The sequence below is a fragment of the Mustelus asterias genome, chromosome 15 (genome assembly GCF_964213995.1).
Source record: "Mustelus asterias chromosome 15, sMusAst1.hap1.1, whole genome shotgun sequence".
Classification (NCBI taxonomy): domain Eukaryota; kingdom Metazoa; phylum Chordata; class Chondrichthyes; order Carcharhiniformes; family Triakidae; genus Mustelus; species Mustelus asterias.
The window spans coordinates 43,276,252-43,420,430 of NC_135815.1; the positions used below are offsets into that span (position 1 = coordinate 43,276,252).

At 45.1% G+C, this 144,179-nt stretch overlaps 1 pseudogene; it reads left to right on the forward strand.

Moving 5' to 3' along the window:
• The first annotated feature begins 119,618 nt into the window (after positions 1-119,618).
• Positions 119,619-119,731, forward strand: LOC144504975 (U2 spliceosomal RNA; annotated as a pseudogene).
• The last annotated feature ends 24,448 nt before the right edge of the window (positions 119,732-144,179 follow it).

A 144,179-nucleotide genomic window follows, 5' to 3' on the forward strand; every position in this document is an offset into this window, starting at 1 on the left:
AAAGGTTGCAAACATGTAGACTAATTTTTTGTGGGACCAAGAGAGATATCAATGCCTCAAAGTCCCTCAAGAATCAATTACAATCTTCAACATACATTTTTGGGTACTTTCTGGAACAGAAGAGGAAGAGGCGACTTGATGCCCTTGGTGACATTATCCAGAAATAATCCATTTCCATGCTTATTCTCATTAATGTTAGGTACATTGGATGTCACTTTCACCTTCAAGGGAGTACAGCGAAGGTTTACCAGGTTGATTCCTGGGATGGCAGGTCTGTCACATGAGGGGAGACTAAGTTGGTTCGGATTGTATACATTGCGGTTTAGAAAAGTGAGAGAGGATCTCATAGAAACTTATAAAATTCTAACAGGTTTAGACTGGGTAGATTCAGAAAGAATGGGGGTGATTCTCCCATCCCGACCCGCGACTTTTCTGGCAGGTCGGGGTGGGAGGTGCGCGTCACCGACCTTGTTCCGGGATTTGCGCATGCGTCGGGAACACATGCGCATCTCCCAGAGCCGGAGAACAGTCGTCGGTCAGACCATGCTGGAAACCGGCGGGAAGGCAGGTAAGTAATTTGAATTTTAAAAAATGTATTTTAAATGTCATTATCAGGAATTTACCAGTCCCGATTGAATATCCCACCCCGCCAGGAGTACTTCATTCCGGCAGGGTTTAGAGTAGCTCCCCACGTTCGGGGAACGAGCGGGGACCCTGCCGGAATGAAGAGGGGGGCAATCTGGGCCCCCCAGGGGATCGGGGAGTGGGGGGGTGGTGCCCCCTGGGCATGGGCACCCTGGCAGTGCCAGCTTGTGACCTCTGGCACTGCCTAAGGGGCAAAGTGCCCATGCCCAGGGGACACCTTGGCATTGCCCGCCATGCATCGGGCAGTGCCAAGGAGACGAGGCCTATTGTGGGTGGGGCCTAGGGGTTATTGGTGGGGGGGGGTCCCGCTGCCACTCTGCATGGCAATTGGTCTGGGATGGAGGAGGGCAGCAATTGGGGCAGGCTAGGGGAGGGTAGTCTGCCAGGACGGGGCCTGCCTCCCAGTGGTGGGGGAAGGCGGCTCTGATCCCAGGGGGTGTTCTGATCCCGGAGGGTGGGTCTGCCGGGGTGGGGGGGTTGGGGGAGATCACCACTGTTGCAGGAGGGGGGGGGGGTGGGCTGGACATCAGGGCGCTCCGAGAAAGGTGGGGGGAGTCAGAGCTGGCCCGGGAATTGTTGTGGGGGCCATGATTGGGCCATGGGGGGGTTGGAGGGGCAGCACTGCGGGGGCCCCGGGCTGGCCAATGAATGAGCTGGCCAGCAAACGGAGAGACTGACAGATGGGAGCCACTGCGCATGTGCAGAGTTCCAGAACTGTCAAACTCCAGAGCGAATAGGCCCCTACCCCCTGGGATTTGAATGATATCCATGACTAGGACCTCTGCAGTGCACAGAGCGGGGAGATTCGAGTGAGAAGCTGAACTGACAAAACAGTCGTGATCTAGAACAGTTTTCCCACCAATTCAGCACTTTTAGGAGAATCGCTCCCAATGTTTCCAATGGTGGGGGAGTCCAGAACTAGGGGTCGTAGTTTGAGGATAAGGGGTAAACCTTTTAGAACTGAGATGAGAAGAAATTTCTTCACCCAGAGAGTGGTGAATGTGTGGAATTCACTACCATAGAAAGTAGTGAGGCCAAAAGATTGTGTGATTTCAAGAAGAAATTAAATAGATCTCTGGGAGCTAAAGGGATCAAGATATTGAATTTGGTGATCAGCCATGATCAAAATGAATGGCAGAACAGGCTTGAAGGGCTGAATGGCCTACTCCTGTTTATAGTTTCTATGTTTTAAAACCTGGGCAGTAATCTGGCAGAGTGAATGATATCTGCAACTAGTAGATGCAGCCCAGTTTTCAATGGAGCAATGAATTTCATTTGCACAAGTTTGTCCCATATTTCTTGATACTCTTGCCTACTAGCAGACTATCGATATCAGCGCTGAAAATTTCAATTCACCCAGCCTTCACTGAAACAAAGAATCAGAAAGTGGTTGCAGCACAGTCAGAGATCATTCAGCCCACTGTGCCTGTGCTGGCCCTCTGTCTGAGCAATTCAACTCATATCACACCCCTGCCTTTTACCCAAAGTCCTGCTATTTATTTCCTTTTCAGATACTAACCCATTTCTCTTTTCAAACCCACAATTGACCCTGTCTCCACCACACTCTCAGGCTGTGCATTCTGGATCCCGAGGAAAGCTGCTGTCCTTACCTAATCTAGCCTACATGTGACTCCAGACCCACAGCAATTTGGTTGACTCAAATGTCCTCTGAAATGGCCTAGCAAGCCACTCAATTGTACCAATCACTACAAAGAAAACACAAAGGAATGAAACCGGACGGACCGCCCGGTATCGACCTAGGCACCGGAAATGACAACAGCAAATCCAGCCCTGTTGACCCTGTAAAATCCTCCTTACTAACATCCAGGGGCCTGTGCCAAAATTGGGAGAGTTGTCCCACAGACTAAGCTGACGTGGTCACACTCACAGAATCATACCTTACGGATCCTGTCCCATACGCCACCATCACCATTCCTGGGTATGCCCTGTCTCACCGGCAGGAGAGAGCCAGCAGAGGTGGCAGCACAGTGGTATACAGCCGGGCTGGAGTTACCCTGGGACATGGATTCTGGACCCCATGAAGTCTCATGGTACCAGGTCAAACACGGGCAAGGAAACCTTACTGCTGATTACCACATACCATCCCCCTCAGCTGATGAATCAGTACTCCTCCATGTTGAATGTCACTTGGAGGAATCACTAAGGATGGCAAGAGCACAGAATGTATTCTGGGTGGGGTACTTCAATGTCCAATACCTTCTTCAATACCCTGTCTAAAGCCTTCCTAAAGGGGGGTGCCCAGAACTGGACTTCTTGTGGGAGCGAGGGGGGTGTGGTAGGAAGGGTTCCCAGTTTCGACTATGGCTAAGATTTTACTGGAAATCAGCTAAGTCAGTTAAGTTTGGAATGGACTCCATTCCAGGCAACATCCTCCTAAATCCATAAAGACAAAATACTGCAATGGGAAGCAGAAAATATTGTGAGAACTGTCAGGTTGCGTTTTACATTGGTATGAATGTGTAAGACACTTCTCCCCTGTCCCCATCAGTGACAGGGCATGTTTGCTGATGTCCAATGTTGGGACATTATTTGATATATTAGCATATCATTATTAGGCCCTTCCAGGACCATCCCTCTCATGAGGGTGGCACGGTAGAACAGTGGTTATCATTGTTGCCTCACAGAACCAGGGACCCGGGTTCAATTCCCGGCTTGGGTTATTGTCTGTGTGGAGTTTGCACATTCTTCCTGTGTCTGTATGCTCCAGTTTCCTCCCACAGTCTAAAGATGTGCGGGTTAGGTTGATTGGCCATGCTAAATTGCCCCTTACTGTCAGGGGGATTAGTAGGGTAAATATGTTGGGTTACAGGGATAAGGCCTGGGTGGGATTGTTGTTGTGCAGGCTCAATGGGCCGAGTGGCCTCCTTCTGCACTGTCGGGATTCTATGATTCCAAATTCTATGATGAGAAAATCCATCCATGGTGGCGTGATGGCAGAACTGAAGGAATCACTATTGGTCTCCAATAGTATGCACTTAGTGGACAAAGCTCCCAGGGGAGCTCAGGTAAGTGCAGCGCTCAAGGGAAGAGGGTCATGCCTGGATACTGCCTAGACACATGCATGGGCACTGCCCCTGGCACTGTCTAGCCATAGCCTTGGCACTGCAAGGGTAGTGCCAGAGGGCAGTGCCAGGGGGCAGTATCCATGTGGTTCCCAGGTAGTGCAGGAGGGGTTCCAGGGTGAACTGCTTTGCTATGTCTGCATTGGGGTGGCCTTTAAAAATGGTGCCCCAATGCCTGGTTGTCAATTTTGCTGGCACAGTGGGTGAATCAGAGCCCACTCACTAGCAAAACGTCGTGCGACCTGAGGGTTATATTTCAAAGTCCTGCATTGCACAGTGGAGAAAACTGTCGACGGCTTCAAGGTTGCTTTTCCTGTCCGCTAACGCAAATGGGAGCGGAAAATCCTGGCCTACCTCTCATTTGAATAAGTGCTACCTGATTCCATTTTTTGAATGCTCCCTTGTTCTGTATTCCCTCACCAGTGGAAACAGCTTCCTGGGATCTACTCTCGCAAATCCGTTTAACATTTTAAACACTGCAGGACAATCTCCTCACGTCCATTTTGATTTTGTAAGGTTGCGGGCGGAATAAAAAAAAGAACTAAATGTCCCCTGATGTAACAAGGTTTACCATGACAGCAATACATGGAAAAAAATAAAACTTACAAATGGCCTCAAAAAGATTGACTAGAGTCACGTGTATTCTCGTTCCCGAAAGTCATTGGTGAAACAGTTGAGTTTTTAGAACAATTCAGCAACTTTAATGACTTTTGTTGGTGCAATCCTACAGATTACCAGATATTTTAGTGCCAATTTCGCCACTTACTGTGGGAGGGCTTTGAATTCATTACTTTAAAAAGTTATAAATTTATAGCTGAACCAATATTTATTTATTCAAGTGCAGTACAGCATGCTACCAGATGATGGCAGTATAATATAGAATCGTGGATTCTATCGTGGACACCAGGACGCTGCTGCTCAGAAGGATGTTCCATTGATGACATTGAACACAGCAAATTTATACTGCAGAGAGAGGCAATTCGATTTGGCCCTTCATCTCTGCCCTGAAGAAAGAGCAATCTAGCCTAATGCCACTTTCCAGCTCTTTGCCCATAGTCTTGTAGTTCACAGCACTTTCCAGGCCTTCATTACCCTCTTAGTGAAAAAAAAGTTATCTTCCAATCCACTCTAATCCTTCTGTCAATTACTTTAAAGTTATCCCCCCTTGATTATTGACCACTTTGCTCCAGGAAATAGATGTTTCCTATCCAGGCCCCTCATAAGCCCATTAAATCTCAACTCAGCCTCCTCTGTTCCAAAGACAACAACCTCAGCCTAGTCTTTCCTCACAGCTAAAATACTCCATTCCAGGCAACATCCTCATAAATCCATCAAGACAAAATACTGCGGCTGCTGGAATCTGAAACAAAAACAGAAAATGCTGGAGAAACTCAGCAGGTCCGACAGCATCTGTGAGCTCTGACAAAGGGTCACCCTGACTTGAAATGTTGGCTCTATTCTCTCTCCACAGACGCTGTAAGAAGTCTCACAACATCAGGTTAAAGTCCAGTAGGTTTATTTGGAATCACGAGCTTTCGGAGCGCTGCTCCTTCCTCAGGTGAATGGAGAGTTGGGTTCACAAGCATGGCATATATAGACAGAGACGCAATTGCAAGATAATGGTTGGAGTGCGAGTCCTTACAGCTAATCAAGTCTTTACAGGCACAGACAATGCGAGTGTTGAGAGGGATAATCACAAGTTAAAGAGGTGTGAATTGTCTCAAGCCAGGACAGTGAGTAGGATTTTGCAAGCCCAGGCCAAATGGTGGGGGTTACATGTAGTGTGACATGAACCCAAGATCCTGGTTGAGGCCGTCCTCATGCGTGCAGAACTTGGCTATCAGTTTCTGCTCAGTGATTCTCCGTTGTGTGTTTTGAAGGCCGCCTTGGAGAACGCTTACCCAAAGATCGGAGGCTGAATGCCCTTGACTGCTGAGGTGTTCCTCGACAGGAAGGGGAGGTGGTGTCGCGTGGTGTCCGTTCATCCGTTGTCATAGCATCTGCATGGTCTCGCCGATGTATCATGCCTTGGGACATTCTTTCCTGGCAAAGGAGATAGACAACATTGGCCGAGTTGCATGAGCATGTACTGTGTAACTGGTGAATGGTGTTCTCACATGTGATGGTGGTATCCGTGTCAATGATCAGGCACGTCTTGCAGAGGTTGCCGTGGCAGGGTTGTGTGGCGTCGTGGTCACTGTTCTCCTGAAGGCTGGGTAGTTTGCTGCGTGCAATGGTCTGTTTGAGGTTGCACGGTTGTTTGAAGGCAAGTAGTGGGGATGGCCTTGGTGAGATGTTCGTCTTCATCGATGACATGTTGAAGGCTCCGAAGAAGATGTCGTAGTTTCTCCGCTCCAGGGAAGTACTGGATGACGAAGGGTACCTCTGTCCGCCGCTTCCTGTGTTTGTCTTCTGTGGAGGTTGGTGTAGTTTTTCGCTGTGGCGTGTCAGAACTGTCGATCGATGAGTCAAGCGCCATATCCTGTTCTTATGAGGGCATCTTTCAGTGTCTGTAGGTGTCTGTTGCGATCCTCCTCATCTGAGCAGATCCTGTGTATACGGAGGGCTTGTCCGTAGGGGATGGTTTCTTTAACATCTTTAGGGTGGAAGCTGGAGAAATGGAGCATCATGAGGTTATCCGTGGGCTTGCGGTACAGTGAGGTGCTGAGGTGACCGTCTTTGATGGAGATGCATGTGTCCAAGAATGCAACTGATTCTGGAGAGTAGTCCAAGGTGAGTCTGATGGTGGGATGGAACTTGTTGATGTCATCATGTAGTAGAGTCATAGAGTCATAGAGGTTTACAGCATGGAAACAGGCCCTTCGGCCCAACTTGTCCATGCTGCCCTTTTTTTTAAAAACCCCTATGCTAATCCCAATTGCCCGCATTTGGCCCATATCCCTCTATACCCATCTTACCCATGTAACTATCTAAATGCTTTTTAAAAGATAAAATTGTACCCGCCTCTACTACTCCCTCTGGCAGCTTGTTCCAGACACTCACCACCATCTGTGTGAAAAAATTGCCCTTCTGGACACTTTTGTATCTCTCCCCTCTCACCTTAAACCTATGCCCTCTAGTTTTAGACTCCCCTACCTTTGGGAAAATATATTGACTATCTACCTTGCCTATGCCCCTCATTATTTTATAGACCTCTATAAGGTCACCCCTCAGCCTCCGACGCTCCAGAGAGAAAAGTCCCAGTCTATTCAGCCTCTCCTTATAACTCAATCCATCAAGTCCAGGTAGCATCCTAGTAAATCTTTTCTGCACTCTTTCTAGTTTAATAACATCCTTTCTATAATAGGGTGACCAGAATTGCACACAGTATTCCAAGTGTGGCCTTACCAATGTCTTGTACAACTTCAACAAGACATCCCAACTCCTGTATTCAATGTTCTGACCGATGAAACCAAGCATACCACATGCCTTCTTCACCACTCTGTCCACCTGTGACTCCACTTTCAAGGAGCTATGAACATGTACCCCTAGATCTCTTTGTTCTGTAACTTTCCCTAACGTCCTACCATTAACTGAGTAAGTCCTGCCCTGGTTCAATCTACCAAAATGCATCACCTCGCATTTGTCTAAATTAAACTCCATCTGCCATTCGTCAGCCCAATGGCCCAATTGATCAAGATCCCGTTGCAATTGGAGATAACTTTCTTCACTGTCTACTATGCCACCAATCTTGGTGTCATCTGCAAACTTACTAACCATGCCCTCTATATTCTCATCCAAATCATTGATATAAATGACAAATAACAGTGGGCCCAGCACTGATCCCTGAGGCACACCGCTGGTCACAGGCCTCCAGTTTGAAAAACAACTCTCTACAACCACCCTCTGGCTTCTGTCAAGAAGCCAATTTTGTATCCATTTAGATACCTCACCCTGGATCCCATGAGATTTAACTTTATGCAACAACCTACCATGCGATACCTTGTCAAAGGCCTTGCTAAAGTCCATGTAGACAACATCAACTGCACTGCCCTCATCTACCTTCTTGGTTACCCCTTCAAAAAACTCAATTAAATTTGTGAGACATGATTTTCCACTCACAAAGCCATGCTGACTGTCCCTAATCAGTCCTTGCATCTCTAAATGCCTGTAGATCCTGTCTCTCAAAATACCTTCCAACAATTTACCCACCACAGATGTGAGGCTCACTGGCCTGTAGTTCCCAGGTTTTTCCCTGCAGCCCTTTTTAAACAAAGGCACAACATTTGCCACTCTCCAATCTTCAGGCACCTCACCCTTGACTATCGATGATTCAAATATCTCGGCTAGGCAATTTCCTCCCTAGCCTCCCACAACGTTCTGGAATATACTTCATCAGGTCCTGGAGAATTATCTACCTTGATGCGCTTTAAGATTTCCAGCACCTCCTTCTCTGTAATATGTACATTCCTCAAGACATCACTATTTATTTCCCCAAGTTCCCTAACATCCATGCTTTTCTCAACAGTAAATACTGATGAGAAATATTCATTTAGGATCTCACCCATCTCTTGTGGATACGCACATAGATGACCTTGTTGATCCTTAAGAGGCCCTACTCTTTCCCTTGTTACCCTTTTGCCCTTTATGTATTTGTAGAAGCTCTTTGGATTCTCCTTTGCCTTATCTGCCAAAACAATTTTGTGTCCCCTTTTTGCCCTCCTGATTTCTCTCTTAACTCTACTCCTACACCCCCTATACTCTTCAAGAGATTCACTTGATCCCAGCTGCCTATGCATGTCATGTGCCTCTTTCTTCTTCACTTACCAGACGTCCTTTTGCCTTCCCACAGACCTCCCCCAATTAACTTTTGAACGTTCCTGCCTGATACCATCAAAATTGGCCTTGCCCCAATTTAGAATTTTAACTTTTGGGACAGACCTATCATTCTCCATAGCTATCTTAAAACTAATAGAATTATGGTCACTGGTCCCAAAGTGATCCCTCACTAACACTTCTGTCACCTGCCCTTCCTTATTTCCCAAGAGGAGGTCAAGTTTTGCCCCCTCTCTAGTCAGGCCATCCACATACTGAATGAGAAATTCCTCCTGAATACACTCAACAAGTAGTTTCAGTGATTCTTTGTCGTGAGTCCAAAGGAAGAAAATGTCATCGATGTATCTAGTGTATAGCGTTGATTGAAGGTCCTGAGCAGTGAAGAGGTCTTGTTCAAACTTGTGCATGAAGATGTTGGCGTATTGAGGTGCGAATCTGGTCCACATGACTGTTCCTTATGTCTGGATGAAGAACTGGTTGTTGAAGGTGAAAACGTTGTGGTCCAGGATGAAGTGGATGAGTTGTAGAATTGTATCTGGCAGTTGTCGGTGTTGAGTACTGAGGCAGTTGCAGCAATGCTGTCGTCATGGGGGATACTGATTTAAAGTGCCGAGACGTCCATTGTGACGAGAAGTGTTCCTGGTTCAACTGGTCCATGGATGCTGAGTTTCTGTAAGAAGTCCATAGTGTCGTGACAGAAGCTGGGGGTTCCTTGTACGATGGGTTTCGGATGCCCTCGATGTAGCCAGAGAGGTTCTCACACAGGGTCCCATTGTCTGATACGATGGAACGGTCAGATGTGTTGGCCTTGTGTATCTTCGGGAGGCAATAGAGATCTCCAACGCAGGGAGTACGTGGGATGAGAGCACGGAGGGTGCTCTGAAGGTCCGGATCAAGGGTCTTAATCAGTCTGTTGAGTTGGCGGGTGTGTTCTTTGGTTGGATCTGTGGGTAACTGTAGTGTTCCTGGTTGTTCAGTTATCGGTACATTTCTTTGCAGTAATCCGTTGTGTTCAGTATGACAGTGGACCGTCTTTTGTCTGCTGGTTTGATGACAATGTTGCGGTTGGCCTTGAGAGCGCGGATGGCGTTACGTTGTGCTTGGGTGACATTCGGGGCTGTCTTGTGAGTGCGGCTGATGAATCTGGTATTGATGCATTTCCTGCTGGCTTGAGCATAGATGTTGAGTCGAGGGCAGCGGCCTTCCGGAGGGGGTCCTATTCAACTCTTTCCTCTTGAGTTGCTGCACCGCAGATCTCTCTGTCAGCTGTTCTGGTTCATTAGTTGTCTGGCAGTGATTTATACAGTTCCTGCATAACCTAGGCCTAATTTATAAACACTTTGTTACTTTTTGGAAAATTATTATTTGTTCTTCTGGTTTGAAAGAAAAACTTCTAAATTTATGTGAGTAAGTTCAACCTAAACTACTGAATGAGAATGGAGGCAAGGAAGAATTTATTTTCCCCAGTGATGTGTAAAACAGGTGAACGACCTGTTTTCCCGTTCACCTATGAGGAATGAGGTGCCAGGTGACTCAGAACAGACTTGCGGTGGGATCCATTTTTACATTTATACTGGCAACAGAGGGTGAGCCATGATTCAGTTTGTCGTGCTGTTACCCCTGAATCCAAAGGCTTTGAGCATCAAAGTGAAAACTAACACTTCAGTGCAGTATTGAAGGTGTGCTGCACTGTTAGAGTTGTTGGGGGCGATTTTATGAGAAAATTTCTAAGTGCCCATCTAGCGTGAACATAGAAGAGTTTCAGATCCTTTTCTTGGGTGAATCTTCACTCTGAATTTTATGGACGTAGACAAGTAAAAAATGGGCTAGACTGTTTCCAGCCACGAGATGGAGGGGGCGGGGCTTAAACCGCCAGCTAGTTTGCTTTAGCAGCAGAGGGAGCTATTGTGCATGTGCAGACCTCTGTGGTTGCTCAATTCCAACAACAGAGGCCTGACAGCTCTGAGAGAGAGAGACCTGCCAGGCCTCTGCTGTTGCAGCCGGCCTCAACCCAGTGCCCTCCCCCCCCAGCTATTGTGGGGGCTGATCGCCTATCGCAAGTCCCACACTGCCCGGAAATATCGGCCTCTCCCTCCCCATACCAATCGCCTGCAGGGTGGCATCGTGTCCCTCCTCCCTCCCCATACCAATCGCAACAGCAGAGTGGAAATAGGCCCCCTTCCCACTCACCAATGACAACTGTGGCAGTGTGCCCCCCTCTCGTCCAGTGGGCAATGCCAAGGTGTCCAGTGGGCAATGCCAAGGTGCCCCTTCAGCACTGCCAGGGTACCAGTCTGGCACTGCCAGGCTGGCACGGCCCAAGGGGAACCCCCACCCATGCCCTCGACCTCCCTGGGAAGGCTTCAATGGCTTCCTGTTGTACCGGCGAGGCCAATACGACTGTTCCCCGTTCGTGGGGACCAGGTGTTTTCCTCACCAGAGAGAACCTCTCCCGACAAGGCCACAAAGGCAAGTGAGCCAGGACGATTGTGTCCCATGCTGATTAAATCTATATAAAATGAGATTTAAATATATTTAAATAAATTATTCAGCCTCTCGCTGGAAATGGGCAAAAGGCTGAATGTGCCAGATATCCGATGCCGGTAAGATCGAGAGAGCTGAGAAATTGGGCGTGAACCTGATTCTAAAAGAGAAAATGCTGGAAAATCTCAGCAGGTCTGGCAGCATCTGCAAGGAGAGAAAAAAGCTGACGTTTCGAGTCCAGAGGACCTTTTGTCAAAGCTAAAAGGCATAGAAAGTGGAGATATTTATACAGTAGGGTGAGGAAATGAAAGATGAGTCATAGCCACAGGAACCAGGGGAAAAGGCTGCTAATGGCAGTTTATAGAGAGAATAAAGGGTGTGAATAACCAAATGGCGAAGAAGCTGAAATCAGAGGGTAAACAGTGACAGAAGAAAATGTGGGCGGGGGGGGGGGGGGGGGGGGGGTGCGGAGGGGGAGGAAAATGGGGGGAGAGAGGTAAAATTAAAAATAAAAAGTCCTGTGGCACAACTTTGAAGAACAGGGGAGTTATCCCTCTTGGCCTGGCCAATATTCATCCCTCAATCAACATCACGAAAACAGATTATCCTGCCATTATCATTGCGGGAGCTTGCTGTGCACAAATTTGTTGTTGTATTTCATATATTACAGCCAATGAAGTACTGCTGTAAAGTAGTTCTGATGTTTTGTGGTCATGAAAGAATATCTTTCTGTTCTGAGAGACCCCTGGCTTGGAGGGCCGAAGGGCCTGTTCCTGTGCTGTAATTTTCTTTGTTCTAATTGTAAGGTCCAGGTAGCGGAGCCCATTCTGAGTCTGTCTATTAACCCCAGGGTACAGGCAATGAAAGTCTACGTTGCCATGTTATCTGTGACTGTGACATTTCCCACATCTACTCTGGTCTAAATATTTCAGTCTGCAGATGATGCATTCTGAATACATCATTATACATCATTGTATTACTTGTTGAATCATAGAATCTTTATAGTGCAGAAGGAGGCCATTTGGCCCCTCGATCTGCACCAATCACAATCCCAGCCAGGCCCTATTCCTGTAATCCCACATATTTACCCTACTGATCCCCCTGACACTAGGGTCAATTTAGCATGGCCAATCCACCTAACCCGGACATCTTCGGACTGTGGAAGGAAACCGGAGCACCCGGAGGAAACCTATGCAGAGACGGAAGAATGTGCAAACTCCACACAGACAGTGACCCGAGGCTGGAATTGAACCTGGGTCCCAGGTGCTGTGAGGTAGCAGGGCTAACTACTGTGCTACTGTGCCACCCTGAATGATAGAATTCAAATGCTTTGTGGGCACAGGTTGAAATCCTACCACCACAGTCGATGGATTTTAAATTCAATTCATAAAACAGGAATATAAAGGCCAGCTCAGTAATAGTGATGATAAAATTATTCCTTGTCATAAAAATCCATCTGGTTCTCTAAAGCCCTTTTCGAGAAGGAAATCTGCCATTCTTACCTGGTCTGGCCTATATGTGATTCCAGACACACACAATGTGGTTGACTCTGAACTGCTCTCTGTAATGACCTAGCAAGCCATGTGGTTCAAGGACAATTAGGGATGGGCAACAAATGCTGGTTTGCCTGTGATGCCCAATTCCTAATAAAGAATAAAAAAGAATTATAATTCAAAATAAAGAACTTGGCCCCAAGAATAAAGAATCAGTGGGAAATACACAAATGATGCTACCGTGACATCTGGAGTCTTTTCCCATTCAAGATGAAGCATTATTCAGTTACATTTATCTCAATTAATAATGTTTGTGTCAAGGTACTTGACATTTGGAATGTATCTTGGCTGTGCAATAAACCATCAAAATAATAGGGGTAATTTTATCTTACCCTGCCTGATGGGAAATTGATGTAATAAGATCAGTCACCCATTTTACATACCGCCCAATTTTACTCTGCAGTGATAATGACTTTTGATGCACTCGTTCTAACGAACACCTTTCATCAGTGCAAGGTGATTGTTGTTGTACATACACTATCATCGTTCCAAACTGTACCAGTTCTGATTTCACATTCGTGTATGATTACTTGGAACTATTAATATCCCTGCCTTATCACTGATGGAAATTAGCTTGAAACTTGCCCGAAATTGCATAATGAATATCAGAATGTGTGAATGAACACACACACACCCACCCACATGTCCGGGAATATTATCCAATTGTCATCATGGTCAGGCTTAGTGCATCTTCTGATGACCGAGGAGCCCAGTTCGGGATCCACAAGTTCTTCCACAGTGGGGGCATGTTGTTGCATAGGGGACTGGGAATTGGCAGCCCTGGCTTGGCTTCCCTCTCCTTCCTCTGCTACTACAGCCCTGCCTCACGGTGACATTGCTAAGCCTCGAAGTGGCTTGTGCCTTGATAGACCAAGTGGAGCCTTGCTGAGCGGTCTGCAGCTTTCTCCTCTTACAGTGGTGTTAATGCCTCCATGCTTTAGGATGACCTTGAGCTTATCCTTATACCTTTTCCTTTGGTTATCCTTGGAACGTTGGTCAATGGAAAGTTGGGACTAGAGAAGTTGTCGAGGGAAGCAGTTTCTGAGCATCCAGAAGTAATGGCCGAGATGGTTTGGCACGAGCAGTTTATAGACTAATTATAGATGCAGTTTCATGGAGGGAACTAGCATTGATAAACGATCCTCCCATTTGATCCTCAGGATTCGACACAAGCACCGCTGATGGAAGCTTAATGCAGATTTGATAGGCAGGGTCCAGGTTTCACTTAAGTAGAGAAGGGTGGTCAACACAATAGCCTTATAAACCAGGACCCTTGTTGACTTCCAAAGGTCCCTGTTGTCAAAGACACATTGACGCAACTTGAAGAAGGCAGCACTGGCACAGTTGCCTTGGGTTGTCTGTCCTCATTAATGGTTGCTTCTTGTCAGAGGTGGCTGCCACGATATGCGAAGTGTTGCACATACTCCAGAGCCACCCCACCTACATTGATGGCAGGGGGATGGATGATCATCTGCCCTGGGGAAAAGTTACTGAAGGACCTTTGTCTTAGTGATGTTTAAATATAGGCCAATTCTCTTATAGGAAGTGTTGAAGAGGTCAAGCGTCCTTTGCATGTCCTGTACAGAGTGAGTCATCAGGCAGCGGTCATCTGCAAATTGAAGGCTGTGGAAGTCCATGGTGGTCAATTTAGTTTTTGCCCAGAAATGACAAAGATTGCAAAGCTTCCCATCCAGATGATACTGAATGCTGGCTCTGGGTGGTAGGTCATCTGGGATGAAGGGTAGCATGGTGACACAGTGATTAGCACTGCTGCCCCACAGCACCATGGACCTGGGTTCAATTCCAGCCTTGGGTGACTGTCTGTGTGCAGTTTGCACATTCTCCCCATGTCTGAGTGGGTTTTCCCTGGGTGCTCCGGTTTCTTCCTACAGTCCAAAGATGTGCAGGTTAGGTGGATTGGCCATGCTAAAAAATTGTCCCCTAGAGTCCCAAGATGTGTAGGTTAGGTGGATTAGCTATAGTAAAATGCTCGGGATAATGGGGATAGGGGTGGGGAGGAGGGGTGGTGATAGGCCTGGGTAAGATGCTAAGTCGGTGCAGACTCGATAGGCCAAATAGCCTCCTTCTGCACTGTAGGGATTCTATGATTTTATGGAGGCAGATGGTGAATAAGCTGGGGGCGATCACACAACCTTGCTTAATTATGGTCCAGATGTGGAAGGGGTCAGTTTCATATCCTCCGCCCAGGACAGTGGTGAGTCCCAGAATGGTGACAAATTCCAATGGGCAAGCAAAGTGTTGGAGGATGATCCAAAGAGCTTACATATACGGTGCCATCCTTCCAGACTGTACCAGTTTTGACTTCACATTCATTTAACATTACCTGAAGATGTTAATGTTCCTGCATTATCATTGATAGGAATTGGTTAATGCTTGCCCTAAAGTGCATTTCAGAGTGAATATCAAGATGTGTGAATGAGCACACAAACACCCACCCACAAGTCTGGAAATATCACCCAATAAGGAGAGGGTGGATGGCATATATCATGTCTGCTTCAAAGAGGGGATAGTTATTGTACTCATGCCAACAATATAATGGAGGCACTAATTTCCTTGTTGAAATCACTGAAATAGAAGTCAAGTTTCCAATTAACCCAGCCTGTAATTACTGAGTAATTATTTGTGTAGGCAGGAACAGCATTGTCTAATCAGGAAATGTCTTTAGTTCCACAAATACAAGCAAAAGGACCGAGGCGACACAAGGAAAACCTTTTTTTATACAGTGCAGTGAATGGTTACGATCTCGCATGCACAGCCTGAGAAATAACAATTCCATTTCTACAAAGTCACATCAAATATGAAATCAATTGGTGCTTTCAAAAGGGAATTGTATAAGCACCCAAAGGGGGAAAACATTTGGGCTTTCGGGATGGGGCATGGGAGTGGAAGTGGCTAAATTATTCTTGTGGAGGGCCAGCATGGACTCGGTGGGATGAGTGTCCTCCTGTGTTGTAACCATTATATGATTCTACACTGCAAGTCAATTCCAATCATACACAGTTACAAGCAGCTGAGAAGGAATGAACTGATTTCCCTCTATTCAACGTCCTGGGTTGGTCACAACAAAGGTTTTGGCTTCTCTTTAATGAATCAGAGTGTGGTTTACTGCTTAACAGTAAGCAATAAGGAACCAATCAAAGAAAGATGAATTTATTAACTACTAAACCCAAGAAAAGTACGCTCACACACAAAGATTAAGGGGGCGATTCTCCCATCTCGACACGTTAATTTCTTGAGTGCATCGGGCTGGGAGAATCACGCATGCGCCGATTCACGGGATTCGTGCATATATTCCCGACCACGCGCATCTCCCAGCGATGGATATCCAGCGCAGTCAGGACCATGCTGGAAACAGTCGGGACCAGCAGGTAAGTGATTTTAATCTTATTTGATTGTAATTTAAATGTGATTATCGGGCCCGGGACTGAATTCTCCGGGCCCGATAGCATCTCCCACCCCGCCAGTGCAATTCCACTCCGGTGGGGTTTAGAGTAGCTCTGGACCTTCGGGGAACTAGCAGGAGACCCTGCTAGAGTGAAGGGGGGGGGCAAACGGGGCCTCCCAAGGGGTCGGGCAGTGGGGGTGGTGCCTCCTAAGCATGGGCATCCTGGCAGTGCCAGACTGTGACCCCGGCACTTCCCAAGAGGCAAAGTGCCCATGCTTAGGAGGCACCTTGACACTGCCCACCAGGCATCGGGCAGTGGTAGGGGGTGGGACCTAGGGGCGGGGCTTTGGGGCAATTTATGGGCACCTGAACTGCAGAGCTTGTTGGTTGTGGGATCGTTTAGCTCTGTCTATTAACTGTTACTCCCCGACCATCTCTGATCAATTCATCAGATATTCCATCCAAATAAATGCTTAAACTGGTGGTGACAATTGACTGCTTTTATACTCCAGCCCCTCTGGCACATTCTTATCAAACTATAGCATGAGATGTATAATGGCTACAATAGATTTACACCGATCAGGGACCCATCTAGTGTTCATTTCGTACCATATATACATGTAAGCAGTGAACAGATAGATAGATCATTTTATACCTCGGATGATGTACTCATGCAAATTAATGCATCTTTCCTTTAAAACTGGAAAAGGTTTTCAGTAACTGCAGAGGGAATGAGGGGTGGGAGTGGAGGGGAGGAAAGAAAGGTTTTTGATGAGATGGAAGACAGGAATGATTACATTACAAAAGGGATGATGATTGACTTGTTATTTAACCAGCTGTTTGTAAAGAGTGAGTCATTGGATTAACGATGTGATGACATTATAATGTCATCAATCCTCCCCAAAAAGTAAAAAAAAACAAATTTGAGCCTTCAATAAATCAGAACAAATCTTATTTCAATGGTTTATGCCTGTTTAAGGGTGGTAGGGTGGTACAGTGGTTAGCTCTGCTGCCTCACAGCGTCAGGGACCCGGTTCGATTCCCGGCTTGGGTCACTGTCTGTGTGGAGTTTGCACATTCTCCCCGTATGTGTGTGGATTTCCCTCGGGTGGAATCATCGATTCATAGAATCATAAAATAATACAGTGCAGAAGGAGGCCATTTGGCCCATCGAGTCTGCACCGACCACAATCCCATACAGACCCTATCCCCATAACCCCATACATTTACCCTAGCTAGTCCCCCTGACACTAAGGGACAATTTAGCATAGCTAATCCACCTTACCCCCATATCTTTGGACTGTGGGAGGAAACCGGAGCACCCGGAGGAAACTTACGTAAACACGGGGAGAACATGCAGACTCCGGTGCTCCGGTTTCCTCTCACAGTCTTAAAGATGTGCTGATTAGGTGCATTGGCTGTGCTAAATTCTCCCACAGTGTACCCGAACAGGCACCGGAGTGTGGCGACTAGGGCATTTTCATAGTAACTTCATTGCAGTGTTAATGTAAGCATACTTGTGACATTAATAAATAAACTTTAACTTTAAACTAAATGTTAAACTCCCCCCTCCCATCCGGCCAGCCCCGATCTCTCTGCCCCTACCTCTTGACCAGCCCCAATTCCCCACCCCAATAGTCCTGACCCCTTCTCCCTGATGACCAGTCCCAACTCCCTCTGGCAGCCCCGACCCCCCCGACCCCCACCCCGATGGCCAGCCCCCATAGCCCTTACTCCCTCCCTCCCCCACCGAACCTCTTGCAGAATGGCAGCGGGTCCACTCCCCCACTGATTGTCCTCCCAGTAGAACCCATTAGCGGAAGCCGTTTCCCGGGATTCACACTGGGCGCTCTGGTCTCTGCGCGTCTCCCAGGTTACGTTTTTTCACAGAATCAGCTCCACACCGGAAAGCCAGTCTGGAGAATCCTGTCCCGGAATTGAAATGCTGATTTCAATATCATAATCAGCTTCATGCTGATTTCTAGTGAGGAGCTGATTATGTGAAAAAACTTAACGTGGGAGATGCGCGGAGGCCTGGGCGCGCAGAGTGAATCCCGCGAAACGTCCTCCGCTGATGTCTTCCAGCCCGCTGCGCTACTCGAGCAGCGCAGCGAGCTGGGAGAATCCCGCCATGATTTCAACTTTGTTCATTATAACTTGCATCAAATACAAATACGCAATGCAAAAGAAATAATGTTGGGGATACGAGTCGGCAGGGTTAAATCTGGTGTGATGAAGTAGTTACCTAAATTTTCACATATTATTTATAAGTGATTTCTATCCCTTCAAATCGGTTCTTCTTCACAAGACAAACTTCTGACGTTCAAACCATGGTGATGGGCACCTGTAATATCCATTACAAATTCATGATTATGGTTAAAAAAGTTAAAGTTTATTTATTGGTCGCAAGTAAGGCTTATGCACTGCAATGAAGTTACTGTGAAATTCCCCTAATCGCCGCAATCCGGCACCTGTTCGGATCAAATCACCTAACCAGCATGTCTTTCAGACTGTGGGAGGAAACCCACGCAGACACAGGGAGAACGTGCAAACTCCACACAGACAGTGACCCAAGCCGGGAATCGAACCCGTGTCCCTGGCGTTTGGATTTGCTGCCAATTAGATTCTCAGGTTTGCATAATGAATTGCTGAGATGGATAACCAGGCCCGAGCCAAAAAATGATAGTGCAACACATTTGGGTTTCTGGTCTCATAATCATTACACAAAAATATACTGCAACTCCTTTCATGATTTTGTTTTGGAAAGTAATATCATTTGTTGTCAATGAGAACTTTGCACCTGCTCCCCCCCTCACTAATTGCATGCTGATTTTACTTCATAAAAATAATGCTTGACATCCTAAATTTTCAAATACGTTTTTACCACAAATAATGTCATGTGCCAGCAACTTTGAGTCTATAGTGTGAGCTTACCTGTGCTAGCAGTCAATTAGGTTATTCTTGTTCAAAGTTATGAGATTAGATCTTCCATTATTTTTAATAGGCTGCCAGTGTCATTCATCAACACAGTTAAAATCATGGTTAATAATAGCCACCTCCCTAAATAACCTGCTTGCCTGGATTGGCGGGATTTAGTTATTACACTTACAATATTTGTCACATTATTAATAAATATTATAAACCACAGCTGACACCTTAGTCAATGTTGGGCAATCCTAATGGTTGCTATTATCCCATCAGAACCAAATTTTTTGCAGTAAAGCACAGGAAAATTTGGTTCAAATTCTATTCTTGGCCGACACTGTCACACAGGCTTACCCCAGATGGCAAGTTGTTGGTCTCAGCCAAGCTATCAGGTGTAGCTCTGATCGGAGGCACGGTGTCCAGCCAATAGAAAGGAAGGAAAGCCAGAGACCCTACTCTGAGTCGCACTTTCGTGTTTCCTGCCAACTCGGGCACTGAGGTGCCCCACAATGCACGTGCAGTGAATGCAGATGCTACATTTGTGCATGCATATGCACGCACTGACCTTGTGCCAGGAACACCCAAGGACGCACATTCCTTAGTTCTTACAATAAGGATTCAGCAAATTTAGTCGAGTGTTACTGTTACTCAAATCTACAGACCTTTTTTTAATAGAACGCTTGAGAAACATAGCATGGCAGAATATGTCGCAGGAATTGTGCACTCCAGGGTTTTTGTGATTTGCACCCTTTGGATTGAGGCAAGTGGAGAAAGTAGCTATATTTTCCCAAAATGGTATCAATGTGATACTCTTGCCAGCAGTACAATGCTGAGCAAAAACCGGAGTTTGATGTGTATAAAAAGGGTTGGTTATAAACTCTTTCGGCAGCTGAAAAAAGAATGTTCACAATCTATAATATAGATTGTAAAATAAATTGCCTGATCTACTATTACAGTCAAATTTGAGGGTAGGATGTCGAGGGGAGATTGAACATTATTCTAAATGTGATTAAAAATGGAATACACAATTGTTAACCTCTCAAATTTTGCGCTTCATTGATTTAAATGCTAAAGGCAGGGGATGCCACTGACCTGAAACACAGTTTTGTTTCAAAAGAGAATGATGTTTACTTCTGAAGCATTATAATAAATTCTACTCAGTGGCAAGTGCCCTAACTGGCTCCAGTCTGAATCATGGCACCTAATGCATCAAAATCCATTAGTAGCTGAAAAATAGTCTTATATGGCATGAAATTTATGTCCTGGCAAAAATGAATGTTTCAGTGAGGTTCGATACAGACTTGGCCAGAACAGGCCTTTTAAAAACCAGGAATGAAGTGACCTTTACTCCTCTGCTGCAACTGTGAATAGGGATGAAAATGAAGCGCAAAATCAGATGAATTAGCTGCAGTGTGTCTGAGCAGGCAACCAAGCAATGAGCTAAATTTACAAGATGGTTTTCTGTAGCACTCTGGAGAGGTCAAGCTTACTCCTGATAGTCATTTTATCATTAAAGTTTCAGGTTCATTGGAGCGACAAATCAGTAAGTATGGCACCTGGAAATAGCCCTGACTTGTCCTCAGTACTCATTCCAGAGACAACCCAACTGAGTTTTATTTTTTACATATGGAGTTAAGCTATACAGGTATACATCTGAAACATGTTTTATCCATAAAACACACTTCCTGCTGCTCATGCTTAATCCCAAAAGCGTGCTCTGTGTGACCCAACTCGTGCCCACTTGTTTCATCTATCACCTCGCTGCTCTATCAAAGAGAAGCAGGGGCTTATCCCAGCTGTTCAGGGATGGGGTGGTAGCATGTCAGTGTTTGTGCTCAATAATTCTGCCATCATAAGCAGACATTCCTGGAGAAAGGGTACCTATTTGAGGAGTGCATCCGATCCAGGCATGGAAATCAGTTTTACAAATGTTAGCCAAACAGAATTTTCATGTATCAGTTCACTAAAGATCCTTAGATAGCACCTTCCAAACCCACAACTCCTTCCATCTAGAAGGCCAAGGGCAGTAAATACATGGGAACTCCACCACCTGCAAGTTCCCCTCCAAGCCACTCATCGTCCTGACTTGGAAATATATCGCCGTTCCTTCACAGTCCCTCCCTAATGGCATTGTGTGTCAACCCACAGAACATGGACTGAAGTGATTCAAGAAGGCAGCTCACCACTACTTTTGCAAGGGCAACTGGGGATGGGCAATAAATGCTGGCCAGCTAGCGACGCCCATGACCCATGAATGAATAAAGCAAAATAAGCAGATTGAGCACGGAACACATTCCACCCATTTGTACCCCACATAGAGCAGCTTAATAGAAAATCTGCTTCAGCATGCTCCCAGAAAAAACAAGTTTCCTTTCAAAAGTGCCGGGGAATTGCCGGCTGATTGGAAAACAGCTAATGTGACGCCACTGTTTAAAAAAGGAGGTAGACAAAAGGCGGGTAACTACAGGCCATTTAGCTTAATGTCCGTAGTTGGGAAATTGCTGGAATCCGTCATTAAAGAAGAAATAGCAGGACACCTGGAATAAAATGGTTTGTTCAAGCAGACACAGCATGGATTAATGAAGGGAAAGTCGTGTTTGACGAATATACTGGATTTTTATGAAGATGTAACGAGTGCAGTTGACAGAGGGGAACCGGTGGATGTGGTGTTTTTGGATTTCCAGAAGGCGTTCGATAAGGTGCCTCACAAAAGTTAGCTGCAGAAGATTAGGGTACACGGAGTTGGGGGTAAAGTGTTTGCGTGGATTGAGGATTGGCTATCTAACAGGAAGCAGAGAGTTGGAATAAATGGGTGCTTTTCTGGTTGGCAGTTGGTGACTAGTGGCGTGCCGCAGGGATCGGTGCTGGGGCCTCAACTGTTTACCATATACATAGACGATCTGGAGGAGGGGACCGAGTGTAGGGTAACAAAGTTTGCGAATGACACAAAGATGAGTGAGAAAGCGAATTGCGTGGAGGATGCGGAAAGTCTGCAGAGAGATTTGGATAGGCTAAGTGAGTGGGCGAGGATCTGGCAGATGGAATATAACGTTGACAAGTGTGAGGTTATCCACTGTGGAAGGAATAATAGTAAAATGGACTATTATTTAAATGGTGAAAAATTACAACATGCTACTGTGCAGTGGGACCTGGGGGGTCCTTGTGCATAAATCGCAAAAACTCAGTTTGCAGGTGCAGCAGGTGATCAAGAAGGCAAATGGAATGTTGGCCTTTATCACGAAGGAGATGGAATATAAAAGCAGGGAGGTCTTGCTGCAATTGTACAAGGTACTGGTGAGGCCGCAACTAGAGTACTGTGTGCAATTTTGGTCCCCTTATTTGCGGAAGGATACATTGGCTTTGGAGGGAGTACAGAGAAGGTTCACCAGGTTGATACCGGAGATGAGGGGGTTAGCTTATGAGGAGAGATTGAGTAGATTGGGCCTGTACTCGTTGGAGTTTAGAAGGCTGAGGGGAGATCTTATAGAGACATATAAGATAATGAAGGGGCTAGACAGGGTAGAGGCAGAGAGATTCTTTCGACTTAGAAAAGAAACAAGAACTAGGGGACACAGCCTCAAAATAAGGGGGAGTCAGTTTCGAACAGAGTTGAGGAGGAACTTCTTCTCTCAGAGGGAGTGAATCTCTGGAATTCTCTGTCCATTGAAGCAGTGGAGGCTACCTCGTTAAATATGTTTAAGTCACAGGTGGATAGATTTCTGATCAATAAGGGAATTAACGGTTATGGGGAGCGGGCGGGTAAGTGGAACTAATCCACTATCAGATCAATCATGATCTTATTGAATGGCGGGGCAGGCTCGAGGGGCTAGATGGCCTACTCCTGCTCCTATTTCTTATGTTCTTATGTTCTTATGTAAAACATTTCTGGATCCTGAATTCATACAATCTCCACTTGGTCCCACAAAAATATTTCCACTTGCTGCCAGCACCCCACCACCTCCTCCCATGCTTGCTTCCCACATTCTATCCTGTAAGATCAGAGAATCATAGAATCCCTACAGTGCTGAAGGAAGCCACTCGGCTCATCGAGTCTGCACAGAATCTTACCCAGGTTTACCCCGTAACCCCATGCATTTACCCCACTAATCCCTCTAACCTATATATCTTGGGATACTAAAGGGAAATTTTTCATAGACAGTCAACCTAACCAGCACATCTTTGGACTGTGAGAGGAAACCGGAGCATCTGGAGGAAACCCACGTGGATACGGCAAGAATGTGCAAACTCCACACAGATAGTCACCCAAGCCGGGAATTGAACCCGGGTCCCTGACGCTGTGAGGCAGCAGTGCTAACCATTGTGTCACTGTGCCACCCAAGATGTTACTGGGCTCTGTGGAGAAGCTGCCAGCCTGTCTGTCTGCCTCACCTCCTGATCAACAATCTGCCTTTTCATTCTGGTCCAGTACTTGCAGTTTACCAATTTCATATCAATGAGGTCTGACAAGTAAAATGGTTCAAAGCCCTTGACCAGAACTTCAGACGGGCAGCAAGAAAACTCCAACCCTGACCCACCCATATTTATCAAAGGTTAAGATTGGCCCTACAGTGTCATTTTTTAACTTGTTGCTTCCGCCAAACTGGGCTTAATTTTCAGACAACTGAATAGTAAAAAAAATGTCAGCAGCTTCGACTTTAAACTGAATAGCTATTTCCTTCATCATTTTTAATTTGTACTTTCGCACCTGCTCTATACTTAACTGAAGTGCCGTCAGTCCCAGTGCACTCGGATTGCTTTGAGGACCTATTACCTTCATGAATTCAGGAAGACAATACGGTCAGGATGGCCTACTGGTGCGGATTGTCCCTTTAAGGGCATCACAGCAGATGAAGAGTCACCTGGTCTGATGGACCAATTGGAACTCAGAGTGGGTAATCGCCCTGGGTTGGGTGGAGGGGAGGGGAGTCCGCTTAGGCAGGTGACATGTCGGGAGCAAGGGAGCAAGATGGAGTCATAAGGCTGCTGAACAATTCTTATTAATAAATACCTTTTTGTGTTCATTTGTGAAGTCTGTGAAGTGCATCCTTTCACTACCCCCTAATCTGCACAATAATAATGTGAATGAGAAGGAACACAGTAGAGCCAAAAGGCTCTCAGAGTGAGAGACAAATCACTCTTGGTGGTGTGGTGCTTGCTCTAGGTTTGCCTTTGATTTTATGTACTGGTATAGGCAAATGAGCTCCACAGGGAATTGTGGCACAGCGTCCCTTCAGCAAGATCAATACAGAAACCATGGTAAACCTCAGCATGATTTCCCCATAAATGCAATTCAAAAAATTTGGTGCCACAGTTGATTGCGATCCCTCACTACAGTAAGGCCCATGAAAAATGCTCGAAAATATACCAGTTTCAAGCAGAGTTTTAAAGAGTTGGATACAGGTGACGGAGTGGAATATGACATGGTGAAACACAAGGTGGGATCAAACCAGTTTGATTAAGAGTCACCTGGTCTGATGGACCAATGACAATGATGGACCCAGAGGAAGAGAACCAGCAGCAGAATTTTCAACATGCCAGTTTTCTTTTATTGGCAATCGCGGATTTCCATGTCCATGATTGTGTTTGGCAAGTGGTTGCAGTGGTTTGCCATTGCCTTCTGCAGTTCTGGCTGACAAGGAGACTTTCCTGCTTTTCCCACCTGCCACAGGTATATTGGAAGGATTTAGAAGCTGATAATCAACCTATCTGGGCACGTTATGAACACACCTTCCATGGCCACCAAGTCCCAGAGTGGGACTGAAACCCAGAGCTTCTGGCTCAGAGATAGGGATGCAATTATTGTGCCACATGGCACCCCTTGAAGTCAAAATACTGGAAGTATTTCTTACCCTTGCATTTGGTTTCCTCAGCTATGTTTATTTGCAACGCATTCTTTGTGGATAATTTTAACCTAACTTGCCTGATAGAATCAGGTGCAATATTGGTTTTACATCCGTCTCATGTCAACAGTGCAGCCAAATTTATGAGTTTTCCAGTGGGGTGGGGAGCGGGGGGCGGGGGGGGGGGGGGGGTGCGCATTGGTTAAGATTACCTTCTTTTCCCTTCTGACTGCTGTTTTTACATTTTTTAATGTTCTTCTATTTTCTCCTGTTGGCTTTGTAGAGTTGTTCATCTTACTCACCCAACTTTGTATTATTACTCATTCATTTTGGTGATATTTCTTTAATCTGGTGTGCTATTCCTTGGTATGTTCTTATTCTGTAATATGCCCTTACAGTTACTCTATTCCTCCCCACCTCTGGTTTTCTTGAGTACTACCATGAGCCAATTTATGTTCAGCTCTTACCTCAGCGCTTTGATGCTGTTTACCTGAGTAATGCTTTGTGGTATTGGTTTATCTCAGATCATGTCAAATTTAATCATGTTATGAACTCCATTGCCCAATGGTGACTCCCATTACCTGGTCAATATGCTGGTTAACTCCCCATGTACCCTTATTGCACTGAATCAGAAACATCAGGCATTGCAGCCATTAGCTTTAATTCAAGTTCATCTGAATATTTGCATTTTGCATTAGGTTCGTATTGTAAAAATTCTGATTAGAGAGATATTTCTGTTTGCATATATCTTGATTTGATTTGATTTGATTTATTATTGTCACATGTATTAACATACAGTGAAAAGTATTGTTTCTTGCATGCTATACAGACAAAGCATACCATTCGTAGAGAAGGAACTGAGAGTGCAGGATGTAGTGTTACAGTCATAGCTAGGTGTAGAGAAAGATCAACTTAATGCAAGGTAAGTCCATTCAAAAATCTGACAGCAGCAGGGAAGAAGCTGTTCTTGAGTTGGTTGGTACATGATCTCAGACTTTTGTATCTTTATCCTGATGGAAGAAGGTGGAAGAGAGAATGTCTGGGATGCTTGGGGTTCTTAGTTATGCTGGCTGCTTTGCCGAGGGAGCGGGAAGTGTAGACAGGGTCAGTGGATGGGAGGCTGGTTTAAGTGATGGATTGGGCTACACTCATGACCTTTTGTAGTTTCTTGCGATCTTGGGCAGAGCAGGAGCCATACCAAGCTGTGGTACAATCAGAAAGAATGCTTTCTATGGTGCATCTGTAAAAGTTGGTGAGAGTTGTAGCTGACATGCCAAATTTCCTTAGTCTTTTGAGAAAGTAGAGGCGTTGGTGGGCTTTCTTACCTATAGCATTGGCATGGGGGAACCAGGGCAGGTTGTTAGTGATCTGGGCACCTAAAAACTTGAAGCTCTCAACCCTTTCTACTTCATCCCCGTTGATGTAGACAGGGGCATGTTCTCCTTTATGCTTCATGAAGTCGATGACAATCTCCTTCGTTTTGTTGACATTGAGGGAGAGATTATTGTTGCCGCACCAGTTCATCATAGAATCATAGAAATCCTACAGTGCAGAAAGGCCATTTGGCCCATCGAGTCTGCACCGACCACAATCCCACCCAGGCCCTACCCCCATATCCCTACATATTTACCCACTAATCCCTCTAACCAACGCATCTCAGGACACTAAGGGGCAATTTTAGCATGGCCAATCAACATAACCCACACATCTTTTGGACTGTGGGAGGAAACCAGAGCACCCGGAGGAAACCCATGCAGACACGAGGAGAATGTGCAAACTCCACACAGACAGTGACCCAAGCTGGGAATCGAACCCAGGTCCCTGGAGCTGTGAAGCAGCAGTGCTAACCACTATGCTACCGTGCCGCCCAATTCTCTATCTCATTCCGGTACTCTGTCTCATCATTGTTTGAGATCCGGCCCACTGCAGTGGTGTTGTCAGCAAATTTGAAAATCGAATTGGAGGGGAATTTGGCCAGACAGTCATAGGTGTATAAGGAGTATAGTAGGGGGCTGAGAACACAGCCTTCAGGGGCACCGGTGTTAAGGATGATTGTGGAGGAGGTGTTGTTGCCTATCCTTACTGATTGTGGTCTGTGAGTTAGGAAGTTCAGGATCCAGTCGCAGAGGGAGGCCCAGGCCAGAGTTTGGAGATGAGTTTCGTGGGAATAATGGTGTTGAAGGCTCAGCTGCAGTCAATAAATAGGAGTCTGACATAAGTATCCTTGTTATGTAGGTGTTCCAGGGTTGAGTGCAGGGCCAGGGAGATGGCATCTGCTGTGAACCTGTTGCGATAGGCAAACTGTAGTGGATCCAGGTATCTTTGTCATTTCTGCACAAAGTAATCTCTCTTTTAACCCACTAGAATTATTCTTCCCCCCTTTACATCTCCAATTGGATTATTTAGTTACTTTACCATCATGCCTTTCTTGAAGTTTACAGCTATTCCACCTCTTTTCCTGTCTAGTCTGTTCTTTCCAAACACTTCAAAGTACGAAGGTTAACAAATTAGAATTTATAGAAATCTTCATCCAAGCAAAACATTTCTTGGAGAATTAGTCACTCGACTATAAACAGTCAGTCATTTCTTTTAGATTACAAAGTACCAAACAGTGCTCGCGACTGTGATGCAGAGGCTAACAGCACATGCGTTATTTCTATACATCACAGAGTATTTCAATATCAGCATTTGTGCTTGTGCCAACACTCCTAGAAAAATAACAATGCATTTTGACTTATCTATTCATGAAGCCTATCCAGGAATCGTTGGAACCTTTCATCTGTCCATTGATTTATCCTCACACAGCAGATTCTCAGGAGGTTAATGCGTTTTTTTCTTTTTTAAAAAAAGCTAATAATTCACTTCAAGGTGCTTGTTAAAAAGGTTCCTTTTGTTTTAATTTAATTTCATAGAAATGTCTTGGCAAATGGAACGTTATCCATGTCATCATTCAGATGGCGTTGAATAGGATGAACCTCTTTACAGAGAAGCCACTTCCCAGAAGATTAAAGATTTTTTGAGGAAGATGAAAAAAAGAGACTATCAAAGTTCAATAGTGACGTTCAAAGGGGAATTGGATAGATACTTGAAAGAGAAATTGATGGAGAAACAGCAGGGCAGCAGTGTTAGCCAATGCCTCTTTCAAAGAGATGGCACAGACATGGTGGCTGAATGGCTTCCTTCTGTGCTGTAAGATTCAATGACTCTAAGATTAAATTCCATTGCATGTGGCACTGAAGATATTTAAAGAATGAACAGGGTAGACTTAATGGGATGGCACACGGTGGCACAGTGGTTAGCAATGCTGTCTCACAGTGCCAGGGACCCAGGCTCGATTCCAGTCTTGGATGACTCTCTGTGTGGAGTTTGCACATTCTCCCCGTGTCAGTGTGGGCTTTCTGGGTGCTTCTCCCATAGTCCAAAGATGTGAAGGTCAGGTGGATTGACGATGGCATATTGTCCCAAAGATGTGTGGATTAGCAGGATAAATATGTGGGGTTACTGAGATAGGGCAGTGGGAATGGGCCCAGGTAAGTTGCTTTGTCAGAGGATAGGTGCAGATTCAATGGGCCAAATGGCCTCCTTCAGCACTGGAGGGTTTCTAAGAATGATTATAAAGGGCAGGAGATACATGTTAAGCTCTTTACCACCGTTTACAACTATCATCTCAACTGAAAGTATATGTCCTTTGACTATGGCATTTGGTTCTGTGGTTTACATTATTTTCTCTGGGTTTCTAATGCTTATCCACTGAACAAATGGCCAACAAGGGGGTTAAGCCCTGCCTCATCCTTATAGATTTGAAATACAACACCAGCTTTCTTGCTATGCTCCATTTTGAGTCAACTGTGTCTGATCATCTGAAAAGCATTGGTGGAATATAGAACAGAGTGCAGAATCTCTGCCTGTGCAAGTACTGCAGCAACAGCACAGGAAATCTGGGAACAATAAATACTTTGTCCTATTTTTCTTTCCATTGTCAAAATGACTCTGAGTGAAACTGGATCATGTATTGATGCATCTTTGCAAGTATACTTACCTACGATCCACTTTAGACCTGAAATCTCAGTTAAAAATCAAAATTTTTGACTAGTTTTACAAGTACCATTGCAGACTGCTCAGCTGAAGTTGTTGAAAGATATATTGTCATCATGAAAATGTCCTTGGATTCACACTTATTTATGCAACTCCAAAATTGGCCTCTATTAAGAACAAAGAACAAAGAAAATTACAGCACAGGAACAGGCCCTTCGACCCTCCAAGCCTGCACCGACCATGCTGCCCAACTGAACTAAAACTCCTTACCCTTCCAGGGACCATATCCCTCTATTCCCATTCTATTCATGAACTTGTCAAGATGCCCTTTAAAAGTCACTATCATATTTGCCTCTCCCGGCAGTGAGTTCCAGGCACCCACCACTCTCTGTGTAAAAAACTTGCCTCGTACATCTCCTTTAAACCTTGCCCCTCGCACCTTAAACCTATGCCCCAAACTTGAAAAGACTTCTGGCTTGGAAGTCATAATTTCTCATTGCAGATCTTTTAATAGCAAACAAAGGAAAAAGGCATCTTAATTCCTACTGCCAGGGCTAACTTCAAACCAAAAGTCCCAGATATACAATGTAAATGTGCTAACAGAGTTTGCTACCCATATACATCGTACTGTATCTCGCCGTGACCATCTTCTGATGAAATAAACTAATTTGGCAGATCAAAGCACTTCTCCAGCTGACTGCAGTTCCACACTGCACTGTTACTGTATTCTCAGCACCAGTCAGCTGGAGAGATTCAGAAAATGATTGATTGAGCTTTTGTGTTTCACAGTTCCAAGGCAGGTTTTCAATTTAAAACCAATAAATCCTCAGCCCTTTCCTAAGAAAGCAGTGAGCTTCGACAAACTAATTGCACACATAAATTGTGAAGTTTCTTAGTTTGAATTTGGGTTTTTTTAAAGGATCAATCCTCCACCAGTTAAGCCAAGTTCTTAAACCCCAATATAGTACTTCAATGCATACATTGAGCACCATGGTTATGCTGTAGTTCCTATGAATTTCCTCAAATATGTCAGAGTAATTTAATTGTTGGAAACACAGTGGCATAAGGTTGTGGATAGATTAAAGCAGAATTTGTCATTAAAAATGAGTAACAATGTGTTATGCACCAACTCTGAATTTTTCAATTTATGTTCTTGGTCATTAATATACCTTATTTGCTCTCTTAATTGTTATACCTGCTCCTCCATCCCCACCAGTTGGGACAGTGGGACATTCTGAGCTAAATATTCCACCACATTTACCATCAGTGCTCCTAGCAAAGGAGGGTTGCTCTGTGAAGTGGATTAACTCTGTGAAGATTGGCTCCAATCAGTTCCTTTTCACCATCAAATGACACTTTGTTTAGCTGCCTGCTTTACATAAACTCACATACTGGGGACACTGAAGCACAGAGAGGTGGAAATTTACTGCACAGAAGGAGGCCATGCAGCTCATCAATTAGGGAGATGAATATGTGTCTCAAAGACTGGTGTAGGAGAAGTGGGTTTCAGTTCATGGGGCACTGGCATCAGCACTGGGGGAAGTGGGGGCTGTATCGTTGGGACGGTCTAAATCTGAACCATGCTGGGACCACTGTTCCTGTAGACACATAACTAAGGAAGCAGAGAGGGCTTTAAACTAAATAGATGGGGGGATGGTTCTGGAGGGGGATATATAGACATACAAATCAAAAGGATATGGCAGCATTGCAAGGCAGCTATTTAGGTCATGATATCCAGAGCGTGACAGGAAGGGACAGAGCAGACAAACATAAAAAAGCAGCAAATAGGGTCAAAGAAGGAAAAGATGGTAAAAAGACAAAATGAATGGCTCTTTATACTTAAATGCACACAATATTTGGCACAAAATGAATGAATTAGTGGCACAAATTAAGGTTAATGGGTATGATCTTATAGCTTTTACAGAGACATGGTTACAAGGAGATCAAAACTGGGTACTAAATATTCAGGTGTATGTGACTTTTCGTAAGGAAAGGCAGGAAGGAAAGGGTGGTGGGGTAGCTTTGTTAGTACAAGATAGAAAAAATATGATAGCAAGATATGACCTTGGATCGGAAGTTGTAGAAACCATATGGATGGAGGTAAGAAATGACAAGGGGAAGAAGACGCTCTTATGAATAGTCAATAGGCACCCTAACAGAGAATAAGTCAGGAGATAATGAGGGCTGTAAAAAGGTGGTACATTAATAATGGGGGATTTTAATCTTCATATGGATTGGGAAAATTAAATTGGCAAAGATAGCCATGAGGAAGAATTCATAGAGCATTTTTGGGACAGTTTCTTAGAACAAAATGTAGTGAATCCTACCAGTGATCAGCTATTTTGGATCTGCTAATGTGTAATAAGACAGGTTTAATAAACAATCTCAGACTAAAAAATCCCCCAGAAAATAGTGACCATAGCATGGCAGAATTTAGTATTCAGTTTAATAGTATGAAATTAGAGGCAGAAACAACTGTGCTACATTTAAATAAGGGTAGTTACAAAGGAATGAGAGCAGAGTTGGCTGGAGTGGACTGGGAAAAGAGAATATTAGAAAATATGGTTGATCAGCAATGACAGACATTTATCAAAATATTTCATGATTAACAAAAAAGATATGTCCCAGTGAGGAAGAAGGATTCTAGGAAGGGGGTAAATCAACCGTGGTTAACCAAGGAAGTTAAGGATAGTAATAAACTGAAAGAAAAAAACATGCAATGCAACAAATATTAGTGGGAAGTCAGAAGATTGGGGAAGTTTTAAAAATAACAAAAGATGACCAAAAAAAGAGAAGATAAACTATGAAGGTTAACTAGCAAGTAATATAAAAATGTACTGTAAGGGTTTCTTTAAATATGTAAAAAGGAGGAGAGAGGCCAAAGTAAACATAGGACCCCTTAGAAAATGAGACTGGGGAAATAATAATTGGGAACCAGGAAATGGCAGAGGAGTTAAATAAGTACTTTGCCTCAGACTTCACAGTGGAAGACACTAATATTATTCCAAAAATAATTATCAAGGGGCAAAAGTGGGGGAGCTAATAAGTATAATAACTATCACTAGAGAAACAGTACTAGGGAAACTAATGGGGCTAAAGGCTGTTAAGCCCCCTGGACGCAATGAGTTGCACCCTTGGATATTAAAGGAAGCAGCTACAGAAATAGCAGATGCACTGATAATAATCTTCCAAGAATTCTTAATTTCTGGAAAAGTCCAAGTCGATTGAGAAACTGCCAATATTCAAAAAAGGAAGGAGACAAAAAAACAGGTAACTATGGGCCAGTTAGCTTAACCTCTAATGTTAAAATCCCAATCTAATGTCCATTATAAAGGATGCAACAGCAGAGCATTTAGAAATATATAATATAATCAAGCAAAGTCAGCATGAGTTCATGACGGGGAAATCATACCTGACAAATATATTTGAATTATTTGAGGTGGTAATGAATGGGATAGATAAAGGGAAACCAGTAATATATATGCAGATGTAATATACTTGGATTTCCAAAAGGCATTCTATAAAGTACGGCACAAAAGGTTACTTAATAAGATAAGAGCCCATGGTGTTTTAAGTAGTATATTAGCACGGATAGAGGATTGGCTAACTAATAGAAGATAGAAAGTTGGGAAAAGAGGGGCCTTTTCAGAATGCTACAGGGATCAGTGCTGGGGCCACAATTATTTACGAGGTATTTAATGACTTGGATGAGGGAAGTGTATGTGCTATTGCCAAGTTTGTGGATGACACAAAAGTGGGAAGGCAAATGGTGAGGATATTACAAAGAGTCTATCGAGGGATATAGATAGGTTAAGTGAGTGGGCAAAAGCTTGGCAGATGGAATATTATGTCGGAAAATGTAAAGTTACGCACTTTGGAAGGATGCATAAAGGAGCTGAATATTATTCAAATGGAGAAAGACTGCAGATAGCTGCTGCACAGAGGGATTTGAGTGTCCTTGTGCATGAAGCACAAAAAGCTAGCTTGCGAGTTCAGTAGGTCATAGAAAAGGCAAATAGAATGTTTGCTTTTATTTCACAGGGAATGGAATATAAAAATAGGGAAGTCCTTCTAAAACTATACAAGGCACATCTTAGACCATACCTGGAATATTGTAAACAGTTTTGTCCCCCTATCTAAGGAAAGGTATGCTGGCATTGGAGGCAGTCCAGAGAGAGAAATCTACTGACAGCGGTGGGGCCAGAGTAACCCACTTCCAGCCAATAGCGGGCCATCTCCACTGACACAAAACATGCTGTGGGGGGGGGGAGGGGGGGGGGGGGATGTAGAAAATCCCATCCAAAGTAAAAATCCCAATCTATCTTCTCTTTCCTCATTGCCAAAATTTTCCATTCCTAACAACAGCATCATAAATATCCTCTGTACTCTCTCACATCCTTCCTGCAATGTCAGAACCAGAATTGTATGCAGCACTTTAACTCGGGTCCATCCAGTATTGGGTACAGTTCTAGGTTAACCCCCCCTGCTCTTATTTTCTATGTTGAATAAGGGAAAGCGTTTGCTTTCTACCAGCCAAACTGGAATCCAAGTTGTCACTTTCTGACCCACCTGCTATTTAGGATTGCCAAAGCCTTGCTAAAATTTCTGTAGATTGTATCAGACATGATTCAAAGGTTTGTCAAACACTAGCTCAAAAAACCGTTCCCATGGGTAGAATTTTAAGGTTGGTGAGTGATCAGCCCTCACCACTCCAAGAGTCGGTGTCTATAGCGCAGATAGCGACTCTCTAGCTCCCACTTAATGCTCACTTGAATGTTGATTGGCAATGGGCGGGACTTCCATCTGCCCTTGGAAGATCCGACCCTTGAGAGCTGTCAGCCACTTAACAGTCTTAATAGGTGAATGCCCCCCCACATCCCCACCACCCCAAGACCCTGCCCACCCAAGCCTGGAATTGCATCTGGGTTTGGGCAGATGGGTTCCTGGGGCCAATCTCGTCCATTTAATCTTATGTTCCCTCCCCGCCTCAGAACCCACATGGGAAGAGTGTAAGATTGTGCCCCTTGTTAACATTTCAACTCTTTACCATTCTGCCCTCTTTGAAGAACTTAATGATGATCATGCCTGTCTTTAGATTGGATTTCTACCTGTGGATATAAAAAAAATTGTCACAAGCTGATATAGTGAAGCCCATTTAAATGGATATGTGAGAAGTGAACAGTTCCCTTTAAAGAATAAAACGTCACTGCACAAATCCATTCTGGATAACTTCCAATGATTTCTGGATCACGTAAACACATTTGACTTTTTAATTAGCAAAGCAGTGAATGCCCTAAGCTTAGCAAATCTGCGGTCTGTGAAGTCTCCCTGCCTCACCTGTTACATGATGGAATATCACAACAGAGAGTAATCGCTGCTGATGTGTTACTTATTCTGCTGACCTGCTTCTGCTGCCATCTGAATCTCTCAAAACCGACACTGTTTCCTGCCTGACGTTCCCAACCTACTGCCCGACACCTCCTCCCAATTCAAGGATTAAATTGAAGCGCTCATGCACCTCAGAGTATGAGTTAGTAAAGCCATGTCAAAGATTAACAGATTTTTGAATGCTGAAGGGATCAAGGGACTTGGCGATACTGGAAGAAGGTGAAACTGAAGTAGATCAGCCATGATCTCATCGAAAGGCATAGACTGGAATTTTACCGCCTGCCCACCACGGGAATCGGAGGGGGTGAGGGGCGGACAATGGGAAGGTCCATTGACCTGGGGCGGAATTTTATGGTTTTGGGACAAGTGAAGCAGTAAAATCTCGCCCATAATCTGCTTATGAGACTGTATAGCCTACTCCAGCTCCTGTGATGTTTTACATTCAGCAAAGCAATTAAATATTATAAACTGACTAAACACTCAAGACTACATTGGAGCAGCAATTTGGATCAACTATGATATTCTGACAAGGTAATTTCCCAAGGACCCTGTGCAGGAGGCAATAGCAAGTCCAAAGAAGCAGTAGAACATCGCTGTAATCCAGATAGGACATCCATTGGAGCTGGAATGGAACTGGTTTAAGCAGCAACAATGAGAATAAGACATTGGATGGCTTCTCAAACCTAGTGGTGCACTAAAGCAGACTTTCATCTGTTTCCATAGCTAGTAATTCCTGGAACATGTCGCTAGTCTATTGCCACAGGCTTATAGCTTGAGGGATGCTACTCCGCATCAAGCATGGCTGACCAGGAGTCTCTCTCACTCTTACTGCCAGCCATTGGCATGTTTGGAAGGACTCACAGGTTAAAACTCAGCCTGTTTGACAGCATTATGCATGCACCTTCCTTGGCCATTAAGTCCTGGGGTAGGACTCGATGCCGGATCTTCTGGCTCAGAGTCAGGGAAACTACCCACTGCGCTTCAAGAAATAGCTTTGATGCCAAACAGGTTGTTTGCTCAAGTGGGCTTCACTTGGACAGAGTTTTCTCAATTGAGCCTCAGCATAAAGAATTGCTTGCTTAGAATATTTGTAGGAACATCGAGTGGAGAGGATCAAGTATCTGTAACATAATGGAGGCAAATCCATGCTACAATTGACACCGTACTCAATTTAAATGCAGGTAGAGGAACATGTACTATGCATTTTGAAAATGCTTTAGTTAACATGCTTCTTAATAATACTCCTCACTTAAAAGGCTGATGGATCAAAGCAATTTACAGATAGGAAGGTAAAGCAGTAAACTCCAAAGAGGAAGGAGAATGGATAGGGTTTTGAGAAATTGATTCAATTCATTGTGCTTTTTTTAATAGGTAGTAATCTAGCGATTTGGAAAAAACAAGGTGTGAATTGCAGAGGGCAATAATGTGGTGGCAGAATGAGTGGCCACCAAAGGAGAGCAGAAGGCAAGGTGTGGAATGGTGTTAATAGTGACACGGTGGGGGGGAGGGATGACTTGTATTCTACCACAGCAGGAGCAATGCCAGCCATATTAAACATTTAAAAATAAACCTGGCATCGCAAACACCCAAGGTCATTACCCTCATGCTGATTGAAAGAAGCTACATCTGGTAATGCTGGAAGCACTCCAATCACATGTTTTGAGGCATATCAGTGAAGTAAAAATAATAAAAAATGTTATAATCAGTCATCGTTAACCTACAGTTTCACATTTTGGAATGAAAATAAGTAGAGCTCAATCCCATCAAATCTTCACCTGTTGTGTGCTGACGCACAATGAGTTGGACATAGTTGCAAAATATATTGGTGCCAATGTTTTCTTAGAGGATCACTGATTTTTCTACCAGAATGGTGATGGCAGAAACCATAACCTTCAGAACCCTTGGCCTCAACATAGTGCACAAAAATACCTTGCTAAGTCTGTCACAACCTGGACTGTTCACACACATGTTAATGGCTGTCAATGAGCCAGAGAAAATGCCACCTTGTGTCACTTTGCCAAGAGTGAAAGTAGGAAGCGTGGTTTTAGACCCATAACCTTCAGAGATGATTATATGCGCCTACATTTTGTGCAGGGTGATGTCACAGTTGTGTTAGAACAATTCCTTTAATTCATTATCCATCCACCACTGCTAACCAGTTTCAGGAGCGTGTGACATTTCCAACAGAAAATACTACCAAACACCTTGACTCCCTGTGAACCCACAGCCTCTAACATCTCAAAGACAAAGGCTTCAAATGTGCACACACGGCATCTTGATATGTGGGAAATCCACTTAAGTCACTCTATAACACTGACGTCCGTGTGACAGCTTTCGATGCAGCACTCATGCTTGACAACAATTGATGGACAAAAATACATATTCCTGGATGTACTACTACCTTATCTGAAGGTGTGGAGAAGGAAACAGTCTTTCACTGCCAGACGTGGATGGGAATATCCTTACTCCTGATGGTGCCAATGAGAGATAGAGTTCAGCATGCAGTCTTCAATGCCCCTGGTAAGAACCACCTTCATGCTACAAACATTCAATTGAGGGGATTTGTGTACAAAAGCAGCTCAAAACACTTTTGGAATGGTGCTGTGTATTTACAATGTGCTTAATTGTGAGCGGGTTCAGGGAGGAGGTGGGCGAGTGCTGGGATCTATGATATGTAGCCCTTTATAATGTGAGAGTACATTCTAGTACATACCATTGTCTTCAACCATAATTGAGCTGTCCTAATCATGCACACAACCTTCACATTCCCTCTCATTCCTTCTGTGACACTAATAAATAAACTTAAAACGTAACAGGATCATCTCCACCATTACCATCATGCTCCACAATGTCTCTCCCACCACTTAGAGTACCTGCTATGGGTGATTCTCCATCCCCAATGACCAACCAGGTGGGCACCCAGACTACATCCATAGCTGTTTCCTCCATTTCCTGATCATCATTAGCTCGTGGACCCATCCCCATCTAAGTCATTTCTCTGGCATTATGGATCCTCTTGTCATGGAGATACAACATACAGAGTGATGTTAGCCTAATATGAAGTGCCACCAAGGACAAATCTCTTGAATGTGACAGTTCATCATAGTGTACAGTCACATCTCCACTGTGTGTGCACCTACAGGAGCTGCTTGGATGTACAAGCCTCCATGTTACTGATGAAGTATGTGCCAGATCTCACACAATAGATGTATCATTCACTTGGATCCCTGCGTGCTTGTGCTGAACAATACACCCTGCCAGAGTGATGCCGATAGTGGAACCCCTTCTCACATTGAATCCACAATCAGTCACGGTCCCCTACTGCACTCATGGCTGAGGCTATCTCTTGCCATGCTCCCTTGGTCATTGAGAACAGGTTTCGCTGACCACCGGGATCTAAGGTGCTGCAATATTTATGGACTTCCTTGGTCAGGATCTGGAGGTCCTGGACACTGAGATGGTTCTGCCGCTGCTGCTCCATCTCCACTTGGCCTACGTTCTGACATTCTGGAATACCAAATGGGAAAGAAACATGGGTATGTCAGCCTTTCAGCTTCCAATGGCGTCACACACCCATGTCTGGTCATATACACAAACCATGTTCTCTAGCCCATCAGTGGCTAATGTTGGGTGGGGTGGGTCACCAATGGATCTGGATGAATGTAGGGTAGCCTGGCTTTTGTTTCTGTTACTTTCAAATGGAAAGTTGTACTCCTGATCACAAAATACCCAATTGGCCTGCTCTCTCTGAGTCATACCATTCTGCCCTTATAGAAACATAGAAACTAGAAGCAGGAGTGGGCCATTCGGCCCTTCAAGGCTGCTCCGCCAATCATTTTGATCATGGCTGATCATCGAATTCAATATCCTGATCCCCCCTTCTCCACATATCCCTTGATCCCTTTAGCCCCAACAGTTATATCTAATTTCTTCTTGAAATAAGACAACGTTTTAGTTCTCAGCTACATTCTGTCGTAGTGAATTCCACACATTCACCACTCTCAGGGTGAAGCAATTTCTCCTCACCTCAGTTCTAAAGGGTTTACCCTTATCCTCAGATTATGACCCCTAGTTCTGGGCTCCCCCACCATTGGGAACATTCTTTCTATCTTATTTAACCCTGTTAGAATTTTATAAGTTTCTATGAGATCCCCTCTCACTCTTCTAAACTCCAGTGAATATAATCTTAACCGACTGAGTCTCTCCTCATATGACAGACCTGCCATCCCAGGAATCAGCCTGGTAAACCTTCGCTGTACTCCCTCTATAGAAAGGACAATCCATCCTCAGATAAGGACACCAAAACTGCACACAATACCCCAGGTGTGGCCTCAACAAGCCCTATACAATTGCAGTAAAACATCCCTATCCCTCTACTCAAATCCTCTTGCTATGAAGGCCAACAAACCATCTGCCTTTTTTACAGCCCGATGTACCTGCTCGCTTACTTTCAGCGACTGATGCATGAGATGCCAAAGTCTTGCTGAGTATCCACCTCTCTCAATTTACACACTTTCAAGTAATAATCTGTCTTCCTATTATTGCTGCCATAGTGGATAACCTCACATTTATCCACATTACTCTGCATCTTACATGCAGATGCCCACACACTCAGCCTGTCAAATCACGCTGAAGCATTTCTGCATCCTTTTCCCATCTCACTCTCCCACCCAACTTTGTATCATCTGCAAATTTAGAGATAATACATTCAATTCCCTCTTCCAAATCATTAATATGTGATGTGATCAGTTGGAGTCCGAGCACAGATCCGTGCAGAACCCCACTAGTCACTGACTGCCAATCAGAAAAAGATCCATTTATGCCAACATTTTGCTTCCTATCTGCTAACCAGCTTTCTATTCATCTCAAGGCATTACCTGAAATCCCATGTGTTTTACATATTATCCCATCCCTTTACATATTAGACTGTTATGTGAGACCCTGTCGAAAGTCTTCTGAAAGTCTAAACAAACCACATCCACTGGTTCTTCTCAGTCAACTCTACTAGTTACATCCTCAAAGAATTCCAATATATTCATCAAGCATGATTTCCCTTTTGTAAAGTCATGCTGACTTTGCCTGATTATACCACTGCCTTTCAAATGCTGAGTTATGAAACCCTTGATAATGGACTCTAACAACTTCCCCAATACCGACGTTAGGCTCACTGGTCTATAGTTCCCTGTTTTCTCTCTACCCCCCTTTTTGAATAATGGGCTTACATTAGCTACCCTCCAATCTGTGGGAACCAGTCCAGAGTCCAGAGTCCTGGGTAAGGCTCAGTTGCATGGCTCTACCTGAGAGATGGGTGCAAGAGTATAGGTGGAAGGGCAAATGTTCATTACAAATCGGTCATCCCCTGAAGCATTCTACTAATCTAAGTCAATTCAGAATATAATGAGCAGCTGATGGTGCCAAGGTGCTGCCATCTCCATGGCTGTTAATGGTTAGCACTGCCTCCTCACAGCACCAGGCACCTGGGTTCGATTCCCGGTTTGGGTCACTGTCTGTGCGGAATCTGCACGTTCTCCCCATGTCTGCGTGGGTTTCCGCTGGGTGCTCCGGTTTCCTTCCACAGTCCAAAAGATGTGCTGGTTAGGTGCATTGGCCATGTTAACTTCTCCCTTGGTATATCTGAATAGGCGCCGGAATGTGGTGACTAGGGAATTTTCACAGTAACTTCATTGCAGTGTCAACGTAGGCCTACTTGTGACACTAATAAATAAACTTTCAACTTAAACTGAAGCTTGGTAGAGTGTGCTCCTTCATTCCAATGTGAATAGGCAATAATAATGACTAGATTTTCCTATGGAAAGCGTCATCTGTTCCAGTGTCAGGAACCAGTCGGACAACTATTACCAGACTGTTGATTGACAGCTCCACCGAGAAACAGCAATACTTCCATCCACTTCCTATTGCTCAGTAGGTACATCTCATTTTATACCAGCACCAAGTCGAGTCACCCAGGCAGGGCCCGCTGCAGCATCTGTGCTGTTCCCAGGGTCGATGGGCCCACCTCCATCATGCACTCGTCACCTCCCTCCCCTACAATCTCTGAGAGACAAAAATCCGGTCATTCGGGGCAGTTTCTCCCAAGTCGGGTTTGGGGAGTTGTGAAAATTCCTGACTCCATGCACTTGCCTCAGGAGCAAAAATCCATCCTTCAGTTTCCATTTTGCACGGTGTAAAAGTACCGTTAGTATAACTTCAGTCTGGAAAAATAATACCAAAGAAATTTACCGATGCTATTCATTGGTAATTCGATACAGTTAAAACTTCTCATGTGCATTGTTTATAATAATCTTCCTCCAAGTGGCTCTGACTGAATCTACTGTCACATCTGAAAACCATCAATGAATTTTTCATGCTAGTCTTAGTTGCATTCATGATGGATGATGGTATCTTTAGCAAGTCAGTATTCCTAAGCACTCAGAATAACTGGGAAGGAAGAGTTTATGGTGACAGTGAGTAAATAGCTTGATATGTACTGGTTATGGATGTTTGAATGCTACTGCCTCACATTGAACTCTGAAGAGAAGTTCTATCAGTTTAATTTTGTATTGTATATTAATAAATTAATCATAAGTAGATTAGGGATAGAAGCCACGAAATGTAAGTTTAGAGTTCCTTAAGAATTTATCTTTGAAAGTCCTAAAGTTTGGCTAAATGTGAAGATAATATTGCTATTTAAGTCTTTCAAATGATTGAAGAACATTGGTACACCGTCCACTCCATCTACAGCACGAGATGGATAGCATCCACTTTCTCCAAAGAGTAAACACAACAATTGGTCCAAGGGATAAAGCAGATATTCAACCACTGGACTGACATTTACAAACTCTTCTTGTCAAGGAAATGGATGTATCTTCACCACTGGGATATCTTTATCTAATAATTCACCATCCTGAGCGTACCTTTGACAAGGGAAGCGGGGAGACTAGCTCTTCCTCCCTCTCTCACTCCCCATCTCTACTTTCTCTCTCCCCCTCCCCCATTCTCCTTCTCCCCTCTCTACCCTCCCTCCCTCCCTCTCCAATCCACCTCTCTCTCTCCACCCCCCCCCTCTCCTCCTCCTTCTCTTCACCTCTCTGTTCGCCTGTTGACTCCTTATCTCTCTCTTTTCTCTCTTGTCCCCTCCCTCTCCTTCTCTCGCTCTCTTCCTCACTTTCTTTCATGATCTCTCTTCTCAGCCTCTCTCTATCTCTCTCTCCCACTTTCACACTCCCCTCTCTTTCTCCCCTCTCACTCTCTCTGTTGTGGGTTTAGGGTCTTGTTGGGGTACTTTAGGGTTTGTCTACTTTCCTTAAGAAAGCTGCTTTAAACTGTAGTTCATAAAAAAAACATTCTTGCTTATTTACATCTCAATGTAATTCTTCGGAACACTGCATGAATTTAGACTTCCCTCCAAATCTCAGTTACTTGGCCATGTGTCATTACATCACAGTTACATCAACATCATGTGCTTCTGATGTTAACCCTTGACTAAACAATGCTCCCTTTCTCTCCCCTACAATCTCTCTCCTCCTCTCTGTCTCACTCTCTCCCTTCTCTCTTCCTGCCTGTCTCTCACCACTCCATCTCTCTTTACTCCCCTCTCTTTCTCTCCTCTACTCTCTGTCTCTTCCCCCTCTCTCTCCACATCTCTTTCTCTCATGCTCTCCCTCTCCCTGGAATGCAATGCTTCACTACAAAACTCAGATACGGACACAGCTTAATCTCAAAGCTGAGATTCTTCTCCCGCAGGGGCAGTTTTCTTTCACATCTCAGCTTTTGTCCTTATATTGAAAGCACATGCCTGGAGATGTGATGCCATGAACTGGGCGAGTGAATCTAACATGCACTCTGTAAAACTAAATTTGATTTTTCTATGTTTTACGGTGCAAGTGTGAAAGATGCCAAGGGTTGTCATGGCAGACAGCGGTGATGACAGCATCCCCTGGCGTGGATCTGATGAGAGTGAAGAGGGCACTGGCGGATATAGATACTTACAGGGTAAATGTTCTCCAGGCCTCTTGATTCTCATTTTAAAAAACAAGGCGGGATTTTATGGCCTCGCTCGGGCGAGACCAGAAATTCCCACCCGAAGTCAACAGAGATTTCCGTTGTCGGACCGTCGCCCGCTCCGATTCTGTGGCGGGTGAGATGGTAGAGTTCCGATCACAGTCTTTGAGTTATAATGAAAGCATGTGATGGCTGTGATTTTCTGAATGCCTATTTCTCCTCTCTAGAAGAAAATGCTTGCTCAAATGAATGAGGTCTCAGACAGTCAGCTCGCCACCATCACGAGTGAGAGGCTGGCAATTGGCAAAAGGAGCATGTGACTCAGACACTGCACAAGCTTCCCAGCCCCAGGAGCAGGAGGAATCTGCAGTAAGTCTCCTCGGGTTGCAGGAGATGCCTATGTCCTTCCCCCCTCCAACCAACCCCCCCGTCCCTCCCAACCAATCACATCTTCAAAAGAGGGATCAGGAGATCAGGAGGCTGGGAGGAGAGGGCAGCCCTGCACCAAACAGAGGGGATCCCAGAGGAAGAGAGAGCAGTCCTGCGCCAGACGGAGGGTCTGCTGGAGGTTCAGAATGTAAAACTGTCAAACGGATCGGCTAACTAATTTATTCAAATATTACTTACATCTCCAATGGCTAAAGCGGCTCAAACGGAAAACAATGAGTAAATTTGGATTGTCTCAATGTTCTCCCAGAATGGGACGTGAAAAGGAAATAAACAAAATTGGTGGAGTGGACAGATAGGTCGGTGCAGATGAAGTTCAATGTGGAGAAGTGTGAGGTGGTGCATTTTGGTAGGAAGAACATGAAGAGGCAATATTAAGAAAGGGGTGCAGGAGTGGAGGGACCTGGGTCTGTATGTGCACAAATGATTGAAGGTGGCCGGACAGTTAATAAGGCATATAATATTCTGGCCTTTATTAAAATGGCATAGAGTACATGGACAAGGAAGTTATGCTGAATTTATACAACACACGAGTTAGACCTCAGCTGAACAGTTCTAGGTGCCACACATTGGGAAGGATGTGAATGCATTGGAGAGAGTGCAGAAGAGATTTACAATAATGGTTTCAGGGATGAGAAATTTTAGTTATGAGGATAGATTGGAGAGGTTGGGACAGACGACGGCTGAGGGGAGACTTGATAGAAATGTTCTAAATCAAGAGGGGGCTGGACAGAGTAGATAGGGAGAAACTGTTCCCCTCATTAAGAGATCAGGAATGAGAAGGCACAGGTTTAAGGTGATTTGCAAAAGAAGCAAATTTGACGTGAGAAAAATCTTTTTCACATAGCGAATGGTTTGGGTCCGGAATGCGCTGCCTGGAAGTCTGGCGGAGGTAGGTTCAATCAAAACATTCAAGAGGACATTAGATGATCACTTGAATAGAAACAATGTGCAGAGGTGTAGAGAAAAGGCAGGGGATTGCACTAAGTTATGATACTCGTTTGGAAGGCTGGCTTCCTTCTGTGATTCTGGGAACTAATGGTTTTTCATCCTTGCAGCAAGAGTGTCAGGGCAGCAAAAGCTCGAGCCCCAACATCGAAGCCGAATCACTTCCAAATGTTTCCAGACTTTGGAGACACAGCCAGCAACATGTACCCCCCAACTGATGGCAAGATAATTCAGCTTCGATGATTTTCAGAGCATCACCTGAATTGTGGCTACGACTGCTTGTAGAAGTAAATCAGTGTGACAGTACTGACCACGGTGTTAAACATGCCTGGTGCCAATTCACTGGTACATGAACCTTAACTTTGAAATGCATGATATTTTCCTTTTTTTAGATATGGGATACTGACCTGTCTCTGATTTTACTTAGAGGTGTAATTTTTGCGTGGGCTAGAGATTCTGGAGTGACTCTGGAATTCTCTCCATGCCCAGAACACAAATTCTTTATTTGTTACATCAATAGTTTTTTACTAATGAAAGTTTGAAACTTACAGCTACTATCAGTGTATTTCAATATCTTCACTAGTTCTTCACATTTGCACACATCATCATGCTGATGCACAACACTTTTATTACAGCGGTGGGTTCGCGAAATAACTTTCATAGGTTGGGCTCAATTGGGATAACCATAGGAAGATAACAATTGTTTATTGAGCCCGGAAAGGCCAACCAGTGACGTCTGCTTCTGTGGTAGGGTGACCCCTTTAAGGGGGCGATCCCCGAGGACCATGTGATCAGGCCGGAGCCTATGGAGTGTCGAGGTGGGAAGCGGAGCCAATCAGGTGCTAAGGGTTATATCCCAGGTCAGGGAGGATCCTCAGTTGGAGCCAGGGGGTAGCAGAGAATAGCCTCATTGTTAGTTCTGTCAGACTCTTCATTGTAGATATTTATTTATATTTGGCAATAAATCCTTTTGTACTTTGAGCCATACCGAGTCGCCTTTGATTTAATACATTTTCCAACCAGTATTAGTCTACCAGTCAACCATCAGTGATAAGCTTTTCCAAATGGGAAAACCGGCTACCTGGCACTCCAGATCAGCTGTTTCGACTGGTCCCAATTCACGATTGTAGTGTTTCAACCATTTCAGTTGCAGACTGTTTATCCTATCATGTTTATTGCATAAAATGTGCTCTTAATTATGTAGTTTAGCAGCTTACACTCATCATGCATGCTTATAAAACTGATTAATAGCCCACGTCCCACATTTGCAAATTATGATTTATTCTTGTAAATTGATTAGACTAACATTCATTATTCACTATTAGTGTCTCACCAGCACAAATGGTACTTCAAGTATGTGAAGGGGCAGGACAGTGGTATAGTGTTTAGCACTGCCACAGTGCCAGGGTCCTGGCTTCAATACTGGCCTCGGATGACTGTCTGTGTGGAGTTTGCATATTTTCCCCGTGCCTGCATGGGTTTCCCCTGGGGGCTCCGGTTTCATCCCACACTCCAAAGATACGTGGGTTAGGTGAGGCTGTATAAGGCTCTGGTCAGACCCCATTTGGAGTATTGTGAGCAGTTTTGGGCCCCGTATGGAAAGGGTCCAGAGGAGGTTCACAAGAATGATCTCTGGAATGAAGAGCTTGTCGTATGAGGAACTGTTGAGGACTCTGGGTCTGTACCTTTTGGAGTTTAGAAGGATGAGGGGTCATATTATTGAAACTTACAGGATACTGTGAGGCCTAGATAGGGTGGAAGTGGAGAGGATGTTTCCACGAGTAGGAAAAACTAGAACCAGAGGGCACAACCTCAGGCTAAAGGGACGATCCTTTAAAACAGAGATGAGGAGGAATTTCTTCAGCCAAAGAGTGGTGAATCTGTGGAACTCTTTGCTGCAGAAGGATGTGGAGGCCCGGTCATTGAGTGTCTTTAAGACAGAGATAGATAGGTTCTTGATTAATAAGGGGATCAGGGGTTATGGGGAAAAGGCAGGAGAATGGGGATGAGAAAAATATCAGACATGATTGAATGGCGGAGCAGACTCGATGGGCTGAGTGGCCTAATTCTGCTCCTATGTCTTACGATCGTATGGTCTTATGATTGGAAGTGCTAAAATTACCCCTTAGTGTCAGGAGGATTAGCAGGGTAAATACGTGAGGTTATGGGGATATGGTCTGGGTGGGACTGTTGTCAGTGCAGTCTCTGAATGACTTCCTTTTGTACTGTAGGGATTCTCTGGTAAACTGGCCTAAACTGGCCTGTCATTGTACACGTACAATAAGAAGTCTCACAACACCAGATTAAAGTCCAGCAGGTTTATTTGGCAGCACAAGCTTTCGGAGCGCCGCTCCTTCATTAGGTGAGTGCTCATCAGGTGACTCACCTGATGAAGGAGCGGTGCTCCGAAAGCTCGTGCTACCAAATAAAGCTGTTGGACTTTAACCTGATGTTATGAGACTTCTTACTGTGCCCAACCCAGTCCAACGCTGGCATCTCCACATCATTATATATGTAAAATGACATTGAAAACCCCTGTAATGTACGGTCATTAATAACTTCATTATTATTTGTATATTTTGTATGTATTGGCAGACCAGACCTTGTAATACAGTTGTCATGGTCATGCTTTATGCTTGTAAAATTAAAAAAATGGACTTTACTTTTAAAAGGCAGCCTGACTTATGTACAATTACTTCACGAAATGGACTCCAGAGAGTTGGGTGACTTTTTTTATGGTTTCTATACGGGCAGGGATTATCATCATGTCTGGACATGTCTCTGGAAAGTCATCAATATCGAAATGGTGTTAATGGCGACTGTCTCTATTTCAATTGAAGAGTCTTAAAGCAACAATGGCTGTTAGATTTACTCGCCCCATGAAAATGAGATTTCAGATAAAGACATTTAGGAAGCTATTTATGGCTGGAATGTCAATGGTATATCATTCATTCTCCTTTGTGTATCAATTACATCTGCCAAAAAACCCATTGTGTGGACAGAGAATGCACTGATATTAATGTCACTTGACTGAAATTGGCAAGAGATAGAAATTATTTTATTAATCCAAAATGTAGCCCAGAGGGTCAATCTGGGATACGAAGATCAGAGGGAAGCCATTTCTCTCCTAGCACAAGATCAGACCCTGCCTTGAAAAGAAAATCGTCCCAGGAAGCAAAGTATAATGCAGGATTATATTTGTTATGATTATAATTAATTATAATAATTATTATAATTAATTATAATAATTATTATAATTATAAATATTGTGGATCAGCCACGATATTGTTCTGGAGGGCCAGAAATATCCAACCTCCACTGTCTCCAGTGAAGGGGAGGCGATGGCCTAGTGTTAATATCGCTAGACTATCCATCCAGAAACTCAGCTAATGTTCTGGGGTCCCAGGTTCGAATCCCGCCACGGCAGATGGTGGAATTTGAATTCAATAGAAAATATCTGAAATTAAGAAACTACTGATGACCACGAAACCATTGTCGATTGTCGGAAAAAACCCATCTGGTTCACTAATGTCCCTTAGGGAAGGAAATCTGCCATCCCTACGTGGTCTGGCTACATGTGACTCCAGAGTCACAGTAATGTGGTTGACTCCCAACTGCCCTTGGGCAACTAGGGATGGTCAATAAATGCTGGCCAGCCAGCAATGCCCTTGTCCCATGAATGAATAAAAGAAAAATCAAGAGAAAACCCTTTAAGCCTGCAACATTTCAACCACCATTTTCAGAACTGGTTAAAAAAAGTGATCTGATTCTTCTACCCTTTCATTAATTTAAGTGCATGTTCCATGTTTAGAAATCATCATCTGTCACAATTACATTTTGGGTGTTGTGAGAAATAAATAATTTCTTTAGATTTAAGCTCATGAAAAAGCCTGTTTTGTGTCTGTTCTTTAAAGTCAAAGCACTCAAGCCATTAAAATACCTTCTCAAATAGAGTCATCTTACTCTCATCTTGTTGCTGTCAGCCAAGAGGTGGGAAAAGGGAAATTATCCAACATCTCCTCCCTTTCTGTAACACAATATTGATTAAACAGGCGTCCAAGAGTTTTCTATGTTGGTATTGACACTGACATGCTCTGCTGCAAAGTTCTGCTTTGTGTGTTTTTTGCAATAGCTGCTTTGCTTTTACCATTGAATGCCCTATAAAAATGGCAACACAGGCCATTAAAAGTGTTAAAAGGGCTATATAAATGCAAATTTATTATTGTAAGTCAATTGATTCCATATTTGCAATATGCTTTTGCAGAAATATGATAAGCAATCTGGTAGTTACAATATTTCATAGAGAACCTATCATTCATATGATGGTGTCATCTTGACCATATAGTGTCCATCTTTTGTGTTGCGTTAGTTGACCTCAACCAGAGCAGCATTAAGGACATTGTGATTGATAGGACATAGGAGGGCAAGGAAAAAATGACCAGGTTCCTATTTCTGGTTGTTACCTGGTTCCAAGCTGGAAACTGAGCATGAATCAGAGGTCAAAAGAGCACAGAGTTGAATTTGCTTGTGATGTGCCCATGGTTAATTATCCCGTTGATATTTACTGCCTTACTTGCCTCACACCACAATGGTTGGCTTCATGAGACAGTAATCATTCATCTAGACTGATCATCTCATGGCCTGATCCAATATGGGGAGTTTGCCTTGATGGTAGTTGTTCTAAGGTATGTCCTTGGAAAGAGAGAAAAGTAGTGGGTTCCACAATAGGTAAAAAAGAATGGACTTGTCGATGAGGCTGCAACAACCTGACCAAAGTCTGAGCGGAACAGGTCCAGTCCCTGCTCCACACAGCGCTGCCAATTTTAATGACAGGGTCCATTAATAGGTGTTAAGCCCCTCATTAATATATGTAAGATCACGAACAGTCATTGATTGCCAATTGTTTTATGCTTTCTTTGATACCCTAATGGTATTTTTTTTCCAAAGGAAGAGATACCATTTGCTGTTCTGTGCTAACAGTCCGCAGTGTGCAGGAACCTGTAGTTGAAATGAGCACAAAGCGAAGCATAAAATGAAATTATAATAACAAAAAACTGAAACATAGGACAGTTAAAAAAAATACCCACTGGTGAATTTAGAATTATAAACCACCAGCAATGCAAACTGGCAAGGTGTGTTTGAAACATTCGTAACTGTTTCAACAGCCACATAATAGAGGCCTGTGATCATTGAATCAAATTATTTGCATAAGTCAGTTTTTATTGAAATACAAAAGCATTTTGCATGATTTTGTAGGCGATGTTTTGATTCAAGGTGTTTAACTGAAGCTTGGTTGACAACTACAAAGCTACTTTACCTGTTTAGCAGAGTGGCACTTACTTTTCAATTCTGTGAGCAGTCAGTGAGAATGCCTCTGAATGTCTGTAGGGCCACTATTGATCTCCCACTGTAGCTTTAGCAGAATAATGGCCGGAAACCATGGCAATGACCATTTTCTCTCAGAATTCTATCAGTCGCCTACCAAAGTGTAACGTCCTAACTATGTTCGGGGTTGTGGGTTCAAAACAAAAAGAAAAGGCTGTGGTTTGCACACGTAGATTCAAGTTAACAACAATAGACTTATTTTAAGAGGTCTTGTCTGTACAGAGTACAAACTGACAGTAAAACAGCAGCATGTGGCAACACCCTAATGACATCACCATCAAATCATGTGATCATCTCTTAAAGCATTCAAGAGTTTAGGTGGATTGGCTATGCTAAATTATCCTTAGTGTCCCAAGGTTAGGGGGATTAGCAGGGCAAATGTGTGAGGCTAAGGGAAATGGGGCTTGGGGAGGGCCTGGGTAAGATGCCCTGTTGGAGTCGGTGTAGACTTGATGGGCTGAATGGCCTCCATCTGTACTGTAGGGATTCTATGATTCTATATAACACAAAGTTATATAGAAAGCGGGTGACTCATGATATCACCACAGAGCCTCAGGACTAGCTTTTCTTGTTTGCATCAATGTGAAAATCAAGTCAACACTCTCCCCTTCAATAGAGCCACAGAGGTCCACAACACAGGAATAGAATCTGTTCACCCAGCAGGGTAACAAATAAATTATGGCTCATGTTGAGGAGCATAATTGACCCAGCATGTCACCGGACCAGAGGCTCAAGGCTCATCAGAACTTAGGCCTTGTCCTCATTTTAATATGGGTCAAATTAGCCGTGCCTGTCACACCTTCAAAAGTTGAATACTGCGTGGCCTGATCCAATTTGGGAAGCTTACCTAATCAGTAGTAGTTCTGAACTATGCCTAAGAAAAAGGGAATAGGGAACAATCCAAGGCAAGTAGTGGGTCCCAAGTATTCTCTATCTGGTTCCATCGGCCAATAAGTAAAAATAACATGTACTTTTTAATGGTAGTCTTCCTGCAGCTTGACGTGTTCAGCTGTGTAAGGAGGTTTAGTCCTGGTACTCCAAAGTTCACAACACTGGCACTAAATCAGCACTGACCCTAATTGTTTCATCATCTTCTTGTTCTGTATGCATCTGGCCGACTTTAACATTTTTAACAAGAGGGCCTCTGGCATGCTTCACATCAACAGTGTGTTTGTGCAGGCTGTTAAACACCTATTTGGACCTCAATGGGCACTCGTAGCCACTAGGCGCTACTGAGCCCTATTTCTCTACCCTAGACAGGGATTTTCGGTTCCATCTACCGCAGGACTAGAAATTCCCACTCAAAGTCAATGGACCTTTGGATGGATCAAGTTTTCCATCCAGTCCATGGCAATTCCCACTGCAGGCAGGACCAGAAAATCCCTATTCTCTTTTCATCAGCACCCTTCATTGTCTTTCCATTTGAATACATGCTCCCAACCATGTTTGAACCCCAAATTTAGCGCATAACAAAATTAACCACATTGAAATGCATACGCTGCCTGCCCCTTTTGCTCAGTGATGTATGGCCTTTTGCTTTTGGAGTCTTCATGTTTAAAGTTTATTGCCACAAGTAGGTTTACATTAACACGGCAATGAAGTTACTGTGAAAATCCCCCAGTTGTCTGTTCGGGTAACTGAGGGAGAATTTAGCAAGGCCAATTCACCTAACTAGCATGTCTTTCAAACTATGGGAGGAAACCGGAGCACCTGGAGGAAACCCATGCAGACACGGGGAGAACGTGCAGACTTCACACAGACAGTGACACAAGCCAGGAATCGAATCCGGGTCCCTGGCGCTGTGAGGCAGCAGTGCTAACTACTGTGCCACCGTGCTGCCCTGTGGTTGACAAGCCTCTGAATAATTGACATTGGATGTAAGGTTCACAAAGATTGGTTTGATATTTGCAGCAAGGAAAGGAAACAGTGAGAAGTATTATCTATTTTCTCAAAATGCTTTAAAACCACATTATGATATCTTGGTCAGATTAGCGTAGTCAAGACAAGCTTCTGAGGAATGCTGTTAAATATTTAAACAATTATCTTCAAGTCAAGGGTATGGAGATCATTGGTGTATGGTCATTGCATATTGACTATAAACGACTGTTTATTAAAAGCGTTATTTAGACAAGGAACTTGGATTAGATAATGAGGTCCACAATTAATTTGGTTCAAACTTACTAAATCACAAAAAAGACATTGTTTTACATCATTAAAATGGTGTTCATGGTGTTTGTTCCTTCGCAGTGTGCAATCTGTATCCTGAGCATTACATTTCTGCATTATGAAAAAATCTACCCTAATCCTCCACAGATTAAACAGTTAATTTATTTTCCTGTTCCATTTTCGGGTGGCACGGTGGCATAGTGGTGAGCAGAGTGAGAGGTCATCTTACTGAAACCTAGAGAGTGGGAATCTCCCCAAAAACGTTTAAGTGTTGAATTCACGTAACAACTGGAGTAAATCACACTGGTTTTTTCAGGGGGATTTTCAAAATGAATCTCCCACACTCTGCACTGCAGAGAGCACAAGTGTGAATATCATTAAGAATCAGTGGGCTATTCCTGCTGGAGAGGCTGGCAGCATAGCGCTAAGTGCACCACAGCGCGTGCGCCGATCTGTGGCCCTGCACGGCCCGCCTCCGGATCGCTCACCAGCTCCATCGCTGGCCAGCACAGCAACATCCCATCACAAGCCTTGCGAACCCACCACCACCCAATTGCTGGCCCCCTGGACATGTCCGGACCAGCCCCAACCCACCCCTCACCCCTTACCCCCATCCGGCAGCCCCGGCTGCCCCCCCGGTCCCGACCACCCCACCCCCCCCCACAGCCCCGATCCCATCCCCCCCCGCTCCCGGCAAGCTGACCCCCCCCTCTCCACACAGATGGCCAGCCCCGATTGCTGGCCTACCTCCCTCTGTCACCACCAAGAGGCCCCATCCCCTATAGGCCCTTCCCCCAATAGGCCACGGCCCTTTGGTTCAGCTCGATGCCTGGTGGGAAGTGCCGGGTTGCCCCCTTGGGCATTGGCACTTTGCCCCTTGGGCAGTACGGGGGCCAGGCTGGCACTGTCAAGCTGGCAATGCCCAGGGGACAGCCCCTCTTACCTCCTGGGGGGCCTCCATGGCTGCCCTTCACTCCAGCAGGGTCGGGTTGCCATCTCCCCGCAAGTGGGGAGCTATGAAAAACCCCGCTGGAGTGAAGCACTCCTGGTTGGGGAGGAGACTCTAGTGGGTCTGGGGCCTTCAGTCCCGGGCCCACTAATCACATTCAAATCCCCACTTAAATAAATTACACAGCTCCGCTCCGATTTCAGGTGCAGAGCTGACGGCGCCAGAATCTGGTGGCTGGAGACTCGCGGAGGCCATGGTGCCCAGCGGTGAGCCTGCTACACGGCCTCCACTTGAGTCTCCCGGCCCATATAAAGATATTTCCCATTCTGTGCAGTCTAGAACCCAGCGACATGGTTTAAAAATTAGGGGTCTCCCATTTAAGACTGAGATGAGGAGAATGTTTCTTCCTCAGACGGGTGGTAATCTGTGGAAATTTCTTCCCCAGTGAGTAGTGGAGGCCGGTTGATTGAATATATCCAAGGCTGAGTTAGACCAGATTTTTGATAGAGAATGGAGTCAAGAGTTTTAGGATGAAGACAGTAAAGAGGAGTTGAGGCCCCATCAGATCAGCCATGGCCTTATCAAATGGTGGAGCAGGCTTGAGGGGCAAATGGGCTACTCCTGCTCTTAATTCTTGTGTTCTAGTTCTTGCATAGGTCGAGTGATATATACATTACTCAGATCTTTGAACAATGACATAATCCAGGAACTGCCAGTGCTTTGATTGAGGATGCATCCACATGGTTTTGTATTTGTCCTTCTAGTGGAAGAGGGTGTTTGGTTATAATGAGGCTGTGCTGAGCACATTTTGTCAGCAGAGGACGCCATTGACATTGGCTTTTCCCGTGCCATTTCTTCCCAATGGCTCCACTCCGGACACCAGAGATGCAGCCGAGCCTGGCGTTGTAGTCTTCCTGAAGGAGGATCTCTTCTTCATTTGCGATGGCAGTGAGAACTTTATCAAAGGTAGAATAGAACATTTCCTTAACATCTAAATTGGAGTTGAGGGTTGGGCATAAACGCTGATGATGGTGTGGTGTATTGATTTTGGCTGAGTTTAGGTGAAATGTCATGACTCTATCAGTTATGCAATTAAGGATTTCTGGCAGTGCATTTAAGATCCTTTTCTGAATGGCAAAGCCAATGCTGAGGACATGAGGGTTAACGTTTTCTTTCCAATAGAAGGTGTAGCCCCCTGCTTGCTCCTTCTCACTGAGGGTGGTGATGCCTTTATGGAGTCCTGATAGCTCACATGATACGATTGCAATTCTTCTTTCCAGAAGGTCACTCTTGTGTTTATCCAAGTGTTCTAATATTCCAATTTGCAAAATGAAGTGCATTCTTTCTTTGAATATGGAGACAGTAATCCCATAGGATGTGTTTGCCCAGCCAGGTGAAAGTGGGACAGCCCACTTTTAGGGTAAATTCTCCAGCCCTCTTACAATTTGGGGTGAGCAGAGGATATCCTGAAGAGGACTTCTCAGTCACACATTGCCAAAGACATTTCGTCCAAGGACCTTCAAGTGTCTGTCGCCTGTGTGCAGATTCTTGAATAGGGACTCCTAGGCTTGCAGCCCTGTCCCAGTTGCTAGTTCTCCTTTGCCACAATGATTTGGCAACTGAGTCATGGTAGAAGCCTGCATATAACTTTAATGTGGCGGCCTTGGGGCACTGTCATTGTCCACACAATCTTGACCGGCTGATGGACTGGGACTTCCTTGCCACTGAAGGGTGGCATGGTGGCACAGTGGTTAGCACTGCTGCTTCACAGCGCCAGGGACCCGGGTTCAATTCCTGGTTTGGGTCACTGTCTGTGTGGAGTTTGCACGTTCTCCCTGTGTCTGCGTGGATTTTGTCCAGGTACCCCGGTTTCCTCCCACAATCTAAAAGATGTGCTGGTTAGGTGACCCGGACTGTGGCAACTAGGGGAATTTCACAGTAACTTCATTGCAGTGTTAATGTAAGCCTTACTTGTGACTAATAAATAAACTTTACTTTACTTTTCTTCCATCATCACAACTGGTGAAACACATAAACCGAAAACCTCGTCCACAGCTAGGAATCTCTGGTGCTGCTGTAGTGAGTGGAGTTTTTATCTATGGAGGAAGCATCTGCTGCTATGGTGGTGGCCAGGGTCGGTCGTTGTGGACCAGAGTGTCTGTGGAGAGCTTGCTCTTGATGTGAGCCCCAGCGCCATGCTCAGTCTCTTTTCATTTTCGGTAAAAACTTTGCCAGCTGATTCACCATCCGCAAGAATCGCTGGAGGTTAAAATCGAGGATGGGGTTGAGAACTCGCTGATAGCCTTGGAGTTTTTTTGTGGGTCTGCTACAATACCTTCATCGTTGACAATGTGGCTCAGGAATTGAATTGATGTTGTGGAAAATGTGCATTTGTCAGTCAGCATCAGCCTTCGTCCACCATTACGTTCATCCACCATTTTGTATTGTGAACCAATACATCATTCATTTGGCAAAAGACCGCTTAAAGGCCATATAAAATGGCTGACATCATGCATTAGAATATTTCTGGTATTGGCCTGATTCCAAATGGCAGGAGGTTAAAGCAGAGTCTGCCAAAGAGGGTAATACATGCTGGGGTAAAAGGGCAATGGCAGTCTGGAATCTTCATCAAAAGAGAGTTGCCAAAAGCTGCTGGTATTTGAAAATACCACTTCAAGAGTTTAGTCAGGCTTTTGTCCACTGAGGACTGGGATGTACTTCTCTGGCTATTGCTTTATTGAGTTGTTCAGCTTGACATAGATATGGCTAGACCTGTTTGGCTTTGGGACAGGGACCATCCCAGAACACCATGTGACTGGTTGTGTGACTGGAGAGATGACTACCATGTCTATCATTTTGTCCAGCTGCTATAGCAGCTGCCTTATGAGTGGGTGGGATGTCTTAAATAGTGTGACACGAGGATTTCGTATCCCTTCGCAGTGTGACCCTGTATGCATTGTTCAGTTGCCCTGATCTTGTCAAGAGTTTCAGGAACTCAGATTTGTAATTGGAACCAGGCTCTTGCTGGCTGACCTTGTCAATCATCTGTAACAGGTTAAGTTCAATACAGGCTTTGCGGCTTAATAATAAATACTTCTGGTTATGGATCTCCAAGCAGGTCTCAGGGATTGTTTTATTTTTGCCTCTCAGTGTCGCTTGGATTGTGCCTTTCACCAGGAGCTTTAAGCCTCCTGCTCCTATATAGGGGTGGTGTCAGCCACTGGGTCATACAAACATATAAATAGGAGCAAGAGTAGGCCATTCTGCCCTTCAATCTTGCTCTGCCATTCAGTGAGATCATGGCTGATCTGACTGTAAGCTCAACTCCTCTGTCTCACCTACCCCCATAACCTTTCACCCCCTCACTTATCTGTAATCTATCTAGTTCTGCCATAAAAATATTCAAAGACTCTGCTTCCGTTGCCTTTTGAAGAAGAGAGTTCTAACGACTTATGATCCTCAGAGAAAAATATCTCCTTTTCTCTGCCCTAAATGGGTGACACCTTATTTTTAAAACAGTGACCCCTAGTTCTAGATTCTCTCACAACAGGAAACTTACGCTCTACATTCACCCTGTCAAGACCCCTCAGGATCTTACATGTTTCAATCAAGTTATCTCTTACTTTCCTAAACCCCAGTGGTTACAAGCCTAGCCTGTCCAACTTTTCCTCATAAGACAACCTGTCCAATCCCGATATTAACTCAGTAAATCTTGTCGAAATTGCTTCTAACATATTGACTTCATTCCTTAAATAAGAAAAAAAATACTGTACACAGTACTCTAAATGTGGCCTCACTAGTGCCCTGTACAACTGAAGCTTAACCTCTCTACTTTTGTATTCAACTCCCCTTGCAATAAATTATAACATTCTATTAGCTTTCCTAATTGCTTTCCGTACTTACATACTAGACGTTTGTGATTCACACACTAGGGCACCCAGACCCCTCTGCGCCTCAGAACTCAGCAATCTCTCATCATTTAGACATGTGCTTGTTTTTATTTTTCCTGCAAAGGTGGACAATTTCGCACTTCCATCATGGTTATTTGTCTGACACGACTGTTTCACCGTGTCTAATTGAAAATTTGTTAAATGGCCATTGACTAAAAGGTCCTCTTTCCAAAATGAGAAACCAAGATCTTTGACCACCCCCCCCCCCCCCACCCAAGGTATGGCTGTGTGTCTTCTGGGCTTGGGGCCTCGACCTTGTGGATAATCTTTGGACCTTCTATGCTTTTCAGAGTGTTTGGCCTGAACAGTTTGCCGTGGTGTCCAATTCTGTTGCACTGAAAGCATTAAGCTGAAACTGCAGGATAATGACCTCGCCTGTGGGGGTGCTTTGTTCTGTAGTGTTGGTATGTCACTCTGCTGGCCAGTTTGAGTATTGCTTTCCATAGCCAGCAGTGTCCCTGTGTCTTTGTTGCTTAACTGTGAATTGGCCTCTGCACCACAGTTTACTTTCTCCCCTTAATTTGGGTTCTGTGCTGCTCACGGAGTTCTGGCTACCTACTAACCTGAATTGCCTTTTCCAGTGTTAGATCTTCCTTTGCTTGTGTTAGGTCAGTGAGCACTTCGTCCGATTCTCCGACCACTATGTTGTCTCTGATGAGTTCAAATTTTAAGGCTCCATATTTGCAACCTTCTGCCATCCTCTACAGATTATTAATGAAAGAATCACCTGGTTCCCCGGCTGTTGCATTCACTTTCTGAATTTAGCTCTTCCGAGTACTTAATAATTTCTTAGATTAAAATAAATGTTGAATGATTTTAGTACCACTTTGAATTTTACATGATTCATCAATTCCCTGTTGTGCAATAATGTTGTGCAATCATTTCATCTGCAATGAAGCCTATTGAGTAAAGCAGCATGTGTATCTGTTCTTCTAACTTTTTATTTAAACAATGCTATATTTTCGGAATATTTTCCTCTAAATTTTATGATTTTTCTGGGCCTTGGATTATCTGAATTGATTTGGAAGTGTGGAATTCTGATCCATGGTTGCATTTTTAAAAGTCAATGTTCTGCTTTAAGAGCTTTCTAGATTTCAAGATGGTATCAGCGATTACTGGGAGACAAAGGGATTTACCACACTTGCCAGCTTTGGTGAATTCCATTACAATGGCATTGATGCTCTGCTTGAAAAGATGTTTTAACAATGGCTGCCTGTAGACTTCTCTTGTTCAGCGCCCTAGTTTATTTTTGACTCATGAGTCCATCATATTTGTGCCTCTGCTTGCTTTTTAACAAGTTGAATAGTCACAAGGTTCCCAGAATATTTAACTAATTCTTTCTCAATATTTTCCAATGAGCTCGGATGCCACATGTTCCCCCTTCCCCTCAAAGACTGGGTTTTGGCGAAGGCTTTTTTGATGTATTTCTGACTCTGAATTTTTAAAAACATTTCTCAGTAATTGCTGTAGCCTGGAATTTTAAAAGATTTAGCTCACCTGTGCAAGTTCTGTCAATGCTTCATTCTGAAGCTGGACTTTCAAAGGAGATTTAATACAGTCTTGTCTTTTGCTGCAGTATGAATTTCAGCTTCCAAGCCTTTCTTTGGAGCTTTATCTTGGTGAGATTGCCATTGTGCCTCTATTTTCCGAGCTTCTTTTCAGCTCAGAATGCTTCATTGCCATTCTCTCAGTCTGACACCGTTTATGTTTGTCACTGCATGTTAGCGGGGTTTGGGATTGTATCCCACCACTGCTGCGTTGTTGTGGGGTATTGGTTACATCTTGGTAGGTTTGATGATGTCTTTGTGGTCTTTATGTGGAGATGCCGGCGTTGGACTAGGGTAAGCACAGTAAGAAGTCTCACAACACCAGGTTAAAGTCCAACAGGTTTATTTGGTAGCAAGTACCATAAGCTTTCGGAGCACAGCTCCTTCGTCAGATGGAGTGGATATCTGTTCTCCAACAGTGCACAGACACAGAAATCAAGTTACAGAATACTAATTAGAATGCAAATCTCTACAGCCAGCCAGGTCTTAAAGGTACAGATAATGTGGGTGGAGGGAGCATTCAACACAGGTTAAAGAGATGTGTATTGTCTCCAGACAGAACAGCTAGTGAGATTCTACAAGCCCAGGAGGCAAGCTGTGGGGGATACTGATAATGTGACATAAATCCAACATCCTGGTTTAGGCCGTCCTCATGTGTGCGGAACTTGGCTATCAGTTTCTGCTCAGCGACTCTGCGCTGTCGTGTGTCGTGAAGGCCGCCTTGGAGAACGCTTACCTGAAGATCCAAGGCTGAATGCCCGTGACTGCTGAAGTGCTCCCCCACAGGAAGAGAACAGTCTTGCCTGGTGATTGTCGAGCGGTGTTCATTCATCCGTTGTCGTAGCGTCTGCATGGTTTCCCCAATGTACCATGCCTCGGGACATCCTTTCCTGCAGCGTATCAGGTAGACAACGTTGGCCGAGTTGCAAGAGTAGGTACCGTGTACCTGGTCTTTGTGGTCTTTGTGGTCTTTAGCAGGTCAATGGTAAGCCTTTATTAACTACTGGAACTATTTTACAGTAAAGGGTGCAATCTAAGAGCTGTCGCCATGCTTAGATATGTATGCAACTCTGTCCAACACCACATTGATCCTTGGTGCTATTATGTGCTCTCCTACATCACTGTCTGGGTGGTACTGTACTCTGTCCCACACTAACCCTATATGTGCCAGACCCTCATACTACAGTCAACTCTTTACTCTTGAAAAAAAAGGCTGAGTGGTGGTCGAATAGATGTATTTAAAAATCTGAATAACTTTGATCTAAAGATTGATGTAATATTCCAACTCTTCCCATTGGTGGAATCTTGCCATTCCACTAAAGATGACCTCCTGCAGCAAGTTTCCCGGTGGCAAGGCAGGCAAGCCGTACAAAATGTGTGGCATTCACTACCACAGAATGTAGTTGAGGCCAAAACGTTGCCTGATTTCAAGAAGAAATTGGATATTCCTCTTGGGGCTAAAGGGATCAAGGAATATGTGAGGAAGGGGGTATCAGGATATTGAAATTGATGATCAGCCATGATCAAAATGAATGGCAGAGCATCCTCGAAGGGCTGAATGGCCTACTCCTGCTTCTCGCTTCTATGTTTCTATGTTAAAATGCTGGCGACTTCAGCGGGACCGGAAGATTTCGCCAGTGGCCAATGACAAGCTGCTTCTGCCACTGGAAAGCACACTGCGGGGTGGGGGAGGGGAGAGGGTGCGTAGAGGAGAGGGATGGGGTGGTAGCAGGGGAAGAAAATCCAGGCCCATATTTTCTCTTGTGAGAAAGAGCATAACTGGAGGTCATCATTAAGAGATAGTCACCAAGAAATTCTTTTGAAAATTCAGAAGAAGTTTCCTTACCCAAAGAGTGGTAAGAATGTGGGATTTGCTACCACAGGGAGTGGTTGAAACAGAAAATATCGATGCATTTCTGATGAAGCTAGGCTGTTTTCTCCTTGTTGTCCACAATAATTTCTGGGAGGTTAATCTTTCATTTCTGAGATTCCAGGCCAATCTGGACATTTTGGTGATCCAAGTTCAGACGGGAGGCCTGGGAACATTTGTATTAATCCACCCCTGACCAATCTCTGATGCTGGTGCAAAGAGTTTCCCCAGACTGCAATGATGTGGACAAAAGTGCTTAATAGACCTTACTGCAAATATCTACAGTAAGCAGTAATTTTCAACGGAGCAACATGTTGCAGTTAGCGTGTCTGCTGTGGAGGGCTGAGGGCCAAAACATACAACAGATTAAAGAATGGAACAGCGTGTAAATCCTACAGGCTCATAAACAATGGCCAGAACATTATAGTTACTAGAGTGTATTGACAGTTTTATTTTCAATTATGCCTTTAAGTATGATTGTTGTTCATGGCCTATCTATTTATAAGACTTAAAAATATGCTTCTACAGAAGATAATTTATCATAGTCAGAAGTAAAAATGTTATAATAGTGTCATTTGTTCTCACATGCCAGACCTCAGAGAGCTTGGTCAGCAAACATACCAACAGTGACAGGTCTTTAAATGTATTTTTAAAAGGAAAAATATCGCATGGTTTTAATTTACACAAAGCACAGATCCCTATTTGGCAATGATATGATCAGGTATGTAAAAGCACCCATCAGGGAGTTTACTGTAGATAGATAAGTTATCATCCAAATAAAATGCATGATTCTGATTGGCCACTGGTAACATCACATAACTTCAAATGTAAACTGCTCTGAAAAATGTTATTGAAAGCCAAGATTATGACCTTTTGATCAGAATGCAAACAATGTTTGCACCACAGAGTCCTCTTAAGGATTACTTTTAACATCTCATTAGCTGCCACTACATCCTTAATTTCTCTTTCTCCATATTTGACCCGGCCTTATTTCTTCCCTCTTCTTCGGAGGGCGGCACAGTGGTTAGCACTGCTGCCTCTAAGTGCCAGGGACCCGGCCTTAGGTGTCTGTATGTGTGGAGTTTGCACATTCCCCCATGTCTGCCTGGGTTTCCTCCGGGTGCTCCAGTTTCCTCCCACAGTCCAAAGATGTGCAGGTAAGGTTGATTGGCCACTCTAAATTGCCCCTTAGTGTCAGGGGGACTAGCAGGGTAAATATGTGGTGTTTTGGGGATAGAACCTGCGTGGAAGAGTTGTCAGTGCAGGCTCAATGGGCTGAATGGCCTCCTTCCGCACTGGAGGGATTCTATGATTCTCCTGAAGGTGTCATCTCCTGCCTCGGCATGGTTCCATGATTGGGGCGGGGAGGGGGTGGGGGGGTGGTTGGGGGAAGGCTAGTGGGTCCAGAGATTTCAGTCCCGGGCCTGTTAATTAGATGGAAATTGTAGGAGATTCTAATTTCAATACGTTATGCAGCTCCGTGCCGATGTATGGCGCGGAGCTGATGGTGGCGGAAATCCAGCTGCTGGAGACTCACGGAGGCCGCGGCGCCCAGTAACTGGCCTTCACTACGATACTGGTCCTCCAGTATCTTACTCAGGCAGTGTTTCTGGACACTGGGGCCAGAATTCTCCGGCTGTTCATGCCAGCAGGATTCTTCTGTCCCTCCGGCAGTGCCTGCGGGTTTCCTGCTGGCGTGGGGTTATGTCAATGGAAATTACCATTGGCAGGACCAGTGAATCCTGCCACTAGCAAACAACACGCCACCCCCAGCCGACAGGAAATGCGTGGCTGAGAAGCTGGAGAATCTCGCTCTGGATATTGTTACCTTATTTGACGACAGGTAAGATCATAGCTGACAATTCTGTCCTCATCTGGATTTCTAAAGGAAGCTGAACAGGAGCAAGATTGCTGACTCATTTCCCTCTCATAGCCCAACTATAGCTTTCCTTATCCGTGAACGAGCTGATGACCCCTTACAGATAAAAGGCCCAGAAAGTTAAGGATTCAGGTACATAAATCTCTAAAAGTATGAAACAAGTTGAGAAAGCTGTGAAAGCACTTATGGAATCCTAAGTTTTATAAACAAGGGCACTGAGAGCAAAAGCACGCTGATAACACTCAATTTATACAAATCATTGGTGAAGCCATAGTTAAAATATCAGGAAGAATTTTAAGACCCCATCACATCCAGTGGAAGCCAGATCGAGACGAGTTAAAAAGGTCACTAATTTGCCCACTAGTGCCCCAAGATAAGTGATTGCAATCTTCCATTTTATGAAGTAAAAGCCCTCAGCCAAAGCAAAGAAATAAAATCAGATCTTCTGTCTCCGTGTCATCAGAGACCGAATGCCCAACGCTGATGTGCTGACCTCCATGGGAATTACCCAAGAGGATTCAACTTCCAATGGACATTTCCCCTGTTGCCCGAGACCCTCCATGAATGTTTCTGACTTGGAGTTCGAGTCAGGGACTTCAGACAGTTCCAATGTACTTATGAGGATAGTAACCCAGGAAGTGTTAAACCTAGCCTAACTCCTGTGTGACTCCAGGACGAATCCCTGCACCCCCCACAATCACTCACACTAATTGTAATAGCTCCTGAGGCTGGTGTTCCTTCATCAAACTTTGATTTATTTACATAGTAAGCAACATTTGGACAGGTACTTCCTCGTACGGAGTATAAACCCCGAGTGCCTGACACGCCACATGATGTATGCATGTCCTGATTGGACAAGCCATTACTGCTTAATCTGGGAGCTCATAAGAGGTCCACATCATGGAGTTTGTTAAAGTCATTCCTGACTACACCCCTGGTCCCCAAGTGGACCCCACTGTCTACCCTTCCCAATCACCCAACTAGCCCTCTGACATACCTGAGCAAACCCCTGATCCCAACTAACTCCCTGAGACATACCCTTCCCATGAATAACCCACTGACCCTTCGATTACTCCCAACCTGACCCAACCACACCCCAATTACCCGACTACTCCTGACCCACCTACCCACTGACCCATTGTTGGTCAGGGAAAATGTTACAGCGGTACTCAGGCAGGATAGATTAGGGAGCTTGTCTACAGAGGCCCTATGGGTGGAGCTGAGAAACAGGAAAGGTATGACCACATTAATGGGGTTGTATTATAGACCACCCAATAGTCAGCGAGAATTGGAGGAGCAAATCAGCGGAAAGATAGCTGACAGCTGCAAGAAACACAAAGTTGTGATAGTAGGGGATTTTGATTTTCCACATATAGATTGGGACTCGCATACTGTTAAAGGTTTAGACGGGGTAGAGTTTGTAAAATGTGTTCAGGAGAATTTTCTACATCAGTATATAGAGGTGCCAACTAGAGAGGATGCGATATTGGATCTCCTATTGGGAAATGAGTTAGGGCAGGTGATGGATGTGAGTGTGAGGGAACACTTTGGATCCAGTGATCATAATGCCATTAGTTTCAACCTGATCATGGATAAGGATAGATCTGGTCCTCGGGTTGAAGTTCTGAACTGGAAAAAGACCAAATTTGATGAAATGAGAAGGGATCTGGGAAGTGTGGATTGGCACAGGCTGTTCTCTGGTAAGGATGTAAATGGAAAGTGGGAGGCCTTCAAAGGAGAAATTTTGAGAGTGCAGAGTTTGTATGTTCCTGTCAGGATTAAAGGCAAAGTAAATAGGAATAAGGAACCTTGGTTCTCAAGGGAGATTGTAACACTGATTAAGAGGAAGAGAGAGTTGTATGAAATGTACAGGCAGCAAGGAACACATCAGATGCTCGAGGAGTATAAAAAGTGCAAGAAGCTACTTAAGAGGGAAATCAGGAGGGCTAAAAGAAGACATGAGGTTGCTTTGGCAGACAGAGTGAAGGAAAATCCAAAGAGCTTCTATAGGTATGTTAGGAGCAAAAGGATAGTGAGGGATAAAATTGGTCCTCTTGAAGATCAGAGTGGTAGACTGTGTATGGAACCAAAAGAGATGGGGGAGATACTAAATGGGTATTTTGCATCCGTATTTACTGAGGAAACGGGCATGGAGTCTACGGAAATAGGGCAAACAGGTAGGGAGGTCATGGAACCTTTACAGATTAAAGGGGAGGAGGTGCTCGCTGTCTTGAGGCAAATCAGACTGGATAAATCCCCAGGACCAGACAGGGTATTCCCACGGACCTTGAGGGAAGCTAGTGTTGAACTTGCAGGGGCTCTGACAGACATATTTAAAATGTCAGTATTCACGGGGGAGGTGCCGGATGATTGGAGGGTGGCTCATGTTGTTCCGTTGTTTAAAAAAGGTTCCAAAAGAAATCCGGGAAATTATAGGCCAGTAAGTTTGACGTCGGTGGTGGGCAAGTTATTGGAAGGTGTGATACGGGATAGGATCTACAAATATTTGGATAGACAGGGACTTATTAGGGAGAGTCAACATGGCTTTGTGCGTGGTAGGTTATGTTTGACCAATCTATTAGAGTTTTTAGAGGAGGTTACCAGGAAAGTGGATGAAGGGAAGGCAGTGGATGTTGTCTACCTGGATTTCAGCAAGGCCTTTGACAAGGTCCCTCATGGGAGGTTAGTTAGGAAGGTTCAGTCGCTAGGTATACATGGGGAGGTAGTAAATTGGATTAGACACTGGCTCAATGGAAGAAGCCAGAGAGTAGTTGTGGAGGATTGCTTCTCTGAGTGGAGGCCTGTGACTAGTGGTGTGCCGCAGGGATCGGTGTTGGGTCCATTGTTGTTTGTCATCTATATCAATGATCTGGATGATAATGTGGTAAATTGGATCAGCAAGTTTGCTGATGATACAAAGATTGGAGGTGTAGTGGACAGTGAGGAAGATTTTCAAAGCTTGCAGAGGGATTTGGACCAACTAGAAAAATGGGCTGAAAAATGGCAAATGGAATTTAACGCAGACAAGTGTGAGATATTGCACATTGGAAGGACAAACCAAAGTAGAACGTACAGGGTAAATGGTAGGACTCTGAAGAGTGCAGTTGAACAGAGGGATCTGGGAATACTGGTACAGAATTCCCTAAAAGTGACGTCACAGGTGGATAGGGTCGTAAAGAGTGCCTTTGGTACATTGGCCTTTATAAATCGGAGTATCGAGTATAAAAGTTGGAGTGTTATGGTAAGGTTATATAAGGCATTGGTGAGGCCGAATTTGGAGTATTGTGTACAGTTTTGGTCACCTAGTTACAGGAAGGATGTAAATAAGGTTGAAAGAGTGCAGAGAAGGTTCACAAGGATGTTGCCAGGACTTGAGAAGCTGAGTTACAGAGAGAGATTGAATAGGTTGGGACTTTATTCCCTGGAGCGTAGAAGATTGAGGGGAGATTTGATAGAGGTGTATAAGATTTTGATGGGTATCGATAGAGTGAATGCAAGCAGGCTTTTTCCGCTGAGGCTAGGGGAGAAAAAAACCAGAGGGCATGGGTTAAGGGTGAAAGGAGAAAAGTTTAAAGGGAATATTAGGGGGGGCTTCTTCACGCAGAGAGTGGTGGGAGTGTGGAATGAGCTGCCGGATAAAGTGGTAAAGTGGAAAACACTTTTAACATTTAAGAAAAACTTGGACGGGTTCATGGATGAGAGGGGTGTGGAGGGATATGGTCCAAGTGCAGGTCAGTGGGACTAGGCATAAAATGGTTCGGCACAGACAAGAGGGGACAAGTGGCCTGTTTCTGAGCTGTAATTTTCTACGGTTCTATGGTTCTATTGCTGCTCCTCGAAAGATCCAAACCATTGTCTCTCAGATTGGATGCCTTGCTTTAGGAACAATGTCAAAGCAATGGAAGTAGTGTGAAAGAGATCCATCAAGATGGCATCAGGTATGTGAGGTATTCTAGGAAACATTCCCAGAAAGACAAGAAGGGCAAAATTCAATAACCGTCACTCAGGCATCGGGATCGTACTGCTCGATTAGCTCACACCTGCTGCTTCTGATGCAGGCAGGGCAGCAACTTTGCGTTGCCTGTTAATTCGCAGGATTGCTGCATGCAGCCAGCACTGTTGAGCATCTCCACACCTCAGCAAGGGGCTCATGTTGGTGCGAGATGGCACGGTGCCACCGTGGTTAGCACTGCTGCCTCACAGCGCCAGGGACCCGGGTTCAATTCCAGCCTTGGGTGATTATCTGTGTGGAGTTTGCACGTTTTCACCGTGTCTGTGTGGGTTTCGTCCGGGTGCTCCGGTTTCTTCCCACATTCCGAAGATGTGCGGGTTAGGTTGATTGGCCATGCTAAATTGCCCCTTAGTGTCGGGGATTAGCAGGGTAAATACATGGTGTTACAGGGATAGGGCCTGGGTGGGATTTTTGTCGGTGCAGACTCGATGGGCCGAATGGCCACCTACTGCACTATAGGAATTCTATGGATTCTATGAACATGACCTCAAGATGCTTTGTGAGGTGATAAGTTCAAGCTTGCATACAAGACATTAGAAAGAATCACTGAATTAACCAGACCTCCAACAATGTCCGTTTGTAGAGTTATACCTGGTCAATTTAAACAATGAAGGAAAGACATACCTTTATATAGCACTATTTCAGCTGAATCTTCAGTCATTTCCAGTGTTGTGGCCCTGGTGTGGAGCATCCCCTATTGACTGCTCATATTGGAAATTCCAACGTGCCATCTTTGAATTGAATAAAAATAATTTTTCTCCCTGAGAAAGGAATGTTTTAAGACTACGATAAGTAATAAATGATTTTCAAACACTAACAGAGAACAATTTGCCAACAGATAACATAAATGGCCATCTTCCAGAAAGACTTGCACAGACATATCTGACAGAAAGGTATAAGTTACAATCTTCTCATTAAAAACAATTCTGGTCTATATAAATAAGATAACGACTTATTTTTATTGGATAGACTTCTCATGCCCACTTTTAATTAGAGAAGGCTTGTTATGGAATATAGTCAGCAGCACAGGCCCAACATTAATATGGAGGGAGTTTCTGCGGGGATGGGGGAGAGGGAGTTCTGTGGGTGAAACCCACAAGTCAATTCAGCATGATAAATGCACGCATTTCAGCTTTGTTGAGGTTGTAAATTTTGACTTCTGGGTGTTTTGTCGCCAGGTTCCACATTAGGTGTGATGTGTGCCCACAGAATGAGATTTCAACTCCATTAAAAGGCCAATGTAGAAATGGAATTTAGAGGAACCGGGAGGTTTTTAATGATGGGTGCTCAGAGAACAAGGCACCACCAGAGAAGGAGAGATAGAAAACTCACAAATAGCTGGTAATAGAATTATCTCTGACATAAAATGCTCCCTTCATTTCATGAATGGTTGAACTATGGGTGGCTCGGTGGTGCAGTCGTTAGCACTGCTGCCTCACAGTGCCAGGGACCGGGGTTCGATTCTAGCCTTGAATGATAATCATTCAATCAAATACGTGATAATCATTCAATTCAGCAAATGTTCCATAACCTTCCCACTGGATTTTACAGGATATATTCTGAGAATGTTTACAGTGGCTCACTTGGTAGCAACCTTGCCTCTGACTAAGGCAATCGGGGCTTCAATCCCACTTCAAAGACCTGAGCACAAAATCTAGAATGGCACTTACCCTGAACAATAAGCTCTTATCTTTTTGGGTGACATGGTGACACTGTTGCCTCACAATGCCAGTGATTCAGGTTCGATTCTAGCCTTGGGTGACTCTCTGTGTGGAGCTTTCATGTTCTTTCCATGTCTGTATGTGTTTCCTCTGGGTAATCTGGTTTCCTTTGCAGTCCAAAGATGTGCAGGTTAGATGGATTAGCCATGCTAAATGCGTTGGGCTGCGGGGTTAGGGCAGGGGATTGGGCCTAGGTAGGGTGCTCTTTTAGAGGGTGGGTGCAGACTTGAAGGGCTGAATGGCCTCTTCTTTACTGCAGGGGTTTCTATGATTCCATGAGAAGGCTGAGTGTGATGATATTTACGAATGTTACATTGCAACAAACTAATTCAAATCTATTTCATTTGTCTTTCAGGACCTTTGCAGGTAGGGCAAGTATTAATAGGGATGTGTGAGGACAATTCTTCATTCCTTCTGAGGGTGCACTGTCACAGGGCATTCAGCTACACCCCAGCACAGATACCCATGCCCCGAGGAGGGCCAGTTAGAGAGCTGGTTGGGTTTTCAACAGTTCACAAGTGAGCATACACACACACTGGTAACAGGGACGGCTGTGGAGAATCCATTATCAGGGACACAATCCTTTCCAAGGTCTGCTAAGCTTGACACAGCTGTTGAATCCCAGAAAGAAAATAGGAGAGATGCACAATCAACTTACCAGTGAACTGACTGATGACAGCAGAATGGATGTAGGAGTCCAACACAAGTGTTAAGTAATTGTGGGAATGTCAACCATGGAGAGTGAGTTGCTTCCATGTAGCTTCAAGAACGGCTTTCAAATTAGTCCGTGAAGGCCATTAATGATCGGCTGTGGCTGCCAACATGTCTGTCGCCCTAAACATTCACTGATCTCCATTAAGCTAGCTTGCAGCAGAGAGGCAGGACTGATGTGATGCTGATGGAAGAAGGGAACCTGGAAGTGGGCACTCCATTCAAAGATCTGCGGGCAATTGGGACTAGCTTCATGGTAAATGCTGGGCAGCATGGACAAGTTGGGCGAAGGGTCTGTTTTCATGCTGTAAACTTCATTGACTCTATCTCTCATTTCTCAGTGGTCGCACCTCATTGTCAGCCAGATGTTCAGCCTCATCTACCCCGAGGCTGAATGTGTTCCTGATGATCTGGAATGTTGGATTGCTTCAATATGAAAGCAAAATCTAACAGATTCCAGGGAATCTGGCAGACACCTGCATGGACCCAGCACACCAGCTGAACATTGATGGAATTATACCCCTTTGCAGTTGATAAAAGCTGCTGCTTGCTCTGGTGGTCCTTGGATTGTAACATGTGAGCAATCAATATATACCGGTGGGAAATGTGCTAAACCATGTTTGAACTGGATTGCAATTGCCATCATAGAACTGGCCCATTGAGTCTGCACCGCCAGCAATCCCACCCAGGCCCTATCCCAGTAATCCATGTATTTACCCTGCTAATCTCCCTGACACTAAGGGGCAATTTAACATGGCCAATCCACCTAACTGCTCATCTTTGGACTGTGGGAGGAAATTGGAGCATCTGGAGGAAACCCATGCGGGAATGGGGAGAGCTTACAAACTCCACACAGACGATCACTCAAGGCTTGAATTGAGCCCGGGCCCCTGATGCTATGAGGCAGCAGTGCCAACCACTGTGTCACCCCATCTTTTTCTCCAAGTTGAAATCTCCCCATGTATTAGGAGAGGACCACGAAAGACAGAGAACCAATCAAAGACTGTCTACTGTGACACATTTATGTGACCCGTGAATGGTAATGTGATATTTCAACTGCATGATCTGCACAGCAGCTAGTTGGGCTGAATATAAATAGGCTGCACTTTAACATAATGCACTTGTTGCTTTATTTAGTGAAGTGGAATCTAATTTCAGCCATCGCAGAGAGTGTAACTAAACTCTGATTGGGCAACATGCACTCGACCGAGAGCATCTCTGGCACTATCACAGTGCGGTGACATCATTACCATCTCAGTTCCCAATTCTAAAGCTGTTAAATACACCACAAAGGAGAAGCTTGAGAAATATACAGGGCAACAAATGGCAGTATGTTTACTGTTCAAACCAGGGACTGGTTCTTTTAAGTAAAGCATTTTATCAGGATTTAAAAGACGACCATACTTATAAGATAAAAGCAAGAGCACCTCATACATGTTAGCTCTATTCTCTCCCCACAGATGCTGTCAGACTTGCTGAGATTTTCCAGCATTTTCTGTTTTTGTTCCATATTTATAAGCAATGTGGTTGACTCTCAACTGCCCTCTGAGCAAGGGCAGCTAGGGATAGGCAATAAACCCTGGCCAGCCAGTTTTGCCCATGACCCCAAAAAGGAATTTTTAAAAAGTTAATGGTGTTAAACAGGCTATGCCATGTGGGCAGTTCTATAGTCCATCAAGCCCAGGCAACTTAGTTCTGTTTGTACTTAAATTTTTTAATCGTTAGCTTGTCCTTGGAATAACTCTCCCCGCAATGTGCTCACTAAGCAAAGCAGAATGCGTGTCATCTCAAGTTCAAACGTCACATTCTAATGGCTGCTTATTTCCACCTCCATGACTTTGCTCTACTCCATCCCTTTACTGACATTACTGACCCCCTTATCCCCCCAACCCCTCCGCCACCCAGACTGATCGCAAGCCCCCCCCCTTCCCCCTTACTGATCTCAGGCAGAGAGCTGTCAGACCCACCCTCCCCCCACCTCCCCCCCCACCAATCTCAAACAGAGAGCCGTTGGACCCACCTTCCCCCTACCCCCCCACCGATCTCAAGCAGAGAGCCGTCGAACGTTCGGCACTTACCTCCTCACTAACTGGAGCGCCCGAATCGGACTTTTGTGGAGCATGTCTGTTTCGCGCTGATTTCGGTTGGGCGAATGTGGTGGTAAACGGGGAAGTGCCGGTAAGGTTGGGCATGCAGCTTATCAAGTCAATTTAAATGCATGCAAATGCATTTAAATGGCCATTGTGCCCGTTTTGCGAGCGATCCTGATCGCAGCCATTTTCAGGCCTTGGTAAAGGGGGAAACGGTGCGGATCATGCTACTTGCCTCACGCCTCACTTTACCAAGTTTTCGTGCCCGAAAATGGGCGCAACTTGATGTAAAATTGGGCCCACAGTGTCCAATACCCTGCTGCACACAAATGAGTGATTCCATTAAGTTCTGCTTATTTATTAACATATGAATAGCAATTCTTACAAACGGTTGCCTACTCCTCAGTAGATTGAATTTAAAATCCTTCTTCTTATTCGCATCCACAATCTCAGCCCAATTTATTACTACAAATTGTTTCAGCATTATGTCCCTTTCCTTGTTTCCTGGTGCTCTGACATTGGCCTCCTGTGCAGAGCCCTTTTACATCATTGGTGACAGATCTTTTCACTGTACTGGTATGACTTGGTACTTTCACCCAAACCCTTCCTTCTGCATACCTTTGAAAGCCATCTCCTCATGGAGCTTATGGTCAGCTCTCTTAGTCATTCCACCCAGGCTTAGAACTCACTGCTTTTTTTTCTCTTCTCGGTTGTCCCGTGTGATGTTTTATTATAAGACACAACAAAAGCACCAATTGTCATTGTAGTAACTTTGTAAACTCATAACCCTGATGTGGAATTTGGTTGTGTGTCTCTCAGAGAGATTGCTCTTAAATTTAAATAGGTAGAAAAATGTAGGAAGCATGAGTGATTTTTCATCAAATGACCCCTATTAGTGATCTAAATTGTTCCATTTTCATATGACACAGAATAATAATTTTATTGCTGTAACAGTAAAAGTTAGGAGATATATCTAGCATTTCAATGCTCAAAAGTATTAGATTAATACTTTTCTCCTCTGTGTCTTTGGTATATGATAGGAGTAATGATAGTGATGATATGCAAACATTTCATTGAATGGACAGTCCTTGAATTGTGGGTATATTTTTGCAGCAAGACTTCCCTAGAAGATAGGAGACAGATATCCAGTGAGTAATTTACTTACCACACACACAGGAAATCATTAAAAATCATAAATATCCAATTTCAAGATATTAAATAAAATTGAGAAATAGATGGTGTTGTGGTATTGTCACTGGGCTATTATTCCGGAGACCTAGGGTAATACCCTGGAGACACAGGTTCGAATCCCAGCACAGCAGATGGTGAAATTTGAATTCAATTAAAATAATGCGAAATGTTGACCATGAAGTCTTTGTCAATTGTTGTAAAAACCCATTGGGTTCACTAATGTCCATTCGGGAAGGGAATTTGCCATTCTTACCTGGTCTGGCCTACATGTGACCCCAGACCCACATCAATGTAGCTGACTCTAAACTGCCCTCTGAAATAGCCTAGCAGGCCACTCAGTTCAAGGGCAATTAGGGATGGGCAATGAATGATGTGACAACCAGCGATAACTACATCCCATAGTAATTAAAATAAATTACTATGGATATCGTTTGTTATTTGTAAATAATTCCTTTATTAGAAAAAAGCAATATTCATGAGTCACCAGCACTCAAATACCAGTGGATGTTACCACTCAGCCACAAGATTAAAATGCTTTGCATTCTCTCTTTTTGTTACTGCTGTGGTTTTTTTTTGATTGGCATGTCACTGTGTTTGTCCACGATAATATTTTCACTTTTATGATTATGTTTAACTCCCCACACATTTCAGGTCATTAAACCTATTTTTGTCTTTTGCAAAACGTGTGAAGTCTTCAAATTTTACTCATCAAATAATTGTGAACTCACTCACATCTTTGAACAGGCCTTATAGACCTGAGCAAGAGGGCAGCCAGGGAGAGGGTTGGCCCACTCAAGGACAAGGGAGGGAATCTATGTGTGGAGCCAGAGGAACTGGGTGAGGTATTAAATGAGTACTTTGCTTCAGTATTCAGTAAAGAGAAGGACTTGTTGGATGATGAGTCTGGGAAACGATGCGCAGATAGTTTGAGTCATGTTGAGATCAAAAAGGAGGAGGTATTGGGGTTCTTGAGAAACATCAAGGTAGACAAGTTCCCAGGGCCTGATGGGATATACCCCAGAATACTAAGAGAGGCAAAAGAGGAAATTGCTGGGCCTTGAGAGAAATCTTTGTCTCCTCACTGGCCACAGGGGAGGTCCCAGAGGATTGGAGAATAGCCAATGTTGTTCCTTTGTTTAACAAGGGTAGCAAGAATAATCCAGGTAATTACAGGCCAGTGGGCCTTACGTCACTGGTAGGGAAATTATTGGAGAGGATTCTTCGAGACAGGATTTATTCCCACTTGGAAATAAGTGGACGTATTAGTGAGAGGCAACATGGTTTTGTGAAGGGGAGGTCATGTCTCACGAACTTGATTGAGTTTTTCGAGGAAGTGACGAAGATGATTAAATGAGGGTAGGGCAGTGGATGTTGTCTACATGGACTTCAGTAAGGCCTTTGACAAGGTCCCTCATGGCAGATTGGTGCAGAAGGTGAAGTCGCACGGGATCAGAGGTGAGCTGGCAAGGTGGATACAAAACTGGCTCGGTCAAAGAAGACAGAGGGTAGCAGTGGAAGGGTGCATTTCTGAATGGAGGGCTGTGACAAGTGGTGTTCCTCAGGGATCAGTGCTGGGACCTTTGCTGTTTGTAATATATATAAATGATTTGGAGGAAAATGTAACTGGATTGATTAGTAAGTTTGCGGTTGACACAAAGGTTGGTGGATTTGCGGATAGCAATGAGGACCATCAGAGGATATAGCAGGATATAGATCAGTTGGAGACTTGGGCGGAGAGATGGCAGATGGAGTTTAATCTGGACAAATGTGAGGAAATGCATTTTGGAAGGTCTAATACAGATAGGAAATACACAGTAAATGGCAGAACCCTTCGGAGTATTGATAGGCAAAGGGATCTGGGTGTACAGGTACACAGGTCACTGAAAGTGGCAATGCAGGTGGAGAAGGTAGTCAAGAAGGCATACGGCATGCTTGCCTTCATCAGCCGGGGTATTGAGTTTAAAAATTGGCAAGTCATGTTGATGCTTTATAGAACCTTAGTTAGGTTGCACTTGGAATATAGTGTTCAATTCTGGTCGCCACACTACCAGAAGGATGTGGAGGCTTTGGAGAGGGTACAGAAAAGATTTACCAGGATGTTGCCTGGTATGGAGGGCATTAGCTATGAGAAGAGGTTGGAGAAACTTGGTTTGTTCTCACTGGAGCGACGGAGGTTGAGGGGAGACCTGATAGATGTCTACAAGATTATGAGAGGCATGGACAAGTGGATAGTCAGACGTTTTTTCCCAGGGTGGAAGAGTCAATTACTAGGGGGCATAGGTTTAAGGTGCGAGGGGTAAGTTTTAAAAGAGATGTACAAGGCAGATTTTTTTACACAGAGAGTAGTGGGTGCCTGGAACTCGTTGCCGGGGGAAGTAGTGGAAGCGGATACAGTAGTGACTTTTAAGGGGCGTCTTGACAAGTACACGAATGAGATGGGAATAGAGGGATATGGTCCCTGGAAGCGTAGGGGGTTTTAGTTAAGTCAGGCAGCATGGTCGGTGCAGGCTTGGAGGGCCGAAGGAGCTGTTCCTGTGCTGTAATTTTCTTTGTTCTTTCTTTGTTCTTTAGACCACTATTAACAAACTATCCTTGTTAATCAAGGATAGTTTAACGGCTGCGGAAAGGCACTTCGAGGTGGATCTGCACACTGAGGTAATATGGGCTGAGGTTAGAAATAGGAAAAGAGCGGTCACGTTGTTAGGAGTTTACTATAGGCCCCCAAATAGTAATAGAGATGTGGAGGAAGAAATTGCTAAGCAGATTATGGATATGTGTGGGGGTCACAGGGTAGTTGTCATGGGGGACTTTAACTTTCCAAATATTGATTGGAACCTTTGTAGGTCAAATAGTTTGGATGGGGCAGTTTTTGTGCAGTGTGTGCAGGAGGGTTTCCTGACACAATATGTGGATAGGCCGACAAGAGGTGAGGCCACATTGGATTTGGTACTGGGAAATGAACCGGGCCAAGTGTTAGATTTGGTTGTGGAGAGCACTTTGGAGATAGTGACCACAATTCGGTGTCTTTTGTTATTGCAATGGAGAGGGATAGGGCCGTACGGCAAGACAAGGTTTACAATTGGGGGAGAGGTAATTATGATGCGATTAGGCAAGAATTAGGAGGCATAAGTTGGGAACAGAAACTGTCAGAGAAAGGAACTAATGAAAAGTGGAACTTTTTCAAGGAACAAATACTGGATGTCCTTGATAGGTATGTCCCTGTCAGGCAGGGAGGAAATGGCCGAGTGAGGGAACCATGGTTCACGAAAGAGGTGGAATGTCTTGTAAAAAGGAAGAGGGAAGCTTATGTAGGGATGAGGAAACAAGGTTCAGATGGCTCGATTGAGGGTTACAAGTTAGCAAGGAATGAGCTGAAAAAGGGGCTTAGGAGAGCTAGGAGGGGACACGAGAAGTCCTTGGCGGGTTGGATCAAGGAAAACCCCAAGGCTTTTTACTGTTATGTGAGGAATAAAAGAATGACCAGGGTGAGGTTAGGGCCGGTCAAGGACAGTAGTGGTAACTTGTGTATGGAGTCAGTAGAGATAGGCGAGGTGATGAATGAATACTTTTCTTCAGTGTTCACCAAGGAGAGGGGCCATGTTTTTGAGGAAGATAAGGTGTTACAGGCTAATAGGCTGGAGGAAATAGATGTTCGGAGGGAGGATGTCCTGGCAGTTTTGAATAAACTGAAAGTCGATAAGTCCCCTGGGCCTGATGAAATGTATCCTAGGATTCTTTGGGAGGCAAGGGCTGAGATTGCAGAGCCTTTGGCTTTGATTTTTGGGTCCTCACTGTCCACGGGGGTGGTGCCAGAGGACTGGAGAATGGCGAATGTTGTTCCTCTATTTAAGAAAGGGAATAGAAATGACCCTGGTAATTATAGACCGGTTAGTCTTACTTCGGTGGTTGGTAAATTGATGGAAAAGGTCCTTAGAGATGGGATTTACGACCATTTAGAAAGATGCGGATTAATCCGGGATAGTCAGCACGGATTCGTGAAGGGCAAGTCGTGCCTCACAAATTTGATAGAATTTTTTGAGAAGGTAACTAAGTGTGTTGATGAAGGTAGGGCAGTTGATATCATATACATGGATTTTAGTAAGGCGTTTGATAAGGTCCCCCATGGTCGGCTTATGATGAAAGTGAGGAGGTGTGGGATAGAGGGAAAGTTGGCCGATTGAATAGGTAACTGGCTATCTGATCGAAGACAGAGGGTGGTGGTCGATGGAAAATTTTCGGATTGGAGGCAGGTTGCTAGCGGAGTGCCGCAGGGATCAGTGCTTGGTCCTCTGCTCTTTGTGATTTTTATTAATGACTTAGAGGAGGGGGCTGAAGGGTGGATCAGTAAATTTGCTGATGACACCAAGATTGGTGGAGTAGTGGATGAGGTGGAGGGCTGTTGTAGGCTGCAAAGAGACATAGATAGGATGCAAAGCTGGGCTGAAAAATGGCAAATGGAGTTTAACCCTGATAAATGTGAGGTGATTCATTTTGGTAGGACTAATTTAAATGTGGATTACAGGGTCAAAGGTAGGGTTCTGAAGACTGTGGAGGAACAGAGAGATCTTGGGGTTCATATCCACAGATCTCTAAAGGTTGCCACTCAAGTGGATAGAGCTGTGAAGAAGGCCTATAGTGTGTTAGCTTTTATTAACAGGGGGTTGGAGTTTAAGAGCCATGGGGTTATGCTGCAACTGTACAGGACCTTGGTGAGACCACATTTGGAATATTGTGTGCAGTTCTGGTCACCTCACTATAAGAAGGATGTGGAAGCGCTGGAAAGACTGCAGAGGAGATTTACCAGGATGCTGCCTGGTTTGGAGGGTAGGTCTTATGAGGAAAGGTTGAGGGAGCTAGGGCTGTTCTCTCTGGAGCGGAGGAGTCTGAGGGGAGACTTAATAGAGGTTTATAAAATGATGAAGGGGATAGAACATAGAACATAGAACATAGAACATAGAACATTACAGCGCAGAACAGGCCCTTTGGCCCACGATGTTGCACCGACCAGTTAAAAAAAAAACAAAAAACAAAAAAAAAACTGTGACCCTCCAACCTAAACCAATTTCTTTTCGTCCATGAACCTATCTACGGATCTCTTAAACGCCCCCAAACTAGGCGCATTTACTACTGATGCTGGCAGGGCATTCCAATCCCTCACCACCCTCTGGGTAAAGAACCTACCCCTGACATCGGTTCTATAACTACCCCCCCTCAATTTAAAGCCATGCCCCCTCGTGCTGGATTTCTCCATCAGAGGAAAAAGGCTATCACTATCCACCCTATCTAAACCTCTAATCATCTTATATGTTTCAATAAGATCCCCTCTTAGCCGCCGCCTTTCCAGCGAAAACAATCCCAAATCCCTCAGCCTCTCCTCATAGGATCTCCCCTCCATACCAGGCAACATCCTGGTAAACCTCCTCTGCACCCTCTCCAAAGCCTCCACATCCTTCCTGTAATGTGGGGACCAGAACTGCACACAGTACTCCAAGTGCGGCCGCACCAGAGTTGTGTACAGTTGCAACATAACGCTACGACTCCTAAATTCAATCCCCCTACCAATAAACGCCAAGACACCATATGCCTTCTTAACAACCTTATCTACTTGATTCCCAACTTTCAGGGATCTATGCACACATACACCTAGATCCCTCTGCTCCTCCACACTATTCAAAGTCCTCCCGTTAGCCCTATACTCAACACATCTGTTATTCCTACCAAAGTGAATTACCTCACACTTCTCCGCATTAAACTCCATCCGCCACCTCTCGGCCCAACTTTGCAACCTGTCTAAGTCTTCCTGCAAACTACGACACCCTTCCTCACTGTCTACCACACCACCGACTTTGGTGTCATCAGCAAATTTGCTAATCCACCCAACTATACCCTCATCCAGATCATTAATAAATATTACAAACAGCAGTGGCCCCAAAACAGATCCCTGAGGTACACCACTTGTAACCGCACTCCATGATGAATATTTACTATCAACCACCACCCTCTGTTTCCTATCCGCTAGCCAATTCCTGATCCAATTTCCTAGATCACCCCCAATCCCATACATCTGCATTTTCTGCAGAAGCCTACCATGGTGAACCTTATCAAACGCCTTACTAAAATCCATATATACCACGTCCACTGCCTTGCCCCCATCCACCTCCTTGGTCACTTTCTCAAAAAACTCAATAAGGTTAGTAAGGCACGACCTACCTGCCACAAAACCATGCTGACTATCACCTATCAATTCATTACTCTCCAAATAACTATAAATCCTATCCCTTATAATTTTTTCCAACATCTTGCCGACAACAGAAGTGAGACTCACCGGTCTATAATTCCCGGGGAAGTCTCTGTTCCCCTTCTTAAACAATGGGACAACATTCGCTAACCTCCAATCTTCTGGTACTATACCAGAGGCCAACGACGACCTGAAGATCAGAGCCAGAGGCTCTGCAATCACTTCTCTTGCCTCCCAGAGAATCCTTGGATAAATCCCATCCGGACCAGGGGATTTATCTATTTTCAGACCCTCCAGAATATCCTGCACATCCTCCTTATCAACTGTAATACTGTCTATTCTACTCCCTTGCAACCCAGTGTCCTCCTCAGCTATATTCATGTCCCCTTGCGTGAACACCGAAGAGAAATATTGGTTCAATGCTTCACCAATCTCCTCCGGTTCCACACATAACTTCCCTCTGCCATCTATAACTGGCCCTAAACTTGCCCTAACCAACCTTCTGTTCTTGACATACCTATAGAACGCCTTAGGATTCTCTTTAACCCTATCCGCCAAAGTCTTCTCATGTCCCCTTTTAGCCCTTCTAAGCTCGCTCTTCAACTCCCTCTTAGCCAATCTAAAGCTTTCTAGTGCACTACCCGAGTGCTCACGTCTCATCCGAACATAAGCCTCCTTTTTCTTTTTAACCAACAAAGAAACTTTTTTGGTGCACCACGGTTCCCTAGCCCTACCAATTCCTCCTTGCCTGACAGGGACATACCTATCACAGACTCGCAGTAGCTGCTCCTTGAAAAAACTCCACATGTCGGACGTTCCCAGTCCCTGTAATCTCCTAGTCCAACCTATGTTTCCTAATTCTCTCCTAATAGCCTCATAATTACCCTTCCCCCAGCTAAAACCATTGGCCCGAGGTTCATGCCTATCCCTTTCCATCACTAAGGTGAACGTAACCGAATTGTGGTCACTATCACCAAAATGCACACCAACTTCCAAGTCTAGCACCTGGTCTGGCTCATTTCCCAGCACCAGATCCAATATAGCCTCACCTCTAGTTGGCCTGTCTACATACTGAGTCAAAAAACCTTCCTGCACGCTTTGAACAAAAACTGACCCCTCTAACGAGCTAGAGCTATAACAATTCCAGTCAATATTAGTCAAGTTAAAATCCCCCATAACAATTGCCCTATTACTTTCACTCCTAAGCAGGATTGACTCCGCAATCCTTTCCTCAACCTCTCTAGAACTTTTAGGAGGTCTATAAAAGACTCCCAACAGGGTGACCTCTCCTCTCCTATTTCTAATCTCCGCCCATACTACCTCAACAGATAAGTCCTCATCAAACCTCCTCTCTGACACTGTGATACAATCTCTGACCAATAATGCTACCCCTCCCCCTCTTCTACCTCCTTCCCTACTTCGACTAAAACATTTGAACCCCGGGACCTGCAGCATCCATTCCTGCCCCTGCTCTATCCATGTCTCTGAAATAGCCACAACATCGAAGTCCCAGGTACTGATCCACGCTGCAAGTTCACCCACTTTATTGCGAATACTCCTGGCATTGAAGTATACACATTTCAAACCCTGCTCCACCCCACCTCTGCAATGCCGTGCATTGCAGTCCCCATCCATGCATCCCTCACTTTCAGCCCCACTACTCAGGATCCCTCCCCCCCCCCGAATCAGTTTAAACCTCCCTGCATGGCCTTAGCAAATTTACCCCCCAGGATATTGGTCCCCTTCTGATTAAGGTGTAGACCATCCTTCTCATAGAGGTCACACCTTCCCCAGTACGAGCCCCAATTGCTTAAGTACCTGAACCCCTCCCTCCTGCACCATCCCCTCAGCCATGAATTCAAACCTTCCCTCTCCCTATTCCTCTCTAAACTATCCCGTGGTACAGGCAAGAGTCCAGAGATAACCACTCTGTCAGTCTTGGCCTTTAGTTTCCACCCCAACTCCATAAATCCCTGCCTAATATCCCCTTCCCCTATCCTCCCTATGTCGTGTGTCCCCACATGTACAATAACTTGTGGTTTATCTCCCTCCCCCCTAAGAGTCCTGAATACCCTGTCAGACACATCCCGGACCCCAGCCCCTGGTAGGCAACACACCAACCCTGAGTCCCTACCTTTAGTTCCGACCCTCCTATCTGTCTCCTTAATTGTGGAGTCCCCAATCACAAGGCCCAGTCTTTTACAGCCCCTAACCACCTGAGCTTTCTCACTCGGCTCACCCCCAGAGATCTGCTCTCTATGCTCAGTTGATTCCTCCTCAACTGTAGCCTCCAGCACCGAAAACCTATTATGGAGGGGAACCGCCCCAGGGGATTGTCTTCCCGATTGCTTCTTACCCCTCCTCCTGGCATTGACCCAAGCCTCATTTCTAGGAGTTACTATTTCTCTATAACTCCTATCAACTTCCACCTCCGCCTCCCGAATTATGCGGAGTTCCTCTACCTCCCCCTCCAGCTCCTTTACACGCTCCTCCAGAAGCTGCAATCTAATGCACTTCTTACAACTAAAATCTCCTGAAACACTACTGGATTTCCTCACCACATACATCCCACAGGAGATGCAGCATACTGCCTGAACTGCCATCCCTGAAGCCATTACCAGCAAGAAAAAAAGAAAACAAAAAACTTCCCCATAGATAGATAGAGTGAACGTTCAAAGACTATTTCCTCGGGTGGATGGAGCTATTACAAGGGGGCATAACTATAGGGTTCGTGGTGGGAGATACAGGAAGGATATCAGAGGTAGGTTCTTTACGCAGAGAGTGGTTGGGGTGTGGAATGGACTGCCTGCAGTGATAGTGGAGTCAGACACTTTAGGAACATTTAAGCGGTTATTGGATAGGCACATGGAGCATACCAGGATGATAGGGAGTGGGATAGCTTGATCTTGGTTTCAGATAAAGCTCGGCACAACATCGTGGGCCGAAGGGCCTGTTCTGTGCTGTACTGTTCTATGTTCTATGTTTATAAGTGATTTTCTATTGAGAGGTACTTTTTTCTGTATATGTACTATATATTCATACGTTTGTAAAACATGACTTATATCAAACCATTCCGTTAGTTGCCATTTTTCACCATTTAGGAATATCAATCAGGAAATTGTGCTGGATTCCATCCATTTATTATATTGGATGGAAGTTATGGACAATGTTATCTCTGAACATTAGCTGCTGTGCACAGCAGATATTTTTCAGTGTAGAGTCCCTTTAATTTTTTTTAACAGAACAAGGCACCCACTTTTGCACAGATATGGAATAGTAAGTTAACATCCCACACGGTTCTGAAGAGTCATGAAGAAGAGTCATATTGATCTCAAAACTCAAAAATATTTTCTCTCTCCACAGATGCTATCAGGCCTGCTGAGTGTTTTCAGCATTTTCAGTTTCAATTTGCCACACTATGGGACTTCACGTGGAGTAAATGAAAATTTATAACTACCTAATTACCATTCATGTCGAACTATACGACACATGGGTCAGGATTTTACAACCCCGCTCCGGCGAGGCTCGTAAAATCCTGCCCGAGGCCAATGGAGAATTCTGTTCTGCGAGTCTTGCCCACCCCGATATCGGGGCAGGCGTGCCGGTAAAACTCCGGCCATGGTTCCTTAATTTCAACATTAATAAACACAGAAACAAAAAAAGTGGATTGATTTCCAGCAGAGTGTCTGGGATATATAGGGAGCTGGAAAAACTGCATCTTATTTTGCGAGCTTTCTATGGGACTTGCACAGGCCGATATAAACTGCACTCACAAAATGTGTGAGAGTTTAATTAGCAGAATCAGTTTGATGATAATACACATTCATAACATTTCCTGAATTTTAGACAAGTCTTGCACTGTGCTCGTACTCGCACAATCACTCTTGTCTTACTGAAAATAGTTTCTTAAAGGTTAACAGTTTTATGAAACTCCCTGATTGGGGAGGCAATCATCACCAATCTTTTTGGCCAACCAAATAAACTAACTCAAATTAACAAGGGGACAAATTAAAAAGGGCAGTTCCCAAAAAGGAGGCGAACTGCCCGAAACAAAAGACAAAGTGGGAAGGAAACTTAAAACATCAAATCAAAATGTGATTAAAGGGGTCAATAAAGCACCCCAGTCCCTGCGGTGCCCAGCAGCATGGAAGGCAATAACAGTACCCTTGGACATTGCATGCTCCCTCTCCAGGGACACCTGGCCGTGAATATAGCAGTGGTAGAGGGACAGACAGTCGATTCGGACGACCCCCTCGGTCGCCCGCTGCCTGGACTTACAGATGGCGAGCTTTGCCAGGCCCAGGAGCAGGTTCAGGAGGAAGTCCTCCTCCTTCCCCGCCCCACTCCACACCGGGTACCTGTACATCAGGAATGTGGGACTGAAGTGCAAAAAAAATCAACAAAAGGTTTTTGCGGAAACTAAAAAAGAAATGCAGTCTGTAACATTGAACGTAGATGTGGTCCACGGACTCCACAAGGTTGCGAAAAGGGCAGGTCTAAAAATCCAATTAAACACTGAAGAGGACATCACGATTTGAACTGGGGACCTCTGGATGTGCAGTCAAATGCTCTACAGCAGAGCTATACCCCTGCAGGCAATCATTACCTCAATCAGGGAGCTCATACTCCGAGAGGCCAATCTCATGGGTCTCGTTGAGGTCATTACAGTTTGAGTGCACAGTAAGTAATCTGTCTACACCTGCCATTGTTCCCTAAATCATTTCAATAAATTCAGGCCAACTACCTGGAGCTGTCGGAGAGAAAGGGAATGTCGTAACAGAATTGTACTGTTTGCTGCAAGTGAATTTTCCATGAACTTCAAGGGATAGCAGAAAACAAGGTCGCACCTGTAGTCAACCTCTACGTTTCTCAGTTTTCCAATTTTCCTCAGGGAATATGTGTAACCTCAGAAAATCAGCACAGTTCATAAATGCTTCAAGACTGAAGGTCACTAATGCTTTATTCACTCACAACTTTTATCAGGATGAAACAATAGCAGTATGATAATTATCCACATTGCAGGATTCCCCAAAGCCTAAGATGTGTTTAACCGTGCTCATGTGGCCATTCTAGCCATTGATCTGCTGAACCATTTATGAATCACAAGCATTTCCACTCCATCAGTGTGCAGGTGATCAGTGACCTGAATCACGTGATTATAACAGCGAATCACTTCTTCCCAAGACATTTCTATGGCTGTCCTCCATACCTGAGTTATTTGAAGGAGAGAGTAATTCATTAAGGATGCAAAAGCTATTCTGTATAGCCCTCACCATGATATCCTTACATCATAGAATCCTTAGAGTGCAGAAAGAGGGAATGGAGCCCACCAAAACTGGCAAGCGTGGGAAATTCATTTGTCTCCAAGTGAATGGTGACACCATCTTGAAATTCAGAAAGCTCTTAAAGCAGAATCTACATTTTTAAATATTTACCCCACATAAGAATTCCACACTTCAAAATCAATTAGGACTAATTCAAAGGTTAATCATATATTTGGGGACTTTAGAGGAAAAGATTCCCAAGATACAGCCTCACTTCAGTTTTAGGCAAAACATTAGAGGCAAAGAAGGTTAATGCACTGCTTTACTCGGAAGGCCCAACTGCAGACAAAATTATTGCAAGACAGGAAATCAAACTGTTAAATTTGAAGAAATACTCAAATCTTTTGACATTTATTTCAATCTAAGAATAATAGTCTTGAAAGATCTCAATTTAACACACAAGACCAGTAGCCAGGAAAACCAGTTGATTCTTTCATCTATGATCTTACAGGTAAGCAGAATGTTGCAAATATGGAGACTTAAGATCTTAACTCCTCAGAGACAGAACAGTGGTAAGAGTAGCAATGACGCACTCTCCGAGTGTGTCAATCCCTCAACAAGCAAAGGAAGAACAAACCCTGTGAAAGGCAATCCAGATGATTAGGCAGTCAGAGCTCCATAAGCAGCACAGAACCATTTAAACAGGACAATATGTGTTGTAGAGGTCAACATGCAGTTCAGCTAATTGAGCAACAAAGCCTCTCGAAGCCAAAAAAAATACCCGAACTGTCCAACAGAGTGACCATGACAACACTGCAGAGCAAAGTGCCCCCACAGGTGAGATCACTGTCCTGCAATTTCAGCCCAATGCTTTTAGTGCATCAGGATTGGAGACTACAGCAAACTGTGCAGGGCAAAAATTCTGAAACACACGATAGACACAAAGATCATCCATGGGGTCGATGCTGCAAGCCCGGAAGACACATAGCCATGCTCCTTGGATGAGGTCAAAGATCTTGGTTTCTCTTTGTAGAACGTGGACAGTTCAGTCAATGGCTATTCAACAATCTTAATTGAGACACAAGAACCAGTGTAACAGGCCTGTCAGACAAAGGACCCTGGCTAAAACACCTCTGGCTTCAAACAACAGACACTGCATTCTATAACCCGGAGGAATCTGACTTAGAGTCATAAGCATGATTCTGGAAACATTACGATATGGCGGCAAACAAATCTTCAAGCTGATGTATGTCCTCCATAACCAGACTTTCTCTGCCTTGGACAGAGATGCTTTTGCAGCCCTGGATCTCTTCAAAATGGCAGAAGATGTCAAGACAACTGTTGTTAATCATACAGAATTGTCCTGGGTATTTAAACAAGAAAGAGTATTCTGACTGGGACTTCAGCTCTGAACTGTCCTCTCTCTTTGTGGAGCAGGTTTATCCATTCTCATTATAGGTGTTGGCCTCTCATTTTCCATCTTCCATAAACTTGAACTCATCCAGTTCCTGCATGCTGACTGCTTTCACTGTTGTGACCTATTCTGTGCACCACTTGTATGATAAACAGTTAGTCATGCCAGAGTCCTAATTCAATCACATGTTTACACTGTACCAAAACTCCTGCCTGCCTCTGGCAGGCATCATTCCAGAATCCATACAGTGTGCAGTTAAAATGGTGGCAGGCAAGAACACTTTGGAACCTCAGTACAGTATTTTCACCACCCACCCACCACATTCCTGTCAATATGACAGGGTTAAAATCAAGACTTATGTTCCTGGAACATTGATGAGTCCTATGTTTGCAGTACAATCATTTCTGTTTTTATCAAATGTTCAGAATGTTGTACCACAAGGAAATGAGTTTGGTTACATTAAGTTTGAGAAGGCAGGTTAGAATCATTTAAAAATGAAATAATGGACCATAATGTCATTTACCTGTGGCAGAGTATATTCAGTAAACTGCCAGAATAATTATCTTTTGCTGCATTGTCTATCTTTATGCAGTTGATTTTTACAAATAAGACTCTGTGGTTTGTAATCAATGTTCCGTCAAGCATTGCTTCAGATAGTTAGGATTCTGTTGATTTCCTTCCAGTCATCTGGAAGGAGCACACTTTTATAAATAAAAAACTTGTGATAAACATCATCTGTTTGTTTAGAAACACCAGGTGATGATGTAAATTACAATGATACACATCATCCTGTCATTTGGATGTGATATCATCATGGGTAAATATTCCACCGAGCTCTGGCCTTTCCCAAACAATATAAACTTCATTAAATGCTTTTTTTTTCATGGCAGCTGTAAACACAACAAATATCTCTAAATCTTTAGACATGATGTAACTGAACCATATAAAGGGGGGCGATTCTCCAAAAACAATTCTAAGGGCCTGATTTTACTGTTTTGATTCTAAGTGCTGAATCTGGGCACATTTCAGATCCGACTGGGAAATCTGCTTTCAGGCGCCCCCATACGCACTTAGCCTGAAAAAAAAAATAATGGGTCTGAATCATGCTGTGGGTGGAGCTTATCGTGCCCTAAACCATCGGCGCTCTGAACTGCGCATGCGCAGTGAGAAAAAAATTTGAAAAAGCGCGCCCGTGTCAGATCGCTCCCGGGCCACAGAAAGTGGAGAAAGCGGCCCGGGAGCGAAAAGCGGGAGCGATGTCCCCCACAGACATCACTGTCCCCCTTATCCACCCACCCCCCCGCTACCCAGACTGACCTCGAGCCCTTGCCCCCTTTCCCCCCACCGATAGCCTGCAGAGTGGCAGCAGACCCCCCTGGCCCCCCCGCCCCCCACTTCGCCCCCACCAGAGATCCATCTTACCCGCCTCCCTCCTCCCCCCCAGAAAATGATCTGGCCTCACTCCCCCCCACCCCCCACCCCAGAGGTACATCTGACCTGCCTCCTCCTCCCTCCCCACCCCCTCACCAGAGAATGATCTGGGCTCACTCCCCCGCCCCCTCCAGAGAATGAGTGGGCCTCACTCTGCCCCCCCCACCCCACCCCCCCGCCGCCCCCACACCCCCCCTAACATAGAATGATCAGGCCTCCTTCCCCTCCCCACCCCCCAGAGAACGATCTGGCCTCACTCCCCCCCCTACCACCCCCCCCCACCCCCACAGAGAATGATCTGGCCTCATCCCCCCCACTCCACCCCCCCCCCCCCCCCCACAGAGAATGATTTGGCCTCATCCACCCCCCCCCCCCCTCCACCCCCACCACAGAGAATGATTTGGCCTCATTCCCCCCCCCACAGAGAATGATCTGGCCTCATTCCCCCCCCCACAGAGAATGATCTGGCCTCACTCCCCCTCCCCCCCCCCCCCAACACAGAGAATGATCTGGCCTCACTTCCCCACCCCACAGAGGTACGTCTGACCTGCCTCCTAGTCCCTCCCCACCCCCTCACCAGAGAATGATCTGGCCTCCCTTCCCCCACCCCACCACCCCCAACCAGACAACGATCGGGCCTCTCTCCTCCCTCCCCCCCACCAACCAGAGAATGATCTGACCCGCCTCCCTATCCCCCCCCCCCCCCCCCCCCCCCCCCCCGCCACCACCGATCTGAGTCAGAGAGCCATCGGAAGCTCTGAACTCACCTCTTCAGCAGCTGGAGCGCCCGAAACAGACTTTTATTCAGCAGGTTCATTTCAGCGTGCTTCCGGATTGGTGAACACGGTGGTAAAAGGGGAAATGCTGATAAAGATGGGCGGGCAGTTCATTAATTCAATTTAAATGTATGCAAATGCATTTAAATCGCCGTTGTGCCCGTTTTGGGCGCAAATTGGATCACGGCCATTCCCGGGCCTCGGTAAAGTGGCCATCTGCACGGACGCAGGCGCGGATCCTGTTAATGGCCGCACATCTGACTTTACTATGTTTTCACGCCCGAAAACAGGGGCGATGCAATGGTAAAATCAGGCCCTAAGTGTCGAATTCACATAAATCACGTAAAAAATCATGTGGCGGGGCCTACCCCCTTTGGAGAGGCCGAAAACATAGCGCTGAGGGATTCAAATCTGGCGCTGGGAGACGTGCTCAGTGCCGGACGCCCAGTGCAGATCCCGCGGATCGGGCGCCACCTAATTCTCCCTGCCCATTGCGCTAAAAAATCAGCACAGCAGGATGGGAGAATAGCGGCCAGGGTTTTCTGCTCTGTAAAGGATTGACTGATAATCCTCTGGGTTGATTGTAAACAGAGAGCGGAATGCTGACAGAGGACTTTGGGTTTAAAAGACAGAGCTGACTAAATTTGATAATCCCCAAATTGGCCCTAGGGATCAAGATGAACCAATGCCCAATGATTAAAATCAGGCAAGATGGCAACTGTGTGTTGACTATGCATTGCCGTGATTTGTGTAAGCAGTCAGTATTCCCCACCCTGGCTGCATGCTTCTAGACAAGTACCTAGCACTACTCACTACTTCAGTTAGCTTGCACCTCTTAAAGGCAGTTTAAAGGCAGTGGGATGTGGGGTGGGGTGGGGGTGATCGGGGGCAGGGGCAGTGGAGCAGAGGTGGGGAGGGAGATACATTGTGGCTGCTGATGATGCTAAGATCATTCTCAATGCTGTGTTGCAGAGAATGAAATAACAGGCACAGAGATGTTTGGAGATCTTGGTGGAAGATCCTTTCTGACAGAGCTAACCCGGTGTTGGTCCTATCGACACTGTCCCACTCACTGAACTGGCAGGCTATGCACTGCAGTCTCACTACACGGGATCCATCTGCTTACCAGCTCTTTATCTGAGCATCATCCTGGCAATGCGTCATCAAAACTTTTCTGTGCAGCCACAGCACTGCGATTTCAGCACTCTCCGATGTTACAGTTCTGTTGTGATACGTCTAGAACATTAAGATTCATCCCTGCCATATCGCACAATCTAAGGCTGTTCACTATATTGTGACTGTACTTAATCTTGAGGCCACCTGTCTTTCCATTGATGATTGCTGCGTCATGTTATTATAAAGATACAGACACCAATCACTCATAAGGGAGTATGTAAACACATTAGGGGTGCATTTATATAGACTAGGCACATACGTACATTTATACATAGAAAGCTGAAAGAGATCAGTAGTAGAGGTGTGCGTGTCCACTTTGCTCAAAAGCAAAAGTGAAACTAAAATAGGATTACATGACACACTTCCTTTCCAATGATAGTGTGCTATTATCCCTCAAAAGATATTACAACACGTGCTATTATAAACGGTCCTGAAGATGGAAGAGACATGTTTTCTGATAGATCAATCAGTATTAGAATATTACGATGAGAGAAAGCATGCCTATATTTAAGCTCCCAATGCTTTTTCAATTATTGTTTTGTTCATATATACTCACTGTCACAACATTGGACAGTGCCACTCTGATCTTCCTTCTGCTGTTTCATCTCAATTCTAAATATGCTACCTTATTTGCATTTCCAATTTTGTACATCGCCATTAAAGCTCACAATATAGTCTCCTACTGTAATTCACTCTTTTGCATGATCTGAAAACTGGGAATTCTCATTTTTATATCATTCCATCACTATCCAGGGGAGGGGAGGGAACAGAAAATTGGCTAGAGAAAAATTGACAAGTTCTTTTATTCAAGTACAAAGTTCAAGAGTATGTAGTAAATCATGACAAGAAAAATATTTGAATTGCATTTCCCCTCACAAATATTGAAAACAAATTGTGCATACTGAAGCATGAGTAAAAGTCTACCAGAAATCAATGCTTGGAGGCAGTCAATGTACTACAGTGACAGATTGTTTGGGCTACAGAAAAAGTTATATGATTACTACTGCAATCCTAAAAAGCCCGAGTTGTACCCAAAACTATCCTGCAGGTATGTGACTGGAAACTATCAACATATCAAAACATTTATAACTTGTGTTCTTGTTCAAGAACAGCTGCTGGCTATGTAAGATTGATTTGAACTTGACACCAATATGGCTGTGGTTCATCCTTTATTGAATGTAGCCAAGTATCAACACACACGATGTTAAAGGTAGTAGTATTCCAAAGTTCGTCTTGCTTTGGATAGAAGCCATAATCTGGCCAGCATGCAGCCCCATTGCTGCTGCAGCCTCTGTTTGGACAGGTCATCAAATTCTCTGTTCTTTTGTGTGGATACAACAATGCTCTCTACCACCTCCACAACAAGGCCAATAATACTCCTGACCACTTCCAGAGACTTTGCAACAGCAGAAGTTATTTCTGATTGCCTTGCTTTCAAGTTGGCTGCCTAACCCATTAAATAACAGTAATGCTGGGACCCCTTGGAGCTGAATGCATATTTAAAGTATATTTATTAGTGTCACAAGTAAGCTTACATTAACACTGCAATAAAGTTATTGTGAAAATCCCAGAGTCGCCACACTCCGGGGCCTGTTTCTCCACACAGAGGGAGAATTTAGCATGGCCAATGCACATAACCAGCACATCTTTTGGACTGTGGGAGAAAACCAAAGCACCTGCAGGAAACCCATGCAGACATGGGGAGAACATGCAGTGACCCAAGCTTGGAATCAAACCTGGGTCCCTTGAGCTGTGAGGCAGCAGTACTAACCATTGTGCCACCATGCTGCATGTTCCTTGGTGAGTGACAAGTGGATTTGATGAATGGACCTACATGGTCCAAGTTTACAAATAAACATCGAATTATTCAGCAGTGCTGAGTGATACTATGACAACCCCACACATAGAGGGTACCCAAACATGTGCCCCTCTCAGCCCGAGGTGCCACGCAGGCCCTGTCAGAAGTGGCTGTAGGTACAGTGTGCCCTATGCTGAAGGGTCTCCAGCTTCAATAACACTATTACAGCATTACAGATCCAAATGCTGAAAATGCCTCACCTAACAGCCTGGATGATATTGGTCAAATGGCATCACAATAATTTTATAATTCATTTGATTCAGAAATGAAAATGAATAAGGAAAATAATTAAACTGCTTTTGATATACTGTCCCTTGAGTTGATACATTTAAATAAAAAAATATTTTTCTCACCAAAACATTGAAAAATTGCAATGAAACCAGGAAATGTTTTTGAACCTTTTGAGGTGGGCTTGCAAATGCCTGATGATGTGTTGCAAACTTCCAGCTATGGAAAAACTCTAAATTACGCAGAACAATTTACCCCAGCTTGATTTTGATAAGAAAACTTTCAGCTCTTACAGTTAATTAATGCCATTTGTAGATTTCAACACTCAAAAGTCACTGTACATTGAGCACGTAATTGATAAAACCTGAGCTGCATACAAATACTAAGTTAACACGCACAAAAGCTGCTGGATTTACTTTAGTTGGGTCATCATGACATTATCTCATCTGAATGCAATCTGAAGAGATTTGAAAGTTAAAATGGATAGAAGTAAGAATTTGGGGGCAATTTGACTGACTCAGTTGCAGGAAGCTGTACAGGAACACATAGCTTATCTATGAATGTGCTAAATCCCCAACAGAGGAAAGTTTATCATGGGCTGACTCTTGTGTGTATGCTGTTAATGAAGAGATTATAGTCAGAAGTCTTACAACACCAGGTTAATGTCCAACGGGTTTATTTGGTAGCAAAATCCACTAGCTTTTGGAGCGCTGCCCCTTCGTCAGGTGAGTGGCCACTCACCTGACGAAGGGGCAGCGCTCCAAAAGCTAGTGGATTTTGCTACCAAATAAACCTGTTGGACATTAACCTGGTGTTGTGAGACTTCTTCCTGTGTTTACCCCAGTCCAATGCCGGCATCTCCACATCATGAAGAGATTGGCCAGGGTTTTACCGCCCGCCTGCCGCGGGAATCGGAGCAGGCGAGGGGTGGACAATGGAAAGGTCCGTTGACCTTGACTGGGATTGTGTAGGTTTTGTGACGAGCTCGGCTGTAAAATCCTGCCCATTGACTCACTTCTGCTGCTTCTAATTTATTAAATTTGTTTCATTGACAGGGTTACAGGTCTCCAAACAACGAATGAAATACAAAATGTTAAATAAATACTGACCAGGATAATGAACGTCTTGAGGTCATGTTTGCAGTAAGAATGGGATGGGTAACTGAGTTACATCACTTACTAATTTACACTGGGATCACATGAGCTGTATGGGTTTCGGTCACAAGTTGAAGTGTCATCTGGAGCCAAAACCATAAACTTTTAAAAGCAGAAAGCTCAGCCCTATTTAAATAGTACGTCCAAGGGCCAAATGTTTTCACAGACGTATCCACCTTATAAAGCTCCTGAAGACCTTCTCCAATCATCTTCAGTTCTAGGTTTGACTTCCCCTGAGTTTGGGTTTCTAATATCAGGCATTCTATTGTGTGAAGGCACCAAGCTGGGAATAAACATATCCCCATTGGGAAAGCTATTGTTACCCAATGTTGTACAGCTCCGAGGAGCAACTCCTAGGACTCTTAATGAGTGCCATTAGTGAAGGTCTGGAAGTAGGTTGGGCACCTTCTAAATAAGCTATAGAATATCCATAGAAGCAAGAGGAGAAGAGAAAACAAATAGTTGCAGAAGTTTTTAAAGGATGTTATTCCTGAATCATTACATAATCACTTCATGTGATTCGTCAAAGGGCAATGCAGGATGAACTTATAAGAAGTGGTTTGGAGATGATTTTTGTTTTATTATTTGGCAAAACAAGGTGTAGATCAAAGGCACACACTGCAGGAAAGAATGAAGGTTAAAGAGGTAAATTGGCAAGCATGGCGACATTTCTATTTTAACAGCCCGAAGGATTGTAGGAGGGAGATAAGGAATTACATAGATTTTACATTCTCAGAAAAACTCATTGATATGATGTGGATAAGAGCCATCATCAAAATTCTTGGACACAAATAATTTCAGAGGGAAGTGAACATGTGGAACTTTAGGGAATAAACTTATATTGTGGCTGTCTTTTTGATGTAGTATGACATTTCTGGAGGAAGTTCATTTGGTAGAAGAACTCTTTGGCGGTAGTGTAACTATGGTAGGGGTTGTGAGCTTTAAACAAAAAGAAAAAGATGTGAGGGCGATTTTATCACTTCTCCCTGCCCATTGGTAAAATCGCAGGAGAGCCAAGAAATCAGGTTCGCGCCCGATTTCACGCCATTCGTGATCTTACCGGCACCAGATATCCATTTCCGACCAGAGACTGAATAAATTATTTAAATATATTTAAAACATCGTTTGCATATAATTGATGAGGCCCGGGATGCAATCGTCCGGGCTCACTTGTCTTTGTGGCCTCACTGGGAGAGGTTCTCTCCGGCAAGGAAAGCATCTCATCCCCATGAATGGGTACCAATTGTGATAGCCTCACCGGTAGAACTGGAGGTCATTGAGGTCCCCCCGGGAGGCCAAGGACAAAGGGGGCTGCTCCTTGGGCATTACCAGCATGGAAATTCCAGCCTGGCACCCTGGCACTGCCCACTGGGCACCTTGGCACTGCCCATTGGGAGAGGGGTGATTGGTCTGGGTGGCAGGGAGGTGGGGGAGATATTTCCAGGCAGGGGCGCTCGCAATCGGCTGCGATCTCCTGGGATAACTCGGGGGAGGGGAGGGGGGTTGGGTTCATTGAGGCCGGCTGCAGCAGCAGGGAGCCGACAGATCTCTCTCTCAGACCTATCAGCTCTCTGCTGGTTGCCACTGCACATGTGCAATGGCTCCCTCTGCTGCTGCAGCAGCCTTCCTGGTAAGTTAAGCCACACCCCCTCCCTCTCGTGGCTAGAAATGGTCTAGTCCATTTTTTGCTACCCTGAGTGCATAAGATATGCAATTTGGACTTGCCCAAAAAAACGGATCTGAAACTCGCATGCTAGCTAGGCACTTAGAATTTTTCTCATAAAATCGCACACATAAATTCAAAATAGCAACAATAAGTTTATTGTATGAGATGTTGACTGAACAGAGTAGAAACATAGAAACATAGAAAAACTACAGCACAAAACAGGCCCTTCGGCCCCACAAGTTGTGCCGAACATATCCCTACCTTTTAGGCCTACCTATAACCCTCCATCCTATTAAGTCCCATGTACTCATCCAGGAGTCTCTTAAAAGACCCTATTGAGTTTGCCTCCACCACCACTGACGGCAGCCGATTCCACTCGCCCACCACCCTCTGTGTGAAAAACTTCCCCCTAACATTTCCCCTCTACCTACCCCCCAGCACCTTAAACCTGTGTCCTCTCGTAGCAGCCATTTCCATCCTGGGAAAAAGCCTCTGAGAGTCCACCCGATCTATGCCTCTCAACATCTTATATACCTCTATTAGGGTCTCCTCTCATCCGACGTCTCTCCAAGGAGAAAAGAACGAGCTTCCTCAGCCTATCCTCATAAGGCATGCCACTCAATCCAGGCAACATCCTTGTAAATCTCCTCTGCACCCTTTCAATCTTTTCCACATCCTTCCTGTAATGAGGCGACCAGAACTGAGTACAGTACTCCAAGTGGGGTCTGACGAAGGTCTTATATAGCTGCATCATTATCCCCGGACTCCTAAACTCAATCCCTCAATTGATAAAGGCCAGCACACCATACGCCTTCTTAACCACCTCCTCCAACTGCGGGGCCGATTTTAGAGTCCTATGGACCCGGACCCCAAGGTCCTTCTGATCCTCTACAGTACTAAGAGTCTTTCCCTTTATATTCATAGAAACCCTACAGTACAGAAAGAGACCATTCGGCCCATCGAGTCTGCACCGACCACAATCCCACCCAGGCCCTACCCCCATATTCCTACTTATTTACCCACTAATCCCTCTAACCTACGCATCTCAGGACACTAAGGGGCAATTTGAGCATGGCCAATCAACCTAACCCGCACATCTTTGGACTGTGGGAGGAAACCGGAGCACCCGGAGGAAACCCACGCAGACACGAGGAGAATGTGCAAACTCCACACAGACAGTGACCCAAGCCGGGAATCGAACCCAGGTCCCTGGAGCTGTGAAGCAGCAGTGCTAACCACTGTGCTACCGTGCCATCCCCATTCCTTCATCCCATTCGACCTGCCAAAATGGACCACTGCGCATTTATCTGGGTTGAAGTCCATCTGCCACTTCTCCACCCAGTCTTGCATCCTATCTATGACCCTCTGTAACTTCTGACATCCCTCCAGACTATCCACAACCCCACCAACCTTTGTGTCGTCGGCAAACTTACCAACCCATCCCTCCACTTCCTCATCCAGGTCATTTATGAAAATGACAAACAGCAAAGGTCCCAGAACAGATCCCTGGGGCACACCACTGGTGACCGACCTCCATTTAGAAAAAGACCCACCTATACCCACTCTCTGCCTCCTTTGGGCAAGCCAGTTCTGGATCCACAGGGCAGCAGCCCCTTGGATCCCATGCCCTCTCACTTTTTCTAGAAGCCTTGCATGGGGGACCTTATCGAACACCTTGCTAAAATCCATATAAACCACATCTACCGCTTTCCCTTCGTCAATGTGTTTAGTCACATTTTCGAAGAACTCCACCAGGCTCGTAAGGCACGATCTGCCTTTGACAAAGCCATGCTGAGTATTCTTGAGCATACTAAACCTCTCTAAATGCTCATAAATCTTGTCCCTCAGGATCTTCTCCATCAGCTTACCAACCACTGAGGTTAGACACACCGGTCGGTAATTCACTGGGCTATCCCTATTCCCCTTATTGAAAATAGGAACCACATCCGCAATCCTCCAATCCTCCGGCACCTCTCCCGTCTCCATCGACGATGCAAAGATCATCGCCAGAGGCTCTGCAATCTCTTCCCTCGCCTCCCACAGTAACCTGGGGTAGATCCCATCCGGACCCGGCGACTTATCTATCTTGATGCCATTCAAAGATTCCAGCACAACCTCTTTGTTAAAGTCCACACACTCAATCTTTTCAGTCCACCGCAAGCCCGCAGTCCATCCACCCAGCTCCTTCTCCTCTGTGAAAACAGAGGCAAAATACTCATTAAGCACCTCTGCCATTTCTACTGGTTCCGTACAGATTTTCCCGCCTTCACCTTTTATAGGCCCTATTCCTTCACGTCTCATCCTTTTACTCTTCACATATTTATAGAACACCTTAGGGAAATGAAACTAAGGCAGGAGCCTATGAAACACCCCAATGACATCATCATCAAATCATGTGACTGGCTCTTAAAACAATCATACACCATTTAAGTTTATAACAAGCAGCTATACAATTTGACAGCGTATGTGACAGGAAAATGTCTGGTCTTGCAACAGGAAGTGCACTTTTACCAAAACGAATGCATTTCTTTTTAACCAGTATATATTGCACCACATAGAATTCAAGTTTTTTCTTTTAGCTCCATACATCAATATGCAAAGTATTTTGCTTGTGAGGAATCATGAAAGCTTGAAAATACTAACTGCCATTGCATTGTGCCGAAAGTAACTCTGATCGTTTTTGTGTTAGGCTAAACTCAGGTGACCAGTGCTATGTTATCAGCTTCCCCCTTTCTTGACTGATCCCTTCCCTTCTCTCTTTACAGAAACAAATGACTTAGTCCCTGCAGTGAAATAACATAAACTCAAAATATGTAAGTTTTATGGTCTCACCTGTGTCTGCTTTAATTGAGATCAGTGGTTTTCTGAGTTTTCCTGTGTGACTGAGTTCAGCAGCTTATGTGGTTTTTAAACTGGTGTGATTATTAACCTTTACAGCAGTGTGAGCAGCAGCTGGTTTGGTGAATGAGAAATGTGTGAAAATGAAGTCACCAACCTTGACCAATTGTGGGGACTTTAAAATGATTTCTGCAAGCTCCTTACAGAAAGAGTTTGGATATTAATTTTCTTGACCACCGACACACTCTCTTCTGAGGAAATGCCTTCTGGCCCCCTGAGGAAACATGGTCTCTCGCATTCTATCTAACATCATCTCTGGTGCATTTTGAGAGGCATCAGTAAATTTTAGAGTCCTCTACCCGTGCTGGTGTTTCTACTTTCATTCACCTTGAATGCTTCTGCTTCAGCTGTTTTTAAACTTGAGTGTTAAATCAATGGAGAAGAAGTAGAAATGGCCGAGAACTTCAAATTTTTAGCTGTCCAGATCACCAACAACCTGTCCTGGTCCCTCCATGCTGACGCTATCGTTAAGAAAGCCCACCAACGCCTCCACTTTCTCAGAAAGTGGCACGATGGCACAGTGGTTAGCACTGCTGCCTCACAACGCCAGGGACTGAGGTTCAATTCTGGCCTTGGGTCACTGTCTGTGTGGAGTTTGCACATTCTCCCAGTGGCTGCGTGTGTTTCCCCCCGGTGCTCCGGTTTTCTCCCACACTCCAAAGATGTGCGGGGGGTTAGGTTGATAGGCCATGCTAAATTGACCCTAGTATTGGGGGATTAGCAGGGCAAATATGTGGGGTTACGGGAATAGGGCCTGGGTAGGATTGTGGTCGGTGCAGACTTGATGGGTCGAATGGCCTCCTTCTGTACTGTAGGGATTCTTTGATTCTATGAAGTGTGTAGTGTTTGGAATACTGTAACAAAGCACCATCCCTCATCACATACGATTATATAAAATATATAAATGCAATGGGGAGACCAAAACCAACAGTAAATCAATTTACATACTTACAGACCAACAGAAATCCTCCACTGAATATCGAATTTGTAAGTGATCATTGTTTCAGATATATATATGATATATATATATATATTTTAACAGTCTGGCTGGGTAAACCCCTTGTAAAATGGATAATAATCACAGAGATTTACTCATGGACAATTTCCAAGGCATCTTTCATTATTCTGCATCAGGAGTTCAGATTACTTCATCCCTCTTTCCCTTAAGATCTTGTGGCAAACTGTCAATGCTAGACAGGGACTGATGTCTTGCGCACGTTACTGATAGGTGACCAATCATGCCCCTGACTTCACACTGAGTGATCAGTTTTACTGAGGAGTTGAATAACAGTGAGAGCAGAATGCCACCAAACATTGAACTGCAAGAATAATTTAAATCATGCGTCATTCGAAAAAGAAATTGCAGCAGAAACAAACAGCAAATTACTATGATGATAAGATTCATAATTAGCACATAAATATTTGGGCTTTTTGGAACTAAAGAAAATGAGGAAGTATTCATTTGAATACAGAATGATAGATCGTAAGGCTGAATTGAAGGTTAAAGAAAGGGTGATGTGCACATTCCAGTCTCAACATCGAATTCAACAATTTCAGATGATTATCTCGACCCCACCTCGACCCCTTTGTTTTCATTTCATTTCATTTTTAACTGTTCTCTACCTTTTATTTCTTTATTGTCTCTCTTTATTTTTTTTTCCACCCCACTCTTTCCCCCTGTTTTATCCCCACTTTCCATACCTTTTCTCCCCTTTGCTTCCCCTTTCCCCCTTTTTCTCAATTTTACCTCTTTCCCACCCATTCCTCCCCTCGCCTTACACCTTCATTTTTCACAGTTTACCCTCTGATTTCAGCTTCTCTGCTGTTTGACCATTCACACCCTTATTATCTCTATAAACTGCCATTAGCAGCATTTCCCCTTGTTTTTGTGGCTATGACTCATCTTTCATTCCTTCACCCTGCAGTATAAATATCTTCCACTTTCTATGCCTTTTAGCTTTGACAAAGGGTCATCTGGACTTGAAACGTCAGCTCTTTTCTCTCCTTACAGATGCTGCCTGATCTGCTGACATTTTCCAGCATTTTCTCTTTTGATGTGTACATTGTGTCATTGTAATGATTGCTCACATATATTTGTATTTACCTGGCTAAGTATTGTATTAAATATGCAGTTAACTCTGCAGATAAAATAAATTGCAAATGTAAATTGAAACTAAAACAGAAGAAAAACCAGGAAGAAATACAGACCAGATTCACCAGCACTTTTTCTGCTTCCGGACGGTGATGACTAGCTTAGAGCTGCTGCCAGATGCACCAGCTCCATTCCGCCATGACACCTCATCGACAATAGTGATGGCAACAGATCACCAGGCAGGGCACCGCTGATGGCAGAGCAGGCTCAAGGAGCCAAAGGGCCTACTTCTGCCCCATGCTCGTATGCCTAAGAACATAATGGGGGCGATTCATAAGAACATAAGAACATAAGAAATAGGAGCAGGAGTAGGTCATCTAGCCCCTCAAGCCTGCTCCGCCATTCAATAAGATCATGGTTGATCTGATAGTGGGTTCAGTTCCACTTACCCGCCTGCTCCCCATAACCCTTAATTCCCTTAATGGTTAAAAATCTATCTATCTGTGACTTAAACACATTTAACGAGGTAGCCTCTACTGCTTCATTGGGCAGAGAATTCCAAAGATTCACTACTCTCTGGGAGAAGAAGTTCCCCCTCAACTCTGTTCTAAATTGACTCCCCCGTATTTTGAGACTATGCCCCCTAGTTCTTGTTTCCATTGTAAGTGGAAATAACCTCCCTGCTTCTACCCTGTCCAGCCCCTTCATTATCTGATATGTCTCTATAAGATCTCCCCTCAACCTTCTAAACTACAATGAGTATAGGCCCAGTCTACTCAATCTCTCCTCATAAGCTAACCCCCTCATCTCTGGAATCAACCTGGTGAACCTTCTCTGTACCCCTCCAAAGCTAATATATTATTTCTTAAATAAGGGGACCAAAATTGTACACAGTACTCCAGTTGCGGCCTCACCAGTACCCTGTACAGTTGCAGCATGACCTCCCTGCTTTTATACTCCATCCCTCTCGCGATAAAGGCCAACATTCCATTTGCCTTCTTGATTACCTGCTGCACCTGCAAACTGAGTTTTTGTGATTCATGCACAAGGACCCCCAGGTCCCTCTGCACAGTAGCATGTTGTAATTTTTCACCGTTTAAATAATAGTCCATTTTACTATTATTCCTTCCAAAGTGGATAACCTCACACTTACCAACGTCATACTCCATCTGCCAGATCCTTTCCCACTCACTTAGCCTATCCAAATCTCTCTGCAGACTCTCTGTGTCCTCCATGCAATTTCCTTTCCCACTCATCTTTGTGTCATCCGCAAACTTCTCCCAGCCCACTGCGCTGCCATGGCCTCTGAGTGTCTCCGGCAACCGGACTTCTAGCGCCGTCAGCTCCGCACTGATTTCTGACATGGAGCTGTATAAATTATGCAAAGCAGCATTTTCATACAAATACCTGTAGAGTCTGCCCCCTCCCCCCGCCGACCCCATCCCTGCCAGGAGTGTTTCACTCCTGCGGGGTTTACAATAGCAGCCCGACCCCACTGGAATGAAGGGGGGGCCATGGAGTTCCCCAGGATGTCAGCGGTAAGGGGTGCTGCCCCTGAGCATTGCCAGCACCAGCCTGGCTCCCTGGCACTGCCCAAAGGGCAAAGTGCCAATGCCCAGGGGGCATCGGGCAGTGTCAAGGGGGTGGGGCCTAATAGTGGGCAGGGCCTAATGTGGAAAGGCCTCTGGGAGGGAGATATGTGGAGTCGGGCAGTCCCGCTGCCACTCTGCAATTAGACTGGGTGACAGAGGAGGGAGGCCAGCAATCAGGGCTGCACATTGGGGTGGGGGGTCGGCCTACTAGGAGGGGTCAGGGCTGTGGTGGGGGGGGGGGGTCAGGACATGAGAAGGGGGGGTGTCAGGGCAGTGGGGGTGGGGCTGGGACTTGGTGGGGGGTTGGTGGGATGGGGGATCGGGGAGATTGGGAGATCGGGATTGCCGGGTGAGGGGGTGGTGGGAGGGATCGAGGTAGAGAGGCAACAATGCAGAGATCGGGGGGCTGGCCAGTGATTGAGCTGGCCAGAGATCGGGAGGCCGGCATTGCGGGGCTACTGCGCATGCACCAATCTCGGCACTTACAGAGTGATGCATGCGCAATGGATCACCCAGCGCTATGCGGCCTCTCCAGTGGGAATAAGCCCTGGCCCCAGCTTTCTCGTGTGTTTCACACTAGTGCACTCTGTGATGCACAGAGTGTCGGAGATTCATTTTGAACGTCCTGCCGAAAAAAAAGCGGGATTTCTGCCAGTTTTTACGCGAATTCGACACTTAGATTTTTTGGGGGAGAATCGTCTCCAATGTTACTGCACTATCTGTGCCACGAGCAGGTCTTTCATCCTTTTCACTCAAACATTAGAGCTGCTCCTTGTAAAAATGATGACCTGGAGTTTCTGCTGAAATGCACTGTTTCTTTGTTCGGCACAACTCACCTGAAATCGGGCAAACCAGCGCAAAAGAACGCCGAACTTTATACCCAAATTACAACCAGCACAAAGCCAGTTTCCGCAGTTTTTTGCAGTGGATTAGAAAACATCATGCTGGAAATCAGCTGTACCTACAGCAACAATGTGGATGCCAAGGGTGTGTTAAACACCAGAGGAAGTTTCCGATAACTGTGTCAGTTTGAGAAGATCCTTCAAATAAAGGTTTGTGTGGATGTAAGATCACTAATAGGCATGTTTGAAAATATTTTGATTTAATTTTCCAATTTGTTATAAACCTAATATTATACATGAGTATAACTAATTAGTAATTTGTTCTGCATCATTTTTTTAAGTTCATCTTTAGCTATGTAAAATTATTCAAATGTATTCGACTAGACACAGATTAAAATGCTTACTTTTTGTGATAAATCATTTTGAGATGTAGTGATCAAGCTGCACAAATGTATCACCCTAAATACATCAAGTAATATTTTTGAAGCATAAATAACCAAATTGTACCTGTATATCACTGCGGGAGAATAGTTAAAGTGAAAGTGTTGCTCAGTGAAACTTAACTCCCGTCCTGTACAATATTAACCACATAACCATATTATTGGATCACACAAATAGCTTAAAGAAGAGTTAGAGGTCACCACTATAATACTGGCATCAATCTATATAGTACTGTGCAGCCAAATGATTGTCTGAGACATATTGCTACCATTCCAGGTGGTCATGCCATAATGGCCAGCTGATAAGATACTTCAGATATACTAAAATGTCACCATCTTATTCTTTGATGGGATCAGGGTAAATCTAAAGAACTAATATGATGCTGCAGCTTGTAAATACGTATGCTTCACTGACACTGGTCATACCATAATGAAGAGAACTTTGGGTGGCGGGGAGTCTGAATTTTTGTGTTTTACCGGGATAAGAACAGAGGAGAGTGGGGGTCAAAGATTCCCAGCAGGGCTGGCTTGCCGGGTTCCCAATGCCTTTCCTGGCATTGACCCATTTGGAACTACACCATCTACACGCACACCAAGAACAGGAAACTTGAGAAACTCGGCATCACCACCAGCAGCAACCAAGCCTCCCCCGGTACCACAGTAGAAAACAGTACCACTGCAGGGAAGTCCATTGTCAACTTGTCGAACTACACACTTCAACCAGATGAAATCGAAGTTCTCAGCCGAGGGCTCAATTTTTGCCCTACCACCAAAATAGACCCCATCAGTCTCGCAGCAGACACAGAGGAATTCATCAGGCGAATGAGGCTGCAGGAGTTCTTCCACAAACCCCAAGAGGCCAACAGCGAACACAATGAGACAGCCAATGAACCAGAACAGCTGACAGAGAGATCCGCAGTGCAAGCAAAGAGGAAAGAGTTGAATTGGACTCCTCCGGAAGGCCGCTGCCCTCGACTTGACATGTATGCCCAAGCCATCAGGAGGTGCGTCAACACCAAATTCATCAGCCGCACTCACAAGACAGCCCCAAACATCACCCAAGCACGACGTAACGCCATCCACGCTCTCAAGACCAACCGCAACATTGTCATCAAACCAGCAGACAAAGGAGGGGCCATCGTCATACTGAACAGAACGGATTACTGCAAAGAAGCGTACCGCCAACTGAACAACGAGGAACACTACAGACAGTTACCCACAGATCCGACCAAAGAACACACCCGTCAACTCAACACTCTGATCAAGACCTTTGATCCGGACCTTCAGAGCATCCTCTGTGCTCTCATCCCACGTACTCCCCGCGTTGGAGGTCTCTACTGCCTCCCGAAGATACACAAGGCAAACGCACCCAGCTATTCCATCGTATCAGGCAATGGGACCCTGTGCGAGAACCTCTCCGGCTATGTCGAGGGCATCCTGAAACCCATTGAACAAAGAACCCCCAGCTTTTGTCGCGACACTACGGACTTCCTACAGAAACTCAACACACATGGAGCAGTTGAACCAGGAGCACTCCTCGTCACAATGGATGTCTCAGCACTCTACACCAGCATCCCCCATGATGATGGCATTGCTGCAACGGCCTCAGTATTCAACGCCAACAACTGCCAGTTTCCAGATGCAATTTTACAACTCATCCGCTTCATCCTGGACCACAATGTCTTCATCTTCAACAACCAGTTCTTCATCCAGACACACGGAACAGCCATGGGGACCAAATTCACACCTCAATATGCCAACATCTTCATGCACAGGTTCGAACAAGACTTCTTCACCACACAGGACCTTCAACCGATGCTATACACTAGATACACCGATGACATTTTCTTCCTTTGAACTCATGGTGAACAATCACTGAAACAACTATATGATGACATCAAGTTCCATCTTACCATCAGACTCACCATGGACTACTCTCCGGAATCGGTTGCATTCTTGGACACACGCATCTCCATTAAGGACGGTCACCTCAGCACCTCACTGTACAGCAAGCCCACGGATAACCTCACGATGCTCCACTTCTCCAGCTTCCACCCTAAACACGTTAAAGAAGCCATCCCCTACGGACAAGCCCTCCGTATACACAGGATCTGCTCAGATGAGGAGGATCGCAACAGACACCTCCAGACGCTGAAAGATGCCCTCATAAGAACAGGATATGGCGCTCGACTCATCGATCGACAGTTCCGACGCGCCACAGCGAAAAACCGCACCGACCTCCTCAGAAGACAAACACGGGACACGGTGGACAGAGTACCCTTCGTCGTCCAGTACTTCCCCGGAGCGGAGAAGCTACGGCATCTCCTCCGGAGCCTTCAATATGTCATTGATGAAGACGAACATCTCACCAAGGCCATCCCCACACCCCCACTTCTTGCCTTCAAACAACCGCACAACCTCAAACTGACCATTGTCCGCAGCAAACTACCCAGCCTTCAGGAGAACAGTGACCATGACACCACACAACCCTGCCACAGCAACCTCTGCAAGACGTGCCGGATGCCATCATTTCACGTGAGAACACCATCTACCAGGTACATGGTACCTACTCTTGCAACTCGGCCAATGTTATCTACCTGATACGCTGCAAGAAAGGATGTCCCGAGGCATTGTACATTGGGGAGACCATGCAGACGCTACGACAATGGATGAATGAACACCGCTCGACAATCACCAGGCAAGACTGTTCTCTTCCTGTGGGGGAGCACTTCAGCAGTCACGGGCATTCAGCCTCCGATCTTCGGCTAAGCGTTCTCCAAGGCTGCCTTCACGACACACGACAGCGCAGAGTCGCTGAGCAGAAACTGATAGCCAAGTTCCGCACACATGAGGACGGCCTAAACCGGGATCTTGGGTTTATGTCACAGTATCAGTAACCCCCACAGCTTACCTCCTGGACTTGCAGAATCTCACTGGCTGTCCTGTCTGGAGACAATACACATCTCTTTAACCTGTGTTGAATGCTCCCTCCACTCACATTGTCTGTATCTTTAAGACCTGGTTGGCTGTAGAGATTCACATTCTAATCAGTATTCTGTAACTTGATTTTGTGTCTCTGTATGCCCTGTTTGAGAGCAGATTTCCACTCCATCTGACGAAGGAGCAGCGCTCCTAAAGCTAATGGCATTTGCTACCAAATAAACCTGTTGGACTTTAACCTGGTGTTGTTAAAACTCTTACTCTGTTTACCCGAGTCCAACGCCGGCATCTCCACATCATTGACCCATTTCACCAGGGTCGGGGAGGGTGGCCTTACCTGACCCATGATGAATGCCAATGAAGCTGGTCAAAGAGCCCATCAAGAGCTCATTGATGGGGCGGGGGGGGGCGCTGTTGTGATTTTTTCTGGGGTCCTCATGTTGCATGCACTGTCTGAAGCAGACCAGCTCAATGGAGGCAGGCACAGAGTAGGTGGCCCCAGGAAAGATTAAAGGGACGGAGAGGAGCTAATTCAAAGGGAGACAGGTGTCATGGTGTCAATTCAGGCAATGGGTCGAGTGGGTGTTCCAAAGAAGTGTAACTTATCCCAAGAGTGACTTTAGACAGTCAGTATATAACTTTTCTAGAAACGATTTATTCACAATATATATTTACAAGACTTCATTGTTCCATGGATACTTCTTCTTGCTTTCTTGGGGCCTCTTTGTCATCTGACCCTGATGTCATGCTGACATTGTCATTAACATCATTGTCTTGTTAATGTGGCCATTAACCCCTCACTCGATAGTGGGCAGTAAGAGCTCAAGCAATGCAGGAGGTTTTCACCCTCTTGATATTGTAGGGGTATAAGGGTGGGGAGTGGGGGGTTGGCGAGGGGAGGGAAAGCTGTCAAGCACAATGCTGGGGAGAGACAACCTAAGCATAGAGAAGGCAGCAGCTGAGAGTAGGGACACAATTGTTGAATTGTGGCTCCACTGATGATGAGAAGCAATGTCCTTCACAGGACAGGGAGAGCCCTAGACACCTGGAAAGGAGGGGAGAGGAATGAGGGGCAGGAAGAATACGCAGGACATATAGACCCTTAACTCTCTTTGAGTCGCCACTGCTATTCACTTTAAATATGTTCTGACCAATCCTTCCTTTGGTCCAAAATGGATGGCGTCACACTTAACTCCATCGATATTCATCTGCAATCTAATTTAATCTATTAATTTCTCTCTGCACGTCTGTACTACAGGACCGATTGTTCCAACAAGCTTTGTGTCATTGGCAAGCTTGGAAATATGTCTCTATTTCTTTTTCCTGAGTTCTCTGCTGAAGGCGGGTCCAAGCCCCAGTGCCATGACATCCACAGATAAGGTAAGGAAGTCGATCCTAAAACCAGTAACTTCATTCAGTGTTAATGTGAGCCTACTTGTGACTAATAAATAAATAAATAAACGTGGAATGGAGATCAAACCCTATGCTGTTGGCACCAGTCTGATCCACCTGGCCATCCATCCAACTGAGCTAACCTTCCCCCCTCAAGGGGTCTGAGTTGCTGTGGCAGCATACACCTTTACAAGTATGTTGTAGTCAGGAGCTATGGATTGTGATGGTAGACGCTCCAAATTTCTTTCCATCACATGGCTGATCAGGAATCTCTCACGCTCTTGCCGCCTGCCATTGGCGTATGTTGGAAGCCTCTACTGAATGTCTTTGTCCATATTGTGAACATACCTTTTTTGGCCATCAAATTCAAGACTTGAACCCTGAGATTCTGGCTCAGAGACACTGCACCTGACGCAGATCGGGTTGATCCCGGAAGGTAGTGCGCTGGGCCTAAAAATCAGTTCTGCGCCCAGTGCCAGTTTGCAATCATCCAGGCCCCTTTCATAGCTTTAAATTGAGGGGTGAGAGATATAGGACAGATGTTAGAGGTAGGTTCTTCACTCAGAGGGTAGTAAGGGCGTGGAATGCCCTGCCTGCAGCAGTAGTGGACTCGTCAACATTAAGAGCATTCAAATGGTTATTGGATAAACATATGGATGATATTGGAATAGTGTAGATTAGAGGGGCTTTAGATTGGTTCCACTGGTCGGCGCAACATCGAGGGCCGAAGGACCTGTACTGCGCTGTAATGTTCTATGTCCTATGTTCTACTGGTGCAAACTGGATCGTGCCCAGAAAGGTGCATTAGCACGAGATCAACTTGATTTCAATCTCATTCATGAGTTCGGCACATGATCGTTCCCCCCCTCCCAGAATGTTCCTACCTCTCTGGGAGGTCAGACCAGCGCAAATCTGTACTGGTCTCTAGTAGCAAAGACCAGGTGCGATGACCATGTTGGGGGGATTGGAGGCCATTGTAAACCCCAGGTGGTCGGGGCGTGGCTTGGCATTGCCCATTGGGCAGTGCCCACCTGGCAGTGCCCACCTGGCACAGTGGCAATGCCCACCAGACACCCTGGCTGTGTGCAAAATATGGAGTGAGTAGCCTGCTTCTGTGCTGTAACTTTCCATGAATTTATGATGATTCAGGCCCTCACAAACTTGAGTATCCAGTCGTCAATGATCATGGGCGTTTGAACATAAGCGACATCAGTTGGTGGAGAGGTGCCAGCAACGCACCCAGGTTAGGTTAAATGGGCCTGAATCTCAATTTGGAATGACCTTGCACTGCAGGTTACGTGGTCAAAATGTCCAAAATCGATTCCTGTGTCTCAGGGGCATCTCTGAGAGCCACTGGAAATGATGATGGAAAATATTACTGGAGATAAAGGGGGAATCTACCTCACGCAATAGATCTCCAGTGTATTCTGAGGAGTCATCCCGTAAATTTCACTTAATAAATAGAGCTTATGGCCATGGAAGAGAAACCTGAATTGATGAAGCTTTACCAAGATTTAGTATTCGGCATTTGCTGTTTATTTAACAAAATAAAGGAGGAGAAAGAAGCCATTAAGGTTAATGATAATTCTTTGTGAAGTTTTGACTGTTTTAAAGCAGGATTTAATTTCCATGAGAAAAGCTTTGGTGGAAGATCCACAGAAAGGCAGGCGAAACAGTGCAAATGATGGACAACTTAAAAAAAACATTTTGGAGCATGTCTGGCTATTCTCAGGAGAGCTCGGAATTATAGTTGATCTGAACGATATCTGACCTAGGAAGGTTATTCGTTGAATACATGAATGTTTCCACTCCAACAGATTGTCAGTCCTAATTCTGATGAAAATATCCACGCTCACATATACAAACATATGAATATTCGGGGGGCACCAAATATAGATACACAGAAAGAGAAGCTGGACTTGGCAGTATACCAATGTTCTTTCGTATTCCGTCTGCAATGAACTGAGCCTTTGAAACGAATAGACTGCAGAATCTCTTGGGTGGTAAAAAGTTAATGCCACTAGTAAAACAAGGAAACAAATATATCTGACAGATGAATCAGTCATGTGCTCTGGCCTTTTGAACAGGTCAAGCTTGAATTTCATGATCTTGATCCATACCTCTCAACAGCATAAAAGATTTAATATGATATGACCTTCCTCTTTTTCTAAGGTTAGATCTAGAAATCCTTCTCAGATGCACAATCTAAGAAGTACCTATACTGAGAGTTGAGAGTAGACTGTGTATTTTAGTTGAGCAATTGGATACCAACGCAGTGTTTTCGATATCTGGGTCTATGTCTCCCATGTGCATTACCTCAAGAACATTCGACAAAGCTTCTACATAATGAAACGCATTATACAGCTTGCAAAGGCAAGCAACGTCGCTGGGTAAGATTTAAGGATCATGTCAGCAAAGTATCCATGCTGAGTTACTTGAACAGCACAGGGCATTTGAACATGGCTGTGGCATTTTACCTCTGGGCATGTACTTGGACTAAGTTCAGATAGAATGCAAACCTCCACTCCAGCAAATCAGTGCAATGGTTTTGAGTCTTTACAGTCTCAGTTAAGTTCCCATTAGTTTGAAAAAACACTGCATTAAATCTCCATTAACTGTTTGTAGACTCTTTCTGGCAAGCTATTAATACAGAGTGTTGGAACTATTATAATTTTATGTTGTCCTTAGCATGCACTGTTTTTAAGAGGCTAGTATTGTCTTGTAAACATCTCCATTTTCACTTTTGAACATTTGTGATAATATAGTGTGATGACCTTACTGCATCAATGTGTGCATTAGCTGGGAGGTCCACCATAAACTGAGAATTTAATGGGAGGAGGGAAGTGCACTGCATAAATCATCATCTTTCAACAGCTGTATGGGCTGAAAAATGATATGCCTTGCTTTCCAATCAGATGAGGCATACCCTTGTTGCCCAAACCTGTGTGTTTTAACCTGTGCAGCGAATAAAGACACAAAGTCAACTTTAAATACTTAAACACAATTTCCTTTATTCTGTAGCTACTTAAACAATAGTAAATACTTGCAATGCATAAACCAAATACTCACTATCTGTTACTTTACTTAAGGTTAATTTCCACTTGCAATTAAAACCTGGCCAGGATTTTGTTGTCACATGGAATCAGTTCTTTGTTCTCTTCTCCTTCCAGATGTTGTCTCTTCTTGTGAGCTTGGTTCCCAGGTTCTCCACACTGCCATTTTGAACAAGCTCTTTGTGTTTGCAGAGTTAAAGCTCCAATTGTTCTTTGATAATCAGCCAATGAATTGATCAGAACCCCAATTGCATCGTTCGATTAGGCTAATCAAATCCAATCATAGTATCATTGGCCATTTCAGGTCTCATCATCTAAGTGCATATTGCTTACATTCCAATGCCCAGCTAAGGAACACTGGCTCCCACAAGTCTGTTCACAACTCATCCCTGCCAAGGACAAGCTGTTGAATCTGACATCTTCTGTCCTTTGACAAATTCCAGGCTGTTGGCCACAAGGGAAATCCCAGTATAGTGAAAAAAACTTCAACCAAAAAATCAGGTTTACATGATTGAAGATCTTTCAGCATATTAAAAGTTAAACTCCATTCAGCCACTTTAAGACTATATACTCTGGATGTGCATTGTAATGCACATAGGGGAGCGATGGTCCCCCCCCCCGCCCCCCGGCACTGCCACTGTAAGCGAGGACGGGGAATTTGGTGCTCAGCCATACCTCCATTCACTGCAGCAGGACCAGAGAATCCCACTGGGGTGAATGGCCGGAAAATTCCGGCCTGTGCTTTTTAAAAATATGTTTTAAACTCATAGTGCTTTAACTGTCCAGTTTAGACAGATGACAGGTTTCCTCATAAACTTAAAAAGAAAAATAAATGTTAATTATTCTATATCTGAATATATATAGAGTCATAGAGGTCTACTGCACAGAACAAGGCCATTTGGCCCACCTTGTCTGCGCCAGTCAAAGACAAAGCACCTAACTATTCTAATCCCATTTTCGAGCACCTTACGATGCCAAAGCCTTGTATGCCTTGATATCACAAGTACACTTCTAAATACTTCTTAAATGTTGTGACGGTATCTCCTCCACCACCCTTTCAACCAATGCAACTACAAACACTCGAATACTCACACAGACACAGGCACAAAAAAAGATTGTGATTACAAAAAGTTCTTTCCATTTCGAGAGTTCTTTGTCAAGCTTGGGTGAAATCTTGAAACAATGCAGACCCATAATCATTTTTTTGATCCACTGAAGAAGAGTCTGGAGGCTTAAAGAAGACAGCATTGCTGTCGGCTATTGTTTGTATTAAGACAAGTGAGGACACATGTCAGGACTTGTCCCTTTTTCCCTAATCTTCCCCCGATCATAGCAGGCTTTTTTCTAATTTGTAAGAATGAAGATATTACTTCAATGTCTGTGCTTAACTATTTACCTGCTGATTGCAAAAAAACAGTCTGACAGGCTTTCTTGAATATAAAAGTCAAAGGGGTTAGTTTTTATTAAGCTAAACCCCCATCCAAGTAATGATATAAAGACATTTGAAAAGATCTTCTTGGCACAATGACATCAAGACTGCATTTGACCGGGTATGGCATCAAGGAGCCCTAGCAAAACAGGATTCAACGGGAATCAAGAGGAAAATTCTCCACTGGTTGGAGCACCTAGTTAGCACAAAGGAAGATGGCTATGGTTGTTGAAGGTCACAATCGTCTCAGTTCCAGGTCAACACTGCAGGAGTTCCTCAGGGCAGTGTCCTAGGCTCAACCATCTTCAGATGTTTCATCAATGACCTTTCTTCCATCATAAGGTCAGAAGTAGGAATGTTAAATGATGATTGCACAATGTTCAGTACCATTCGCAACTCCTCAGATACTGACGCAGTTCATGCCCAAATGCAGCAAGACCTGAACAATATCCAATCTTGGCTTGGGCTAACAAGTGGCAACTGACACTTATGCCACACAAGTGCCTGGCAATGACCATCTCCAAAGACAGAATCTAACCATCATCCCTTGACATTCAATGCATTATCATCACTAAATCCCCCACTATCAACGTCCTGAGGATTACCTTTGACCGGAAACTGAACTGGACTAGCCGTATACATACTGTGGCTAGAAGAGCAAGTCAGAGGCTCGGAACTCTGAAGTGAGTAACTCACCTCCTGATCCTGAAAACCCATCCAAGGCACGAGTCAGGAGTGTGATGGAATACTCTCCACTTGCCTGGATGAGTGCAGCCCCAACAACACTCAAAATGCTCAACACCATTCAGGCAAAGCACCCCATTTAATTGGCACCCCTTCCACAAACATTCACTCCCTCTACCACTGACACACAGTGGCAGCAGTGTGTACCGTCTACAAGGTGCACTGCAGGAACTCACCAAGAGTCCTGAGACAGCACCTTCCAAACCTATGAATAGTACCATCTCGAAGGACAAGAGCAGTAGATACATGGGAACACCAGCACCTGGAAGTTCCCCTCCAGGTCCCTCACCATTCTGACTTGGAAATAAATCAACATTCCTTCACTGTCGCTGGGTCAAAATCCTGGAATTCCCTCCGTAACAGCAACTGTGGATATACCTACATCACAGAGACTGCAGCCATTCAAGAAGGCAGCTCATTACCACCTTCTCAATGGCAATTGGGGATGTACAGTAACTGCGGGCCTAGCCAGCGACACCCACATTCCATAAATTAATTTTTTAAAAACTCCAGCCAAGGTGTGATATTGAAGCCTGATAGTGAAACCCTAGTCCAGTTCCTTGGATAGAGAGAACAAGGACCACCTGAGACTTTGCTGTCTATTGATGGTTGTTAGGCAGAGTCTTGTCCTTCACTTCATAGAATCATAGAACCCCTGCAGTGCAGAAGGAGACCATTCAGCCCATCGAGTCTGCACCGACAACAATCCCACCCAGGCCCTATTCCCATATCCCCACATATTTACCCTCCTAATCCTCCTGACATTAAGGGGCAATTTATCATGGTCAATCAACCTAACCCGCACATCTTTGGACTGTGGGAGGAAACCAGAGCACCCGGAGGAAACCCACACAGACACGGGGAGAACGTGCAGACTCCATACAGACAGTGACCCGAGGCTGGAATTGAACCTGGGTCCCGGGCGCTGTGAGGCAGCAGTGCTAACCATTATGCCACCATGTTTGGATGTTTCTCTCATCTGTTTCCAAAATGTGCCTTATTAAATCTCCTTATCAGTAACCTAAGACAGAATTTTCTTGCGCTTTCTACCAATGGTATCTTCTGGTCCTGCCGAAGGCAACCCCTCACGACAGTTTACATGGTGGTATGACCAGTGAGCAATGCAAATGGCCATTGAATTTGACAGGACTGGAAGATCCCGCCAGTGCCCAATGGTGAGCTGCCTCCACAGCCGGAAAATCGATTGTGGGCTGGTGGGGGCGGGGGTGGGGGGTGGGGTGGTGGGGGGGGGGGGGGGGGTGGGGGGGGGGGGCGGTGGGGAGAGGGTCGTCTGGCGTGGGTGGAGATGGGGCCTGAAAATCCCGGCCCTAGTTTTTATCAGGTGACCAGAGCACCATTTCCATTCCTTTCCATCACAAATGGTTCCTGGTGGCTAGGCCATCGTCAAACAATGGGGTCAATGTGTCACCCACTAACATACCATCAAGATAAAATAGAGGCATTTTCACACCCATTCTCTGGATTTCAACACTGGCTTCAAGAAGTTTTGCAAACAGTATTGTGAAACCAGTTTCTTTAATTATTTGGGGAATTGTAGCCATTAAGCACAGGAAGGGTCTTTTGCATTTTAATGATCACTCAAAGAAGTATTCAGAAAGGTCATTTTCACTTTAATCATTTTGTCAATCCTTGTCATGACATATAGATTAGCTGAGGGCTTTTATAGTCCCATGTGTATTGCCAGGAAAGCATTAATCACCTGAGGGAACGTTTTCTGCCCATAATATTTTAGCAAATTTCTCCTAGTCTCCACCTACCTTCTACTCTGCTCCATCACTTCCACCCCCTCTTAAACAGTATAAAATCAATCACGTTTCTCCCCCACTTTAGTTCTGAAGATGCGCCAAATGGACTAAAAACATTAACTCTTTTCCCCTCCACAGATGCAGCCAGTCCTACTGAGATTTTCCAGCGTCTTCTGTTTTATTTCAGATTTCCAGCATCCGTAGTATTTTGCTTTCATTACGTATTTTCTTTCGTTCATTTTGTTCTTTAATCTTTTTTGCGGTTTCTGCTCTTTTGTATTTTCTCTCCCACCTGCCCCAATGCAACCAGTGCATCTCTAACTAGTGCATTCTCCTCCCGCATCGACACATTCAGCTCTGGTGTTGCCCAACAATCTATTTGACCCAATCCTCTTCTTCATCTGCCTGCCACCTATCTGAAAGCATGGCACCATAGTGCTTACAATACCCAACTGTATCTCACCACTTCCCTTGGTCACCTCTGTAGACTGACTGCCTAACTGACATCATTGTGGATGAACCAAAACTTCCTAGGATTGAACATAGGAAAGACCAATGCCGTTTTTGGGCCCTCATAAAAAATCCTGCAATCTGATTATTAACCATCTCAAATGTTTGCTCCTACCAAATCTGACTGAATGTAAGTTTGGTGTTCTGTTACAGAGATGAGCTTCAAACGCCATAACTTACATTTTTTTAATTCGTGTCACAAGTAGGCTTACATTAAGACTGCAATGAACTTACTGTGAAAATCCCCAGTCGTCTCATTCTGGCGCCTATTCGGGTACACTGAGGGAGAATTTAGCATGGTCAATGGACCTAACCAGCACATCTTTCGGGCTGTGGGTGGAAACCGGAACACCCGGAGGAAATCCACACAGAATTTTAGGGAAGTATTTTCAGTGCTTCGGGTTTCTGCCTTTTGCTGCATGTTCAAAACCCGTTCCTTCCAACAAGCTTTTGATTGCCTGAAATTGTACTTCTGATTCTTCAGTCCAAATTGTTTGTGTAGATTATAAACAATGTGGTTATAGAACCATTCTCATCGAATACCACTTCTTACCTTCTGCTGGTTTGAGAACTACTCAAACCAGCAGAAGGTTGGGGCGGCACAGTGACACAGTGGTTAGACCATAAGACCATAGGACAGTGGAGCAGAATTAGGCCGCTCAGCCCATCGTGTCTGCTCCGCTATTCAATCATGGCTGGTATTTTTCTCATCCCCATTCTCCTGCCTTTTCCCCATAACCCCTGATCCCCTTATTAATCAAGAACCTGTCTAATCTCTGTCTTAAAGACACTCAATGACCTGGCCTCCACAGCCTTCTGCGGCAAAGAGTTCCACAGATTCACCACTCTCTGGCTGAAGAAGTTCCCCTTCATCTCTGTTTTAAAGGATCATCCCTTTGGCCTGAGGTTGAGCCCTCTGGTTCTAGTTTTTCCTACTCGTGGAAAAACCTTAGCACTGCTGCCTCACAGCGTCAGGGACCCGGGTTCAATTCCGCCCTTGGGTCACTGTCTGTGCGGAGTTTGCACATTCTCCCCATGTCTGCCTGGGTTTCCTCCGGATGCTCCGGTTTCCTCCCACAAATCAAAGATGTGCGGGTTAGGTCGATTGGCCATGCTAAATTAACCCAACATATGTGGGGTTGCGGGAATAGGGCCTGGGTGGGACTGTGGTCGGTGCAGACTCAATGGGCTGAATGGCCTTCTTCTGCACCGTAGGGATTCTATTCTTACATCCCCCCACCCCCCGCTCTTCCCTGTTCCATAACCTGCTATCCATTTGTTTTACCATGAAGACCAGAACTGTGCAAAATATTCTAAGCGTAACCTAACCAAGGTTCTAATTAAGTTAGTATAACCTATCTGCTTTTAAATTCCATTGCTCTAGAAATGAATTCTAACTCTCCTTCAGCGGTTTTTATGGGTTTGTTAACTTGTGCTGCTCCTCTGAATGATTTATAATCAGCCACTGTGAAATCCCTATACCCACAGGTTCCAATGCAGGCAAAGTCTGCTGAGCATAACAATGCAATTCAAATATGGAGGCGACTTGATTCCAAAATATAATGATTTTCTGCATTGATTAATGAGAAAGAATCATTGATGAACCTCGAGATTTCAAATAAACCACTTCTCCGACAAATGGTATGAAAGCAAATAGCTTCTATTATTTTGTAATATCGGACGTGCCAATGAGGATTCTTGAACTAATTTCAATCAAATTTCAATTAACGCTTTACATAAAACTCTTCAGACAATCATTTTGTTTTTCAGGCAATGCCTGCAATGCAATTGAATGGAACGGCTATTTATTTATTGCTCAGAACCTCATTCAATTTATTCCTTTTCAGTGATACGTCTCAGGGCTGCAGAGGTACAACAGCTGCATTTTGCTGTAGTATATAATGCCCAGTAATAATGCCCACGCAGTAATCCCGAGCTGAAGTACGAATTGTTGTAGTTACAATGACTCATTCCATTCTGCAGATTGAGTTAGCACAATATTTATTTTACTCTGCATGTCCAGCACAATTTGAACGCATTTGTTCAGTTGAAGTTTACAAGCGCCGGAACGATGACTGTCGGTTACTATCCATTCACAGTTTATATACACTTGCTTCATAGAATCATAGAAAGCAACGAAGGAGGGACATTTGGCCCATTGTGTTGGTGCTGGCCCTCTGAAGGAGCAATCTACTGAGTGCCATACTACTGCCTTTCTCTTGTGGCCCTGCAAATTCTCCCTTTTCAGATAATAACCCAGTTCCCTTTTGAGAGATTCAATTGAACCAGCCTCCACCACACTTCCAGGCACTGCTTTCCAAATCGCAACCACTCACTGTGTGAACATATTTTTACTCACGATGCCCTTTCTTCTTTTGCCAATTATCTTCAATCTGCACTCTCTGGTTCTCATTCCTGTTTTTTTCATGGGATGTAGGCAATGTTGGCAAAGTCAGCATATGTGCGATTCCTAATTCCCTTTGAACTAAGTGCCATTTCAGAGGGCAGTTAAGAGTCAATCATATCGCTGTGGGGGTCTGAAGTTGCACATAGGCCAGGGTAGGTAAGGATGGCACAGTAGTACAGTGGTTAGCACTGCTGCCTCACAGCGCCAGGGATCCGGGTTCAATTCCGGCCTCACATCACTGTCTTTGTGGAGTTTGCACATTCTCCCTGTGTCTGTGTGGGTTTCCCCCAGGTGCTCCAGTTCCCTCCCACAGTCCAAAGATGTGCAAGTTAGGTTGATTGGCCATGTTAAATTGCCCCTTAGTGTCAGGGGGATTAGCATGGTAAATACATGGGGTTACAGGGAGAGGGCTTGGGTGGGATAGTTGTCAGTACAGGCGCGATGGGGCATTAGTGAACAAGATTTGTTTTTACAACAATTAATGATTGTTTCATTGTCACCATTACAGGCATTAACCTTCAATTCCAGATTGATTAATCGGATTTGAAATTCTACAATCTTCCTTGGTGTTTCCACTGAAGGATTTATGGAATTTTTGTTTTTTTAGGCACCTAACTGGAGGATTCCATGACTGTGACAAGCCACTCTAACACATGAGAGACTGGAGGATTATGTTGATCATTTAATTCGAAACACATTCACACCACAGACAAAGATATTGTTGCATGGAAGATAAGCTTCTGATACAACTTTTTCCCTCAACCAATGATTCCCACCCAACGTTCTTGACAGGACTCTCCGTCCTATCTGGTCCATTTCATGTGTTTCAGCTCTTACCCCTGCCCCTCTCTCCCAGAATCATGGTAGGATCCCTATCATACTCAGTATCCAGCCCACCACTCTCTGTTTCATCCTCCGCCTTTTCACTAGCGCCTGTGTGATGCTGCCACCAAACACATCTTCCATACCCTCCCCTTTCAGTCTTTCCACAGGGACTATTCTCTCTGCAAAAGCTTTGTCCACTCCTCAGTCAGCCCTGACACCTCCTCCCTTCCCCATGGTACCTTTCTGTACAAGTGCGAGAGATGTAACACCTCCCCTTCCACTTCCTCGCTTCTCTCCATTCAAGGCGCCAACCACTCCTTCCAAGTGAAACAGCAATTTATTTATACTTTTTTCAAGTTAATCTGCTGTTTTCTACATACAAAGTTAGGAGCATGCAGATTTGGAGCAGGAGTAGGCCATTCGGACTTCCTGCCTGTTCCACCATTTGATAAGATCACGGCTGTTCAGATCGTGGCCTTGACTTTTCTGAGCACTTCCTATTCCTTTCCATTCCCTTGTTAGTCAAGAATCTGTCTAACTCAACTTTAAAAATATTCAATAACCCGACTGCTCTCTGGGGAAGAGAATTCCACAGGCCAAACACCCTCTGAAAGAAACAACTTCTCCCCGTCTCTGTCGTAAATGGGAGACCTCTTATTTTGAAACTGTGTCCAGTTCTATCTCTCCCACATCCTCTCAGCATCCACCCTGTCAAACCCCCTCACAATCTTATAGGTTTCAGTAAGATTGCCTCTCATTCTTCTGAACTCCAATGGATACAGGCTCGACTTGTCCAGCCTTTCTCATTAGACAACTTTTTACCCCAGGAATCAGTCGTGTGAACCTTATCAGCACTGCTTCCAATGTAGTGATAGCCTTTTCTCATGATGAGGTCTTGGCACGGTGGGACAGTGATTAGCACTGCTGCCTCACAGTGCCATGGACCTGAGTTCGATTCCTGGCTTGGGTCACTGTGTGGAGTTTGCACGTTCTCCTCGTGTCTGCATGGGTTTCCTCCGGGCGTTCTGGTTTCCTCCCATAGTCTGAAAGATGTGCTGGTTAGGTGCATTGTCTATGCTAAATTCTCCCTCAGCGTACCTGAACAGGTGCTGGTGTGTGGCGACTCGGAGATTTTCACAGTAACTTCATGGCAGTGTTAATGTAAGCCTACTTGTGACACTAATAAATAAATAAATAAATAATACAGACTGGGTGACCGCTTTGCAGAACGCCTCAGTCCACCAGCATGACCTCGAGCTTCCTGTCTTTTGTTGTTTTAATTCCTCACCCTCCTCTCACTCTGTCCATGGCTTGCAAGTTTCCAATGAAGCTCAATGCAAACTGAAGGAGCAGCACCTCGCCACTCTACTGCCTTCTGTGCTCAATATTGAGTTCAACAACTTTGGATTATAATCTCTGCCTCCACCCTGTGCTATGTGCCTATTTGGTTTTTTTTTTACTGTCATGTTTCTCTATTTATCCCTTAATGTTGTATTCAGATGGCTGTTATATAACCATTCTTGCCTCCTTTGGACACAACGGTTATCCCTCTACACTATCCATTACCACTTTTTGGAACAACTTAACCCCACTGGAGAGATTTCCCCAATTCCATTTGGCTTTATTTTTACCCAAGGTCCTTGATGCCACATTCAGTCAAATGCTGCCTTAATGTCAAAAGCAGGCACTCTGACCTCATCTCTTGAGTTCAGTTCTTTGTCCGTTCTTGGACCAAGGCTGCAATGAGGTGAGGAGCTGAGTGACCCTGGCGGAACCCAAACTGAGTGAGCAAGTTATTGCTGCGTGAATGGAGTGCAAAAGCCAAAGTCCAGGGGGAAATGGTGAGGGGAAGGGGTGGGGTAGCACAGTGACTAAGAGGTCACTGCAAAGTGCAGGCGATCCACAATCCTTTCATGTGTTGTATTTGTAAAAGTATTATATTTACTTTAGAATGCTGTGGTGAATGATGTCAAGGCTAATCTCCACACCTGGACTGTGAATTAAAGGCTCTGAAATTATTCCTTGTGGCTGATTTGCTCTGCCAAGAGTTGAGAAATATTTCCTGGGTCCCCACATGACTTACTGCCTCTTCCTCACAGTGACTTCCAGCCAATAAGATATTAAATTGGCCCAGTTTAACCTTTGCTGGATATTTCAGTTTTATGATCATTATTGCTGTGAAATTCTCTTTAAGCAATGTCCAGTCCTTGTATTTGAGGATGTTATCCTTTGAGTCCACGTTGCAAATGTTTCACTTTAGCTGCTGCTTTCTGTGATTTCAATCTTTACTGCAAGTCATATAATGAGACATTTCAATGAACAATCAACTACTACTGATGTTATCGAAACATTTTGTAATTAAGGAATGGTTTGACATCTAAGTAGGTCAAAAAAAAATAAACAACGGAAAGAAAGACATTTGTAGAATGAAATGTAAAACGACACGGCACATAATGAGGCCATTTGATCCATTTTGCTTGTGCTGGCTCTTTGTTACCACTATCCAAGTTGTCCCACTCCCCTGCTCTTTCTCTTCAAGTGTTTAACGTATTCAGTTCTGGCCTCAAAATTAACTCCATATGTCCAACAACCTGGACACACAAGCCTGTTCACTGCAAATGTGCGATTATCATTTTTACAGTGGTGGGTGTCAGGTTGATACTTCATTAACATATTCAAACAATGATGAAATGGGGTACAGGAAAGAGATGGACAATCTGGTGAACTGGTGCGATGACAATAATCTCTCCCTCAATGTCAATAAAACAAAGGAGATTGCCATCGATTTCAGGAAGCTTCAGGAGGACATGCGCCTGTCAACATCAAAGGAGATGGAATAGAAATGGTCAAGAGCTTCAAGTTTCTAGGTGCCCAGATCACCAACAGCCTGTTCTGGTCCCTCCATATTGACCCTGTAGTTAAGAAAGCCCACCATCGTTTCAACTTTCTCAGGAGGCTAAGGAAATTTGGCATGTTTGCTACAACTCTCAACAGTTTTTAACGATGCACCATAGAAAGCATCTCTTCTGGTTGTATCACAGCTTGGGATGGCTCCTGCTCTGTCCAAGACAGCAAGAAACCACAAAGGGTCGTGAACGAAGCCCAATCCATCACTCAAACCAGCCTCCCATCCATTGACACTGTCTATGCTTCCTACTGTCTCAGAATCAAGGATCCCTTGCACCCTGGACATACTCTCTTCCACCCTCTTCCATTGGGCAAAAGATACAAAAGTCTGAGGACATGTACCTCAAGAACAGCTTCTTCCCTGCTGCTGTCAAACTTTTGAATGGACTTACCTTGCATTAAGTTGATCTTCCTCTACACCTTAGCTATGACTGTAAGACTACATTCTGCACTCTCTCGTTTCCTTTTCTATGAAGGTGTGCTTTGTCTTATAGCACGCAAGAAACAATACTTTTCACTGTATACTAATACATGTGACACTAATAAATCAACTCAAAATCAATTCAAAAATCAGGCTCCCACAGGACAGTTGTGTACTAGATTTAAACTTCAAGGAATCACAAAACTGTAACAGCGCAGGCGACCATTTGGCCCATTGAGTCTGCAGCAGCTCTCCAGACAAGCATCATGACAGTGCCATTCTCCTGCCTTTACTCCATACCCCTGCACAGGTGCCAGCGGGCAATACCAGGGTGAGGGTTCTTCTTCCAGGGGGGAGATTCTGTGGTGGTGGTGGGAGGCAGAGTTCTAGGGGGGGAAGTGCCGGGGGTGACAGGGGGGTGAGTTCTGTGGTGTGGGGAGAGTTCAGTGGCAGGGGGTAGGTCCATGGTGGGGGAGGGTGGTAATTCCATAGTGTGGGGGGTGGGGCGGGGCTGTTGCGTGTGTGTGTGTGAGTGTGTGTGGGGTGGGGGGGGGGGGGGAGGGGTGTTTCTATTTTTATTCTTTCACTAAAAGGGCATCCCAATCTTTTAAAATCTGCTTGAGCTCACCCTACCAGTGTTACATTGTAGGAGCCACCATTATTTTAGTTTCTCCATCAGTTTAAAAGTATGGTGGGAAAACCCACCAACGCTGGGTTCCCTCTGCATTTTCTGCTCAAAATGTTTCCCAAAACATGGCAAAATTCCGCCCATTGTTTCTATTCAAGTAACCATTCACAGAAAGTATTACCATTGTGAATTGAGCTCAGGACCCCCGTCGTGAAAGGGAAGCAGGAGCCTCCAACTCAGGGTGCAAAGAGTTTTTTGCAGAACTTCTTGAGTCCAGGAAGAATAGGAATGCAGCCCTCCGCCCCCATCCCTCGAGTCTTCAGTTTCCTTCCAGTTAATCCTGGCTTTTCTTTTTCTCTCCCATCCCGCTACAATTGTAGACCCTCCCACTTTGAACTCCGACCTTCCTGCTTCCCGTAACAGCCTATCTCCCTCACAGAAAAGTCCTGACGTCTCACTCCATCCACCCCACTATGACTTCTTCCAGAAGATTTATCTCCGCCTTCCTGATTGCTGCACACTGGTATCGCTTCTTGGCCTTTTGGCTAAGGTCAAGTGTAGGATCTGTTCCAATCAGTTTAAGAGTCCCCACTGTGTGCAGTCTCTGCGTTTTAATTCAGGTAGCTGGCTCATCTCTCAATTCAGCCGCTGGTCAAGAAACAGAAGAGAATAATTCATGATGAGATCATGTTGTTAGATTCACCACCTCCCATAAACATCTGCAGGGTTACAATTTGGCCACACCCAGAGGTGCAATGTTTACCATCTGTTAAATTATGATTCAAACACACACAATAAAAATCCTTTAAAAGGGCCACTACCTAGATGAAAAAAATGTTTTGTTGATATTTTTGGTATAAAGTAGGCCATAAAGCCACGTATAATGTTTTCAGTAAAAGAAGAGTTCACTTTTGCGTTTATTTATCAGCTTGAAGTGTAGTCGCTGTTAGGTAAAATGGCAGCCAATTAGCATTGGTCGATTGGATAATCTTTTTTCGGTTGTGTTGTTTGAGGGACCATATATTGGCCAGGATTACTCTCTTGTGGCCTGCCTGAAACTTGTTGGTCTTCCAGTACAAGGAGTTGTCCCCGGCTGAGTGTTGCAGACTGGCACATTCCAAAGCCCAGGACTACGTGCTAAGGGATGCACTAAAGCTGGGGCAGCTATCACAGAGGCGCAATGGGGAAGGTCACTGTCTAAGACCTTTCAACCACAGTGAACCAAGGGGAGCAGAACCTCCCCTGGCCAAAAGACTCACTGAATGTATACAGTGAATATTATATCTAACTCAGTTGCACTGAAGCACCTCGGAGTGCAACTTGTTCTATGTGGCCAGCCTTTAAAATAACTGCAAGCCCATTGTGAAATGTCTGAAGCATTTCCTTTACTGTATTGAAGCATCTCAGAATGTTGATGTATGTAAAGAGCCAGAATATTGTTGCTTTTTGTGTGATAATCATTTTGGAATGTTTGAGATATTCTCACAGATTTATAAGAACACAAGAACATAGGAACTAGGAGCAGGAGTAGGCCAACTGGTCTCTCGAGCCTGCTCCGCTATTCCATAAGATCATGGCTGATCTTTTCGTGGACTCAGCTCTCCTTACCCGCCTACTCACCATAACCCTTAATTCCTTTACTGTTCAAAAATTTATCTATCTTTGCCTTAAAAACATTCAACGAGGTAGCCTCAACTGCTTCACTGGGCAGGGAATTCCACATGAATAAAGTATATGTTTGTAAAAAACATACTCTGCTTTTTCAAATCATTCAATGGGACATTTTACATTCAATTATCAGCAGAAAAATACGGCCTGTGTTCAATGAAAGACATATGAGTAAGAGAGTGTTCTCACCTCAGCTAAGTTAATAGCTGTGATCAGTGGCAGTTGCTCAATCATAAGTTTTGTTAAGAACCCGTGTGTTTATATATATTAAAAAAGTTGGCTATTTATTCATGTGTTTGTGTCTCTTTAAATTATATTGTTGTATTACACACTGGTTCAACCGGTATAACCCACATTTCACAGAAGATATGCAAAGATCCGCGTAAAGCAGTGGACATTCCTGATGTGCTATGTAATCTGTATTCTAAAATCTATTTAAAATCAGTGGTAATGTTTTTCCGCAGGTAGAGGCCAGGTGTGCTTGTCCTGCCGGCAATGAAGGAACTTTTACCCATCTTGGGAAATGTTCTCCCCCATTGGCTGTAAAGAAAGATCAACTTAGTGCAAGGTGGGTCCTGACCTTTATCATTTTAACAGCAGGAATAACTTGTTTTTTTTAGTACTGATCATGTGAACTGATACCAAATTTTGTGGCCCCATAACAACCCAGAGGCAGATTCTGATTGGAGGAGGTGACAGCGAGCATCAAACCTGTAAGAGGTCTCATTTCAACAATTTCTAATGTTACTTCCAGGTTTCATGTCTCCGGTCAGTGTGAGACAGTGGCCAGCCTGCCCTGCACCTACAGGAGGAAATCTAAAGGGCCGATATATAGATGGGACGTGGAGGAGTTTGATCAAAGTGATGTTTAAAGATAGATTTAGGACCAATCACAGCTGTGCCATGTCTTGTTGATACATCATTTGGTGTATTGCTGGCTGAGAAGCTGAAAGGGGATCATCTTCACTGGCAAGAGGAAGGAAGACACCTGCTGCTGGTGTGAAAAAGGCATGATTGGACATTACCCGGGAAATCAGCAATTGGAACATTTTGGCCTATTTAGGAAGTGCTTTAATCGCCTAACCTAGAGGACTAAGGAAATTTGGCATGTCAGCTACGACTCTCACCAACTTTTACAGATGCACCATAGAAAGCATTCTTTCTGGATGTATCACAGCTTGGTATGGCTCCTGCTCTGTCCAAGACCACAAGAAATTACAAAGGGTCATGAATGCAGCCCAGTCCATCACTTAAACCAGTCTCCTATCCATTGACACTGTCTACACTTCCCGCTGCCTCGGAAAAGCAGCCAGCATAATTAAGGACCACATGACTCTCTTCCACCTTCTTCCATTGGGAAAAGATACAAAAATCTGAAGTCACATACCAACCAACTCAAGAATAGCTTCTTCCCTGCTGCCATCAGACTTTTGAATGGACCTACTTTGCACTAAGTTGATCTTTCTCTACACGCTAGCTATGACTGTGACACTACATTCTGCACTCTCTCGTTTCCTTCTCTATGAACGGTATGTTTTGTCTGTATAGCATGCAAGAAACAATATTTTTCACTGTATACTAATACATGTGACAATAATAAATCAAATCAATCAATCAATCATGTCAGGGGAGATGAATGAATGCAGATGCAGATTCAGTTACATGTACACCAATAATGCACACCACTCCTTGACAAGCATAGGAACGAGGAGCAGGAGTTGGCCATTCAGCCCCTTGAGCCTGCTCCCCCACTCAATGAAAACATGGCTGATTGTGGTCTTAATTTCACTTTCTGCTCTGGTCCCCATCGCCTTTGAATCCAATTGTAGATCCAAAATCTATTTTTTTCTTTTTAATTCATTTGTGGGACATTTGTGGGCGTCACTGGCTGGCCATCATTTATTGCCCATCCCTAGTTGCTAGAGGGTAGTTGAGAGTCAACCACATTGCTGTGACTCTGGAGCCATATGTAGGCCAGACCGGGTAAGGCCAGCCGATTTCCTTCCCTAAAGGACATTAGTGAACCAGATGGGTTTTTCCATAATCGACAATGGTTTCATGGTCATCAGCAGATTCTTAATTCCAGATTTTTAAAATTGAATTCAAATTCCACCATCTGTCATGGCGGGATTCGAACCTGGGTCCCCAGAACATTAGCTGAGTTTCTGGATTAATAATCTAGTGATAGTACTATTAGGTCGCCTCCCCCTACTTAACTCAACCTTGAATATATTCAATAACTCCACTTCCACTACTCTCTGTGGTAGCTAATTCCAAAGTTTAGTGAGTTTCTGAGAAGAAACTCCTTCTCATCGCTGTCTTATTTTAAAACCGAGCCTCTTAGTTCTTGATGCCCACAGGAGGGGAAACATCATGCATCACACCACTCCACATATTCACTTCAGGTTCAAGAGTATCCCTCGTTCACTTCTTGTCTCCTTCATCACATCTCCATCTACCCATTCACTTCTGCCATTCACCCCGATCCTTGTGTAACTTGATGTCCCCACTCTCACCAAAGCACAACATCCAGTTGGCCAACATGCCCTTGCATCTGTTTGTCCTCATTGTGTGAGAACAGAGTACAGCGTGAAGGAGGAGAGGGTTGGATATGGCCTGTCACAGATACTGCTGCTGACAAAATCAATCTCTGACCCATTTGGGCAGCAGCAGGAATATTGCGGGTCACAAGATGCTGGAATAAACATTAATTGCAGAATGCATCCTTCATCTGCATTTACATGAAAGAGTGAGACCCTCCAGATGTTTACAGTAGCCAACTGGAAGGAGCCAGAGGCAAACAAATTGAGGCCAATGTGACTAGCAATACATGGTCACCAGGTCAAGTATGGTGAGGCTTTTTGCCCAGAAGGCTGCAGAATCTGATCCCCTAGAAACACTGCCCTTCAGAGATGTTAATATGTGGAACCTCTGTTTCTACACTTAATTAGGGAGGTAGTGTATCCTGTAAACTCAGCCCCTCTGTTACTCCCTTTCTCTGTCACATCTCTTTGTTATATCCCTCTCCATCACACTGTCTCTTACACTTTCTGTCACTCTCTCTGTTACACTCTTTGTTACACTGTCACACTCTCTGTTGCATTCTCTGTTACACTCTCTCTGTTACACTATCACACTCTCTGTTGCACTCTCTCTCTGTTACACCCTCTGTCACACTGATGTTTACAAAAGATATTGGCCTCGAAAATCCATGGCCATTTTGCCTATTGCCACTGTAAGTACATGGGGAGGGAGGTGTTCGAGCTGAGGGTAGGGGCTCTCTGACTGTCAGACTCCCCATGGCCTTCATTATGACTCAGTATACAGATACTGCGGATTTATCATTGGGAGGTGTGACCCAACTGACCCAGCAGTAGATGTAGAATATGACCAGTTCCCTGCATCATTAAAAACTGTTTTTTTGGAAAAAGGTTAACAAGCACGCTTTGTTTGCAGCCCCCAGCAACCCTCCACCATGGTCACTAGCTCCAGCTGTCATCTCGGCCAGACAGTCCAGAGCTGCTACAATAGCAGGTAGACCAGATGCACCCTTAATGCCATGGGTGTCTGCCACATTGGAGCATCTGCTGAGAGTAGGTTATGGGTTTAAGTCCCACTTGACAAGTATGAGAACCAGCACCTGTGAAATTCAGCCCTGAGAATATTTTCATTCGAACAAGCTCTTTAACCTGTTTTGGATGACAGTTGCATGTTTCTGCGTGCTTTGAAGCATTTTTTTTATTCATTCAAGGCATGTGGACTTCATCCAGTGTCGAAATGTTCACTCCATTCTCTCTCCACAGATGCTGTCAGACCTGCTGAGATTTTCCAGCATTTTCTGTTTTTAAATCAACTCAAAACTGCCAGACAAAATGGGTGAACATTTCAAAATTGAACAAGAGCTGTTATTGCGGTCCTGGACCAAGAGATTCAGAAATTTCCGGATTAATCCTTCCGTTTGGACTGCACTACAACCACTTCAGGTACCATTTCTCACTCCTGTCGGAAAGGTGCTTAAAAAACAGCCAGGACTACTGGAGCAATCTGCTTCCAGAGACTTTGATGTCATCTCCCCATTAAAACGTGTTGAGGTCTCTGCTCCATCATGGCTGCCATTTCCTTGGGGAGAGAGGAGAGAAGATGGAAAGAAAATGCAGATAAGCAATCAATTGCTCACATGAAGGGCGATGCCATGTACAAAAGGCAGATAAGGTGCAGATAAGTGAATGCATGAAAGAAAGGCGGAACTTTACTGTATTGTATCAACCCATCAATTTTCAAATTATATATGGAGCTATAGTGAACCAGAAAAAAGAAAGGTCAGAACAACTTGCCTATATCTGAAAATATAAATGAAATACAAGAGTGGGAGGGCCAGTGAAAAGCTGCTTTGCTGTTTCCCAGCAGCAACACGCCCATGAGGCCATGTTAACAGGGACAAATGTTCAGAAACTCTCCAAGAAAGTCTTACAGAACAAATAAAAGACATTGCGGTCAATTTATCACAGTCCAGTGAAATTTTGATGGTTTTCAGTACTTTGTGCTAAAGTCAAGTCTTACAGGTAATGAAGGAAATAAAGACTTCCATTTATATAAAGGGGGGAATTTTCCCGTCCCGCCCGCCACGGGAATTGTAGCGGGCGGGAGGGGCAGACCACGCAAAGGTCTGTTGACCTCGAGCAGGATTTTCCGGTTTTGGATGAGGGTGGCCGGAAAATCCCACCCAAAGTCTTCCATGACCTTAAGACATCCCAAAGCACATTGCAGCCTTCGAGGCATTCTTTGCCGTGTAATCAACATTTTAATTTAATTTGCGTACAGCCAGTTCCCCGCCCCAATGGTTTTTTCTATATTTGTTGATGGGATGTGGGTGTCGCTGGCTAGGCCTGTATTTTATTGCCCATCCCTAGTTGCCCCTGAGAAGGTGGTGGTGAGCTGGTGTACGCAAAATGTGATCATTACCAGAAAATCTGTTGTTAGTTGACCTTTCAAATTGTCCCCTTGCTTTTTTTGTGTGATTATTTTTTCACCCAACTTCCTCCTGAACTAATCTGTACTTTCAGTTTCTGTTATCGTCATGTTTATGGTGCCCATTGTACACAGCATATTGGGATTCACTTATATTTAATATTTTTAATATTAAAATATTCAATATTATCCACATATGTTTAATATTTTCCACATTCTGTGAAGCGAAAGTCACAAAATGGGCCATGACCAAAATATGTCAGCAACAGAGCTCATGTTGGATAGAAGAGCAAGAATTATTAGATTTTTGAAAGATAATTGATTACCAACAGACACCAGCGTCTCTGGCACGGTGGCACAGTAGTTTTTACTACTGCTTCACAGCGCCAGGGTCCTAGGTTCGATTTCCAGCTTGGGTCACCGTCTGTGCGAAGTGTGCACGCTCTCCCTGTGTCTGCGAGGGTTTCCTCCAGATGCTCCGGTTTCCTCCCACAGTCCGAAAGATGTGCTGGTTAGGTGCATTGGCCATACTAAATTCTCCCTCAGTGTATCCGAACAGGCGACGGAGTGTGGCGACTAGGGGATTTTCACAGTAACTTCATTGCAGTGTTAATGTAAGCCTACTTGTGACACTGATAAATAAATAAAGAGGTTCTTCTTCTTCTAAAACAGTTCATCGGAGTCAAGGATAACTTGCTACCACACTAAAAATGAGTTCTCAGGTTACAGGTGGGGCAGATGGTGGTGGGAGGCATGGGTGGGTAGGGTGCCCGGGCTGTCACCGCTCCTTTCGCGGTCGACACTTGGCTTCAGCTTGCTCTCAGCAATGAAACTTGAGGTGTTCAGCTGCTTCTTGGGTGCTTTTTTTCCACTTCAGACAGTCTTGGACAAGGGATTCCCAGGTAACGTTGGAATATTTTAAGGAGGTTTTGAGGGTGTCCATGAAGTGCTTCCTCTGCCTTCCTCGGGCTCACTTACTATGTCAATGATCCGAGTAGAGTGCTTGTTTCATGAGTCTCATGTCAGGTATGTGGACGACATGGCCACCCAGCGGAGCTGATCAAGTGCGGTCAATGCTTCGATTCTGGGGATGTTGGCCTGAGGGAGAACACTGAGGTTGGTGCACCCATCCTGCAATAGTTTTGCCGGATCTTGCAGAGGCAGTGCTGGTGGTATTTCTTGGTTTGCAGTGCCTGCTGAACATAGTCCATGACTCTAAGCCATGTCATGATGTCAAGTCTGTGTCTTTATATGCTGTTTGTGAACAGAATTCCCACTCACCTGAAGAAGGGGCTTGGAGCTCCGAAAGCTTGTGTGGCTTTTGCTACCAAATAAACCTGTTGGACTTTAACCTGGTGTTGTTAAACTTCTTACTGTCTAAGCCATGTAAGAAGTTTAACAACACCAGGTTAAAGTCCAACAGGTTTATTTGGTAGCAAAAGCCACACAAGCTTTCGAGGCTCTGAGCCCTTCTTCAGGTGAGTGGGAATTCTGTTCACAAACAGAACTTATAAGACACAGACTCAATTTACATGAATAATGGTTGGAATGCGAATACTTACAACTAATCCAGTCTTTAAGAAACAAAACAATGGGAGTGGAGAGAGCATCAAGACAGGCTAAAAAGATGTGTATTGTCTCCAGACAAGACAGCCAGTGAAACTCTGCAGGTCCACGCAACTGTGGGAGTTACAAATAGTGTGACATAAATTCTGATTCTAGGATCGCATGATAAAGACTCAGGAGGAAAAAAGCAGAAATATTTATGTGAAATAGTGTGACATAAACCCAATATCCCGGTTGAGGCCGTCCTTGTGTGTGCGGAACCTGGCTATCAGTTTCTGCTCCGCGACTCTGCGCTGTCGTGTGTCGCGAAGGCCGCCTTGGAGAACGCTTACCCGAATATCAGAGGCCGAATGCCCGTGACCGCTGAAGTGCTCCCCAACAGGAAGAGAACAGTCTTGCCTGGTGATTGTCGAGCGGTGTTCATTCATCCGTTGTCGCAGCGTCTGCATAGTTTCCCCAATGTACCATGCCTCGGGACATCCTTTCTTGCAGCGTATCAGGTAGACAACGTTGGCCGAGTTGCAAGAGTATGTACCGTGTACCTGGTGGATGGTGTTCTCACGTGAGATGATGGCATCTGTGTCGATGATCCGGCACGTCTTGCAGAGGTTGCTGTGGCAGGGTTGTGTGGTGTCTTGGTCACTGTTCTCCTGAAGGCTGGGTAGTTTGCTGCGGACAATGGTCTGTTTGATGTTGTGCGGTTGTTTGAAGGCAAGAAGTGGGGGTGTGGGGATGGCCTTGGCGAGATGTTCGTCTTCATCAATGACATGTTGAAGGCTCTGGAGGAGATGCCGTAGCTTCTCCGCTCCGGGGAAGTACTGGACAACGAAGGGTACTCTGTCCACTGTGTCCCGTGTTTGTCTTCTGAGGAGGTCGGTGCGGTTTTTCGCTGTGGCGCGTTGGAACTGTTGATCAATGAGTCTAGCGCCATATCCTGTTCTTATGAGGGCATCTTTCAGCGTCTGGAGGTGTCTGTTGCGATCCTCCTCATCCGAGCAGATCCTGTGTATACGGAGGGCTTGTCCGTAGGGGATGGCTTCTTTAACGTGTTTAGGGTGGAAGCTGGAGAAGTGGAGCATCGTGAGGTTATCCGTGGGCTTGCGGTACAGTGAGGTGCTGAGGTGACCGTCCTTAATGGAGATGCGCGTGTCCAAGAATGCAACCGATTCCGGAGAGTAGTCTATGGTGAGCCTGATGGTGGGATGGAACTTGTTGATGTCATCATAGAGTTGTTTCAGTGATTGTTCACCATGAGTCCAAAGGAAGAAAATGTCATCGATGTATCTAGTGTATAGCACCGGTTGAAGGTCCCGTGCGGTGAAGAAGTCTTGTTCGAACCTGTGCATGAAGATGTTGGCATATTGAGGTGCAAATTTGGTCCCCATGGCTGTTCCGTGTGTCTGGATGAAGAACTGGTTGTTGAAGGTGAAGATATTGTGGTCCAGGATGAAGCGGATGAGATGTAAAATTGCATCTGGAAACTGGCAGTTGTTGGCGCTGAGCACTGAGGCCGTTGCAGCAATGCCATCGTCATGGGGGATGCTGGTGTAGAGTGCTGAGACATCCATTGTGACGAGGAGCGCTCCTGGTTCAACTGCTCCATGTGTGCCGAGTTTCTGTAGGAAGTCCGTCGTGTCGCGACAAAAGCTGGGGGTTCTTTGTACAATGGGTTTCAGGATGCCCTCGACATAGCCGGAGAGGTTCTCGCACAGGGTCCCATTGCCCGATACGATGGGACGGCCGGGTGTGTTTGCCTTGTGTATCTTCGGGAGCCATGTAGCAGGGCAGGTATCGCTACTGCTCTGTAGACCATGAGCTTGGTGCCAGATCTGAGGTTCTGGTCTTCAAACACTCTCTTCCTTAGGTGACTGAAGGTTGCACTGTCATACTGAATGAGGTGCTGAACCTCATCGTCAATGTCAACCCTTATTGACAATAGACCCCCAAGGTATGGAAGGTGGTTCATGTTGTCAAAGGCCTTGTTGTGGATTTTAATAACTGGGGGATCAGTGCTGTGTGGCTGGTGTAAGTTTCAGGGCAATCCTCCATATTTTAAAAGGACTCAGGAGAAACCTGACAGTTTAAAAGTGGCAACTCTGGCTGCTGGCTGATAAACACCTCCCAGAAGGCTCGGCAGGATAAACATAACCTGTTGGTGGACTGTGCTAAGAGAAAAAAAGGTGTGAGCCCCCTGAATATGCAAGTGGCCAAAAAGGCAGACACACCAGTGATCGAATCATCAGAAGGACAAAGGACAGTAAACAGACCAGCAGGGAGTCAATAGCCACAGAAATCGGCCCATCCACAGAAGACAAGAAGACCCATCCCACTAATGGGATACCGTTCAGGAAGCGCTGGAGGAGCGTTAAGAAGACATTGAAATAACGACCACGGGGGGTCAAGGCAGTTCCAGCCTTTTGTGTGTGGACTTGACTAAATTAAACTGAAACTGCCGGTGATCGAAAGCCCCATTGTCCTTGAAAATCACCTACGGGGGCAGGGAAGGGTTTTTGTTAAATTGAGCTGAGAGTCAAACAAGAAGGACCAAGCTCCTCTTGCTGGATCACAAGCAGGAACACAAACAAGCAGAACCAAGCTCTCTTCCAGAATCGCAAGCTGAGAAGCAGACAAGCAGGACCGAGCTCTCTTCAGTTTCGACCCTGCACTAAGACATTTGAGCCGACCACAAAGGAACCCCTTTTAGAACTGTGAGTATCCCAGCCAACCTTGCGAAGTTCCCGAGGATAGGATAGAGGTTGAGGCAAGGGGAGGGGTGGTGTATTGTAATTTTAAAGTTCAGTAATACGCTGTACCCATTAGCATTTCTCCCATAGTGATAGTATAAAGTATAAGTTTTATTCATGTGTGGTGGGGTATTGGAGAGGTTGATTTTATTGTGAAATAAATCACTGTAAGTTTTGAAACTCGTTTGGAGTTTGTCTTGCCTCTTGTTCTCTCATCAGCTCACTCTGGCGAGGTCACAGTTTCAATACCCCTTACCATAAATCCGGAGTCTAGAACCGAGGGTGATCTGAGCGATTCGAACCCGCTCACTCAAGGGAGACTGCTGGTCAGGAGATAAAGAACAGAGTCTCTCTGTTCTCTCTCTTGGAGACCTACTCGAGTGGAGTGGATGCAGGGTAGCCGTTGTCCCACCGACAAGGAAGAGAACCACTTAGTTCTTGGTGGCGGTTTTGGTATGGCTGTGTGATATAAGTATCAGGTTACCGGTCAGGTATAAACGGTGAACCTGGTTCAGCGCTCTCTCCTGCAGAGTTGCCTCAGTGCAGCATTCCCCGGCCTTTGAAATTTTAAGGTCTGTAAGAGAGAGACACTCACAGCTATCAGCAGACCCCCAAATACCGGCCTGTAAGTGGAGTAAAAAGAAAGATCCCGCTACACTGGGGCAGGTTGGTAGAGGACCTTTATCTTCTTGATGTTTGGTGTAAGGCTCATGCTTGCGTGAAGATGTTGACGGTGGCTTGATATCTGGCCTCTGAGTGTGTGCAGATGCAAGCATTGTCTACGTTTTGGAGGTCAATGACAGGAGGATGGGATGACCTGAGTTTTGGCCTGCAGGCAACGGAGGTTGAACAGATTCCCATTTGTTCTGTGGTTTACCTCCATTCCAGCAGGGAGTTTGCTGAGGGTGAGATGGAGCATTGCAGCAAGGAAGATTGAGAAGAGTGTCAGTGTGATGACACAGCCTTGCTTGACCCCAGTCTGAACGGGATTTGGGCCTATGGTGGATCTGTTGTTCAGGATCATGGTTTGCATGTCATCATGAGGCAGAAAGAAGATGGTGACAAATTTCTGGGGGCAGACCAAACTAAGGCAGATGTTGCATAATCCATTGCAATTGACCGTGTCAACGGCCTTTGTGAGGTCAAAGAAAGTCATGTACAAGGGTTGGTACTGTTTCCTGCATTTCTCTTGTGGTTGCCATGCAGTGAATATAATGTCCATTGTGCTCCTTAGTGGTTAGAATCCACATTGAGACATTGGGAGGAGCGAGAAGGCGATTAAGGAGGATTCTTGTGATGACCTTCCCTGGTGTTGACACCAGGGAAATTCCTCTGCATTCAGACTTGTCACCTTTCTTGAACATGGTCATGATTATCGCATCTCTGAGATCTCCTTGTACTCGTCCTTCCAGATAAGAGAAATGAGGTCATGTATTCATACCAATAGTTTTTCACCATCATGCTTTAGTGCTTCAGAGGGGATTTCATTTGCTCCAGCTGCCTTGTTGTTCTTTAGCTGTCGGATAATCTTTTCTAGCTTGTGCTGTGTTGGGGTTGTGCTGAGATGGTGGTGTGTAGCATGCTGTAAGATGGAGTTTAGACACTCGCATTGAAGACAGAGGAGAGGATTTTCCGGCCTCACTCGCCCCAAAACCGGAAAATCCCACCTGAGGTCAACAGACCTTTCCATGGTCCGCCCCTCACCCATTCTGATTCCTGTGGTGGGCGGATTGGTAAAAATTTGCCCCAGAGTCTCTGTTAAGGAGGTCTTCAAAGTGTTTCCTTCAACAGGCAGTGACTGCCTCTGTGTTCTTGGTGAGCACCTCTCCATTATTGTCCAGCAGTGGGATGGGGCCTGGGTCATAGATGGTCTTGATTGTGCTAAAGAAACCTCACCTAATTGCTGGATCACCTGGATTTTCTCCACCCACCACCTGATCTTTGGCTTGCGAGTGTTTTGCTGGACTTCAGTCTTTAGTTGTAAGTAAAAGCTGCTTTCTTGTTCTCAAATTGGATTGCTGTTTCAGGTTCAGAAAAGTCTTGTACTTGAGGCTTACCAGTTCCTGGATATTCTGGTTGTTCTCCTGTTTTGGTGTTTCTTGGCCGAATGACCAAGTACCTCATCACAGATGCTGATTATGGAGGCCTTGAGGGCAGACCAAACCCTGTGGACACTCTGCGTGTTTGACTAACCGGGTGTCCTCAAGTTGGCAGTGAGGCGTTGGCTGAATAGTGTTTTCCCAACTGTGTTTTTGAGTGCCTCAGCATTGATTTTCCTGCAGCTTTGCTTCTGTTGCCATTGCTGCTTTGGGGCTACATTGATCAGTGCAGATGAGACCGTGGTCCATCCAGCAGTCGTCAGCTCTTGTCATGACGCGGATGATCCGCACATCCTTGCGGTCCTTCGCTCGCTATATATACTCAGTGATCACATTTGAATTCAGATAGTACTGAATGCTATGAACAACCTAAATTAATCTCTTAGATGTGAACACTCACATTCATCTACTAAAAATAATTTCAAACATCACCTTTCCTGTCAGTTTATTTCTCAAAATGCTTAAGGAAATGCCTTTTAAATAGTTTTCAGGAAGCCTTACTGTGGTCACAACCGGAAGGTTACTCTGCATTTAACCGTTAGCCAAAACATTACTGGATGAGAAGCCAAACTTGAGAAAGGAAAACAGCAGCAGTGGCAGAACATGAAGTGGATAAAGTATTCTTTAAGAAAAATGTGAATAGAAAGGTGAAAGGCTTTTGTAAGCCCCAAAATGACATGCTTCACATTCCTTTGTTCCATTGCCATTTCCTTTACATTGTATTGTCTTTTATCGATTGTCTTTTTTCCTAACTTTATTCTAAATCAGATGACTCTACTAATTCCACATAAACTTGGACAGATTCTGAAAATGGAACTCAAGATGATTTGTTCATTTGACAGAATGCTGTCAACAGGTATTTCTGGTCAAGCACACTGCTCGGAACTTTCACGTCCAGTTTTGTTTTCAGCGGCTGCCTCACCTTCAGTTTAATTTTCACATGCAGCGTAATTTGTTACGTATCCATTCAGTTGGTGCTATGCATGAATGGAGATCTTTGAGTGGATGATAAATGTGTTATAAGATTTGATATTGCGGCATTTACATAATAGGTGGGATTTTCTCAGGGAGGAAAATGTCCCAATGACAGGGGGCTTATCAAGTGACTAGGAGACTTGGGCAGGAGCACAAACACATATAAAGGAAATGCCAAACAATTATAGTCCAGTTAGTCTTACTTGGGTGGTGGGCAAATAGTTAGAATCTATCCTGAGAGACCGGATAAATTATCACTTAGGAAGGCATGGAATAGTCAGGAATAGTCAGTATGGCTTTGTTAAGGGAAGGTCATGCCATACAAATTTGATTGAATTCTTTGAGGAAGTGACAAGGAGGATCGATGAGGGTGAATCAGTAGATGTTATCTACATAGATTTTAGCAAGGTCTCACATGGCAGACTGGTCAAAAAAGTAAAAGCCCATGGGATACAGGGTCACATGCTGAATTGGATCAAAAGTTGACTTAGTAACAAGAAACAAAAGGTAATGGTCGATCGATGCCCTTGCGAATGGAAAGCTGTTTCAAGTGGTGTTCTGCAGGACTCGGTGTTGGGACCCCTGCTGTTTGCTTCATATATTAATGATTTGGACTTGAACGTTTTTGAAAGTCCCCTATTCGCTACACTCCGGCCCCTGTTCGGGTACACTGGGGGAGAATTTAGCATGGCCAATGCACCAAACCGGCACATCTTTCGGACTGTGGGAGGAGACCAGAGCACTCGGAGGAAATGCATGCAGACACGGGGAGAACGTGCAGACTCCACACAGACAATGACCCAAGCTGGGGATCAAATCCGGGTCCCTGGTGCTGTGAGGCAGCAGTGCTAAGCACTGTGCCACCGTGCAGGCCGAATGTGGAGGCCATGATTGGGAAAGTTGCCAACTACACAAAAATTGGCCGTGTAGTGGATAATGTGGAGGATAGTTGTAAGCTCCAAAAGGATGTAGATTAGTTGGTTGAATGGGCAGGAAAGTGGCAGATGGAGTTCAATTCTGACAAGTGCGAGGTAATGAAATTAGGGAGGTCAAAGAGTGAAAGGAAATATACAATGAATGGGAATATACTGAGTGGAATAGATAAGGTTTTAAAGAACGTATATGAAATGCTCTCCTTCATTGGCAGAGGTATGGAATACAAAAGTAGGAGTATAATGATAAAACTCTATAAGACACTGGTGAGGCCACAACTGGAGTATTGTGTGCAGTTCAGGAAGGATGTAATTGCTCTGGAGAGAGTGCAGAGAAGATTTACTAGGATGTTGCTGGGGCTGGAGAATTGTAGCTACGAAGAGAGAGTGGAGAGGTTGGGGTTATTTTCCTTGGAACACAGAAGGCTGAGGGGGGTGACAGGATTGAGGTGTACAAAATTGTGAGGGGCAGAGATAGAATAGACAGGAGGAACCTGTTTCCCGTGGCAGAGAGCTCAAAAAGCAGGTGTCATAGATTCAAGCTAAGCGGCAGAATGATTAGAGGGGACATGAGGAAAAACGTTTTTATCCAGAGGATGGTGGATGTCTGGAATTTGCTGTCTGAGTTGGTGGTGGAGGCAGAGACCATTAACGCTTTTAATACATTTCTGTGGGCTGCAGGGCTATGGGCCGTGAGCAGGAACATGGGATTAGAAAGGGCACCTGGGTGTCCTAGGGATGGCATGGATGAGGTCGAATGGCCCTCCTCTGTGCTGTATCATTTCTATGGTTCTCCTATATCCTATGAAACATACGCATGCCTCCATTTTGAGGCACCTTCACCGGTGGGGCAGGAAGTTGCTTATTTTGCCGGGGCCCTACCAATTGGAGGGGAAATGCCTTCAGTGGTGGCGGCGATGCTAAGGGGTAAGCCTTTGACATCTCCATGAAGCTGGTAACCTTTCACATGGGTGGGGCAGTGGAGGGGATGCAATGCCACTGGCAAGATGTCAGCAGCCTGGGAAATTGTCCATTAAAAGGCCTTTAATTAATCAAATTTCCCACCCGCCTTTCTGTCTCCAGCCACTGGGAAAATTCTCTGGAGGGGTGACTGTGTCGGGGGCACTTTCCTGGCCCATTCCCCCTCTCAGCCTGTCTCCCTGGGCCTGGTCAAATCCAAGCATAGTTTTCCCAGAACGAGTATCTGGATATAAAATGTGAAAGATTATAATCAACTTTTTCTTTCTTGAAGATGAATTATTTAATTGACTAAAATACATCCAGATTTCAGCATTAAATTGCTGTAAATAATTTAAGCATGTTTACAAATTAACAATTTTACAAGGACTGACATTAGGACTGTTTTCACTCTGAGCTGTGTACATGACTTGACGCGTCCAATTATGTTTTGATTAAGAAGGGATTGCTGAACCGGTTAGAGTAAAAAAAAAGTCATTTGGGAATTCTGCCGTATCCCTTAATCAGAATATTAATTGCATTCGATGTTGAAATTAGAAAACATTATTATTATTAATGCTACGAGTGTGTAGATTGCACTGATGGGTTTTTTTCTACCGAAAGCCGCTATCAATAATAGAAACCGCCTGGAGAAAATGGAACTGTGTGAGTTCCAGGATCGGGATTGCATTTGTCAATTTCCCTGAGAAGATTGTGTAACCCAAGGAGGTTTGGATGTTGACTGCGAATGCTGAGCCTGTGTAAAATACAGAAAATTGGTGCTCTATATTCTTTTGGCTGAGGGTGTTAATAAGCAGTCGAAAGTTTGGTGCCAGCTTAGAAATTCAGGCATTGCATGAGAGCAGGGCAAACACTTACACTCCAAATTCATCCACATTTTGCATTGGAAATTGACATTGATACTGTCCCCAGGACATAAATTGACAGGAAAAGCTGATACAATATACCTGCCCCCATTTCAGTCACCATTTTCAATGGATGAACGAAGTTGTGTAATCCTGTTCCGCCGCCCCCACCCACATATTACTTTAACAGTCCTATCCATTGCCACGAAGCTTTGGGGCTGAGGTCTCCCTTCCCTAGCCCTCTATAATACATCAATGTTCTCTTCGAAGTAGGGCGCTCAAAACTGGATATGGTCATGGGTCAGAAAATCAAGCCACAATGTTGTAGCTCTATTCCCCCTGGGAGTGCAGGATGATGAAATTACAGCTAATATATCAACTGTGGCCCCATGGTTAAAATAACTTGTTTGAACTTTTAATAAAATGCCCTTGAGATGAATCCTGCTGCATAATTAGACTTGTTGATAACTTGATTAGTCTGTTGGTAATAATTCTAAATACATCGGCATATACACCAGATTTGAACTCTGGCTTGTTTTAAGCTTGCACTGCACTTTTGCTGGAATTTTAATGATGCTGTCTTAAAATAAATACTGCTCAAACACTTTGTCTGGAGTATTGCCAACAGAAAGTAAATAACTCAGAGAAAAATAAGTCAATAATCTGTAAAGACTGAGGTGAGTAATTATATAAAGGCCGACCTCAGCAGCTAGTGCTGGGTGAATAGGAAAAGAGAGAAACGGATTGAAGATTTGATATCTTTATTGATGTGCTATGTTTACACCCTGTGAGCTCAACGTCTAAATGAGAGTATGCTGGTGCTGTCACGTCTGTTTAATTCTAACATACAAGTTTGTTTAAGCAGTTGTGCAAAAATAGATGCAGTACCATTAGAAATATAATTAACTCCTCCCTGCTCACATACTTGTTTACCTATGATATGTTCTGCTATGTCGTACTGCACATATATATTTATGTTCTATGTAGACCCAGGGTGGATGTGAGCAGAATTGGTCTTGACAGAATGGATGAGCAAAAGGCTGGGGCATCAGGGAGCGTTCCCAAATTGGGCCTGATTCCCAAAGCTGGGGCATCAGGGAGGGTTCCCAAATTGGGCCTGATTGTTGGACTGGCATAGAGCACCATTGCTCAGTTTTTGGGGGCAAAACAGTGCCTTATTCTCCCCTCACCTCCTGTAGAAGTGAAAAGCTGAGCCCATTTTCAAACTTCCAGACTGGGTTTAATTTTCTGCTAAAAGTTTTAAAAATGGACTACAGCTGGATATTGAAAGGTTCATGCCGACTTCGAGGAAAGTGGCCTTCGTGGGTTCCAATGAATCCATGCAAAGATTAGCAACGTGGCATTCCTGGTAACAGTGACGCAAGGCAGTTAATGCAGACAGTCGAGGGTTTTGCCTGCTGGCTGCAGAGCTGGCAAGAGTTGCTCATCACCTCCTCCTGCTAAGGCCAGTGGAATTAAGGTATTGAAGTGGACACTGGCAGGCTTTACTCTAGGATCAAGGACCTCGGGGGAAGAAATCCTACCCCCTGAGAAACGTTGGCCAATTAGAAGTCAGAAGCTGTACATTGTAGGCATCGCGAGCAGGAGTGGTCGTACCTGCTAGCAGTGGATCCACCAGAGGCACAGGGTTACCAAGGGACTCAGACCACAGTTAAGTGAGGGTGAAATGGGAAGTGCAGGGTGCGGGGCAGGTCACAAGGGAGGGAGGGTGTTTAGCTGAAAGAGCTGTGGAGGCTGGCTCTTGGCAAGTCCCCCTTCCTGTAACCCACATCCCATCCACCATCGGGGGGCCAGCAGATAAATCTGACCGGGCTTCCACGTGGATACTACCCCACCCGCCACTGGTTGGATGCCAACAGTAGTAGGATGAGGCTCTTAAATGAACATTAATTGCCCACAAGGGCCTCAATTAGCAGCGGGCCGAAAATGAGCCTTTCTGCTCCAGATTTAATTGGGGCAGATTAGGGATGGTGGCAGGGTCCCCATCTGCTAGCGTCCCACCTGATTAAAGGCCTTCCCTGCCTCTGAATCCATCTTGGTAGAGGCTTTAAACTCTGTGTGCAGTACCCATAGAACGTACCCTCTGCGAATGTGAGTGTATAGCTTGGAGTCAGGACATGTGTGGGAGCAGACTGGAGTGATTCTCCTCCCGCTGCCTGACAAATAGGAATGGTGTGGATGAAGGCACCTCAACCTCCTTCGTAAGAGACACTTATTCAACACAAAGGATTCAACAAAGTAAATGGGCAAAATATGCTTAATGTGAATTCATTTGTCAATCAAATAAATTTGGAGGTCACAAAAGATTGAATTAAGTGTCAGCAGCGACAGCAGTTGTTGCAGGAAGATGGGATCTTGTGGCAATTGCAAGTGTGGATTTCAAATGATTGCAGTCATAGCAAAGATTCTCTGTGGCTTGGTACAATGAAGATTATAAGCTGCAGTCGGATACAGAGATCAGATAAAATGCAAAATGAGAGTCAAGTGCTTAAAGGGGCGCATGCTGCTTATTCTGTTTGCTCCTTTGCCCAGTCGACACCCCGATTATAAAACAGCAACGACTCAAATATTTGGGTGATTTTAATTCCAAAGGAATAGACCATATCAAGCTCTGCCAATATATGCAAAATGGCTAGATGAAAATGTTGGTGGGGGGAGGGCAGCCACTGCAATGTTTTCTCAACCAGCCGGGCACGCATTGCCCACAAGTAGCTAACCTTCACATCCAGACACCAGGCACTGACTTTTCCTGAGGTTTTGGTTCCATAATTTACAATAGAAATGGTTAGAAGATGCATTGCAGCCAGGGTTAATGTAAAAAGCCAGCATCTTCGAGAGAGAAAATGAGGGGAGAAGGTGATAAAAATCATTCGCATCCGGGGGTGATTGGGAGTTTAATGGAGAATTAACAGGGTATATGGATTCGGAACATAATGAAGGCCATGAGTCCACAATGCTATCCTGAAACTTTACTCTGGGGGCAGTACATTACTGACTTGAAGGAGCGCTTATCCAGTCTTGCAGTAAACACGTCCAGCTGGATTTTACGTGTTATTTTTGGCCACGCGGTATGGAAGATTGTGAAATCACGTGAAAAGACTTTGGATGTGCATTCCAACACTCGCACGATATTTCAATCGGTGGGCGAGTGCGGAAATTGGGGGTGTGTGCGGGAGTCGGCGATCCAGCTACCTCAACATGTCTAAGGTCCAGTGCCACAGGAAGACTTCGCCTCTCTACGGATACCATGACTTCATTGTGCCACATGGTTGGCCGGAGATCACCTCCAACTGTGTGGGTGGGCATCCAAAGTCAGTCACTCTGCCAGTAGACCTCAATCTTTATACATCTGGGTCATTCCAGGGGTCAGTGGTGGATCTGAGCGGGGTGTCGCATCAGCTGTCCATGGCTGTGTCAAAATGACACTCCATTCAGATGGTCCTCACATTCAATCATTACCAGATGGAACAAGCCTGCCAGGCTGAGCGAGCCAGAGGCATCGCAGCTATCACAGAATTCCCCCACATCCAGGGTGCCATAAACTGCACCCATGTGGCCACCAAGGTGCCTGCGGTCAGCCGGGTACTTTGTGAATAGGAAGGGTTACTACTCCATGAACATACAAATAGTATGCAACCACACAGCAAGATTCTGCAAGTCTGTGCAAGGTACCCAGGCAGTGCAATGATTAATACGCACTCCCAGGTGTCAACTCTGTTTGTGGCTCCAACCTAGCTAGATGGGTGGTTGCTGGATGACAAAGGGTATCCTTTGTAAAGGTGGCTCATGAAGCCACTCCAGCACCCTAGGGCAGAGGCAGAAGAGAGATACAATTACAGTCATGCCTCCACAAGGGCGGTGGTTGAGAGGACAATTAGACTACTGAAGATGAGGTTCCATTGCCTGGAATGTTCCGGGGAGTCCTTGCAATATCCTCCAGAGCATGTGTCACTTATTGTCATGGTATACTTTGCTCTGCATAACCTAGCAATGGCAGGAAGGGACCCACTCGAGGATGAAGATATCAAGGTAGCTCCACACGACTCAGAGGAACTCTCTCCAGATGGATCTGTTGAGGAGCTCGGGCAGGCACAGGGTGAGGATGAGAAGCCAGATGTGATAAACCTTTCGGGAGGCATGGACAGCAGAGAGGCCTTGATTCAATGCTTCTTCAGCGAGGCTGCCAAGGCTTGGCTTCCATCTCAGTTCAAAGGCACCACCTCCGTCACACACATTTCTGACAATACAATGCAATGTCCAGTGTCATCTCACAACCTCTGCAATAAAGTTTACTGCCCCTGCTGTCTATCATAAAGCACTGATGAGGCCTGCACTGATGAAAAACATGCAGGACACTCAGGGCATTGAAACAAAATCTTGATTTATATTTTTGCCAGAGATGCAAGCAAGGAACATAACATAAAATGGTTTCCACAGTTACACAAAAACAATCCATTACATTGAGGAAATGAATGAATGTCAGCAGTGAAAGTTCCATCCTGTGCTCACTTGCAGTTTGCTGTTGCTGCATCTTGGTGCCCTCTTCACTGCCAGTGGAATTCGAGGTGGATAAATGACTACGCTGTCGTGTTGGCCCAGATGATCTTGGTGGTTGTCCTCTGGCTAGTGGAGCCTAAGCAGGCTAGTGCCCAGTGACATTGTTGGGCATTCCTCAGTCACTGCTACCTCAGAAGATGGCGCGGTGACTGGCAGAGAAGTGGAGGAGCTGCCACCCTCATCCAGAGTGCCATGAGAGGAGCCCATGGAGACGACCGGCAGCCCGTCCACCAGTGTGAGGCATGTCTGTACCTCCCTGCACACCACTAATGGACAGGCGCCTAACAGGGAGACTGGGTACCTCATCCATCTCTCACTGGCAATGATCTCCTGAGCTCATTGCCTGTGTGAGGGCTTACAGGTCCGAATTCAACCCCAGGATCCCCTGATTCTGCTCCTGGAACTGCCTCACCATGAGAGTTACCCACTCTGTCATTGGTGCTCAGGGTCTTCGCAGTGCTTAGGCTCTGAATGGACTCCTCCATGTCAGCGACCATGGTACACAAAAACTTAAGGGATCTCTACCAGATTTTCCTACACATCCCACTGGATATCCAGCATTTGCCACCTGATGGATGACTCCAGAGGTTCATCATCCATCCCAGATATGGCCTCGTCTTGGTTTCCAGCAGTCCTCCAACAGCTGGCTCCTTGGATCTCTGTCAGCTCCATGCGAGTGTGCTGCACCCATCCCACAGTGCACTCCCATCTGAGCTGACAACCTAAAGCCCACCGATGTGCTTGTATCTGCACTGGTACTTGGTTGCGAGGGAGGGTAGATCTGTCAGTGGCACTTCCTCAGTTGTTAATGTAGGGTCCTGGGGGTCCCGGCTGGCTCCGAAGGGTGGCTTCTCTAAGGGAGGAAGACAATTGGCCAGCATTATCATCACATGGTCAATGTTCATGTTAGGCAGACGGGTGAAACTGATACCTCTGGCATCATAGTGGCTTCACGATTGCTGAATGACTGGGAACTTTTGTTTAGAAGGTCTCATGTGAGGTGAGATACGCTGTATTGTTTGCAGTCTCTGCCTGTCCCACTTCTGTCCACTGGCTCTTACCTTCCTCCGAAATGCCTGCCTCTGCATCACCTGATGACTTTGGTACGCGCTCACACTCGAGTTCTAGTGCATCCATTTTGCATTTGCTCAGGATGAGTGGGTTGGCCAACCCACTCCAGTTCCTGTGCACTCAGCAGCATTATGGCTTCTCTCCTTCTTTAAGTACAAGGGTCCATTCATGACTCCAGGCTCCATCTGTTAGACTATCCCATGCTCACACCCCTTCCCCACCTCCCGAGAACCATGTTGAAGTTCCTGTCATCTTTGCACGCCTGACCCTCAGATGTACCCACCCGAGGCTTCCAATCTCATTTCCCAGCCTGAACACACAAAGGCATTTGTGCCTTTGGTTCCACACCCCGAGCACTGGTAAGGATGGCCACCCTTCAGGACTTCTCTGCACTGGACCGCGCCTGCTCGGCACGCATCCTTGTCGAGTACAGAAGATCATTGAACTTTTTTCGACACTTCGTCCAGGTTTCGCTGCCACCTCTGCCCAAGCCTTCTTTCTTTGGTGGGGTGGCCTTCTCTTGCCATCCTGCAGTGGCAAGATGCCCCACATGGCACTCACCACCTCCACCAGGCACTCCTCCGAGACGCAACGGGGGACACAGAGTGCCCAGTGACATTGCCCTTCTGGATGGTGTGCCCAACGGGCATTGAGGCCACAGCTGCTGCCAAATTGATGATTCTGGACAGATCTCTGAGGCTCCTCAACAAGTCCTGGCAGCCATCAGGAAGCTTTCCTGCCCTATTTAAAACACCTCTGAGTTCCCAATGGATCCAGTACTGACAAGTACCCACACCTGGTGGCAGTGCTGAGCCTTTGCCCAGTTGCGTTTCATGTTGGCCGACCCTTAATTGACCAGCCAGAGTGAAACCATGGGTGGGATTTTCTGGTTGCGCTCGCCCCAATATCGGAAAATCCCGCTCGGGATTAATGGGCCTTTGAAAGGTCTGTGAATCGCCCGCTATGATACCCATGGTGGGCGGGATAGTAAAATTCTACCCCGTACGTCAGTTGCAGTCACAGCCAGAAGTGGAAATCACAGCTGCTTCTGGGCCCGTCAATTGGCCTGGATTTATTGAGTCAGGCGGAACAGGCAAGATGGCGGGCAGGTTCGAGAATCACACCGGACATCGTGTGTCAGAACCCCCGCAATGGGAAAACTGCTCTCCATTGTGTCAGCGGCTGGAAGATAAGCAGGTGGGAAAATCACCCGTTAGTGCTGGGAACCTCGACCGGGATTCTCCCAAAAGAAAATCTAAGTGCCCAACAGGTGGGAAAATGGGAGAATTTCTCTCCCGTTATTTGGGCGTACTTGGTGGAACAAAGCTCCGGCACTCTGCGCATCACAGGGTACCCCAGGGGGATTGGCGCCTGTAAGTGGCGGGGGAGGGGGGCCTCATCCTGCTGGAGAGGCCGACATCAGTGCACTGAGCAGACCACTGCGCATGCGCCGATCTGTCAGTGGGGAGATTGGCTCATGCGCACTGGCCCTCCCATTTCGCCGGCTTCGCAAACCCCTAAACACCTCCTCCCCCAATCACTGACCTACCCCAGCCCCCAATTGGCCCCCCCCCCCTCCCGGGCCAACCCCAATCGCCAGCCCCCCCAGTGCAGCCACGATCCCACCCCCCACATACAGCCCCAATCCCCCCCACCATGTGCAGCCCCGATCGCCTCCTCTCTCCCAACCCCCCCTCCGATCCCATTGCAGAGTGCACAGTGAGTCCATCCCCCCCACCACCACTGCTCGGCCCCCAAGTAGGGCCTGCTCCACTGTAAGCTCCGCCCCTGCTGGCCCTGACCCCTGGGACTGCCTGATGTCCAGTGGGGGAGGGCCTCAGTGGCCTCTGTCCCCACCATTGAGGTGTGCATGCCTGGTCCCCATCGATGGGGACCAGTTGTAATTCCTGTGGTGGGAACGTCTCCCAGCGGTGGAGGTAGGGAAGGAGGGGGAGACACTAGCGGGCCCAGAGAATACCGTCCTGGGCGCGCTAATCATATGGAAATAGCAATATCAATATGGTGGTCAGCCCCGCACTGATTTCCGAGCATAAAAACATAGCCTGGGAGACTTATGATGGGCTGGATGCTGGTCACGAGTTCCACTACAGCTCCCCCCGCTGATATCTCTCAGCCCGCTGTGCTGTTCGAGCAGCGCAGCGAAACGGGAGAATCCCGGCCCTCATATCTATTCAAAATTAACCAGCTGCATGTAATTTAAATGTAATTTGTTGTGATTCAATCCAGGTTCCCCCGATTAAATGAAAGTGATATGAGTTTCCCGTGCCTTCAATAACCCAGTACAGGCAGCCCAGCAGCAGAAACAGGAGGGAACCTAAAGGCCGGGGGCCAGACAGCAAGACAGAGGCAGACACAGGCCTTCAGAGCATCCGAGAGTTTACAGGATCAGGTTGCCATCTCTATAAATGTTGGAGAGACAGTGCCTCTCCAGGGAGAACTATTCTCCCTAAGGCAGGGTGACCTGCCATGGGGGTACAGTAGACACCCTATGCCAGTGGCACTGTAGGTTACTGCATCTCTTAACTTCAACATGGCCAATTTCTTTTAGGTGTCTACAGGTGACATCTGCAGCATCTCCCAAGCAGCCACTCACCACTGTATAAGTGCACTGTCCAAAATGGCTGGAGAATGTCTTGGATTC